Below are 144179 nucleotides of genomic sequence, written 5' to 3' on the forward strand. Positions count from 1 at the left end.
CATCTAGCCGGAGGTCTTCCCTCCCCACGGGAATCCTCCCACATCTCGAACCACGAATACGCTGCTCACCTCAACCTGTATGAAGCCAAATCAACCCCTTTCGTCTTTGTATCCTTCATCACTCGAAGGGTCTTATACATTTCATCAAGGAAATCCTGCGGATCGGCCTCTGGGTCTGTGCCCGTGAACTCTAGAGGGGCCAACCGCAGAAACTGGTTGACTCTAGAGATGGCGGAATATCCCTGTCCACTGGGGGGCGCAGGGGCATCATGAGATCTCTGGGCCTGAGCGGCCACTAACTGGGTCAACATATGGATGGCTCCTCTAAGGTCCCCATCAGAAACCCCGGGACCGGAAGCTGGAATTGCATCAAGATCAGGAATATCAGCGGGAAGGATGGTAGCACCCTCTGCCGCAGCTGGAACAGGAATACTTGGATCTGGAATAGATGGGCCAGGCAGATTCAAGACCGGGGAGTCACTCTCACCCACGGCATTAGGTACATGATTCACAGCCACACTTGGGGTGGCATTGGCCTCGAGGCCGAGTCTAGCTCTCTTCTTAGGTGCCATTACTGAAAATTTGGAACAGAGCACGAGTTAGATGTAAATACTTCCACTTTTCACTTCACCGCATGATATAGAGTAACAAAGAAAAAGGAAATTTCCTAAATGCCCATGTAGCCTCCAACTTATAGATATGGTCGACAACACACCGATAAGAAGGACTCTACTAGAAACGGCTCCGAGACATCCTAGGACACTTTAAAACCTTAGGTTCTGATACCAAGTTTGTCATGCCCCGAAAACCGAGGGGCGCGGCCAGCGCTCGTTCGGGTAGCCCCCAGCCAAGCGGACCTAGGTGCCTTTCCGATTCCACGTGATACCCTGCGTTTCCATTACCCATTAACCAAGTGAAATAGCCATTTATAAATTTAAACACATTTTTACGAGATTTACGTAACATACATAGTTACTTAGCGTGGTTTACAAGTTATACTACCCAAAATACATAAGTACATAACCCACATTTCCTGTCTACGGAGCCTCTAGAGATACAAAAGAGTGTTACAATACTTGCCAGTAACAAGGCTCCGGCTATACCTTACGCAAATACCAAAATAAAATTTTTGGGAGGATAAGCGGCATGAGCCATGTAGGGCCCCGAGAGGAAAGGATCTCACCAATTCAGCTGATGGGAGGTGAAAGAGTGCTACTGTCGGTGGGCTGGAGTACCTTTTATGAAACCACCTACAATCATAACACGAATGTAGCGCCCCCGGCAAAAGGGACGTTAGTACATTTGAATTGTACTGGTATGTATGAACAAACTTTACCCCAAGTAAAATCAAGAAATACATAGATAACAAATAGTAATAGAATCAACAATCAAATGCACATGAAAGGAACAACCAAAGCCAAACAAACTCCACAATCTCTCCTTTTTCCCTTTCAACATTATTTCATCACATCAATGATTTCACAACTTTCACATATTTTTATTTCAATAGTGATTTCGATCACTTTTACACCTTTATTACCTCGGCCACCCTTATCACCACAACCCACACCTTATAACTTCGTGTTGCGGCGCGCAACCCGATCCCACCGAACAATCACATTTCACACGACAACAACAATAATTCACAAAGAATTTTCATAAACGTCAATATCATTTCCATCATATGCAATAGCCCGTATACAACTTAAGTCACAACGATAATTGCCCGCGACAAGTCACGTATGATATTACCATAGTTGTTTCAATTGCATCAATTACGATTTCTTTCCATCATTTGTTACACAGCTCTTACCACATAAACACATTATCACACACACTTGGTTTGTTGCCATTTACTTACACCATTATATCAGGAGACTTAACCAACAACATTCAAGGCATATTAATCACAAGAATTCGCAAATAGTTCACATAAGTAACACATACCAATTATTCGTACACCAAACAAGGTGATTTTACAAAGGTTAAAGTTAGCAGTACATAACTATGAAAGGACATGCATGTGTATCTCAACTTCCATTTTCAGGAATTAACGCATGAGAATCCCCCTTTTTGTTTAAATCTGAAAACAATGAAAAAGGGTTGGGGATTTTACCTGCAAGAACGGAGATGAAGGCAATTACTTGAAATTCCCCGGCCCGAGTGACTTTGAAGAATCAAATTGATGAAGGTAAGACTTTATCTCTCAAGAATTCTCTCTTCCCTCTCTCTAGTTTTGTTCATAAAATATGTTAAAATAAGGGGTTGGGGTGTTTTATTGAAGAAGGGGTCGGGTTTAAAATTTAGAAAAATAGGAGCCCGAGTTAGGTATACGATCGCACTTTGCAATCGCAGAGTGGAAATACGATCTGCAGAATGGACCACAAAAGTGCTCCCAAAATCTGAACACACCTCCTGGGTATGTGGCAGAAATGTGGTCCGCATACCCATTATGCGGTCGCATAGTGCACCGCAGAACTGCCCCTCACAAAATCCCAAGGGAAATATGCGACGACTATGCGGTCCGCATATCCATTATGCGATCGCATATTTGACCACATATTTAACCTCCAATTCGACCAACACACTGACTCACTTTGCGGCGATTATGCGGTCCGCATATCTGTTATGCTACCGCATTCTAGACCGCTGAATTGCATTTCCTGGAAAATAATATTTCTTGACTTTTTATAACATAGATCAGTACCAAAAGGGTCTGAACCGTGGCTCGCTTAATTTTACACATTCCTAACATATATTCGGGACTTGGCACCACAAGCTACCCGGTTTTGAGTACAAGTTTTCACGGGGCCTTACATCCTCCCCCACTTAAAATTATTCGTCCTCAAATGAGGATTTTGGAAATCGGTTGGTTTTGAAAACATGTGGCTTTTACAAGACTACTGCATTTTCTCTATTTGTTTCTTTGAAACTGGTATGTCCTAGTTTAAGCTTCAGCATCATCACAATGTGTTTATTTACAGTTTTTATATCCATGTCTACTTTACTGTTTCTGTAAAGTTCAATATTTAAGTTAGTATGCTCATATCTTTCTGCCTGTTTCTGCTATGAATCCTTGCTCCCTATCTCCATTACCCCTATGTGTTTGAGAGTTGTGACTTAAGGCATGACAATGTAAGTTGTTGCCCATGAATTAAGTTTGAACCAATGGGGTCTTAACCTCTAAGCAAATAGGCTGGAGGGTGTGCCAGCATCTCCAATTGTTAGGTGTGCCCACCAGCCTGCTTTTCTTTTGCTCTTGAAAATTCCCCCATTCCCCTACACCCTTATGTGTACTGATTTTAAGTTTTTCCCCTTTTCCCTTTCCCCTTTTAGAATTCTACTTTCGTACTTGCACTCCCTCTTAGTTCCTAAGTTCTGACCCCCTCTTGTGAGCCTTGCCTTGGGACCTTGAGTTCCCTATGAACTTGGACACCTGAGGGCCGGCCCTTCCACACTGCACTATGGCTTAATCTGGTGATACATTTGGGTGTAAGCACTACCCGGAGTTCTTATGAAACTCTTAGGGAACTTTGACACACCCCAAATGGGAGAAAGGCTTTGAAATATGATCTCTTGGAGTCGGTTTACTTCATACTTCAGACATGAAGTCTGAATTAGGCTCTCCTTGGTTGTATTTTTAATTTCTGATGTATTTTTCTTTACTTTATTTTTCTGGGCTGTAATAACTTTGTAATAAAACTCTCGAGGATGGCTAGTGAAAAGGGAGGGGTAACTATGTATGCAAAAAGGGGTAGATAACCTGCCTATAGGAGTTTCTGAATTTCAACACTTCCATATAGATACCATGTCTATAGGAATCTCTAATTTCTACACTTCCATATAGATACCATGTCTATAAGATTTCTGCATTCTCATATTAGATAACCTGCCTATAGGAATTTCTGCACTCTCATGTAGATACCATGTCTATAATTATTCGAAATCTGAATTCTGCATATGCATGTAGAAAATATGCCTGTAGGATTTTCTGAATCTTGCATATCCACTTCTCATTAGGCAAACATGTTTATAGGTCTTAATAACCAACTGCAATTAGATATCATGTTCATATAATACACAGTACCTAGACATCATGTTTATAGGATTTTTGCATTTCATTATGTCTATAAAGGTGTTCTAAAGTGGACAAACGCATAGAAAGCATGCCTATAGGAGCTTTAATATGAATCGCCTCACTCGTTTATAAGCCTAAAATCAGTAATAATAATGCATTACCAGTTGTAGAACTGGCAATCTTTTGCTAAAAACTCGCCTTTCTTTCTTCAGTATGTAATCAATTCACTTCATTGTTTCTGAAATCAGTAGACATCATGCCTATAGGTCTTCGTCCAACACTTAGGCAAGCTGTAGGATAACTTATAAACTGAATCAGATTTTATATGCTACAACCAGCAAGCAGGCCTGATTCGGGCTTCTTATCTGAACTATGTAATAAATCAGTCTGCCTCGACCCTTTAAGTTTTAATCAAACCTTAACAGTATGTGTAAGTCATGCTAACTACTTGCTTTCTCTGTTTAAAGGAGGTCTGTTTGAGCCTTTTCATTTGTTTATATGCTTCCCCATACTTGCCATATATGTTTTGTTTGTCGCCTTAGTATTTTTACCTTTTGAAACCACAAGTAAGCCCAATATGCATCTCCTTTAGGATTAGTAGTCCCAAATGCCTCCAGGACTGATAGGACTGGGGCGGGTTATAACATGCAATAAGTAAACGAGACCATTCCGTGATTTAATACCTCAACGGGGTGAGAAGGGTAGATATGGATATGATGACCACACGGTAACATCACATGTAGCCCCTCACTGAGGAGTGATTACCGGGTGTTGTATGGGGTGATCCATATTATTTACAAACCTAGGACCCTTTTTCCTTTATTTATTTGTTTCGTTGTTTATTCTCAAATTTCAAACTATTTTCTTAAAAAAAATCAGCTTTTCTTTTAGTGCTTTTAACTTCACCTATTTTGTAACCATTACGTCAAAAACCCCCTCTTGTTTGAAGTTCTTATTTGCCTACGTGTTATTTGTACCAAAAGTCACAACAATAGTCTGGCCGGGAACCACACTAGTGGATCCTGAGGGGTGCCTAATACCTTCCCCTTGGGATAATTGCAAGCCCTTACCCAATCTCTGGTTGCTCAAATCAAACCCTTCTTAGTGTCCTAATGCACTTAAATCATTAGGTGGCGACTCTTCAATTCAAACCCAATTCCCGAAAGGTAACGAGTTGTCCTCCCAAATGTCACAAACCCGATTTCGTGAGAAAAAGGGGGCGCGACAGCATGGCGACTCTGCTGGGGATATTGTGCTTTTACCATTTCAGACTATTATTGTGAATTTATGTTTCTTTATGTGCAATTATTTGTTTATTTCTTTTAAGCATTCAATTTCCTTTTCGATTGCAAAACCGACTTTGTCTTTTTATTTCTTTCCTTTATTACTTTCCTTTACTACCGCTTTAAGTTATGAAAAACTTTTGTATTTACTGCTTTCTAACGTGTAAATACGTGACAATCTTCTTTAATTATTGCATAATCATGCTCAACATCATATTCCACTCGTGCCAAACAAAATGCCATATCAACGCTTATAATGAGTGGTTGCGCTCTTCCGATATTATCACCCCTAAATCCGAAAAAGGCATATTTGCGGTAAAACCAGTCGATTAACGGTGTAGTCGACGGTTCCGTGCCTTTCCCCCTTGAGTTGTCCGCTCAAGGGTACTAGTCTAAAACCCCCATAGAAACCTTACTCTGTTTAATTGTGCATGCATCATGGCCAAACCTAGCCGAGTCAGTTGTATTGTCCGCATAATGACTCTTTAAGATAGCCTTGTCCAAAGTCCACTGGGTTTCCCTGAACCCAAATGGACATCACCACATTCTGTGCATTTATGTGGAGAATTAAATGCTTTATGCTAATTGTTGGTATTAAATAGTCGAGTCTGATGGGGGTAAGGGCCTAACCCTTTTTGTCTTGTAGAAACATAAGGCACGAGATCCCCAGTTTCGGTATGATTAGCACACACCCACCCTTGCTAGACTGGTGGAGGAGTCTTCCATCAAATGACCAAATCAACGAGTGGAAAGAGAGGGCCGCCAAAGCTAGCGAAAAATTGGAATATCTAGAGTACAATCTGCTGGAATTGGAAGGGAAAGTGAGGAAGAGAGTCACCGACTGCCAGAATGCTGAAGGAAACGAAGGAGAACACATGGCAAATGCATTTCTACTGGTGAACCTATGAGAGCTGGAGGATTTGATTAACGAGACCATTCAACCTGAGGAAGGTCCTTCTGGGACCAAATAGATAGGAATCTTTTCTTTTTGCTTTAAGAAATGTAATAAGGCCAAAGGCCACTAGTGACATTTTATTCCTTGTTATTTAGTGTCGTTTTGGGATTCGTTTACTTTTATCAATAAAATAAGGGATTTAGCGTTCTAAGTTCTCCAAATCAATTTATTGCTAGGCCTACCTCAGGCACAATGAGGCTCCCAAATTAGGACACGATTTACATTCTTGCACTATGTGTTTAAATATCGCAACATCTTTTCCTTATAATCCTCACTAACTTGTTACCATTTGTTTTATTTTTCATTTTTATTCCCCTCCCCAAAGGTTAGTTCGTGCACTCTGGCATCATCATCATATTCTACAAGATCAAAGGGCCCTCCACCCACTCCTCCTCCTAGTCCTATTAGAAGCAGGAACAAAGGAAAGATGGAAGATTTGAACAACACAAGAAAGGAAAACTCAACTGAACGGGTAGAGGTCACTCATGGTGCTCGAGTCTCCAAAGAAAGTGCGTCCCAACTCGAGCAGACACTGTTGAAATTTCAGGAGGAACTTGATCAAGTTCGGAATCTGGCAAACTTGTCATTTTCCCTAACCACTCCAGATATCAATTTTCCAAACGCTTAGAACCCCACGCCTCCACAAAACATCCCAAAACCACAAAACCACCCCGCTCCTCACTACCACTGCAATACTTGCCACACATCCAACAATACTCCACTGCTCATCTCTAAACCTTTGAATTCCACAAATGACCATTTCCACGCTCACCATAACACCCCCATCTATGTGGAGACCATGCCACACTCCACCCAACCCATCTCAAGCACACCCGAGTCTGATGATAAAGACTCACTCATCAGGAACCTGGATGTGGAACTCAAGAAATTAATTAGTCGAATTCAGGGTGTCGAAGGAAGTAAGGGGATTGAAGGGTTGAACTACGAAGATCTTTGCATACAACCAGATGTCGAACTGCCCGAGAGGTACAAACCTCCTAAGTTCGAGATGTTTGATGGTACAAGGGATCCAAGAGTCCACTTGAGAACATACTGTGACAAGCTGGTCGGAGTAGGGAAGGACAAAAGGATTCGCATAAAGCTTTTCATGAGGAGTCTGAAAGGAGATGCTCTGTCTTGGTAAATTAGCCAAGACCCGAAGAAATGATCGAACTGGATGAGTATGGAGTCTAACTTTATGGACAGGTTCAGGTTCAACACAGAAAATGCGCCAGATGTGTTCTACATCCAGAATTTAAAGAAGAAGCCCACGGAAACATTCTGTGAGTACGCTACTCGTTGGAGATTAGAAGCTGCTAAGGTCAGACCGGCTTTAGAAGAAGAATAAATGAATAAGTTTTTCGTCCGGGCTCAAGACCCGCAGTACTATAAAAGGATGATATTGATTGAGAGCCAAAAATTTTCCGACATTATCAAGCTAGGGGAAAGATCAAGTAAGGCATTAAAAGTGGTATGATTACAAACTTTGAAGCTTTGCAAGCTACCAATAAGGCTTTACAGTCTGTGGTACGTCCAAGAAAAGGGACGTAGGTGCCGTAATGGTTGCACAAAGAGCCAAATCCCCTATCAAATACCAAGCCTATCTGATACTTCCACTCACATATCAGCCTACACCGAATTACCAAGCACCCTCACCCTCTTACCAAACTCCACCACCTACTTACCAATCACCCCCACCTCCTACATATCAACCTACTTCACCCAGATATTCCCAACCCACACATGTCTACCAAGCCTGCAATGCTCAGCCATCCCACTATCAATCACCTCCCACACATCAGAACTTTCCTAGACCTCGACCAAATTTCGACCGTAGACCCCCAAACAGTATACCGCTATTGCTGAGCTAATTGAACAGCTGTACGAAAGGCTCAAAGCTGCTAGTTATGTCACCCATATCCCTGCTATAACCCCTAAAAACCCTTCTCAATAGGTCAATATAAGTCCTGTGCATACCATTCCGGCATGAAAGGGCATACCATTGATGAATGCCACTCTCTAAAAGACAAGATCCAGACTTTGATTGATAATAAGATCATTGTGGCAAAGGAGCCTACTCCGAACGTCCACAACAACCCTCTGCCGGACCATAAGGGTAGAGATGTTCACATGAATTGAAATAGAGGATGATTGTGATCCCAAATGATCAATCAATTTAATCACAGAAGGTGACGAACCAAAAAAGCCAATAGTCACCCTTAATCCGATTATAGTACCAACTCAGCCTTCTGGGGATGCCAAGGTAAACATGTTTGTACCACTTGGGTTTGAAGCACCACCCCTTACAAAGATGCCAACACCAATTGAGTTCGAGTTTGGGTCTCCAGCAAACGCACCCGCAACGTTTAAAGTTGCAGTTTTACCCTCCAAAATACATGATCTGTTCGGAGTAAAGGTGCCCATTCCAGTAGCAGTGTCGGCCTTAACCCCGTTCCATACAAATGCCATACCTTGGGATTACACAGTCGAGGCGAGAAAGAAGGGGAAAGCCAAGTTCGGGGAAACAGTTGCGGCACAGGGTATGACAAGAACCGGCAGGGTTTATACTCTGGAGCATTTAGCTGAGTCAAGTAAGCAGGCCTCTGGTTGGTCGACCATCACTGAAACCAGGCCCAATGATCTTTGGAGAAAGATACAAGCCAAGGAATACTCAGTCATTGATCAGCTGACCAAAACACCGGCACATATTTCTATCCTTGCCTTGCTGCAAAGTTCGGATGCACAAAAGAATGCCTTGTTGAAGGTGTTGAGTGAGGCATATGTACCAAGCAACATCACCGGAGGAGAAATGACAAACATGGTAGGACAGGTATTGGAAAGTCACAAGATCACTTTTCATGAAGATGAGCTGCCACCAGAAGGGTTAAGTCACAACAAAGTATTACACATCATCGTGCAATGCGAAGATTATTTTATCACTAGGATCCTGATTGATGGAGGGTCCAACCTCAATATTTGTCTGTTGGAAACACTCAGAACATTGGGAAAGGGGCTGCATGAGATCAAGGATGGGGCCATCAACGTCAAAGCTTTCGATGGTTCCCAAATGTCCACTATTGGGGAAATTAGTTTGTGCTTGCAAATGGGCCTACTTGGTTCGATGTTGATCTCTAAGTAATAGATGTGCCGACATCTTACAACTTGCTGTTGGGACAGCTGTGGATTCATGCCGCTGGGGCTGTAGCATCAACACTACATCAGGCAGTGAAGTTTGAGTGGAATCACCAAGAGGTGATCATTCACGGCGACGGTAGCAATCCCATATATAGTCGCCAAACCATCCTAGCGATCGGAGGAAAAAGAAAGATAGGCGGGGAAACCTATCACCACATCGAGTGAGTCAACGCCATTGACAAAGACAAATGGTGGGACAACAAAATTGAAAGCATATTGAACTGGAGCAGATATGAACCTGGCAAGGGACTTGGCAAGAACCTCCAAGGAATCGCCAAGCCTATCAACTTGAAGAAACATAGCACCACTTTCGGTCTGGGATACGAGTATACTTGGGAGGAATTCAACAACTGGTCGCCACCATGGCACGGTCCATACTACCCACTGGAGCAGCCAATACCATATTTGGAGCAGACTTTCCAGCCGGCCGATATTATCTATAGGTCGGAAGAAGAGGAAGCACTGGCAGCAGTGAGGAATTTGTTCCTAGAAGACAATGATATGGATTGTTGTGTTGTTTTCAAGGAGGAGGGGGAGGAAGGCCCTTCCATACGGGCGGTAAGCAGAGGAGCATGCCTCAATAACTGGACCATCAGAACCACCAGAGCCCGGAGAGACTCGGAGTAGCAAGGCTGAACAAGCATCATGCACTATCTTTTATTTTTACTAGTTGATTTTCCTTTCATATTTTAAAATTTCGCAATAAGATCTTCCAATGTTCAAAACAGTTATGAAATTTATCAAAGCATTTTAGTTTCCTTACAAATCTTACTCTTATTATTTTCTCTCATTACTTTATTTATATAGCATTACTATTACCTATCTTGATGAACCAATGGCTGTGACATACAACGAGACAATGCAACAAACGGACATAGATTCAGAGGAAGATGATATACCAGAAGAGATTGTTAAAGAAGTCGAGAACTTTAAGAACATGCCGAAGTCCAACCTGGACGAGACTGAGATTGTTAACCTAGGAGATGCAGAAAATGTCAAAGAAACATGAATCAACGTTCACTTATCACCGTTATAAAAGGAAGAGTACATAGAATTTATAAGAGAATACGAGGACATATTCGCCTGGTCATATGATGAATTGACTGGTCTAAGCATATCTATTGTGGCCCACAAACTGCCAAGTGATCCGACATGTCCACCGGTAAAGCAGAAGCTCAGAAAGTTCAAGCCTGATATGAGTCTGAAGATCAAAGAAGAAGTAACTAAGCAAGTCAAAGCTAAGGTTCTCAGGGTAGTAGAATATCCAACATGGTTAGCCAATATTGTGCCGGTGTCGAAGAAGGATGGGAAGGTCAGAGTCTGTGTCGACTACTGGGATCTCAATCGGGACACTCCAAAAGACGACTTCCCCTTGTCGAACATACACATCCTGATCGACAATTGCACCAAGCATGAGTTGCAATCATTTGTAGATTGTTTCGCTGGATATCATCAGATATGGATGGACGAAAACGATGCTGAGAAAATGGCTTTATTATGCCGTGGGGGATGTACTACTACAAGATGATGCCGTTTGGGTTAAAAAATGCAGGGGCCACCTACATGAGGGCCATGACCACCATTTTCCATGATATGATACATAAGGAGATCGAAGTATATGTAGACGATGTTATCATCAAGTCCAAGAAAGCCACCGATCACATGTAAGACTTGAGGAAGTTCTTCAACAGACTGAGAAGGTACAACCTGAAACTGAATCCCGCGAAATGTGCATTTGAGGTTCCTGCTGGAAAACTACTTGGGTTCATTGTGAGTCGCCGAGGAATAGAACTGGATCCATCAAAGGTCAAAGCTATTCAAGAGTTGCCACCGCCAAAGAATAATAAGGACGTAATGAGTTTCTTGGGGAGACTCAACTACATCAGCCAGTTCATAGCACAATCTACTGTCATCTGTGAGCTAATCTTTAAGATATTGAAAAAGGATGCCTCTACCAAATGGACTGATGACTGCCAAAAGGCCTTCGACAGAATCAAGGAGTACCTGTCAACACCACCGGTTTTGGTCCCGCCCAAACTAGGTAGACCTCTATTACTCTACCTCAGAGTTTTGGATGGAGCGTTCGATTATGTTCTGGGGCAACATGATGAAACAGGGAGGAAGGAGCAGGCCATCTATTACCTCAGTAAGAAGTTCACCCCGTATGAGGCCCGGTATTCTCTATTAGAGCGCACCTGTTGTGCTTTGACTTGGGTAGCTCAGAAGTTGAGGCACTACTTCTATGCCTATACTACATATCTCATATCAAGGATGGATCCCTTGAAGTACATGTTTTAGAAGCCCATGCCCACTGGCAAGCTGGCCAAGTGGCAAATCATATTGAGTGACTTTGACATTGTCTACGTGACTCCGAACAAGATTAAGAGACAGGCACTAGCAGATCACCTCGCTGAAAATCCCGTGGATGGAGAATACGAAACCCTGAAAACGTATTTTCCCGACGAAAAGGTATCATTAATAGGAGAAGACATTGCAGAATCCTATGACAGTTGGATAATATTTTTCGATGGAGCAGCAAATTTCAAAGGAGTTGGCATAGGAGCGGTCCTAGTATCAGAACTTGGTCAGCATTATCCAGTGTCTGCCAAACTCAAGTTCCCTTACACCAACAATATGGCGGAGTATGAAGCCTGCATCTTAGGGCTCAAGATGGCCATTGACATGAACATTCAAGAGTTGCTAGTAATTGGAGATTCAGACTTGCTTATACATCAGGTCCGAGAAGAATGGGCAACTAAGAATTCCAAAATATTCCCTTATCTGCATCACGTACAGGAGTTGAGAAAGAGGTTCACAAAGACAGAGTTCCAGCATATTCCTAGAGTCCAGAATGAGTTTGCCGATGTATTGGCTACCCTATCATCTATGATACAACATCCAGATAAGAACTTTATTGATCCCATTCCGGTAAAGATCCATGATCAGCCAGCTTATTGTGCTCATGTTGAGGAAGAAGCAGACGGAAAGCCTTGGTTTCATGATATCAAGGAATATTTGACGAAAGGAGAATACCCAGAACTTGCAAATACTACTTAGAAACGTATACTTCGGAGGTTGTACAACAATTTCTTTCACAGCGAGGAATCCTCTATAGGATGACTCCTGATTTGGGATTGCTAAGATATGTCGACGCAAAAGAAGCATCTAAACTGTTAGAAGAAATCCATGCTGGGACCTGCGGTCCACATATGAATGGCTTTGTTTTAGCGAAGAAGATACTCCGGACTGGTTACTTTTGGATGACTATGGAGACGGACTGCATCCAATATGTACGAAAGTGTCACCGCTGTCAGATACATGCAGACAAGATAAAAGTGCCACCAAATGAGCTTAATACGACAAGCTCGCCGTGGCCGTTTGCCGCATGGGGAATGGATGTTATTGGACCAATCGAACCCGCCGCATAAAACGGGCATAGGTTTATCCTAGTAGCAATTGATTATTTAACCAAATGGGTTGAAGCAGCATCTTACGGGGCTGTGACTAAGAAAGTCGTGGCTGATTTTGTCTGCGACCGTATCGTGTGTCGGTTCGGAATTCCAGAGTCAATCCTTACTGATAATGGCTCTAACCTCAATAGTGATCTGATGAAATCCATGTGTGAAACCTTCAAGATCAAACACAAGAATTCTACAGCCTACAGACCTCAGATGAATGGAGCCGTAGAGGCCACCAACAAGAATATCAAGAAGATACTAAGGAAAATGATAGAGAAGCATAAGCAGTGGAACGAGAAGGTATCATTTGATTTATTGGGGTACCTCACCACAGTCCGTACATCAACTGGGGCAACCCCCTACATGTTGGTTTATGGTACGAAAGCAGTCATTCCCGCCGAAGTAGAAATTCCCTCCCTAAGGATCATACAGGAAGCTGTGCTCGACGATGTAGAATGGGTGAAGAGTCGTTGTGAACAACTAGCTCTTATATACGAAAAGAGAATGAATGCAATTTTCCATGGTCAGCTTTATCAGAACAGAATGTCCAGAGCCTTCAACAAAAGAGTCAAGCCAAGACAATTCACACCAGGATAGCTGGTATTAAAGAAGATTTTCCCGCATCAAGATGAAGCCAAAGGGAAATCTCTCCCAACTGGCAGGGTCCGTACATGGTTCACCGGGTTCTAACAGGAGGAGCCCTCATACTTGCAGAAATGGACGGAAAAGTTTGGTCAAAGCCGATCAATTCAGACGCAGTCAAGCGATACTATGTGTAACCTTTATACTTTCTTTTATGATATAATTTGAACTATGCCTGACCTGATTCCCGTTTAAGAGGGGATACGTAGGCAGCCCTATGGGTTCGGTCACAATTCAATAAAATTTTCATTTCCCCCGCTATTAGAAATTGGGGCAGAATTTTGAGGAGGACCCTCAAAATTCCGAAGTCGATTCCAGCCATTTATCATTAACAACCGTCAGAAGCAGTAGCCCAATAAACTGGGGCAGAATTTTGAGGACGACCCTCAAAATTCTGGAGCAAGAAAAGTTGCAATGTCTTGAACCATGTCGTAGTCGTCGGTTTATCTAAAGAAAACTATTCTTAATTATGTATTTATGTTACATTTACTTTACTAAAATCATGCATGTTTGTTTCTGAAATCACTGTGTTTAGCAACGCTACCCCAATGATACGGGCAATATCACCAGATCAAAATCAAGCAGGTCAAGCAAAGCCAGCAGGGGACACGAGCTAACCTTTGCCCTTTACAAAACTCACGATTTTTCTTTGGATGCAGGCACTTAAGTCGCAAAATCATCAAATATACTATACACTCACGAGACTCGCAATGCTCAGAAATACTACTCTCAAGACTGTTGCACTTACTCACAGTTGCTATCCGCACAATAGTGTCCCCGGCAGGCACAATGCCCCCAACAGTCACGATATCGCAATCTGCTATCAGCTAAGAAAACTCTATTATCATTTGCCTTTTTACTTCCTGCATAAGGCTACCATTCTGCCTTCCGAGGTTAAGCTCTACCTCCATCTACATTTTTTGCATAAGGCTACCATTCTGCCTTCCGAGACTAAGCTCTGTCTCCATATGCATTCTTGCATTGAATAAGGCTATCATTCTGCCTTCTAAGGTTAAGCTCTACCTTCATCTGCATTTCCTGCATTGTATAAGGCTACCATTATGCCTTCCGAGACTAAGCTCTATCTCCAATTGCATTCTCTGCATTGCATAAGGCTACTATTCTGCCTTCCGAGACTAAGCTCTATCTCCATCTGCATTCTCTGCATTGCATAAGGCTAACATTCTGCCTTTCGAGACTAAGCACTGTCTCCATATACATTCTTGCATTGCATAAGGCTACCATTCTGCCTTCTAAGACTAAGCTCTGTCTTCATCTGCATTCTTGCATTGCATAAGGCTACCATTCTTCCTTCAAAGACTAAGCTCTATCTTCATCTGCATTCTTGCATTGCATAAGGCTACCATTCTGCCTTCCGAGACTAAACACTGTCTCTATCTGCATTGCATAAGGCTACCATTCTGCCTTCCGAGGTTAAGCTCTACCTCCATCTGCATTTCCTACATTGCATAAGGCTACCATTTTGCCTTCTGAGACTATGCTCTGTCTCCATCTATATTCTCTACATTTCATAAGGCTACCATTCTGCCTTCTGAGACTAAGCTCTGTCTCCATCTACATTCTCTGCATTGCATAAGGCTACCATTCTGCCTTTCGAGACTAAGCTTTGTCTCTATCTGCATTCCCTGCATTGCATAAGGCTACCATTATGCCTTTCGAGGTTAAGCTCTACCTCCATTTGCATAGCTGAAAGATCACCATTTTATTTATATTCTGCATGGCTAAAAGATCGCCACTTCATTTACATCTTGCATCGGCTGAAATATCGCCACTTCATCTACATCTTGCATGGCTGAAATATTGCCACTACATCTACATCTGCATGGGCTGAAAGATCGCCTCATACTGCATCTGCATGGGCTGAAAGATCGCCTCATACTGCATTCTCATGGGCTGAAAGATTGCCAAATTGTCCAAAGGCGTCATCGTTCGGAGGCACCATCTTCATAGCCCGAGAACACCATGTCATGGCCTGAGGAATCCTTTTAATCCTTTGCATATCATTATTCAAAGGCATCATGGTTTGGAGGCATCATTCTCATAGCCCGAGAGCATCATTTCATGGCATGTGAATCCTTTAGATACGCTTCATGGCCCAGGACGTCATGGTCTAAGGACATCATCCTCACCGTCCAAAGACAACATTCATGGTCCGACGAGAATTTGCATCATGTTTAAATTTTCGCACAATACATTGTTTATTTGCAGGAAAACAGCGAGCAACGACCGTCTCAACAGGAGCAGTCTCGCTCCAATTCCCACAAGCCCTATTAGACCTTAACCGCTCATCCCATTGCGTCCGTTCTTGAAAAACCTCCATCGGCATACCTCGCCGACGGATCCTGAACTACATATGGTCTGATTCCTATAAGACCAGGGATATGTAGGTAGCTCAGGAACCAGAGCACAATCAACCTCTTCAAACCATTTCGTTCGGTCAAACTTGGCTATCATATCTTTACCCGATAACTCTTTCATCTTTCCCGAGTAAAGAGGGGCAGCTGTTGATACCCAATTTTTCCCTATATATTTTCATATGTAAAATACCTTTTAAAACAACACATATATGCATATATAAGCATATCCCAAGGTCTTATTATTTTTCTCAATTTTTTTAAAAGATTTTTAAATCAATTTTACTGCCCTATTTTATCAAGAAAAACCAATAAGTGTTCCAAAATTGGCATTTTGGTAAATCATTTATTAGATTCTTTTGTTTATGCCAAAATCTAGCTAAGGTAATTTTCGCAAATTTTTTACAAATTTATTTAGTATTTTAAAGCTAATTGCGTTTATAATTACAAAATTGATTTCAGTATTTTTAATTTAATATTTACATATTATTAATTGATTTAGTACTTTTAATTTGTTTCCAGAAATTATTTTACTATTGTCACACCCCAACCTCGGGAGGCGCGACCGATGCTCAATCGAGTGAACCCAACTGAGCAAGCCTCATCAAACACTACCCATCCAACTCAATATGAATAGGGAAACCATTCTTTCATTTATTTAGACAAGGAAAGATAGTACATTCAACATTTTAGTTCATTTTATATCACAACATTAAATCGTAGTTAAGTGTCCAAGATTCCATACAGTTATAGTTTAAAAGAAAGCAAGAGTACAAGGTTACAACATGGTTCATTGACCTATCCAATACCCGTACATAACCCACACAAATGTCTACGGAGCCTCTAAGGATACAAAAGACCGTGATAACAATGCCGGCAACAAGGCCCCGGCTATACCTCAAAATGGATGTCTATAACAAAAGGTGTACCACATGACCCCTTGAAGGAGGAAGGGGCTCACCAAGATTTTGAGAAAAGGATGCTCTGCTACACACGATCGACACTATTCGCTATGGAGCCATCAACATTCATTTAAAAATGTAGCGCCCTCGGCAAAAGGGACATTAGTACCATGAAATAGTACTAGTATGTATAACTAAACACCATCAAATTAGAAAGAACTTTCATATACAAATAAGGAAATCACAGGTATCACCTCAAAGCTTTAAATGATCACAACATTATCAACATGAAATAATTACACAATCTTCACATCATGTTTCCATAGCCTTTAGTTGGGCATTTCATACTGTTCCACATCATTCACATTACCACCACTATCTTGAGCGGAGTCCGATCTCGACCCGATCGGCTAGGCCATCTCTCGGAGACTTTACCAATATTCTATTCACACTTTCCAATTTCAATCATCAATGCATAACCACCATGTGTATATGTCATGGCGTCCGATCACAGCCCGATCGGCTAGGCCGCCTTACCGAGGCGTTACTATTTTCCATTATTCATCTCACTCCAATCTTTGGTTACACATGTATTAGTTTACTGGCACTTGGGGCCACAATTTTCACATTCCACAATTCACGTTTCACATTGTTCCCATTTTCAACATTAGGTTTGTAATTCAAGAGAGTATGGCACACAAGAGCAAATAAGGTTGTAGGCGTAGATGAGACTTCAAGTAAATGGCACAACAATGCACTTCAATTTCAATCTAAGATCTAATCATTTCGATACATGATTCATAGTCCTTGCACCTTTTCGATTTATCATGAATAGCACGTCGATCAATTTGAGACACAGCTTCCACGCATATAAGGTTGCAACACCAAGTCAAGTGAAATAGCAATCAATACAACAATTCAAGTTAATCTTACCGTACTCACACAACCAACGATGAAGCTCAATTTCTAAAAGACGGGGTTTTAGCCATACATACCTTAATAAAACTTTCCTTATTCCTTACAAAATTCCGGAAATTTTAGCACTTCGATCTATTGTGTAAGAATTACAAATTAAACCGAGATTTAGAGACGTGATTGAGATTCTAGCTTGTTTTGAGCATACTATCAAACACTAAAGGTGCATTGTGATCTTAGGCCCTTTTGAGAGAAATTTCTATCATTTTATACCCCAATTGCTTTTTTTTAGTTCACTACCTCCCAATATTCTATGGTGTGGTATGCATGCAAGAAATTCATTCTTATACCCATGAATTACTTCACTAGTGATCCCTTATTGCTAAGCATATGAATAAGAGCTGAGGTAATGAAGTCTCACCTCTTGGGATGAAGATTTTGGTGCCCTCACTTGATTATCTTCAAAGATTTGGCAAGGTTTCATGGAGTAATTGGATGGGAAGCACTTCCCTCTCTAAGACCCTCTCTCTCTCTCTCTCTAAAAGCATCAGGAAACATGCTCAAAATGGGTTATAACACCGAATATATCGATAAGGGGTCGGGTTTAAAATTTAGAAAATTGGAGTCCCGAGTCAGGTCTGCGATCGCATTTGTGATCGCAAAATGGAAATGCAGCCGGCAGAATGGACCACAAAAGTGCTCCCAAAATGTGAACATTCTATCTGGGTATGCAGCAGAAATGCGGTTAGCATACCCGTTCTACGGTCGCATAATGCACCGTAGAACTGCTCCTTACAAAATCCCAAGGAAATGATGTGACGACTATGCGGTCCGCATATCGGTTATGCGATCGCATAATGGACCGCATATTGAACCTCAAATTTGACTAAAACACTGACTCACTTTGTGGTGACTACGCCCCCTATGCGGTCCGCATACCTAATATGCGACCGCATTCTTGACCGCAAAATCGCACTTTTCTGGAAAATATTATTTCATGACTTTTTAATGCCCTGTTCAATCCAAAGGGGTCCAAACCGCGACGAACAAGCTCGCCGCGGAGAATTTTTATGAATCCTACCACATGCTTCTAACTTGGAACCACGGGATTCGGGGTTCTGAGTAGGAAATTCACGGGGCCTTACAACTATTTTTAAAATAAATAAGGGAAAAGTGGCTATTTAAATATTAGCCCCAACTATTTCGATTATAGCCTTAAATTAGCCCCAATTGAACCCAATTCCCAATCTCAATTCCCCAACCCAATTTTAATTTAAACCCGGCCCTGACCCCAATTAAATCCTACCTGACCCAGACCCCTCTCATCCTGGCCGTTGATCTCTGAGATCAACGACACCTATTCACTCTTACCTTTTTTAACCCCAAACGACCACCCTAACCTTCTCATTTCTCACATACCAGCCGCCTCTGAACCCTCCACTCTCTCAAACACTCTCGAACCTTCTCAAACCCTAGCCGCCTCATACCATCTCTGCCCTGAAAGCCACCAGAATCTATGGCTTCCAAGGCTATGATAGTCCTACACCTACCTCCTATGACTCCCGTGTGCCTGATTTCTGAAGATTCAAGGCCTGGCCTTGAAGGATTGTACCCAGACCTCTGTTGATTCGAGGTTCCACGGTCACCTCCGGCCTTATTCCGATGTACCATGGTTGTTCGAGCCTGATTTTGACCTCTCTGACTTAGATCGGTGACTCTTCAAAGCCTTTCTCACTATTGGGGTTCCTCTGAAACCCTAACCCTTTGAGGTTTTCTCCGATTCTTTTAGATCTGTTGTGTATCTATGCTTTCCCTAAGTTTTCAAACGATTTCTCTGGCTTTTCTTTCAAATTTACTTGCAGAACCATTTCTTTTCCGATCTAGGGTTTTCTAGAAAAATGTTTAAGTGTTTCTATGACTTTCTTTCTTTTTTCTTTTGTGTGCATCTGCCTCTACTATGATCCTATATTTTTTCTTCTACCACATTCTTGTATGCTTCTTCTACTGTGTTTTTTGTTCTTGTACGCTTCTTCTACTATGTTTTCTGTTCTTGTATGCTTCTTCTACTGTGTTTTTTGTTCTTGTATGCTTCTTCTACTATGTTTTCTATATCCTGTTCTTGTATCATCTCCCACTGTGTTTTCCTATACTATGTTCTCGTATGCTTTTCTGCTGTGTTCTGGTACTTTCTTCTACCATGTTCTGATATGTTTCTCCTACTATATTTTTCTACTATGTTCTTAAGTGTTTTACTATTTTCCTTCTACTAAGTTTTGTTTAAGTTTCTTCTAAAAACTTCTCAGCATGCTTCTGCTACTGAACTTATCAGTCTTTGTCATTATGTTTCGTGTTAGCTTCTTCTACTCTATTTTCTTTGAATTCTTCCGCTATGCTCTACATGTTACTTTTCTATCATGTTTCTCATGAGTTTCAGTTGCTGAGAGGAACATGGTAGAGGTTTCAGTTCTTTATAAGACCTCTGAACCTATTTTGAATCTCTGAAATGAGTTTCAAAACATTTGTTCTTCATATGATTCCAGCTCATGCTTAACTCTTCTGCACTGGATCTTCTACTGATTTTACAATGACACCACAGTCTTTTTCATACTTAACATGTTCGTATGCTCCTTATATATGATGAATTTACTTCTAAAATGGTTTTCAAATTTGTAATTAGTTCAAACTTCCTTCTGAATAGGGCTTGATTGATTTCTTTCCATTGTTTGCTGATTTTCTTTGTGACTCGGCCTAAGTTAAAACCCTTCTTCATCTTTTCTAACTCAGTTCATTCATGCAAAATCTCAAACCCTTTTGATTTACTGCTTGTTGATTGATTTGCTTACCTTATTTTCACAAACCGTGTATTTCAAAACCTTGTCCTTAAATAACCTTAATGTACTTGCCCCTAATTGCATGCTTTGCACAAAGTGTTTATTCAATTTCTTTCCTTAAATAGGTTTTACCCATTTTGAATCTGAATCCCTTAATTAAAGGGAGTCTTGTGTAATTGATTGACAATCAGTTCCTCAACTATTTTCTTACCTTATTTCTGCTTGATTTTCCACTATAAAAGGCACGACCCTCTTCACAAACAACAACAATTTCACAATCCTCCTGAACTCTTACTTACACATAATAGTATTCTCTCTTCTTATCTGCACTATGGCTTTTACAAGACTACTGCATTTTCTTTATTTATTTCTTTGAAAGTGGTATGTCCTAATTTAAGCTTCAGCATCATCACAATGTGTTCATTTACAGCTTTTATATCCATGTCTACTTTACTGTTTCTGTAAAGTTCAATATTTAAGTTAGTATGCTCATATCTTTCTGCCTGTTTTTGCTGCGAATCCTTGCTCCCTATCCCTATTACCCCTATGTGTTTAAGAGTTGTGACTTAAGGCATGGCAATGTGAGTTGTTCCCCATGAATTAAGTTTGAACCAATAGGGTCTTAACCTCTAATAAAACAGGCTGGAGGGTGTGCCAACATCTCCCATTGCTGGGTGTGCCCACCAGCCTGTTTTTCTTTTGCTCTTGAAAATTCCCCCATTCCCCTACACCCTTATGTATAATGATTTTAAGTTATTCCCCTTCTCCCTTTCCCCTTTTAGAATTCTACTTTCGCACTTGCAGTCCCTCTTAGTTCCTAAGTTCTGCCCCTCTCTTGTGAGCCTCGCCTTGGGACCTTGAGTTGCCTCTGAACTTGGACACCTGAGGGCTGGCCCTTCCACACTGTACTATGGCTTAATCTGGTCATACATTTGGGTGTAAGCACTGCCCGGAGTTCTTATGAAACTCTTAGGGAACTTTGACACACCCCAAATGGGAGAAAGGCTTTGAAATATGATCTCTTGGAGTCGGTTTACTTCATACTTCAGACAAAAAGTCTGAATCAGGCTATTGTATTTTTAATTTCTGATGTATTTTTCTTTACTTTATTTTTCTGGGCTGTAATAACTTTGTAATAGAACTCTCGGGGATGGCTAGTGAAAAGGGAGGGGTAACTATGTATGCAAAAAGGGGTAGATAACATGCCTATAGGAGTTTCTGAATTTCTGCACTTCCATATAGATACCATGTCTATAGGAATCTCTGACTTCTAAACTTCTATATAGATACCATGTCTCTAGGATTTCTGCATTCTCATATTAGATAACTTGCCTATAGGAATTTCTGCACTCTCATGTAGATACCATCTCTATAATTATTCGAAATCTAAATTCTGCATATGCATGTAGAAAATATGCATATAGGATTTTCTGAATCTTGCATATCCACTTCTCATTAGGCAAACATGTTTATAGGTCTTAATAACCAACTACAATTAGATATCATGTTCATATAATACACAGTACCTAGTACTTGCCATATATGTTTTGTTTGTCGCCTGAGTATTTTTACCTTTTGAAACCACAAGTAAGCCCATTATCCCTCTTCTTTAGGATTAGTAGTCCCAAATGCCTCCGAAACTGGTAGGACTGGGGCGAGTACTAGCATGCAATAAGTAAACAAGACCATTCCGCGCTTTAATACCTCAATGGGGTGGGAAAAGTAGATATGGATATGATGATCACGCAGTAACATCATGTGTATCCCCTCACTGGGGAGTGATTACCGGGTGTTGTGTGGGGTGATCCATATTATTTACAAACCTAGGACCCTTTTTCCTTTATTTATTTGTTTTGTTGTTTATTCTCAAATTTCAAACTATTTTCTTAAAAAAAAAAAGCTTTTCTTTTAGTTCTTTTAACTTCACCTATTTTGTAACCATTACGTGAAAATACCCTCTTGTTTGAAGTTCTTATTTGCCTACGTGTTATTTGTACCTAAAGTCACAACAATAGTCTGGCCGGGAACCACACTAGTGGATCCCGATGGGTGCCTAATACCTTCCCCTTGGGATAATTTAAAGCTCTTACCCAATCTCTGGTTGCTCAAATCAAACCCTTCTTAGTGTCCTAATGCACTTAAATCATTAGGTGGTGACCCTTCAATTCAAACCCAATTCCCGAAAGGGAACGAGTTGTCCTCCCAAATGTCATAAACCCGATTTCGCTAGAAAAAGGGGGCGCCAAAAAATGACGTCAGTACGAAATAATATACCGAGTATGTAAGGCAATATACTGAAGCTGAAACTAAACTTATAATATAATAATTGAAAACAACTGGGAGTCAAGAAAATCTGAAGATATTCTCATCTGTTGATACTGACTCAAGTCTCTCAATATAGTGAGTAAAATAGCTGTCCGGCCCTATAAGGCTTGGTATGTATGTATATATATAACTGCTCTGCCGTAGTAGGCTCGCTCATAGGCGCTCAGCCATACTAGGCTCTGTATCTCGACCAACTGGGCTCGCTCATAGGCGCTCGGCCACAGTAGGCTCGGTATATATCTTACCATCTGATCAGAGGTTGCCCAATAGAGGCCTGCCCATTGATTATAGCTCGATGGTAATGAAAATACTTTAATACTGTATATATAAACTCTCTGCTCTTTTGACTAGAAGAAGAAAATACTCAATTTAATATGAAGTCCTGGTAAGGAGAATATAGTAACTTACAAAAATAAAAAAATATATGCAACTTGCGAGACTAGCAAAATATACGTAAATTCTAGGATATGAATTTTTCTTTATGCCTCGTTATCAAACTTGTGTAATGACGAGGTCATTCCAAATGAAAGAAGAGCTTAGCCTTAATATACATGTTTCTGTTAAATATGAACGAAATTACACTTGAATTCCTTAAAATCTTGGACAAATTTGTTCTGCTTTGAACGTTCTTGAACTGAAGAATGGATTTAAACATAAAAGTTGTTCCAACGTTTCTTGGTTTGAAATTTCAGGAAGAAAACATTTTTGATTCTTGAAGAATCATTTGAGTTTGAAAATGGAATTGTCTGCTTGAGCTACAATTTGGTTACTGTACGACAAAATTGAAAGCAACTAGATTTGGTAATTGAGAAATGAAGTTTTGTTTGAAATGATTTCTATCCTCTCACATTCTTGGCTTTAAGCCAAAACTATATTGATGTTTTGAGGCTTTTACAAGCCAAAGTAAGATTATGTTAAAGTGTAGTAGTCTTTTAGACTTTTGACTTAAGTTACAACATTGTTAATAGTTCAAATAAGTCTTTGATAGCCACATACTCATAAATCAAGATGAGTCATTTCTTAAGTAGTGGCCCTTCTACCATGTTTTCTTGTGGGGAGGGATTTAATCTTATCCACTTATTAGTTAACCGGGTAATGTCCTGTTACCCGATAATTAATCAATTACCCGCATAATTTAAAAATTACCACAAATTACTTAAAATTATATTTATTTTTAAAATTCTTCATATATACTTTATATATTATACTACCGTGGTCATATGGTACCTTGCACGGTACTAGTTCATAATTATCGAGTATTATCGCTTGACCCGTATTTTATTCCAAATTGGCCACTTTCAACGAAACTCATTTTCTCTAATTCGTGCATCATTTATCCTTCATGATATTTATTTATCGCTTGTTACAAATAGCATAAATATTCTAACCTCCAGATAATATCATCCCCGAGTTTACGTCAATTTACTAAAGACGAAACTTTAACGTACGAAAAACGTGAGATGTAACATCCTTCCCCCTTAGAAACATTCGTCCTCAAATGTCTATTCTTAGATACTTTGGGAACATTTTTGTTGGAGTCTCTTCCATACATCTGACTAAAACCAACCTGTACGCGGCCAGAAAACTTACTATACATGCCACACATGGCCACTGTTTATAAATAGCAACACTTGGATCCACACAACTGTCCGTTATAAATTTTGAGAGTTAAAAATGAGAGTTTACCAGATGACCTACTGGCTTGAGAGTTTATACCCCCAAGTCATATCTTAAGTTTGAAATAGGTAGGGGTATTTAGACTTCATTTCTTCCTCTGCTTCCCACGTCATCTCTTCCACCTTCTTACTTCTCCATAAAACCTTCACGGATGCTATCTCCTTTATTTCATAGCTTGCGGATTTGTCGGTCTAGGATGGAAACCGGAATTTCCTCGTATGACAAGTCCTCTATAATCTGTACATCATCTGTGGGCACCACTTGGGTAGGATCGCCAATGTACTTTCGTAACATAGATACGTGAAAAACTAGATGAACAAACTCCAATTCCGAGGGCGATTCTAACTCATAAGCTACTTGGCGCACTCTCCGAATGATCCTATAAGGCCCAATATACCATGGGCTAAGTTTGCCTTTCTTGCCAAACCTCATCACACCTTTCATAGGTGACACCTTTAAGAATACCCAGTCATTAACCCCGAACTCTAAATCTCATCGCCGTACGTCAGAGTATGACTTCTGATGACTCCGAGCTGTCAACAATCGCTCCCAGATAAGCTTTACTTTTTCTATGGCCTGCTGAACCAGGTCTGGCCCATGTAACCCAGATTCTCCAACATCAAACCACCCTATGGGAGATCTGCACCTGCGCCCATACAAAGCCTCGTACGGAGCCATCTAGATTCTAGAGTGGTAACTGTTATTATATGAAAACTCGATAAGAGGTAGATGTTCATCCCAAATTCTTTTAAAATCCAGCACACATGCTCGTAACATATCCTCAAGTGTCTGAATCGTGCGCTCGGCTTGTCCATCCATTTGTGGATGAAAAGCTGTGCTGAGATTCACCTGAGTCCCTAGACCTTTCTCAAAACACCTCCAAAAATGTGCTGTATACTGGGCTCCACAGCCATATATAATAGATACGGGTACTCCGTGATAAAGTCCATGTTTATCGCCTCCCATTTCCATGTCGGGACCTCTATAGTCTGCATTAGCCCTCCGGGCTTCTGGTGCTCTATTTTCACCTGCTGGCAACTAGGGCACTGATCGACATACTCAGCAATGTTCTTCTTCATATCGTTCCACCAATGCACCTCATTAATGTCATGATACATCTTCGTCGACCCAGGGTGAATGGATTACCATGAATAATGTGCCTCTGACATAATCCTGTCTCGTAGCCCTGCTACATCTGGAACACACAAACGACCCCTACATCTGAGAACTCCATCTCCTTTGAGTTCTAACAACAACTTCTGTTGGGGAACCCGCTCTCTCAATTTGACTAACTCTGGGTCCTTGTACTGCCGTTCCTTTACTTCAGCTATGAGAGATGATTTTGTAGTATTTTGGAGTACAACTCCTCTATTACCGGAGTCAACTAACCGAACCCCCAAACAAGCCAATTGATGAATCTCTCTAGTGAATTGTCTTTTTTTGGCCTCTACATCTGCTAAGCTACCCAAAGATCGGCAACTTAAGGCATCTGCTACAACATTTGCTTTCCCTGGATGGTAGAGAATGTTAACATCGTAATCTTTCGATAACTCAAGCCATCACCTCTATCGCAAATTCAACTCTTTTTGCTTGAAGATATATTGCAGGCTTTTATGATCTGTGAACACATCAACATGAACACCATATAAATAATGCCGCCATATCTTAAGTGCATGGACAACCGCAGCTAATTCGAGGTCGTGGGTCGGATAATTCTGCCCATGCTTCTTTAACTGCCGTGAAACATATGTAGTTACTTCCTATGTTGCATCAGGACACATCCTAACCCGACACCTGAGGCATCATAATACATGGCATAACCATCTGAACATTCTGGAAGTGCTAGAACTGGCGCTGAGGTCAACCTATTTTTAAGCTCTTGGAAACTCTGCTCATAGGCCTCTGTCCACTGAAACTTAGTCGCTTTCTGTGTCAACTTTGTTAATGGTGCTGAAAGAGAAGAAAAACCCTCCACAAACCTCCGGCAATATGCTAAGCCTAGAAAGCTACGAATCTCTATCGGAGTGGTAGGTCTAGGCCAGGATTTCATAGCCTCAATCTTCTGAGTGTCTACCTTTATACCTCCGTCGGATACAATATGCCCCAACAATGCTACGGATTTTAACCAGAATTCACACTTAGAAAACTTAGCATACAATTTATTATCATAGAGGGTTTTTTGGAGTACCGCTCGCAGGTGATCCACATGCTCATTCTCTAAACATGAATAAACCAGAATATCATCAATAAAGACTAACACGAATAGATCCAAATATGGTCGGAATAGGCTATTCATCAAGTCCATAAATATGGCAGGTGCATTCGTCAACCCGAAGGACATGACAAGGAACTCAAAGTGTCCATATCGGGTCCTAAAGGCTGTCTTGGGAATATCTTTCTCCCTAACTCTGACCTGGTGGTACCCCGACCTCAAATCTATCTTTGAAAAGCACCTAGCTCCCTGCAACTGATCAAACAAGTTGTCTATCATTGGAAGGGGATACTTATTCTTAATAGTTACCTTGTTCAATTGCCTATAATCGATACACATCCTTAGCGAGCCGTCTTTCTTCCATACAAACAGTACCAGTGCACCCAAAGGTGAAGTACTGGGCCTGGTGAAACCTTTCTCCAGCAAATCTTTTAACTGCTCCTTCAACTCCTTGAATTAGGCAGGTGCCATTCTATACAGAGGGATGGATTTTGGTTGCGTTCCTGGAAGCAAATCGATGCCAAAATCAATCTCTCGCTCTGGAGGAATACCTGGAAGTTCATCTGGAAATACATCCGCGTACTCCTTTACTACTGGAATAGATTGAAGTGTAGGTATCTCATCATCAACATCTTTAACTCGCACAATATGATAAATGCACCCTTTTGCGATCATTTTTCTCACCTTCAGATAGGAAATAATCTTGCCTCTGGGTGTTGCTATATTACCTACCCATTCAAGGACTGGCTCACCCGGAAAATGATATCTAGTTGTCTTTGCGCGACAATAAACTGTGGCATAACAAGCTGCCAACTAGTCCATGCCCATGATAGCATAAAAATCCAACATCTCTAGCTTAACTAGATCTGCTGAGGTCCGACAACCACAAACTAATATCGTACAACCTCGGTAAATACGTCTAGCAATAATCAATTCTCCGACTAGTGTAGATACCGCAAAAAAATCACTTAGTATTTTAGGAACTATACCAAATTTCCGCAAGACTAATGGGGTAATACTTGATAAAGTAGATCCTGGGTCTATCAAGGCATAAACATTGTGAGAACAAATGGTCAATGTACCTGTCACAACGTCTGGTGGGGACTCTTGGTCCTGTCGACTCGCTAGCGCATAGATACGATTCCGGTTACAACCTGAATTGGACCCTTTACCTCTGCCTCGACCTCTACCCGCCGAAGACTGAGACTCACGCCCTCAAGGATGCACGGACATAGCTGATTCTATTGCTGAATTCGATGGTTGCGCCATTTCCCCAAAATCTCTATTTGGGAAATCTTGCATCATATGCCTTGGACGTACACATGTATAGAAAGCATCAGAACTAGCTCGACATTGGCCCAAATGTCCTCTACCACAGATGGCACACCGTGGCGGAACTGGCCATGTCTGCCCTAAACCACATTGTCGCTGCAAACTTGACGCCTGAGAGTTTTCACTTGGTCCTGACTGAGTATAACGGTCATACTTGTAACCTTGTAGCTGAGGTGGTGGAGGTCTAGGTGGTCGTTCGAAGTACTGGGGCCTGTAACTACCTTGAGATTGCTCCTGAAATCTGGCAAATCTCATCCTCTTCCACTGCCCTGACTCAGTCCTTTCCGTATCCTGCTACCAACGCCTCCCCCTTTCAATATTCTGGGCAAATGCCTGAATCCGAAAGATATCCATACTATCCTACAATGCAGCGGTGGCACATGTCTCGGCCAACTCCGGGGCCAACTATGGATAGTGCATATCTGGCCAATGAGTCAAAACAGAGACTATATTTCGAACACTCATATTGCCCTGCTTGAGAGCTAGAAACTAAACGGGTCGAGCCTGTCGGATCTCTCGTGGTAAGTACTGGTCAAGGAAGGCATCTAAAAAATTCTCTCAAATAGAAGGTGGTGCATCACGTCCCTTGGATCTTTCCCATCCCTCATACCAAAGGATAGCTATATCTCGGAGTCGAAAAGCTGCTAACTCAACCACCTCTTTCTCTGTGGCATGCATAACTCGAAAGATCCTATGAAGCTGATCTATGAAATCCTGCGGGTGCTCCCGCTGATCTATCCCCGTGAACTTTGGGGATTCAAATCAATAAACTCTCGGACCCTTGAACTCCTAGATCCCTCAGAAGGTCCTGCACTAGCGGATGCCCTAGCCTGTTGCTAGGTAGCTACCAATTGTGTTTACAAATGTACCGTGCTCCTCAAGTCCTGATCTGATGGAAGTAGAGGGGGAACTGGATGTGCGGTCTCCCTAGGAATCTCCTCAGGTGGCGGAGGAGCCGGTAATTGCTGGGTAGGGGTCTCTCCCTGCGACTCCGATTGGGCCCGATTTGCTGGGGGTACCCTGCTAGTCCCCTCACCTAATGTTGTTTCTCTTCTCTAGCTAGTCTTAGTCTTCCTAGTTACCGTCATCTGTGCATGCAAACGTCAACATGTAAGTTTAACTCAAATTTCCTATAACTCAGTACTACTACAACACGATTTAGATTTGAAAGAAGGGTAACCACTTCCTAAATGCCCTGTAGTCCCCTACTTATATAATGTGGTGCATCACACATTTATAAACAAGACCCTACTAGACACGGCTTGTAGACTCCCTAGGACAGAACTGCTCTGATATCACTTTGTCACGCCCCGAGCCAGGGGGCCAGACCGGCACCTAGTGCTTCATCTATCCTTGCGTACCACTTGCGACTAAGAGACTCTAAACATGTAATGTCATACTTTGGCTATGGGCTACATTACAAGATAATGTGCGATGAAAAATATAAAACTAAATGGAGACTGACACTGACTAATGTGAACATAAAGTTGGGCCGGTAAGGCCGTCATAATTACTACAACTGACAGGCCAACAAAATATACGTACAGGGGCTTACAAGCCCAACATACTGCACTAACCGACAGGATATGTCTACAAGCCTCTACTGATAGATATACTGTTATCGGAACAGGGCCCCGACCTACCCATAACCTATCTACATATATACACAAGATATACGCTACACTTCTAGACTCGGCAACTCCGAAAGAAGGTGAGCTTACAGATAAAGCTAAACTCGGACAACACCTACTAAGGAGGTCTACCGTCTGTCTGTCTGAACTTGCACACATGAAATGCAGCGCCCCCAAAAAGGGACGTCAGTACGAAATAATATACTAAGTATGTAAGGCAATATACTAAAGCTGAAACTAAACTGATAATATAATAATTGAAAACAACTGGGAGTTAAGAAAATCTGAAGATATGCTCATCTGCTGATACTGACTCAACTCTCTCAATATAGTGAGTAAAATAGTTGTCTGGCCCTATAAGGCTCGCTATATATATATATATATATATAACTGCTCTACCGTAGTAGGCTCGCTCATAGGCGCTCGGCCATACTAGGCTCTGTATCTCGACCGACTGGGCTTGCTCAAAGGCGCTCGGCCACAGTAGGCTCGATATATAACTTACCATCTTATCAGAGGTTGCCCAATAGAGGCCTGCCCATTGATTATAGCTCAATGGTAATGAAAATAATTTAATACTGTATATATAAATTCTCTGCTCTCTTGACTGGAATAAGAAAATACTTAATTGAATATGAAGTACCGGTATAGAGAATATTGTAACTTACAAAATTAGGAAAATATACACAACTTGTGAGACTAGCAAAATATACGTAAATTCTAGGATATGAATTTTTCTTTATGCCTCATTATCAAACTTTTGTAATGACTAGATCATTCCAAATAAAAGAAGAGCTTAGCCTTAACATACCTGTTTCTGCGAAATATGAACGAAATTACACTTGCATTCTTTGAAATCTTGGACGAATATGTTCTGCTTTGAACGTTCTTGAACTGAAGAAAGGATTTAAACATAAAACTTGTTCCAATGTTTCTTGGTTTGAAATTTTAGGAAGAAAACATTTCTGATTCTTGAAGAATCATTTGGGTTTGAAAATGGAATTGTCTGCTTGAGCTACAATTTGGTTACTGTACTGACAAAATTGAAAGCAGCTAGATTTGGTAATTGAGAAATGAAGTTTTGTTTGAAATGATTTCTATCTTCTCACGTTCTTGGCTTTAAGCCAAAACTATATTGATGTTTTGAGGCTTTTATAAGCCAAAATCAGATTATGTTAAAGTGTAGTAGTCTTTTAGATTTTTGACTTAAGTTACAACATTGTTAATAGTTCAAATAAGTCTTTGATAGCCACCTCCTCATAAATCAAGATGAGTTATTTCTTAAGTAGTGGCCCTTCTACCACGTTTTCTTGGGGGAAGGATTTAATCTTATCCACTTATTAGTTAACTGGGTAATGTCATGTTATCCGATAATTAATCAATTATCCGCATAATTTAAGAATTACCAAAAATTACTTAAAATTCTATTTATTTTTAAAATACTTCATATATACTTTATATATTATACTATCGTGGTCTTATGGTACCTTGCATGGTAGTTCATAATTATCGGGTATTATCGCTTGACCCGTATTTTATTCCAAATTGGCCGGTTTCAACGAAACTCATTTTCTCTAATTCGTGCATCCTTTATCCTTCATAATATTTATTTATCGCTTGTTACAAATAGCATAAATATGATAACCTCCAGATAATATAATCCCCAAGTTTATGTCAATTTACTGAAGATGAAACTTTAACGTACGAAAAAGAATGTGAGATGTAACATCCTTCCCCCCTTAGAAACATTCATCCTCGAATGTCTATTCTTTGATACTTTGGGAACATTTTTTCCGGAGTCTCTTCCGTACATCTGACTGAAACCAACCTGTATGCAGCCAAAAAACTTACTATACATGCCACACATGGCCACTGTCTATAAATAGCAGCATTTGGCTCCACACAACTGTCCATTATAAATTCTGAGAGTTAAAAATGAGGGTTTACCTGATGACCTACTGGCCTGAGAGTTTATACCCCCGAGTCATATCTTCAGTTTGAAATAGGTGGGGGTTTTTAGACTTCATTTCTTCCTCTGCCCATGTCATCTCTTCCACCTTCTTACTTCTCCATAAAACCTTCACGGATGCTATCTCCTTATTTCGTAGCTTGCAGATTTGTCGGTCTAGGATGGCAATCAAAATTTCCTCATATGACAAGTCCTCTGTAATCTGTACATCATCTGTGGGCACCACTTGGGTAGGATCGCCAATTTACTTTCGTAAGATAGATACGTGAAAAATCAGATGAATAAACTCTAATTCCGAGGGTAATTCTAACTCATAAGCTACTTGGCCCACTCTTCGAATGATCCTATAAGGTCCAATATACTATGGGCTAAGCTTGCCTTTCTTGCCAAACCTCATCACACCTTTCATAGGTGACACCTTTAAGAATACCCAGTCATTAACCCCGAACTCTAAATCTCGTTGCCATACGTCAGAGTATGACTTCTGATAACTCTGAGCTGTCAATAGTCACTCCTGGATAAGCTTTACTTTTTATATGGCCTGCTGAACCAGGTCTGGCCCATGTAACCCAGATTCTCCAACATCAAACCACCCTATGGGAGATTTTCACCTGCTCCTATACAAAGCCTCGTATGGAGCCATCTAGATACTGGAGTGGTAACTGTTATTATATAAAAACTTGATAAGAGGTAGATGTTCATACTAACTTCTTTTAAAATCCAGCATATATTCTCGTAACATATCCTCGAGCATCTAAATCGTGTGCTCGGCTTGTCCATCCGTTTGTGGATGAAAAGCTGTGCTGAGATTTACCTGAGTCCCTAGACCTTTCTGAAAAGACCTCCAAAAATGTGTTGTAAACTAGGCTCCACGGCCATATAAAATAGATACGGGTACTCCGTGATAAAGTCCATATTTATCGCCTCCCATTTCCATGTCGGGATCTCTATAGTCTGCATTAAGCCTCTGGGCTTCTAGTGCTCTATTTTCACCTGCTGGGAACTATTTCATTAAGCGACATACTCAGCAATGTTCTTCTTCATATCGTTCCACCAATACACCTCCTTAATGTCATGATACATCTTCGTCGACCCAAGGTGAATGGAGTACCATGAATAATGTGACTCTAACATAATCTTGTCTCGTAGCCTTGCTATATCTGGAACACACAAACGACCCCTGCATCTGAGAACTCCATCTCCTTTGAGTTCTAACAACGACTTCTTCTGTTGGGGAACCTGCTCTCTCAATTCGAGTAACTCTGGGTCCTCGTACTTTCGCTCCTTTACTTCAGCTATGAGAGATGATTTTGCAGTATTTGGGAGTAAATTCCTCCATTACCAGAGTCAACTAACCGAACCCCCAAACAAGCCAATTGATGAATCTTTATAGTTAATTGTCTTTTTTTCAGCCTCTACATCTGCTAAGCTACCCATAGATCGGCGACTTATTGCATATGCTACAACATTAGCTTTCCCTGGATGGTAGAGAATGTTAAGATCGTAATATTTCAATAACTCAAGCCATCACCTCTATCGCAAATTCAACTCTTTTTGCTTGAAGATATATTGCAGGATTTTATGATTTGTGAACACATCAACATGAACACCATATAAATAATGCTGCCATATCTTAAGTGCATGGACAACCGCAGCTAATTCGAGGTCGTGGATCGGATAATTCTACTCATGCTTCTTTAACTTCCGTGAAGCATGCACAATTAATTTCCCATGTTGCATCAGAACACATCCTAACCCGACACCTGAGGCATCACAATACATGGCATAACCATCTGAACCTTCTGGAAGTGCTAGAACTGGCGCTGAGGTCAACCTATTCTTCAGCTCTTGGAAACTCTGCTCACAGGCTTCTGTCTACTAAAAATTAGTCGCTTTCTATGTCAGCTTTGTTAATGGTGCTGAAAGAGAATAAAAACCCTCTACAAACCTCCGGTAATATCCTGCTAAGCCTAGAAAGCTACGAATCTCTGTCGGAGTAGTAGGTCTAGGCAAGGATTTCACAGCCTCAATTTTTTGAGTGTCTACCTTTATACCTCTGTCGGATACAATATGCCCCAAGAATGCTACAGACTTTAGCCAAAACTCACACTTAGAAAACTTAGCACACAATTTATTATCACTGGGGGTTTGGAGTACCGCTCGTAGGTGATACACATGCTCATTTTCTGAACATGAATAATCCAGAATATCATCAATAAAGACTATCACGAATAGATCCAAATATGACAGGAATAGACTATTCATCAAGTCCATAAATATGGCAGGTGCATTCATCAACCCGAAGGACATGACAAGGAACTCAAAGTAGCCATATCGGGTCCTAAAGGCTGTCTTGGGAATATCTTTCTCCCGAACTCTGACCTGGTGGAACCCCGACCTCAAATCTATCTTTGAAAAGCACCTACCTCCCTGCAACTGATCAAACAAGTTGTCTATCCTTGGAAGGGGATACTTATTCTTAATAGTTACCTTGTTCAATTGCCTATAATCGATACACATCCTTAGCAAGCTGTCTTTCTTCCGTACAAACAGTACTGGTGCACTCGAAGGTGAAGTATTGGGCCTGATGAAACCTTTCTCCAGCAAATCTTTTAACTTCTCCTTCAACTCCTTGAATTCAGTAGGTGCCATTCTATACACAGGGATGGATATTGGTTGCGTTCCTAGAAGAAAATCGATGCCAAAATCAATCTATCGCTCTGGAGGAATACCTAGAAGTTCATCTGGAAATACATCTGTGTAATCCTTTACTACTGGAATAGACTGAAGTGTAGGTATCTCAGCATCTACAACTTTAACTCGCACAATATGATAAATGCACCCTTTTGCGATCATTTTTCTCGCCTTCAGATAGGAAATAAACCAGCCTCTAGGTATTGTTGTATTACCTACCCATTCAAGGACTAGCTCACCCAAAAAATGAAATCTGGTTGTCTTTTCTCAACAATCAACTATGGCATAATAAGTTGCCAACTAGTCCATGCCCATAATAGCATCAAAATCCAACATCTCTAGCTCAACTAGATCGGCTGAGGTCCGACGACCACAAACTAATATCGTACAACCTCGGTAAACGCATCTAGCGATAATCAATTCTCCAGCCGGTGCAGATACCGCAAAAAGATCACTTAGTATTTTAGGAGCTATACCAAATTTCCTCTCGACAAATGGGGTAATACATGATAAAGTAGATCCTGGGTCTATCAAGGCATAAACATCATGAGAACAAATGGTCAACGTACCTGTCACAACGTCTGGTGAGGACTTTTGGTCCTGTCGACCCGCTAGCGCATAGATACAATTCTGGTTACAACCTGAATTGGACCCTTTACCTCTGCCTCGACCTCTACCCACCGAAGACTGAGACTCACGCCCTGAAGGATGCACGGACATAGCTGATCCTGTTGCTGAATTTGCTGGTTGCGCCATTTCCCTAAAATCTCTATTAGGGAAATGTCGCATCATATGGCCTGGTTGTCCACATGTATAGCAAGCATCAGAATCGGCTCGACATTGGCCCAAATGTCCTCTACCGCAGATGGCACACCGTGGAGGAACTGGCCATGTCTGCCCTAAACCTCGTTGTCATTGTAAACTTGATGCCTGAGAGCTTTCACCTAGTCCTGACTGAGTATAAAGGTCATACTTGTAACCTTGTAGCTGAGGTGGCGGAGGTCTAGGTGGCCGTTAGAAGTACTAGGGCCTGTAACTACCCTGAGATTGCTCATAAGATCTAGCAAATCTTATCCTCTTCCGCTGCCCTAACTCAGTCCTCTCCGTATCTTGCTGCCGACGCCTCCCCCTTTCAAATTTTTGTTCAAAGGCCTGAATCCGGGAGATATCCATACTATCCTACAATGCAGCGGTGGCACATGCCTCAGCCAACTCCGGGGCCAACCCTGCTATAAACCTGTGGATTCTATCTCGCATAGTAGTAACTATGGATGGTGCATATCTGGCCAATGAGTTAACACGGAGACTATATTCTCGAACACTCATATTGCCCTGCTTGAGGGCTAGAAACTGATCGAGTCGGGCCTGTCGGATCTCTCGTGGTAAGTACTGGTCAAGGAAGGCATCTGAAAAATTCTCTCAAATAGCAGGAGGTGCATCACGTCCCCTGGACCTTTCCCATCCCTCATACCAAAGGATGGCTATATCTCGGAGTCGAAAAGTTGCTAACTCAACCGCCTCTTTTTCCGCGGCATGCATAACCCGAAAGATCCTATGAAACTGATATATGCAATCTTGCGGGTCCTCCCTCTGATCTATCCTCATGAACTCTCGGGGATTCAAATCAATAAACTCTCGGACCCTTGAACTCCCAGATCCCCCAGAAGGTCCTACACTAGCGGATGCCCTAGCCTGTTGCTAGGTAGCTACCAACTATGCTAACAAATGCACCGTACTCCTCAAGTCCAGATCTGATGGAAGTGGAGGGGGAACTAGATGTGCGGTCTCCCTAGGAATATCCTTAGGTGGCGGAGGAGCAGGTAATCGCTGGGTAGGGGTCTCTGACTGCGACTCCGATTGGGCCCAATCTGCTGGGGGTACCCTGCTAGTCCCCTCACCTAATGATGTTTCTCTTCTTTGGCTAGCCGTAGTCTTCCTAGTTACCGTCATCTGTGCATGCACGTCAACACGTAAGTTTAACTCAAATTTCCTATAACTCAGTGCTACTACAACACGATTTAGATTTGAAAGAAGGGTAACCAATTCCTAAATGCCCTGTAGTCCCCTGCTTATATAATGTGGTGCACCACACATTTATAAACAAGACCCTACTAGACATGTCTTGTAAACTCCCTAGGACAGAACTACTCTGATACCACTTTGTCACGCCCCGAGCCAGGGGGCGAGACCGACACCTAGTGCCTCATCTATCCTTGCGTACCATTTGCGACTAAGAGACTCTGAACATATAATGTCATACTTTGGCTATGGGCCACATTACAAGATAATGTGCGATGCAAAATATAAAACTAAATGGAGACTGACACTAACTAATGTCAACGTAAAGATGGGCCGCCAAGGCCGTCATAATTACTAAAACTGATAGGCCAATAAAATATACGTACAGGGCATACAAGCCCAACATTCTGCACTAACCGACAGGATATGTATACAAGCCTCTATTAATAGATATACTGTGATCGGAACAGGGTCCCGACCTACCATAACCTATCTACATATATACACAAGAGATACACTACACTGCTAGACTCGGCAACTCCGAAAGAAGGGGAGCTTACCGATAAAGCTAAACTCGGACAACACCTACTGAGGAGGTCTACCCGTCTGTCTATCTAAACCTACACACATGAAATGTAGCGCCCTAGAAAGGGACGTTAGTACGAAATAATGTACCGAGTATGTAAACCAATATACTTAAGCTGAAACTGAACTAATAATATAATAACTGAAAACAACTAGGAGTCAAGAAAATCTGAAGATATGCTCATCTGCTGATACTGACTCAACTCTCTCAATATAGTGAGTAAAATAGCTGTCTGGCCCTATAAGGATCTCTCTATATATATAGCTGCTCTGTCGTAGTAGGCTCGCTCATAGGTGCTCGACCATACTATGCTCTATATCTCGACCAACTAGGCTCGCTCATAGGCGCTCGACCATAGTAGGCTCGGTATATATCTTACCATCTGATCAGAGGTTGCCCAATAGAGGCCTGCCCATCGACTATAGCTCAATGGTAATGAAAATAATTTAATACTGTATATATAAATTCTTTGCTCTCTTGACTGGAATAAGAAAATACTTAATTGAATATGAAGTCCTGGTAAGGAGAATATTGTAACTTACAAAATTAGGAAAATATACGCAACTTGCGAGACTAGCAAAATATACGTAAATTCTGGGATATGAATTTTTCTTTATGCCTCGTTATCAAACTTGTGTAATGACGAGATCATTCCAAATGGAAGAAGAGTTTAGCCTTAACATACCTGTTTCTGCGAAATATGAACAAAATTACACTTGAATTCCTTGAAATCTTGAACGAATTTGTTCTGCTTTGAACATTCTTGAACTGAAGAATGGATTTATGGTTAAAACTTGTTCCAACGTTTCTTGGTTTGAAATTTTAGGAAAAAAACATTTCTGAATCTTGAAGAATCATTTGGGTTTGAAAATGGAATTGTTTGCTTGAGCTACATTTTGATTACTGCACTAACAAAATTGAAAGCAGCTAGATTTGGTAATTGAGAAATAAAGTTTTGTTTGAAATGATTTCTATTTTCTCACGTTCTTGGCTTTAAGCCAAAACTATATTGATGTTTTGAGGCTTTTACAAGCCAAAGTCAGATTATGTTGAACTGTAGTAGTCTTTTAGACTTTTGACTTAAGTTACAACATTGTTAATAGTTCAGATAAGTCTTTTATAACCACCTCCTCATAAATCAAGACGAGTCATTTCTTAAGTAGTGGCCCTTCTACCACGTTTTCTTGGGGGGGAGGGATTTAATCTTATCCACTTATTAGTTAACCGGGTAATGTCCTATTACACGGTAATTAATTAATTACTCGCATAATTTAAAAATAACCACAAATTACTTAAAATTCTATTTATTTTTAAAATACTTCATATATACTTTATATATTATACTACCATGGTCATATGGTACCTTGCACGGTACTAATTCATAATTATCGGGTATTATCGCTCGACCCGTATTTTATTCCAAATTGGCCATTTTCAACGAAACTCATTTTCTCTAATTCGTGCATCCTTTATCCTTCATGATATTTATTTAACGCTTGTTACAAATAGCATAAATATGCTAACCTCCAGATAATATCATCCTCGAGTTTACGTCAATTTACTGAAGACAAAACTTTAACATACGAAAAAAAACGCGAGATGTAACAGTAAAGATAGAAATTATTTTCTCACATGAAAAGAAGGTTACCTTTTTACCATTTTAAGAATTAAGCGTACGAAAATTTATCCTCTTTATATGAGATTAGGAAAATCAGAAGTTGAGAAAATATATGTATTTTTACATGGATGTTTAATAAAATAATAGCGTATGTACTTATTTTATATAATACCACATGACCATGATAGTAAGACGTATAAGGCGTGTTAAAAATGAGTAGTCTTTTAAGTAATTTGAGACAATTATTAATTATGTGAATAACTTGGCTACTTAATGATTTTGGTGGTAAGATTAACTAGGAAATTAAAATCTTTAGGATAAAGATTTACGCGGCAAACATATAAGATTAATAGCCCGTTTAGCCAAGCTGCAAAAATCAGCTTATTTTGAGAAGTGCTTTTTTTCAAAAGTGCTTTTCACAAAAGTACTTTTGGTGAGAAGCAGTTTGTATTTGGCTAATTAGTTTGAAAAGTACTTCTGAGCAGCAATTAGTGTTTGGCCAAGCTTTAAAAACTGCTTCTAATTATATTTTTCTCAAAAGTGCTTCTCAAAAAAGTGCTTTTGGAGAGAAACTACTTTTTTCTACTTCTCCAAAACTGCTTCTACTTCTCCTCAAAAACACTTTTTTCCTTCCAGAAGCTTGGCCAAACACCTCAAATTGAGGCATGTAGACATGTGATTTTTGACCCTCCCCAAGATTTTTTATATTTTAGCATGTAAATATTTAATTTAGGCCTAATATAGCTATTTCAACTAATTTATACTCTTTTACTTTATTTTATTACAAGAAAAGTGAAAATTACAAAATTGTTCCATTAATGTTTTGTAGTCATTTTTAATCTTGAAAAAATACAAAAAAATAGTTTATTTTAACGGTCAGTCTTATTTTAACAATTATTTTACTTAAGTAGGACTAATTAATAAATGAGGTCGTATTTTAACCTCGTTCGCGGAAACAAATATAAACTTGGGCTCGATCAACTCATTTTGAGGCCTAATTTTGGACCTAGCCCATAATTCCCAAGTCCATAATTCCTAGGCCCATACCCCGAACCTAATTTCTACCCCTATATAATAGTACCTACACCTAAAACATAGAGGGACACCCCTAAACACTGATCCGCCGTTTTCATGAATAACAAACCTAAGGAAAAGACTCCCATCAGCCCCATTTTCTAACCAAAACGACGCTCCCTCTCGCTTCTTCTATTTTTGGCGAAATACCAAAGTTCTTTGCCACAAAGACAGAATGGTCTCAACATATTTGTGAAAATATGGAGTTTCTCCATATTGAATCACTTTTTCAAGGTCAAAAGCATGAAGCAACGGACCTTTTTTCAAAAATCAAATATCATTTGCAGAGATCCATTTTCATGAATAAGAAAAGAATACAAATTTCAGCTCCTTCCTCCTTGATTTTGGTTCTTAAAAATGGAGTTTGGTTGAAGTTTCTGTCGGATTTTCGAGATCATATTTGGGTCCGGTTCGTCGGTCTTGTCGTTTTGATCTGATTTTCCCACTCAGCAGTAAGGTTCGGTTTCTTCCATTATATTCTTAAATCAATTCTTAAGCATGTGAATAAATAACTTTGATTTGGGTGATATGTCGAAAGAGGATTGAATTTCTTTTATTATGTATTTAGTTCATTTAATGATTAACTTTTGGAAGTATTTTAAGTTTGTTGAAATTGAAATCATGGTATTCTTTTGCCGTAAGGAAATATGTACTGAATGTTTTAGCTTTTTTCTTTAGTTATTAATTTTACGTTTAGATTGATGAATAATCTTCGAGCTTAAAATTCCCCTTTCTTGTTTGAAAAAAAACGTGACTTTTTCTTAGTTCTGTTGGAACTAAGAATTGTTTTTTATTTATTTATTATTAAATGTTTAGTCTATAGTAGTCTTACTGCTTCTTATTTCACTCATTCAAAAAAAAAAATTTGAAAAGTATTAGTTGTATAACTTTGTAGGATAATTTAGTCTTGCCTTTATGAATGTGCTACCATTGTGAGTTATCATTTGTCTTTGGAATGTTGGCATTTTAACTTTGTTGGCTTATAATTTTAGCCGGTTCCATCCCTAGGAATCATTTTGATTTACTTAGATGAATTACAAATGTTATTAATAAACACTCGTAGCTTGCTTTAGGCGCGTGTTGTAATGAATTATCATGGCTATGGGTACAATTCTCGTGATATAGTCATGATACCTAATTCAAAAATTCGGGTGTGCATTTCTTGTAACCCGATTTTAACAACTTCGAATAATAAAATCTTTTGAAATAATTTGAGGTGTGCCATGCCAAATAAAATCTCAAAACTCATGGCACTCATTTAATTAATTTTAATCCTTAGAATCAAGGCGTGCCATTTAGTTGAATTTTCCATGGCCCTCGCAAACTTGAAAGTGCGTAGTTGCTTTAGGCGCGCTATTCTAAAAATTTACCTTCCTAAACTCGGGTGCTCATTTATGTGACCCACATCCAAATCTCAACAATGCTAGATAAAATGTGTTGCGGACTGCGGGTGTATTTATGTGACGTGGTTCGACACGTATTTTAAATGACGTTGCAATCTTCCTTAAAATGAATAAAAGCAGTTATAATGTTAAAATTGAACCATAGGCTAAAACATGTATTAAAATCAGATAATAGGCCAATTATAACAGTTGAGCGACCGTGCTAGAACCACGGAACTAGGGAATGCCTAACACCTTCTTCCGGGTTAACAAAATTCCTTACCCGGATTTCTGTGTTCGCGGACTGTAAAACAGAGTCAATCATTCCTCGATTCGGGATTTAAACTGGTGACTTGGGACACCATAAATTATCCCAAGTGGCGACTTTGATTCTTTAATAATTAATCCAGTTTCGATTGTCACTTTAAGTTGGAAAAAACTCCATTATATACCCCTTTATGGGGGTGTAGGAAAAAAGGATGTGTGACAGCTCGGGCGACTCCGCTGGGGAATGAACCCAGAATCTCTAGTTTAGGGTTCAAGAATTCGAGCTTAGAATAATTGTTATATTTGGCTTTATTTATTATCTGATTTTATTCACATGCTTGGGCCTAATGTGCTAAGTGCTGCTTTTTACCGCTTTGATATTATCTGAACTGTATATAAACTGTTACGAAATCCTTCTCTTCTCATCTTCGGGGATGTGCACGCTGGCGTGACTCCCTATTCTGTTAGTGTCATACCTTGAAATAAGAAAGAGGCTCGGACAAGTTACTAAGCCGGATGACCTGTTGGTTTCCGGTACGTAGCCCCATCCTCGGCTCGAGCTGTCCGCTCGAGTTCACAAGTATAGAACTGTATACCCAGGTTTTATACTTAGAATAACTCAGTCTCATGCCGAATCCCTAGTAGGAAAGTTTACTTGCATCACGTGTATTTGACTTTGGAGACTCAACACAGGGGTTGAATCTGTCTAGGACAGGTGTACCCAAAAATCAAAAGACCATCTTGATGCATCTTACGTGCTACTTGCGTATCTCTCTGTTTCGGCTTGCATGTTCATTGGCTTCTAGAATAGGGAAAGAAAATGAAAAAAAAGAAAAAAAAAATCAAAAAAGAGGAGAAAGAAGAAAAAAGAAACAAAAAGTGAGAGGTAGTTATTAGGAAATTCTGAAAATCTGCCAAAATTCTGGAAAACAAAAAGGTCATTTAAAAACGAGCCAAAATTTTCAAGTGTCATGTTTTCCTGTTCCGTCAAAACTGGGCGAACTACGCGGGTCTGATTCTCACCGGATGTGAGATACGTAGGCAAACCTCATCGGTTCCGGCCCATAATTTTCAAAAAATCCAAAAATATTTTCTATTACTTGCTTCTTTAGAAAGCCTTTCTTTTAGACCTTAATTGTTTTTTTTAAGAAAATATACAAAAATATTTTCTTTTAATTTCTTCCAAAAATCCAAATATATTTTCATTCTTCATTCAAAATTGAAAAGAAAATTCAAAATTCAAAAATATTTTCTTTTTCTTAGAAGTATTTATTTCATAAATTCAAAATAAAATTTCAAAAAATCCAAAAAAATATTTTCTTTCTTCTTTAGAAGTTTTTCTTCGAAATTCCAAAAAAAGGAAAAAAGATCAATATTCAAAAAAAAAAACTTTCTTCTTCAGAAGTCTTTCTTTGCAAAAATGTTGAAGAAAAATCAAAATCCAAAAATATTCCTTTTCTTCTTTATAAGTCTTTCTTTCGAAAAAATAAAATAACAAATTCAAAAAAAAAAGTTGGTTTATATACTTTATTCATGATCTTTCCGAACTACGCAAGATTTGATTCATGTTCCCAAATGATACGTAGGCAACCCACATCAAGTTCGATCGAATGGTTAAAAAACAGAGAAAAGAAAGAAAAAAAGAAAAAAAAGAAAAGGAAAAAAAGAGTGTTTATTCTAACATGCTTATTGTTTTGGAATAAAAGATAGTCAAGGGTGGTCGGTTTGTTGGTTTGCAATGACAAAAATAATCTAAGATCTCTCGGAAATAAATGCATCTTCTCAACCAATGGAACACACACCATTGTTGTTGATCCAAGGTCACAAAAAGGCAAGCAGGCAAGTTGGCGGTGAAAAATAAAAAATGGAGGCAAATGTGGGATTGAATTTACCAGTTTTGAACAATAGGACATGAGCTGCTCGGGATGATTGTCAAAATTTGAGTGTGGAATCCAAAGCAATTAAAATGGTCAAATGTTGTGGTAATATTGATGTGGGAATGTGTGGCTAAGATGTCGCTTAGTAACTCGAAAGTCACTCCTCTTTTAGCCATGGTAGCTTATTTTGTCATTTTTTCTTCTTCTTTTGTGTTATCGGACCCTGCTATCCTTTATTCAATAAAAAAAAAAGCATGTCAGTCATTTTGTGTCCATTTTGTGCATAGTTCTTTTCACGCTAGTTTTAATGACATGACATGCATGCGGATTTTTTGGCCAGATCTTAGAAAATTGACTTAGTCTTGAATTGGATAAGTGAGAAAGAGACACTTTTGGGAGATGAATAAAGACATGAAACATTTGGAAAATAAGCATGAAGCCAAGTTTACATGGAACCAAAACAGTCATGCTCATGGAAGTTAAAAATCTCTACCTTTTGAATCATTTGAGAAGATCGGGCTTAAGGATAATCGGATGGGCTGAAGTCTGTTTAGCACTAAGAGATAGAAAGAAAGGTGTATTCCAGACAACTTGAAATGGATCAGTTAGTGGCAAAATGCATCTTCTACATCAAAACAAAATCCAAGAAAAGTCACCCAAATTGACAAGGGTCATTCACAACGAGGAAAATATTGCTTATACAGCTTTACACTGAAAAAACCCAAGAAGTCAGGCATGTTCATCAATGATGTAATCGCGAAAGAATACTATAATTGACGTTCTTGAGGCTGGGAGACCCTTTTTCTACTATCCAAACACTTTATATCCTTCGCTACCCCTTTTGAGCATGTGTTATTTTCTTTGGCCACCCTCTTTTGGAATCAAGTTTAGGGTCAAGGGTAAAAAAAAATGAAAAAAATGAAAAGAGAAGAAAAAGAAAAAGAAAAAAAAAAGTCCATGTCCCAAGAGTACAAACTTGGACAATTCTTAGAAAGTTCAAGTGAAAAAAATGAAGAAGAAAAGAACCGTCAAAGGTCCATGCCCCCAGAAAACAGAAGCTAGGGCAAGTTGTTTTGAAAACTAAAAGAAAAAAAAAACAGAAAAAAAGAAAAGAAAAAAAAAGAAAAAGAGAAACAGAAAGAAAGATGAAAAATAGTTTAGGTCAGATGTTTGAACTACGTTAGACCTAATTCCTTTAAAAAAGGATACGCAGGCAGCCTCACGGTTCGGTCCAACCAAATAAGAATTCAAAGAAAAAAAAAAGAAAAAACAAAATTCGAAAAAATCCCCAATGGCTGAAACTAGGGCAGAGATTTTATTTCACTTTTGAAAGAGTCGATTCCAAAGGTTGTAAGTCTGCAACCCCTCATTTTGAGTCTACTTTAAGCCTTCATGCCGACCCTGCTATTCAACCCTATCCAAAAACCTTCCAAATAAAGACCTCCCGATATGCCTTCAAATATGCCAAGAAAAGCGCGCAATGAGAATCTGTTGTCACGCAACATAGAACACTGTCAAGTTGCTCACAAAAGAAGGGGAAAGAAAAAGAAAAAAGAAAAGAAAAAATGAGAGTCTTATTAGTGAAAACCCTCACGGGCACTGTAAGGCGACAATAAGTAGAGATGAATAAATGAGAGAGACTTGTTGGTGAAAATCCCTCGGGCACTACTTGTCGAAAGTGAGTCGTGAAGCTGATGCGAAGAATTGGCATAAACAAGCCCGACTTCAAAGGTCATAAGAATGGTAAAAGGAAAGAATGGATAAGTTTGGTAGATCGGCCGTTAAGTCCAAAATGCATGTCATGATCATTAAGGGTAGTTATCGGAAAAAAGAAAAGAAAAAAGAACTCTTCCTTTTGTCCTTCCGACAGGGGCATTTCTTGTTAATACTTGTTTCTTTGCATCATTGTGTCCTTCACTCCGAGGCGGTCCTTGTCAAAACAAGCAAGAAAATATTTCAAAATATGCTACGGCTTTTCAATTGCATAAAGCAAATTTGGCCAGCACTAAGTTGTTTATGTCAATATACCTTGAGGATTCATACAAAGGTTTCCCCAAAAAGACTCTTCTCTGCCTACTTGGTGCAAGAAAAATAACTTGTAATTCTCTTTGACAGACAAATTGCTCAAAAAGCAGAAAGTCATTCATGATATCGGAAAGGGTCACCTAGGCAAAGATCTCCAGTTGAGATAAGGCTGATTGAGCCGCAAGTACAAATGATACTAGGTGTGAAACAATTAGGGTTGATGTAGAGCAAAAGTTTCTTGAAGCCGACTCAAGCTGATTGAGCAGAAGCCAAGCTGCCCAAGACTCAAGGCCACAAACCGATCACTATTTTGAAAACTGACAAATTTTTCTTTGTATGAAACAGGAACAAAGCGGTGCAAGGAAAGTGATTCAAAAAGAGAAAAAAATGAAAAAGAAAAAAAACAACAAAAAAAGAGAAGAAAAAGAAAAGACGAGAAGAGCCGACAAAGGGAAGTTTCTCAAATCTTTGCCTTTATTTGTCTTGCTATTGTGCATAAAATCTTTCCATTGATCTTCACATTTTTCCTCCTAGGATAAAAAGTCCTAGTCTGATGGATTTTCCTCTCAATATAAATCTTAGTTTGATGAATCTTTCTCCTAAGATAGAAAACCTAGTTTGATGACTTTTCTCCTAGGATCGAAATCTTAGTCTGATGAATTTTTCTCCTAAGATGGAAAACCTAGTCTGATGAACCTTCTCCTAGGATCACAATCTTAGTCTGATGAATTTTTCTCCTATGATAAATGACTAGTCTGATGAATTTTCTCCTAGGATAAAACTCTTAGTCGGATGAATCTTTCTCCTAAGATAATAAATTAGAAGACATAGTCTGATGACTTTTCTCCTAGGATTGAAATCTTAGTCTGATAAATTTTTCTCCTAAGATGGAAAACCTAGTCTGATGAACTTCCTCCTAGGATCACAATCTTAGTCTGATGAATTTTTCTCCTAAAATAGAGGACCTATTCTGATGAATTTTCTCCTAGGATCAAAATCATAGTCGGATGAATCTTTCTCCTAAGATAATAAATTAGAAGACCTAGTCTGATGACCTTTCTCCTAGGATCGAAATCTTAGTCTGATGAATTTTTCTCCTAAGATGGAAAATTGAGTCTGATGAATTTTTCTCCTAAGATAGAGGGCCTAGTCTGATGAATTTTCTCCTAGGATCAAAATCTTAGTCGGATGAATCTTTCTCCTAAGATAATAAAATAAAGAGACCTAGTCTGATGAATTTTCTCCTAAGATACCAAAAAAGAAGTAGAAAAGAGACCTAGTCTGATGAACGTTTTCCTAGGATCAAAATCTTAGTCTGATGAATGTTTCTCCTAAGATAGAAAACCCAGTCCGATGAATTTTCTCCTAGGATAATAATTTTTTATATAAAAAAGGGGAAGTCTGAATTTGAAAAAAAAAAAGAAAAAAGAATGAAGTCTGGATTTGAAAAAAAAAGAGGATCAATTTTTAGTTTTCTTGAAATCAGGGGTCCCGCCTGGAGAATAGGTTCAGTTTTTACTTTAGTCAAGCTTAGTTTATAGTTTTCCGCAAGCTCAATCACGTTTAGGAGACGCACATCCTAGTCGAGTCATTAATTTTACTCTCATCATTGCATCCTTCATCAGCAGCGCAGATGATTTATAGTTTTGTTAACACTCACAGATATTCCCAATATCAAACTGGGGCAGGAAAATTTCTTTTGTTTTGTCTGTTTTGTTGTAACCAGGCGCCCACCTGGAGAACAAGGGAAGATAACTAAAGTTTCAAGGGAAAGCAGTTTCGAAGGAAGACAACTCAAGTTTCAAGGGAAAGCAGTTTTGAAGGAAGAAAGTTCAAGTTTCAAGGGAAAATGGTTCAAGGTGCAAGGGAAAACAGTGTCAAGTAACAAGAGAAGACGGTTCAAGTTCAGCAATCAGGCGACCACCTAGAAAAAAAGGGAATTCAATTCAGAATGCAATTCAGGTCAGCAACAGAAGAAGCTCGCGTCAAGAATGCAAGTCAGCAGTCCAAGATGATCAACAGAAGTTAGTCACAATCCAGAATAAAAAAAAAAGAAAAAACAATAAAGAAAGACAAGAAGTGAATCCAAATGCAGAAGTTAATGAAAGATGTGAGCTGCTCAAGACAGGGATGAGGTCACAAGCTCTTCATGTCCCGTTTTGGTCTGAAAAGCTGAAGAAGAACGAACTAGCACCTGCAACTAGCAAGCGTCAAGGTTCAAATCCAAAGTCTGTATGAAGAACCATTCAAGACTCAAGATCAAACTTCAGAGGACTTATAGATAGGAATCTTGTAACTCGTAGTTGGCAGGCTTAGCTAGTCTTTTCCATTTCTTGATTTTTTGATGTAATAACGGGACTGCGGACCGGAACCTCGGCGGAACGGCACCTCGACCGGCTCTTCACCTCGGCATACTCCATCATCTCACTCACCTCTGAACTACACGTGGCCTGATTCCTTTATAGCCAAGGATATGTAGGCAGCTCAAATACCAGAGCTCGGTCACATTCTCCTTCCTCTTAGTTTTTGGTCTCCTTAAATAAGGGTCGGGTCAAAAAACCTGTCTAGTCATTCTTTGTCTGAAAACTCTTTGCATTTCCAGTCAAAGAGGGGCAGCTGTAGACATGTGATTTTTGACCCTCCCCAAGATATTTTTTATTTTAGCATGTAAATATTTAATTTAGGCCTAATATAGCTATTTCAACTAATTTTTACTCTTTTATTTTATTTTATTACAAGAAAAATAAAAATTACAAAAATTGTTCCATTAATGTTTTGTAGTCATTTTTAATCTTGAAAAAAATACAAAAAATAGTTTATTTTAATGGACAGTCTTATTTTAACAATTACTTTACTTAAGTAGGACTAATTAATAAATTAAGTCGTATTTTAACCTCGTTCGCGGAAAAAAAATATAAAACTTGGGCTCGATCAACTTATTTTGAGGACTGATTTTGGACCTAGCCCGTAATTCCTAGGCTCATACCCCGAACCTAATCCCTACCCCTATATAATAGTACCTACACCTAAAACATAAAGGGACACCCCTAAACACTGATCCGCCATTTTCATGAATAACAAACCTAAGGAAAAGGCTCCCATCAGCCCCATTTTTTGACCAAAACGACGCTCCCTCTCGCTTCTTCTATTTTTGGCGAAATACCAAAGTTCTTTGCCACAAAGACAGAATGGTCTCGACATATTCGTGAAAATCTAGAGTTTCTCCATATTGAATCACTTTTTCAAGGTCAAAAGCATGAAGAAACGGACCTTTTTTCAAAAATCAAATATCATTTGCAGAGATCCATTTTCATGAATAAGAAAAGAATACAAATTTCAGCTCCTTCCTCCTTGATTTTGGTTCTTGAAAATGGAGTTTGGTTGAAGTTTCTGTCGGATTTTCGAGATCGTAATTGGGTCCGGTTCGTCGGTCTTGTTGTTTTGATCTGATTTTCTCTCTCAGCAGTAAGGTTTGGTTTCTTCCATTATATTCTTAAATCAATTCTTAAGCATGTGAATAAATAACTTTGATTTGGGTGATATGTCGAAAGAGGATTGAATTTCTTTTATTATGTATTTAGTTTTTTTAATGATTAACTTTTGGAAGTATTTTAAGTTTGTTGAAATTGAAATCATGGTATTCTTTTGCCCTAAGGAAATATGTACTGAATGTTTTAGCTTTTTTCTTTAGTTATTAATTTTACGTTTAGATTGACTAATAATCTTTGAGCTTAAAATTCCCCTTCCTTGTTTGAACAAAAAACGTGAATTGTTCTTAGTTCTGTTGGAACTAAGAATTGTTTTTTTTATTTGTTATTAAATGTTTAGTCAATAGTAGTCTTACTACTTCTTGTTTCATTCATTCAAAAAAAAAAAAATTTGAAAAGTATTAGTTGTGTTGTATAACTTTGTAGGATAATTTAGTCTTGCCTTTATGAATATGCTACAATTGTGAGTTATCATTTGTCCTTGGAATGTTGGCATTTTAACTTTGTTGGCTTATAATTTTAGCCAGTTCCATCCTTAGGAATCATTTTGATTTACTTAGATGAATTACAAATGTTATTAATAATCACTCGTAACTTGCTTTAGGCGCGTGTTGTAATGAATCATCATGGCTATGGGTACAATTCTCGTGATATAGTCATGATACCTAATTCCAAAATTCGGGTGTGCATTTTATGTAACCCGATTTTAACAACTTCGAATAATAAAACCTTTTGAAATAATTTGAGGTGTGCCATGCCAAATAAAATCCCAAAACTGATGGCCCTCATTTAATTAATTTTAATCCTTAGAGTCGAGGCGTGCCATTTAGTTGAATTTTCCATGGCCCTCGCAAACTTGAAAGTACGTAATTGCTTTAGGCGCGCTATTTTAAAAATTTACCTTCTTTAACTCGGGTGCGCATTTATGTGACCCAAATCCAAATCTCAACAACGCTAGATAAAATGTGTTGCGGACTGCGGGTGCATTTATGTGACGTGGTTCAAGACGTATTTTAAATGACGTTGCAATCTTCTTTAAAATGAATAAAAGCGGTTATAAAGTTAAAATTGAACCATAGGCTAAACATATATTAAAATCAGATAATAGGCCAATTATAACAGTTGAGCGACCGTGCTAGAACCACGGAACTCAGGAATGCCTAACACCTTCTCCCGGGTTAACAGAATTCCTTTCCCGGATTTCTGTGTTCGTGGACTGTAAAACAGAGTCAATCTTTCCTCGATTCGGGATTTAAGCCGGTGACTTGGGACACCATAAATTATCTCAAGTGGCGACTTTGATTCTTTAATAATTAATCCCGTTTCGATTGTCATTTTAAGTTGGAAAAAACTCCCTTATATACCCATTTACGGGGGTGTAGGAAAAAAGAAGGTGTGACAAGGCCAAAAGTACTTTTGACAAAAAAAAAGCAATTTTGGCCAAAAATAAACTTGGCCAAACATGCTATTAAGTAAGATGACTCTTAAAAGTCATATTGTTTTGTGGCAAAGCATGAAGTACGTGAGTCATTCCTTTTAAAAAGGGACGCTTTTGTAAATCAAAAAGTTAGCACATATTTTTATCCCATCGCCCACCCTCTACTGTTCCCATATTTTTATTATCATATCATAGTTTATATATCTATCACTCAAAGAACACGTTTTACTTTTTCTGTGAAAAATATTAGAGTCATGACAGGAGGAAAAGAAATCCTACACAAGATGAAAGGCATAAGTTTGATTGTCACAAAAGGACTTTAACTCAAGATGAAGATTCAGGGAATCTCGTCTGCAAATCATATGGAATATTGCAAGATTTCGATAATTACGACCCTCAAATTGGTGGAATAACTGGTTCAGTTGGAACTTACGTACGTCACGGATCTGCTGGTTCAGGTTCTGTTTATAATTACAAAGAATCTAAAATTTATCATGCCGAGAAATTTGCTCCAATTAGAATTGTCCGATAAATCCAGTGATGTTAAAAGAACGGTGTTTCAAATTAGTGAAGGTGAATGTGGTCAAGGTAGATGGTTTGAACTGTCCGCAAATGCAGAATTTCTGGGCAGAAGCTATAAAATCGAGGTTTTGGTTTTTGTTGGCCCAAGTAAAGATAAAGTTTTAAAGACTAACAAAGGAACTCAGATATGGACCAGGTCCATTTTGTGAAGCATAGTTATGATTAGCTCAAACATATGAGATGCACATGAAAAAGTGTTTACCGTGAAAATGGTAACAACAATTAGATTTGTAAATGAGATTCTAAAAATACGTGATCTATTCCCAAGCTAGTTGCTAGAACAGTTGATGCTAATAATATTAAGTTTAACGATAAAGTGCGAGCTAAAACAAGGCAGTAATCAAACCGAAGGGCCTGATCGGCCCCACGACCGGGCATCAGGCCCTTCGGTTTGATTACTGCCTTGTTTTAGCTCGCACTTTATCGTTAAACTTAATATTATTAGCATCAACTGTTCTAGCAACTAGCTCGGGAATAGATCACGTATTTTTAGAATCCCATTTACAAATCTAATTATTGTTACCATTTTCACGGTAAACAGTTTGGCGCCCACCGTGGGGCTAAAAATAATAGTGATTATTTTCTTTCTAGTTTCATTGCACAAATGCACATTATCTTTCGCATTTTTTCTTGTCCAAGATCCTTTGATTTCAGGTCAAAATGCCTGGCTCGGTAAACGAAGTTGAGAACGACAACCTCGAAAATCACGAGGAAAATGGCGTGGCTGCCCCGGCCACTGGAGCACCTCCGCCGAATCCTGATATTGCGCCCAGACCGATTCTAGCGGATGCAGATTAGCAAGACGCACATCAAGTCGACGAAGCCTCGTGCACCGATGGTAGCATAAAACATATCGGCCAACAAGAAGCTCAAAAAACCCCGGCCCGGGAAGAATAGGAAGTTAGTCTTCATGTTATTTCTAAAATGTTGTAGGCACAGCGGTTGGCTATCGCTCAGCTGCAAAGTCACCCGGAGACTCCAACGCAATAGCACCGGGAACATCTCCCTACGCCGAACGAGTACCCGAGAGATCAAGCAACAACAGATCGGTAACCGACCCTATCGCAGCGAGGATGCTTGGAGATCTCTTCGAAAGGATCGAGTCACGTTCGTGGCAGTTCATACAACAATTGTCTCCCGAGGAAGCGGTCCCAGAACTCGCTTCACAGAAACCCGGAACGCCGAAACCCCGCAGGTGCGACAGGACCTCGGGTCCCGATGAGCGCACCACCGCTTACGCATGCGCAGAGAAAGGCAGCGACATTCAAGACGATAAGTTTGAGCCTGTCTCGCTGGAGAAACTCGGAGAAACACTCTCGATAGAAACCATGATATGGCGCCGCAGCCTGTCGACCGACCTCACATACTCACTCACCGCACAACAGATTCCTCCGCAGAAGCATACGCCAATGCCATCGAAGCAGTAGCGGAAGAGCCCAATATATCGGAGGCCGAACAAAGAGAGAATGAAACACCTCAGGAGGTCACGCCTCGTTCCCCGACAGGACGAGTGAGATCTACCTCGTCTTCGGATAATTGGGCGACACAGGCTTTCACCCGAAGCTCAAACAAAGCATGCCCGACGACTCCAGGACATTTCAGATGAAGCCTGATCAGATACCCAACCGAGACTTAGCCGGATACACGCACCTGGCACCAGCCACGGAGTAGGGCCGTGGACAACCCCCCAGGAACTCCCTCGGGCTTGGTACATCCAAGCAGACTCCCGACAAAGAAACTAATGCCAGACAGGTGGAGGTACCATCCATGCGCCATGTATGGGAAGAACGGCACAAGATGCAACCTCCTTCGCAACAATAGGGAAATAGCCCGAGGACAACACCCTCGAGGAATCTCCAGTGGAACCAGATTTAATAAGGCACGACCGGCAAGGGAACCCCGCCCAACTGAGTACGATTTCTGCATTGCTATACAAACATCGTGATCACCATAAGTGAAACAAGGGATGCCAAACAACTCGGTCCTATTCGACCAAGACTTCTTCAAAAGAACCGCAACCCGGCGTGGGAAGTACAGAGCACGCGCGGCCGCAGGGTCGAAAACGGACACTAGCTCAGAAGGATGACATCCGTGCTACTCAATAAAAATCAACACCAAGTATCGTCGAGTGGTCAGACTCAAATCCAGCCCCAAGGGAGGAAAACAACCAGGAAGAATGAAGCAGACAAGCCATGACGTATTACCACGACAGTGAAGGAGCGGCGACACCCCCCGAGAACTCATGAAATGGAAAGCGAAAATCTTCGTCGCTAGGTAAAAACGAGTCCGGGGAAATATTCAAGAGGGCACCCTTACATCCAGAGAAAAGGACACAGAGAGCTCGCCTCGGTCTCACATTGACACATTGGTAACCCTCCTCATCGTTTAATCTATTTTCAATAAAATGTATGTTCATGAGTTTAGAAGATTCGATCAAGTACACCAACAATGTCGGACCAAAATCAATTGAACGGTCTGGACCGACGAACCAAGTCATTCCCACATCTTGAATCTTTGACGGATTCCGGACGCCGATCACCACAACAATCAAGAAGACCGCTCCCTCTATACAACCCGTCTAAGCTTGGACTGAAACACCAAGCTCGCAAGGCACGGGCGTCCTATTCAGACGGCCTCCGGTACACCGTCGGAGATGGCATCAACCCTGCTTTGCCGAAAAGATGAAATCCCATGCAAAAGGGCGGATTAAAATAAGGCGGAAAGGGGCAACACGCGACGAAAGAAAATTCCTCACCACATAACGCATCGCCGGCATCAATGCCTATGCCCTTAGAGGGATCAACGGGTAAGCAGAACCGCACCTACGGCCAAGCCTGGTTGAACACAGCAGAGGGCTGTATTAGGGCTCGCGCCTTGGAAAGGCAGAAACATTGAACCTCGAAATGTTACCTACACATCCCGCGTTGAGGAAGAACTACTTCACTCCTCCGTTATTTTTTCACTAACGTACATGTAGGCAGTCGGTCGGGGCATTTGGAAGTTTTAACTCCACCCGGAGATCCAAGGCCTTGGCAGGGCCCGCCGTGCTCTCTTCCATCGATCGGACTTCAGAACTGAAGAGGGTCCCGCCAACAAGATTATTAGCGGAGGAGCAGTGTACCCCCAAAGAGGGTCTCGCCAGCAGGATCCGACAAGATCACAGGCCTTCTTCTACAATCGGACGACGAACGATGATCTTCTCTTAAGGACACCATCCCCTCGGGAGGACCAAAAAAAGCATATTGAGTTTCAAATTAGATGGTCCGAAGAGCCATAGCCGATCTCACAACAATGAGACCACATATATTCACGCCAAGCAATAAATAATACGTTTTCAGCATTTCCTATTTCGAAAAAGGGGATTTCAACATACTGGCGGCAAGGGCCTCTCCACCGAATGCGTCCCGAGATACTTGGAGACTTAGCATCAACAATTCAACACCCGCACGACCCCAAGGTCGGAACTCCGGGCTCAAGAAGGCCCTACAAGGCAACTCCGAGCTCATGAGAAGCTGTCTTCAAGCTTAAACAAACTTGATGACTCGGAGACTGCCATTAATCGCCATACGCTGGAGAACCCGAACTGTAAGACCCCTAGCGGACAGCCTCGACGTAAGCAGATCTATTCTACATTATACAAACTGTAAGACCTCAACAGGCATGACAAACTGTAAGACCTCAACAAGAATGACAAACTGTAAGACCTCAATAGGTGTGAAAATCCCGCAGTTTAGGCTATACGTCGCATTTGTAAGAATTCCTAAAGGGTATACCCTCGGTGTAGACGCCTAAACTATCATTCAGGATCAAAAATGGCTACGGCCAAACACATATGACTATGGTCACAACGACTGATACAACCAAAAAAATACGACTCGGGGAGGCCCGACTGTCGCTAAAATCACAGGCCACTACTCCGAATATACTTTGGAAAGAACCGGTTAAAACAGGATTCCCTCAACAGGAAAAAAGAGCTCCGACCATGTCGGCTCCAAATCGCAAGAGTGTCGATCTACTCGACCTACGATCTATGAACCTTCCGAGGTGCTCGAACATCGCCGATAATGACTTGAAATCGAGGTTCCCCGGAACGGCGACGGGTCAGGCAAATATATTCCAAAAGACCTTAACGAGCGGAAAACAAAGCCTACAAAAAAGCCCACGGGCAAAAACAGCGTAAGAGCCATTGTCGCCAGCTAAGCAAGCCTATGGGCCACACATTAAAAGGTCTCTACGACCAAACAGCGTATGAGCCATTGTCGCCAGCCAAAAATTGACAACTTGAGGATTAAAGTGAGCTCAAATCGTAACCCGATTCGGAAACCGGATCCAAAATAGTTAACTAAGAAAGCCTACGGGCCACATATTAATAGGTCTCTGCGACCAAACAACACAAAAGGCCATCGTCGTCCGCCTATGCGGGCAAGAAAGAACTTAAGGGTCAATTACAGCTCGAATCGCAACGCGACTCAGAGATTGGACCCGAAACAGTTAAATTACAGCATGCCTAAGGGCACAACATAAATTCCACCATCAGCGATCCCCCGGGCCACGCACTTGTAAGGTCTGTACGACCAAACAACACAAAAGGTCATCGTTGTCCGCCTATGCGGGCAAGAAAGAACTTAAGGGTCAATTACAGCTCGAATCATAACGCGACTCGGAGACTGGACCCGAAACAGTTAAATTACAGCATGCCTAAGGGCATGGCATACATGCCACCATCAGTAAGCCCCCGGGCCACGAGCCTGTATGATCACTTCAGCCCGAAGCACAAAAGGCCATCATCATATGCCCATGTGGGCAGAAAAAATCTTGAGGGTCAATTGAAGCTCGAGTCACAATGTGACTCGGAGACCGGACCCGAAATAGTTGAAATAGCAAAAGCCTAAAGGCAAGAAATAAGAACAATTACTACCTGCCTGCACGTGCATAGAAGATTCAAGGGCAAGAAAGCTTGAGTCGAAGATTGACTCGGAGACTAAGCCTAAACAGCCGGGCCAAGCACGGAGGCCCCAGAACCTGCTCGCACCAAGGATCACATGTAAGAGCCCCCGGTCCTGTCTGATCAGTTCCGGACCTACGGGGATCCCGCCAAACACCAGCCTACCCGGTCGAAAGCAATAACAGAAAAAGGTACAAAAAAATAAAGTTTCAAGTTTCTTCCTATATATTATATACACGAAAAAGGCGCGTTCTCCATCTACAAGCGTGCTCTACATATATCAGAAACAAAGCAACAAAATGGCAAAATCTACGCTCCGCGCTAAAGGGCTACAACTTGTCAAGTTCTCCCTCCGCGACGTCAACGAGAAGTGACCGAGCGTCGCGCTCATCCGCCCTTGGTCGAGCCAATTCTTTCAAGAGAATGAAGCCCCGTGCACCGACCTCCTCAAGTACCTCTCTCTGGGATCTGCAACGAACGTACTCCTCGATCCTCTTCTCCTGGTCGAGGGCTCGCTTCAGCTCAGCTTGGGCATCAACAACATCCTTCATACGAATCGCCATCTCCTAATCAGCCTTGGTACGGCTTAGCGCTACTTCAGCTCGGGCATCAATTATCTCAGCTCTAACCTTTGAGAGATCAGATTCGAGTCTCCCAATCATGTCCGCTTGAACTTTGGCGTTATCATGAGTCAAGCGGAGTTGGGCCTCGAAGGCAGGAACCTTGGCCGAGGCGCTCACCTCCTCCAAAGCTCGAGCCTGCACTTGAGCCCTTAGCTCTCCACAAGCAACTCTGATACAGTTGACGTCGCCTTTGAGGTACTCCAAGGCCTTTACCCTTTTCTGCAACTGACATAACAAAAGGGGTTAGCCCTAAGGTTAGAAAGGAGCAAAGCGCGTACTACAGGAAGTTACATGCTCTATCAAATAGCTCTCATAATTTGAGCTCTGATACGCCTCATATCGCCAATGCACCAAATCAGTCTCCCTCTCCTCGCTAAGGAGCCTGAGGGACTCGCCCTCGTTCAGAATTTTCTGGAGACTGGCCCCTTGACGGAGCAACTCGAACATAAGCCCATCAGAAGCCTGCGCAAGGAAAACTCAGTAAAGGGAGGAGGGAGCGACATGCAGGAAAAACGCGCCTAAACTCACCTCGAAGAGAAGCCGACAGACTTCCTCTAAGTTAGAACACACTCCTGTCGATCTTGCCTCTCTGGCCCCAGGAGAACCAACCTCGGGAACCGCCGCCCAAGAATCTGATACTCCGGGAACATCGGGCTCGGATGATGCCCTCTCCTCAAATATCCAGGACCACCCAGCACCACTAAAAGCTCCATCACACCGCGGGTGCCGATCCCCCTTATTGCCATCGCCCCTTTGCTCGGAGGCCGACAACTCCTTCCCCTCTTCGGAAGAACACTGCCTCACCCCAAGGAACCGCCCGATGTCTGCAAACTGTGAATCCAGTACAAATGAAAGGGGAAAATGTTACCTCGAATATATGAAGGCCAAGGCAAAGGCAACACACACGTACCTTGGTATTTCACTCCCCATCTGGTGCGAAATACAGCTCGCCATCTGTTCTTGTCGTAGGTCAAATGGGTCACCAAGGGAGACAATATTATTACTCAACTGATTTTCGCTATAAGGAAAAATCTGAAAAAGCGCCAGACGCCCCACTCACATGCATGATTCCACCTTTCGGGAAATGGCAAAAGCCCAGTAGGGATAATGCCAGCCGTCCGACCCGGATAAACTAGCTGGCCCACTCTCGATCCCCATTTTCTTCGTCGTCAACAATAAAGGGTGTGGACGAACGACACCTCAGAGTTAGTAGGCCTCGATGATGAAAGGGCCAGTATAGCCTAACGAGGTGATTAAGCGTGAACTCGAGCTCAGCCTTCTCCGCAAAGAACCTCATCATCAACACCACTCGCCAAAATGACAGATGCATCTACGCCAGAGTAACCTGATACTTTAGGCAAAAATCAAGCACAACCCTATCAGAGGGGCCAAATGCGAAAGGGTATAGGTGTATGCTCAAGAATCCATCAATGGAGTCCGTAATACTCTCATCTGGGGAAAGCATCTACAGTGTTATCCCCTCACTCCACCCGCAATATCTCCTTACCATCTCCAGATGTTCCTCCTTTACCGAAGAAGCGGTCTTTGGAACGAACCCCAGCAGATCCTGGGCACCGGGAGAAACACTCCCTACTTCCTGATGGGCCGGCCCCGAAGTGCTCACTTATGACTGTTGTAAAACTAATAGATCAAAGCAGGAATGTGCGCCAATGTTTTTTGTGCTTGAAGAAATGGGGAGCCCTATGCCAAAGCGGAAGGGTAGCTATACAAAATAGTGAGGTTTTGCGAAGAAGCCGCAGCCGCCCCACATATATGCGAGGAGCATTGACGACTCACCTACCTGAGGCGAGCCCCGGGAAGCCGACAACCTCGATACGAATTGATGGGTTGGCACCCAATCCAGGAAGCATCCTTCAATGAGAAGTCAAGATTCGAGGGGCCATCCATACTATCTCCAAACCCGAGATAGCATTCTATCTCAGAGATCCCCGACCCAAAGAAGATGGACTTCGGGAAGCTTTCGACGCCATCGCTCAACGAGAGACGGGTATCTGGTCTCATAATTTCCCCCTTCTGAAAAAGAGGAATAAGCACGGGAAGCTCCGATCATGAAAAGCTCCACGAAGGTCCGAGGCAGTGCCTGAGTACAAGCAACTCCTCAGCAGAAGTCTATCCTATACATTTTAAAAGAGCTATCTACATCCGGATCAAAAGGAACCCCCGGGTACCCGAGGCTAACCTTCATTCAGGATAACGTTCCCAAAGGTTTCGGAATTCGGTGCATGATCTCCATGCAACTTGGAAGGCCTCAGTAGCTCGGGCCTATTCGATCAATCCAGGATTGGTCCGAAGTACGACGACGGGTTCAAAAGAGAGCCGCAAAAATTAGAAGAAGATCGGAAGGAATGCCTGTGCCCAAGTCAGATATTAGCAGTCAACAAATAAAAGAAGGCATTCAAAGGGCCTCGAAGGGTATGAAAGCATACAAAAGTGAGGAAAACAGAAGTTAGTAAAGTATATTCTTATTCATAAAAATTTGTGTACAAGCAGCCATCGAGGGGTCGTCACATACAATTACAAAAGCCTACAGAGGATCTCTATGCCTAAAGGAAGAGATGCACACGCAAAGTGAAAGCCCGAAGACTGGCCCACCTTTGAAGGTTTGCAACAGGTGCCTCCGGACGTGCATCCTCGGAAGTTTCATCCCAACCTTCCACACTGATATCCCCAAGGGGCAAGGTGGGTGGAAGGGAGGGATGAAAAAACATCATAGCTCTTCGAAGCTCGAGGACCCTCTTTGGCCAAGGGAACCTCAGAGAGACAGCGGACCGCACTTGCACGACTACTTAGAGTCCACTTCTTGGAACGTCTAGCCGTGCAAGCCCCCAACTCGGAATAGAGCACCACGTCGAGCCGGGGTATGAAGGCAAGCAGCGGTGTATAGTCTGAGCCCCTATTTGAGCAGCGGTGCATAATCCGGACAACTATCTACATGAGAGGGAAACCGACTCCTCATCCATCATCACCTCGGGCCAACAGCAGCAACCACAATGAACATATTAACGGCCACAGCAGTAGCGGGACAGAATGGTTATGCTCGAAAAAGGGAAGCCCTGGTAGAAGGCCACAACACAGTCTAAGGAAACTCCTCTAAACGGCCTTAAGGTCATGAGCCCCTGGCATGATGTTCAAGGGTCAAAGAAGATGATAAGAAGAAATAGGCAAGCAAACCAACAGAGGCACTGGGATAGGAAAAGCAAAACCAAGGCACCCCCATTTATAGGGGGTTACGACACGGTCATCTAGGCTTTGGAAGACTGACCGACGGGCACAGTGAATGCATCCATGGAAAACTGAACCGGCGACGATACCTTCACCTTGGGAAGCGAAAATTAGGAGTACAATGAATGAGGTAAAAAAACACGAGCTCGTGGATGTCCGGTTGCCACAAGGCTCATGCCAAGAGTCGCATCATCAATATGGCGTCATCGAGGAAGCTTGAGGAGTCGAGTGTCAGAATCATTTCTCATCACTTTATTATAGGAAACGCGGAGACTATCTGTACGCGGAAAAATCAGAAGACTTGATTTCTCGCTGTCGAGTCGTTCTGAAAGCATGACTCGGGACCCTGAGGACGGGAGGACATGACCGAGTTCCCGACCTCGGGGCTCGATGAGGCCCGACTAAGAGGAAACGAAGACCGAAGCCAAGACAGAGGGGGAAGCTCCCAAAGCACATGGCTAAGTCTGACAGGGTCGGCCTATCCAGAGCATTTGTTGAGGCATCACGTCAAGCCATCCCATCTCCATACTTTGCAATTTATCTCCGCATACTTGTAACAAAGTTCCCCCTCCTATATAAAGGGGACTCACCCTACCTTGTAAGGGACTGATGTTGCTCCATTTCTCCACAAGTGCAATTATATCTCTCTCTCTTTTCTTTCTAACTCGTTCGTTCTCCCTGGCCCGAGGCCACCTCGATATTCATCGCGTTCTTACTCGTTCTTCATCGAATGCCTTAGTATTGGCCACAAAGAGCCTTGTTTAATTATACCTTCAACTGTTATCCCATTCTCGGCTGCCGTAGATACCTCGAGCTCAACCCGAACCTGGACCCCGAGGTCCCTATCGATCGGCCCTGCGACCGGGCATCGGGCCCTTCGGTTTGATTACTGCCTTGTTTTAGCTCGCACTTTATCGTTAAAATTAATATTATTAGCATCAACTGTTCTAGAAACTAGCTCGGGAATAGATCACGTATTTTTAAAATCCCATTTACAAATCTAATTGTTGTTACCATTTTCTCGGTAAACAAGGAGATAAACCTAACTTACCAAAAATGATATCTCCTGATCGAAAATGTTGCATATTGGATAAGGAGAAAGACTCCTTACACAAAGAGAAACACGGCTTAAGAAATGGATAGAGCTAGAGGATGAGACCAACTAGAACTCTTCCTCCAAGGAAGAGTAGCATCTGTATTCTAGTCAATCTCTTTTTACTAACTCCATAAATATCAACGTTGTTCTCTTTTACAGGAAATGCACATAAGAAGAAGTTAAACGTGAATTGAACATAGAGACCAACTAGAACTCTTCCTCCGAGGAAGAGTAGCATCTGTATTCTAGTCAATCTCTTTTTACTAACTCCATAAATATCAGTGTTGTTCTCTTTTACAGGAAATGCACGTAAGAAGAAGTTAAATGTGAATTAAGAGCAAAATAGCAAGGCAATTTTGCAAGCAATTTATGTGTGATTCAAGCGTGCAATCTTGAAGATACTTGAACTAGATAGAAGGACCAGTGCCAAGCGTCTGTCTTTTTATTCTAGTTCAATTATCGTAGGTGTTTTAATATTGAACCTTTTAGCTTTATCTAAAAGAAATTGTATTAGGTACTTAGAGTTTTCAAGTTAGAGTTAACTTGAAGTTGTCACAATAGTTGAGGCTATGTGCTACAACAGGATTAGAGTTAATCCTAGGTTTACAAAAGAGTTTTTGTAAATGCAGTTTTTGGCTCAGTGATTTTAGTGGAGAGTTTGGGAAAATCCTACTGGAAGGAAGGTCGTGGGTTTTTCACCTTTTGAGCCAGGTGTTTTCAACATATAATCTCTGTGTTCTTTAATTTTTATATTTATTATTCCGCAACAGTAGTATTTGGAACACATAGAAGAACCAGGTCCTTCTATAATCAGGTTAAACGAAAAATTGGGCACCACACAAATCACCCTCCCTCTTGTGTGGTATTGAAGTATAGAATATCAATTGGTATTAGAGCAAGTTATCTTTGAAGAGGATAACACCTTAGGAATAGATCAAGATGAGTTCACCACCAAGAAACTAGGAAGGACAATCTACTGCTAGGCCTCCACTCTTTAATGGCCAGTACTATTCCTGGTGGAAGAACAAGATAAGAGACCACATCATAGGAGAAGACTATGAACTTTGGGACATTGTTACTGATGGTCCCCTGGCTACTACAAAGAAGAATGCTGAAGGAGTGGATGTGCCAAAGGCTAGAGCTGACTGTACTGCTGAAGATTTGAAGAAGTGGGAAAAGAATGCCAAGGCCAAGAAATGGCTTGTGTGTGGACTGGGTCTAGACGAGTACAACAGAATTCAAAGTTGTACTACTACTAAGGAGATCTGTGACACTCTACAAGTGGCCCATGAAGGAACTCCTCAAGTAACAAAATCAAGAGGAACACTGCTGTATTCTCAATATGAGAATTTCACCATAAAGGAAGGAGAAACCATCTAAGAGATGTACATAAGGTTCACAACACTAACAAATGAACTTAAGTCTCTTGGAAGAATTATCCTTGAGGAAGACAAGGTTGAGAAAATCTTGACAAGGGTCTTGCCAGTAACTTGGGAAAGCAAAATTACTGCTATTCAGGAATCAAAGAACATTGCTACTCTCAAGTTGGATGAGCTGATTGGAAATCCCACTGCCTATGAACTAAGAAGGCAAACCATGAAGAGGGATGCACCCAAGAAGGAAAGAAGCATGGCTCTCAAAATAGCTGAATGTGCAGACTTAGAGGATGATGAAATTGCTATGATCACAAGGGATTTAAAGAAGTACCTAATGAGAGGAAAGGGTTCCTCAAGAGGTGCAACCTTTAACAAACCAAGGGCTCCTGATAAATAGACCAACGAGGGCTGCTACAAATGTGGTAAGACTGACCATATGATCAAGAACTATCCTAAGTGGGAAATTGAATGGAAGAAAGAAAGGGCTGAACGAAGAAACAGGAAGAAGGAACATGTTCAACCCAAGAAGAACAAAGGATCAACAAAGGCTATGGTTGCTACTTGGGGAGAAAGCTCAGATGAGGATTCAGAAGATGAAGCTGGAGATGAACAATCACTTATGGCCATTGGAGAATCAGATGATGAACAAGAGGTAAGTGTGATTCATCTCAAAGACAAGATTAAATTTCGGTCTAAAGAAAAGCTCTCTAAATTACTGCTAGACTTCATTGATGAGTCTGAGGTCATAAACAATGAGAAGGAACAACTGTCTAGGGAATGTGTGATCCTAAAAGCTAAGTGAAAAAATCTAGAACTCAGGGCTAGTGAAAGTGATAGTAAAAATACTGAGTTGAAGAACCAGGTTCTTGAACTTGACACCACAGTCTTAGAACTTAGATCTGAAAATTTAAAACTGAAATTAGGAATAGGTAAAAAGAAAGCTGATCATACACACCTCACCTTAGAAGAAAATCTAGGAAACATGAAAGATGATTTGTACAAGAGAGATGAGCAGATAAGAGTCCTAAAAGAATATCTAGGCAAGGTGAATCATGAACTACATAAAACTTGCAAATGGAATAAGTCATCTGATGCACTATCCTGGCGACAAAAGCATCACAGTAACAATAAGAGAGGACTTGGCTATGGAACTCCAACACATAAGTGGGATCCCAAAAGCAATTACATCACACTTCCTGAGAACAAAATTTGCACACACTGTGGTAAGACTGGTCACTTTAAAAGTGAATATAATGCAAAAGAAAAGTTCAGTCAAAAGAATAAAACCTTTGTTCAAGGGAAAAATAGGCTACCAGGATGGGCTAAAAAGAATTTAATTCACCCTTTTGCCTATAGAAAGGGACCCAAACTAGTTTAGATTCCTAAGACTAACCCCTGATTTTCTCTTGCAGGTCAAAGTGAAGGGAAGCAGTCAAATATGGTACATGGATAGTGGTTGCCCAAAGCATATGACTGTAAGCAAGAACCAGTTCCTTTCACTTGAGGACCTCAAAGAAGGTAATGTCTCCTTTAGAAATGGTAAGAAAGGAGAGATCATTGGGGTTGGAAAGGTAGGTAAGACAAACTCATACTCTATTGAGAATGTCTACTTGATAGATGGCTTGAAATATAGCCTAATCAATGTGTCACAATTGTGTGACAGAGGTAACTTGGTAGCATTAACCTATACCAAATGTTTTGTGATAAATCTTACCACTAAGAAGATTGTTTTGCAGGGAAAAAGAGTAAACAATAAATACATTGTAGATCTGTCCACTCTTTTAGAAAATGAACTCACTTGCCAAAGTGTGTTGGATAATGATCCCCTCCTTTGGAACAAAAGACTTGGACATGCAAGTCTAAGTCAACTAAACAAATTATTCTCCAAGGACCTAGTGATATGGATTCCTAACATTAAGTTTAAGGATGACAAAGTTTGTGAGGCTTGTGAAAAGAGGAAGCAGGTAAAATCCTCTTTTAAAAGCAAAAAAGTGGTAAGCACGACCAGGTCGATGGAACTGGTTCATATGGATCTCTATGGTCCAATGAGAACATTAAGTAGAGGTGGTAAGAAATATGTGATGATGCTTGTTGATGATTACTCTAGGTTTACTTGGACATTTTTTTTAACATCCAAGGATGAAACATTTGATATGTTTACTGCCTTTGTTAGAAAAAACTCAGAAACAACTAGGTAATCAACTTGCATCAATTAGGTCTGATCATGGAACTGAATTTGAAAATGCTATGTTTGCTGAATTTTGTGATGAGCATGGTATAGATCATACTATGACTCCTAAACAAAATGGAGTAGTTGAAAGAAAGAATAGGACTCTTGAAGATATGGCTAAGACTATGCTTCTTTCTAGTAAACTGCCCCATAGATTTTGGGCAGAGGCTGTAAATACTGCATGTTACATCATTAATAGGTGCATGACTAGACCTCTTGTAGAGAAGACTCCCTATGAGTTACTTATTGAGATAAAACCAAATATATCCCATCTTAGGGCATTCCGATGCAAGTGCTTTGTGCACAATAATGGAAAGGATTCCCTAGGTAAGTTTGATTCCAGAAGTGATGAGGGAGTATTCTTGGGATATTATTCACATAGCAAAGCTTATAAAGACTAAAACAAAAGAACTTTGTGTGTAGAAGAAAGTGTACATGTAGTTTTTGATGAAACTAACATTCTTTTTGAGAGATACGAATATGAAGATGAAGCAATTGGGCTGGTAAAAGAATTGAGTGAAGTCACAGCTCAAGCTGAAGCTGCACCAAAAGAAGGAACATGTGATGGAACAGGTTCTTCCATCTAGGGCAACCTGACATGGGGAACTGACCAAAGAAGAAGTGAATCTAATTTCCAAATGGAACCTGTCCATGAGCTTGTTCCTCAACAATAGAACATGGGAGAAATTCCAAACAAAAATGAGTTGGTTGCGAAACCTTACAAGTATCAAAGTTCTCATCCCATTGAGAACATCCTTACTGACCCAACTTCTGGAGTTAAAACTAGATGTCAATTAAAGAATCTGTGTGCTTTTGATACATTTTTATCTCTTATTGAACCTAAAAATGTTGTTGAGGTTTTGCAGGATGCAGACTGGGTAAATGCAATGTAAGATGAACTCAATCAGTTTGAAAGAAGTCAAGTGTGGGATCTGGTCACAAGACCCAAGGACAGATTAGTAATTGGCACTAAATGGGTCTTCAGAAACAAACTTGATAAAAATGGAATAGTTACAAGGAATAAGGCAAGGTTGGTAGTTCAAGGTTATAGCCAAGAGGAGGGCATAAACTATGATGAGAACTTTGCTCCAGTTGCAAGACTGGAGGCAATAAGACTCCTCATAGCCTTTGCAGCACACATGGAATTTACCCTTCACCAAATGGATACAAAGAGTGCCTTCCTAAATGGCTACTTAAAGGAAGAAGTCTTTGTCAAACAACCTCCCAGGTTTGAATGTAAGGCGTGTCCAGATCATGTATACAAACTGGACAAGGCCCTATATGGACTCAAGCATGCTCCTAGAGCATGGTATGAACGCCTATCCAAATTCCTGCTTGAACATGGATACAAAAGAGGTAAGATTGACACCACTCTATTCTTGAGGGAAAAAAGTAAGGATCTACTAGTAGTACAAATATATGTTGATGACATAATTTTTGGGGCAACCACTGAAAAACTTAGTAAGGAATTTGCTGAATTAATGGAGAGTGAATTTGAAATGAGTATGATGGGTGAGCTTAACTTCTTCTTAGGCTTACAGATCAAACAAAACCCAAATAGAACCATGATCCATCAGCAGAAATATGCAAAAGAGTTGATTAAGAAGTTTAAAAGGGATGAATCAAAGGAAATAGACACACCCATTGCAACAACTACTAAATTAGACATAGATGGACCTGGTTCATCTATTGATCAGAAGTTGTATATGGGTATGATTGGTTCACTTCTGTATTTTACTGCTAGCAGACCTAACATTGTCTTCAGTGTAGGGCTTTGTGCTTGTTTTCAAGCAAATCCTAAGGAATCCCACTTGACTGCTGTCAAAAGGATACTGAGATATTTGAAGGGTAATACTGACCTTTGCCTTTGGTACCCTAAAGGTAGTAACTTTAATCTAGTAGGATATGCTGATGCTGACTATGCAGGTTTTCTTGTGGATAGTGATGGGTTTTCAATGTCTTTGCCTTATGTTTCTTATGTTTTGATGATCTAAAAAACTTATTGTGAAGATCCAGATAGAGAACCTGACCAACATGGTATACATTTCAAATGAATAATGTCCAGTCTGTTCTCTAGCAAATGAATGAACAACCGCAGGGAGGAACACAAAAGGGACCTGATGACCTGGTCCCTTAGGGTTTTCCAACAGAAGTACAAGTCAGTGACTATCTACAACTATTACAAAGAGGAACACAACAGGGACCTGGTCCCTTAGGGTTCTCCAACAGAAGTACAAGTCAACTATACAGCTGGAACGTAACAGCAGAAAGTGACTATCTCGCAACTGTTACAAAAGAGGAACATAAATGGGACCTGGTCCCTTAGTGTTCTCTGATAGAAGTACAAGTCAACTATACAGCTGGAACGCAACTGCACAAAAGTGACTATGCAGCAGACAGTGCAGCAGTAATTTCTCATTGGGAAGAAGCGTGTACCAAGAATTGACATCACCATCCATTGTGATGTCTTTTGCGGTATAACAACCTGGTGCAAGGCACATAAGATTCACTTGTGCTTTCAGTGATATTCTCTCAAGCATAACAGTGTTCACCCGGCATTGAAGTCACTGGTGTGTCAAGAACAAGAAGACAACTCCACTAAGGATCAGTTTCTTAATGAGTTTATGTATATTCGTAGTTGAGTTGTAATCTTGTTATTCGTTCTTTATTGTATCTCCTATCTTGCTTTCTTAGAAGCTTTGTCTTAGGCAAACTAAAAATCCGTGAACTTCCAAGTTTATGTTGTGACTAGGATTAGTCATAAGTTTAAAGTCGTTGTAACTAGGAGAGTTATAAAGTGGCTTGTGGTGAGAGCATCACAAGTTACTTGAAGTCTTTGTAATAGGATTATTACAAAGTGGCTTGTAATAGTAGGATTGCAAGTTAGTGAAGTTAAAGTCCTACAATTGTAGGTCGTGATTTTTTGATCCCCTTGTGTGGGATTTTTCCATGTAAAAATATCTTGTCTTCTTTACTTATAATTTTATTAGCATTCTCAGCTTAACCTCATAGAGGACCAGGTACTCTACTGTTTGGTGGACTCATACAAACAAACAATTGGTATCAGAGCAGTTTCTTTCTAAAAGGCTAACACCTAGAAAGGATCTCAATGGTTGCTCCACCCAACATTGAGGAAGGACAATCAACCTACAAACCTTCTAGATTCAATGGTCAATACTATGGCTGGTGGAAGACTCGCATGCATGACTTTATAATGGCTGAAGATTCAGAACTATGGGACATCATTTGTGATGGTCCACATGTTCCTATGAAGAAGGTTGAAGAAACTGGACCAATGGTGCCGAAAGACAGAAAATAGTACAACGACATTGACAGAAAAGCTATAGAAAAGAAATATCGTGCCAAGGAAATCTTAATATGTGGAATAGGACCTAATGAGTACAACAGAGTCTCAGCTATTGATAGTGCCAAAGAAATATAGGAGGCGTTGCAAGCCGCACACGAAGGAACTACTCAGGTTAAACAGTCCAAGATTGACATGCTCACCACAAAGTATGAGCTCTTTAGGTTGAAGGATGATGAGTCTTTATAGGATATGCACACCAGATTCACCTCCATCATAAATGAGCTTCATTCACTTGGAGATGTTATTCCCAGAAACAAGCTTGTAAGGAAAATCCTCAGTGTTCTACCTAGCTCTTGGGAAAGTAAGGTAAATGCCATCACTGAATCTAAAGATCTACAAACTCTATCCATGGATGAGTTGATTGGTAATCTGAAGACATACAAGATGAAGAGAAAGAAAGATAGTGAAAGGAGAGAGCCGAAGAAGGAAAAGAACCTGGTACTCAAGGCTAAAAGCAGTGACTCAAGTGATGGAGATAGTGATATGGCCTATCTTACTAAAAGATTTTAAAAGATTGTTCGAAGAAATGGTGGTATCCCAAAGAGGGGTAGTTCAAGTAAGGAAAGGAACAATGATCTATGTCACAGGTGTAGAAAGTCAAGGCATTTCATCAAAGACTATCCACTCACAAAACAGGAGCAATACAAACAAAATCCTGACAAAGCAGCAAAGAGGAACTTGGTTCCAGATAAACGATTCAATCGAAAAAGTGCGGCTGACAATATTGTAAAGCAGTCTCTTGCTACTTGGGGAGACTCCTCCAGTGAATCAAAAATGGAACCAGATGCAGAAAACAGTTCCATGATGGCAGTGAAAACTGAAGCAACGAAGTATGACTCACTGTTTGCGCTGATGGCTCAGTTTGATGAGGATGAATAAGATGAAGATGATGAGGTAAATTTTAGGGATGTTCAGAGAAATCTGAAATCCTACTCTTCTAAGAAGTTAAGGTCATTAGCAAATGTTTTAATTGATGCTTATTATAGCCTTGACAATGATAAGAAGATTCTAACCTTAGAACTAGGAGAAGCTGAACAATCTAGAGATAATCTGGTGGTTTGTGTAGTGGACCTAAATGAGACCATAACTAATCTTGAAAAAGAAAAGGAAGCTCTAAATGAAAGATAACTAGTGTAGAAAATGAGAGAGATGACCTGATGGTAGTGGTTGTTGACTTAAAGGAAACAATAGAAGGTCTTAGTAATGAGAAACACACTCTAGAAGAAAAAATTTCTGCTACTGAGCAAGAGGGATGATATTTTAGTGATAATCACAGACCTAGAGGAAACTATTAAGGGACTCAATAGAGAACATAGGATTGTGAGTCTTGGGAAAGGGAAGGAAGTAGCTAGTGAGACACATATCAAGCTTGAACATGAATTAAACGATGTGAAACTAGTCTATGTGGTGAACTCGAGAAAAATCGGCAACTTCAAGCTGAATTGGAGAAAGTTAAAATTGATCTTGAGAAATCTCTGAAGTGGACCTGGTCCTCAGATGCTGTGACTAGCATGTATTTGAATAACAGTGGAAACAGGTAGGGAATCAGGTTCCAAAGGGAGAAAACTCCTTACAACCCTCACAACAAGTACGTCACTGTTCCTGATAACTGGCTGTGTACCCACTGTGGGAACAATGGGCACTTCAAAGAAAATTTCCAGGCCATGGTTCAATCTGTTTAGAAAAACAAAGTGTTTACTGACAAAGTGACTACTAACAAGGGACAAGGTACCGGTCGCAAGAAACGAATGTTGCCTGCATGGACTAGAAAAGCCCTTATCCATCCCTTTTATCATAATAAGGGACCCAAACTAGTTTGGGTTCCTAAATCTAACCTATAATTTGCATGTGCATGGAACGGTGAGAGGAAGCGGACTGCAATGAACCAAGGACAGTGGATGCTCAAAGCACGTGACGGGAAACACCATAGATTTCTTCTCACTGAAAACCCTGCAGGAAAGGAATGTGTCCATTGAAAAAGGAAATGGTACATTCTCAGTGCTAGAAAAGTTGGAAAATCTCTCTGTCACTCAATTGAGAACGTATACTATGTGGATGACCTGAAGTACAGTCTCTTGAGTGTCTCTTAAATCTGCGTTAGAGGGAACAAAGTAGAGTTTCTTGTCAAAAGAGTGCATAACTACCAATCTGGTGACTGGCAAGGTGGTCTTAATGGCCAAAAGAAATAAGAACATCTACGTTGTTGAATTTGAATCTTTACAAGTTAGTGATATGAGAAGCTTGAGAAGGATCTAGTTCGTGGTCTATCAAATACAAGATTCACCTGGACACTGGTTCTTAGAACAAAGGATGACACTTTCGAACTGTTTAGGGCCTCTATCAAGAAGATCCAAGTGAAGATAAAATTGAAGGTAGTATGCATCAGATCTGACTACAGTACAGAATGTGACAATGCCAAAATTTGATGACCTTGTAACAAAAAATGGAGTCACACACAACTTCTCAGTACCAAGTACTCCACAAAAAATGATATTGTTGAAAGAAAGAACAGAACTGGAAGATATGGCATGGACAATGCTCATCGGCAAGGGAATCACCTAGAGTTTCTGGGCAAAAGCAGTAAATACTACTTTCTACTTGGTGAACTGGTGTATGATCAGGTCCCTCTTGAATCAAAACCCTCTATGAGCTGCTAAATGGAAGAAAAGTAAAGACAACTCATCTGAGAACCTTCTTGACTGAAAATGCCATGTTCTCAACAATGGGAAGGACCAGTTTGGGAAGTTTAATTCAAAGGCAATGAAGGAATCCTTCTGGGATACTCTCCACAAAGCAAAGGCCACAAAGTTTACAACAAAGGACACACTAAGTGGAAGAATGTGCACATGGGGTATTCAACAAGACACCTTCCTCTCACCAAGGGAGGAATAGTGATGATCAATATAATAAACCATCTCTGGTCCCTGGGAAATATCTAAGGTTTCAAATACAGAGGCTGATATGATGAGTAAGATGAAGGAGACATGTGAAAGACAATGCAACATCATCTTCCACTTCTCACAAAGAACCTGTACTTCACTTACTACTACTAAAGCTGAAGAAATAGTGGAGATGCAGTTCATGGCGCTCCACAAGTAACAGAACAAAGAGTGTAGGAAAATCAAATTAACCTCCCAAGTTCCCCTACTAATCAAGCCTCAGTCCCAAACTGGAAACACAAAAGCTCCCATCTATCTAATAACCTAATCACTCTTCTTTTTGAGTTAGACAAGTATTAAAAATTCAAAAAACAAAAAATTTGTCCCTTCTGTATCTCCACTCCAAAATAGAATCCAAAGTCAAGTCCTTAGGAATCCTACTTGAGGGCCGCCAAAAGAAGTTTGAGATATCTTAACAGAACTCAGGACCTTGTCCTGTATTACCCCTCAGGTGACAGTTTTAATCCTGTTGGGTATGATGATGTTAACTATGCAGGTTTTCTCGTGGACAGGAAAATCACTTCTGGAACAGTTCACTTGCCATGTTCATGCCTCATCCCTTGGTGGACAAGGAAGAAAAACTCAATGGCCTCGTCAACAACTGAAGACGAATGTGTAGCGGGAGCACCCTGCTGTGCTCAAACCCTATGAACTAAGCAGCAACTGGAAGATCTTAGGGTATCTTCTGATGGTATATCTTCTCTATGCCATTCAAAACAAGAGGACCAAGCACATTGAGGGGTGTCATTATCTTCTGAGGGTCAATATGGAGACAAGATTGATCTGTGGAACGTCTTGTAGAACAGAAGACCAAATTCCAAATATTTTCACCAAAGCCTTAAGTAGAGAATATTCTTGAAGAAACAAGGTGAAGATGGGGTCATGAGAGTTTAATGGAGAACCTGATTCTCCAGCAGTTGGCTATGCAAGACACCGTCAGGTAAAATTAGCTAAAGTATTTTCTGACCAAGCCTAACTCACATCGATACCATTGCAGGTAAACACGCATGACGATCATAGAAGCTAAAGGTACAGTTATGAACTGCAAAAGAAGAGCTGCTAAAACCTTTTTCAAAAAATGTTCGGGCATTAGGTTCCTGTACCACAGGTTAGTAGTAATGTGTTTTTCGCTACATGTCGTCTCAAAATGGTAACATAATTAACTCAACTGCCACATCATCCGACTTTTCAAAGTCTGCATGACATGTCTTGTCTTTCAAATCCCTTCATCCCCTCTGCACGATAACGTTTTCCCACAAACCTACCGCCATTTTCAAAACTATTCAGAACCCGTTTCTCTCTCCTCTCATCATTAGTCCTTTTTCTAATAAAACTTTCCTTCTCTCTCACAACAAGTCATGAACCTTCATCTCTTTTGTAGAGTTGTGATCTTCTCTTCATCTCTCTCTCACTCTACTTGTCTTCCAAATATTCCTATAATGGCTATCGAATGATCGCTTCCTTCTCCCACCGTTAACACCACTTTCACTTCTGTATCACCCTTAAAATCATCCCCAGAGATTTACCATTTCACTCATTCCAATACTACTGTATCCACACCTGGTTCCTCCTCTTTTCCTATAGTTTTTTTTCCTGATAAACCCTATTTTTCTCCTATGTGTTGAGAACTCTATGTCTCGTCACTCCTATGATCTATTCAAAGAACACTCAGGGGGTTTCACCTCTCAAGTGTTAGAGGTCTCTGAGGATGATCCTGATCAGTATCTGAACTCCTCCATTTTGGACTTAGTGACTCTCATAGAGTTACTAGAAAAGGAAGCAGCGCATAACATCATGGTTATCGCTGTTGAGAGTCTGATAAGTAAAGGAGTATATCTCTCGTCTGAGTATCAGGGAGAAGACACTCCATTCCTAAGTGATGTAAGAACCATAGTACTCCTCGAGTCTTTGGCTCATGAGATGTTGCCAGAAAAACCTACTGAAGAACCTGATTCGCTTCCAGGCAAACCCACTACTGCACCTCCTGATCATCCTAAGCTCTTAGAATCCTCCTCCAATTCATCCTCTATTAGGTGACAATAGAAAGAGGGTTTTGAGTCTACATTGCAGAAAAGTAAGAGGAGTGTCAAGACAAGGAAAAAGAGGTTGATGAATCAAGGGGAATTTGTTACTGACAAAAGTGTTCCAGTAAGTGGGATTGACAAAAATGCTCCAAAGGAGCCTGGTTCCTTAGTGCAACAATCTATTAAATCTCAAAAGTTTGTGGATAAAACTTCCGATGAAACTATTGAGAAATAAAATGGTGCATCTGTGAAGGGCAGCAACAAGTCTAAAAAGAGTCAAGTTGAGCAAGCCATGTCTGAAGATGATACTGCGAGGTGAGTAAGCTGGAAAGGGAAGTCTGTTGAAGGATCTAGCAAACGAAAACGGGAAACTGTTAGAGAACCTGGTGCTCCGAGGACCATGCCCAGTGATAGTGGTCTTTGGTAGCATAGATTAAGAACTCAGAAAGTCTTGTGGTGTCGTACATTTGACCCAACAATTTCAGAGATGGCCGGTATAAGAGATAGTGGAATTTCAACAATGGGAGCACTTGTTTGAAGGGAGCATGCCTCTAGTGTACGAAGATGCGGTACAAACCTTCTACGCATCTCTCCTCACTGTTGAGGGGGATCACATTTGTGCGCTAGAAAATAGAGTAGACGTTGTACTCAATGCTTCAGCATTGGGAAAGGTTCTCAGAATTCCATGTGAAGGGATGTCCTTAGTCAAGGGTGTCTGTGGTGTCAACTTTAGGAGAGCCATCATGAAAGAGCAAGCTATTCAACATGGGGAACATGTGCATAAGAAGGTATTACTTCCTGAATATCAACTTCTCTTTGAACTAGTCAATAAGGTGCTCTTACCTCGTTCTGAGAGGCGGTCTATTGCTACAAAATTGGATAAGGTCTTAATAGAGCAATTGATGAGTTTGTCCCAATCAATCTGCCAACAATCATGATAGATCATATGAAAAAGATGGCAAACATTAATGGTGGAAATCATGGGCTACCATATGGCTTTCTAATCACTCAGATGTTCAGATTTTACAAGTTCCCCTTGGGGAATCCCAGAGTGGGCACACGTAAACAAACCTTCTCTAAAACTACTTTAGAAGAATGTGCATGTGTAGAAAGAGTTGGTGGAAGCATCTCGACCATTTCTCAGCTGATCAACGCTCAAAATGTAGCTTCTGAAGAGATCAGAAGGTTGAGGGCTCAAAATGCCATACTGGAAACTCAGCTCAGTCAAGCAGTTAATGGGCCTGATTCTGTTAGTGAAGAAGTTGCCCGACTGACAAAGGAAAATGATAAACTTCGGGCACAATTGCTTGAAGAAGAGTTATCTGCAAATGCTCGACTGGACCTAGCTCTCAAAACCATTGTTGCCTCTTCTTCCAAGCCCCCTTTGTCTAGTGTCCCCTAGGATCCTCTCCGTGTCCAGCTATTTTTTCTCTAATATTTTGTGGCTGCTATTTTATTTTTGTTTGACTTATTTTGTGATGGCATGCTGGAATTCACCATTAATGCTCTTGTATTGCTCAGTCCATTGTTAATATTACTGAAACAACTACTCTTTTTGCTTGTACAATGTTGTGTTCCTCTGGCCTCTCTTTTCTGTCATGTTATGTGCACATATGTGGCATGAGTTAGCTGTGTTAGACTTCTTTATGCTAATTACCTGCTTATGTTCTTTTTAATGATGCCATAAGGGGGAATAGTAGGAGATATGAGATTAAGGGGGAATAGATTTAAGGGGAAATCGATTTAAGGGATTTTAGATTAAGGGGGAAATCAAAAGGAAAAAGAGAATAAAGGGAAATCAAAAGCAAACGGTCAGGGGGAACCTGTGCAGTTTCTGGTATCTTATCTGGTTATTTCTGCTCTAAATAAATACTATCAATGCATAAGTTTGTCATCATCAAAAAGGGGGAAATTGATGGGTTTTCAATGTCTTTTCCTTATGCTTCTTATGTTTTGATGATCTAACAAACTTATTGTGAAGATCCAGATAGAGAACCTGACACATATGGTATACATTTCAAATGAATAATGTCCAGTCTGATCTCCAGCAAATGAATGAACAACGACGGAGAGGAACACAACAGGGACCTGATGACCTGGTCCCTTAGGGTTCTCCAACAGAAGTACAAGTCAATGACTGTCCACAACTATTACAAAGAGGAACACAACAGGGACCTGGTCCCTTAAGGTTCTCCAACAAAAGTACAAGTCAACTATGCAGCTGGAACGTAACAGCAGAAAGTGACTATCTCGTAACTGTTACAAAAGAGGAACATAACTGGGACCTAGTCCCTTAGTGTTCCCTGACATAAGTACAAATCAACTATACAACTGGAACGCAAATGCACAAAAGTGACTATGCAGTAGACAGTGCAACAGTCACTTCTGATTGGGAAGAAACGTGTACCAAGAATTGATATTACCATCCATTATGATGTCTTTTGCGGTATAACAACCTGATGCAAGGCGCATAAAATTCACTTGTGCATTCAGTGATATTCTCTCAAGCATAACAGTGTTCATCCAACATTGAAGTCACTGGTGTGTCAAGAACAAGAAGACAACTCCACTAAGGATCAGTTTCTTAATGAGTTTATGTATATCCGTAATTGAGTTGTAATCTTGTTATTTGTTCTTCATTATATCTCCCATCTTGCTTTCTTAGAAGCTTTGTCTTAGGAAAACCAAAAATCCGTAAACTTCCGAGTTTATGTTGTGACTAGGATTAGTCATAAGTTTTAAGTCTTTGTAACTAGGAGAGTTATAAAATGGCTTGTGGTGATAGCATCATAAGTTAGTTGAAGTCTTTGTAATAGGGTTATTACAAAGTGGCTTGTAATAGTGAGATTGCAAGTTAGTGAAGTTAAAAGCCTATAAGTGTAGGTCGTTGTTTTTTGATCCCCTTGTGGAGGAATTTTCCACGTAAAAATTCCTTGTCTTCTTTACTTACAGTTTTATTAGCATTCTCAGCTTAACCTCATAGAGGACCAGGTACTCTACTGTTTGGTGGACTCATACAAACTGACAGATAGGAAAAACACCTCAGGTATGACTCATTTTCTTGGTTCATGTCTAGTATCATGGGCCACTAAAAAGCAGAATTCTGTGGCCTTATGGACTGCTGAGGCTGAGTATGTTGCTGTTGCTTCTTGTTGTGCTCAACTGTTGTGGGTCAAACAATAACTGATGGATTTTGGCATTAAAGTTGGTTGCATCCCTATTTTTTGTGATAACAATAGTGCTATTAGTATGACTAAGAACCGAGTTCATCATAAGAGGACTAAGCACATAGATGTTAGACATCACTTCTTAAGGGACAACTATGAGAAAAGATTGATTACTATAGAATTTTGTGCTACTAATAAGCAGATTGCTAACATCTTTACTAAAATACTGAGTAGAGAAAGCTTTGAAAGGAACAAGTTAGAATTAGGGATGATTAAGATTACCTAGTGGGACCAGCTCAGAATGCACAATGAAAATGAATGGAAAAAAAAATTTGGCTAGGAGATCTGAAACTTGTGTAAATATCTAGATTAATTTTTACTCAATTTCATACTGCAAATAGTATACTCATGTGGCATGTGTTGATATGACTCACTGATCTCTTACAAATTTCTCTACTTTGGAAAATAGAGGCATGATCAAGAGGATTCTAAATGAAGAACCGGGTTCATCAGTATTGGTTCATCTAAATAACGAGGTATGATTTCTATACTCTGCACAATTAGAAATATATATATTTAAATCATGAGCAGAGTCCTACCTATTTTCAAAAACATCAGAAAATCCTATCCGTTTATTTTTGAACCAGTTCTGTCTGTACTAGAATTCTCACCACATAAATTGCCTAAAATCTAGGGAAGTTTAACTGCTCATTCGACCTGCAATTTCAGGTTAATTGGACTTCTAATTGACTGCAAAAAGCTACCATTAGTCATTAATTAAGTTTCTCTCTTTAAAAACCCATCATCACTTTCTGCCACCCTCATTATTCAAAAGCCGTTAAAATTTCTTTCACTCTCAACTTTTCTCTCTTCCAAAAGCCAAACTCACAAATTCTCTCATGAAATCAGTCACAATGTCGAACCCTCAAGATAACCCAGGCACTCCTCCACAACCTACCTCTTCTGATTCCTCCACACCTCCTCAACCTAGTACAACCCCCCAGCCTATGAGGAGACGTGTTATGATGCTCGCTCGTAAAACTGTGGCTACAAGTGCTCTGTTAAAAAGATTGAACGCACAATTGAAGGCTAGCCAAGCCCAAGAATCTGAACACTCTGACAATTCCTTCAAGTCTGCAAGTGAGGGGAAAGGAACTAGGTCTTCAGATTCTGAGAAGATTCAGAGTTCCCCTTCTGAGGTACGTTATGTTTTGGTTGAAAGCGTAGAAAATAGGTTTGTTCTTGTTGGGTCTGTTAGAAATGTGGAAATGCCTGAGTTGAGAAGGAGAGGAGGTAAAAATAAAAATGAAAAAGGAAAAGAGAGTGAGGGTGCAAGCTGTGATATGAGGGGAACAGGGATAGAAGTGGTTGATTCGTCACCCACCTCTAAGATGGTTAGACCACCAATTTGTGGGACTGGGAATGAAATTGTAGGAGAAAGTGACAAGAAAATAGGGGGAAGTGCATCAAGGGAGGCTGCTGAGGGTTTGGTAAATTTAAGTTCTCATGTGGATGAACCCGATTCATTTATTGAAGAAACCCTAGCAGAACTTCTGAAGAAAGTAAGTGCTAGTTATAATCCCAAGAAAAGGAGAACACCAACACCTAAGGTTCCCAGCACTACAAAGAATACCAAGAAAAGAAAGGCTAATTCCCCAACAACTGCTGAAATTCCCTTGCTAAAGGGGAGATCCACAAAAAGTATGGTGAAACAGAGTGAGAGTGAATTACAAAAGGCTTTGGATGAAAGCAAGACGAAGAGGATGGATAAAGGAAAAGCTAAGGTTGCAGAGCCCTATAAGGCTGTTGATGTTGAGGAGGTGGAATAGGTCCATCAGGAGGAACACACAACTATGGAGGTTTAGACCCTCAAGCCCAAAAGGACCAAGACTTCCTCCAAGATGTCTTCATCTGTGTCTGAGACTGCTGAACCTTTATTGGCCAAGAGGACAAGGTCTGCTGTGAAGAACAAACAAGTTAAAATTACTGAGGAGGAGGAATGGAGTGGTGAAGAAGAGAGTGAATTTGATGATGAACCAGATAGGCTAGCCAAGTTTGGCAAGAGAAAAATCTTGAAGGGTAGACTTCTGAAGGATTTGGTGGAACCAGGAATGGTTCGATTGGTTGATGCTTTAGCTGCTCAGGGCTGGAAGGACACAGTCCTTCAGTTGAATGGTAGGCTGGCTAGGAATGAGATCATTAAATTCATGGTCAATGCAAAGGTCAAGGATGGCAAAGTCACCAGTCAAGTGAAAGGGGTCTAAGTGCACTCAATGCAGATAAGCTGAGTGAGATTCATGACATCCCTACTGAGGGATATGATGACTACACAAGGTAAAGATGGCCAAGTTTGGACTCCCTTCCTACTGCCCTTGCAATCACCAGGAGATTATGCGATATCTCAGAAGTGAATGAGGCCAAAGTTGTTCATAAGAGTGAAATGAAGCCATAACACAAAGTCCTGTTTGAATTTGTCAACAAGTGCTTGCTGCCTAGGCAGGAAAGAAGGCACATTGCTAACTATATGGACTTGGTGTTGATAAAGTGTCTTGAAAGAGGCAATCAATTGGCCTGCATTTATTATCAAGCTACTAGATAGGGTTATCAATGGATACAAAGCCCATGCTACTCCTTATGGGTTTATTCTGACTACTGTGCTTGATCATTGTAAGGTGCCTCTGAAGAAGTGGGAAATGGCTACAAGCAAGGATCACTTTGGAATCAACACTTTGATTACTTGTGACTATGAGGTCACTGCCATTCCCAATGAACCTGGTTCATCAGAGAGACACCTATAAATACCAAAGTCAGAGCTCTAGTGCAGGAGAGTGGGGCAAAGGATGCTGAGATAGCTAGGTTGAAGGCTCGTTTAGAAGAGGTTGAATCTGAGAGAGATGCTCTCAGAACTGAGCTCACAAATGAAAAGGAGAAGAATGAGGGCATTCTTCAAAATATGCTGAACCTTCTCTAAGACCAAAACCAACCCTCTAGCTCTCCTAAGCCTTAGGACTTCTAGCCTTCATCTCCTGAACCTGTCTAGTACCACCAGTGACCCAGATTAGGGATTTCTCTTTCTTTTGCTCATGCTTTGAATATTTTTGCTTTCTTTTTGTGAATCGTGTTAGCAACATATCTCCTTTCAATGAAATCTATTGTTTTTGCTCTTGATCAATTGTTAATATTTCCTTGATAGTTTGAATGTGTTTGCTTGGTTACTAATGATTGATCCATGATTGCACTTGCAATTGCCACAGTAGCCATGAGTAATTGTTAAAATTCTGGGAATCACACTTTATTTATGCAACTTTTCGATGATGCCAAAAGGGGAAAGACATATTGTGCTTCATATATTCTGAATAAGTGATGTTTATAACCTAATGAACCTGGTCATTGATGATAAGTAAATTTTTCTAAGTTTGTATTGATGAATAAGCTGAGTTCTGACAGGGCCTAAGTGAGTGAAAAGAACAGAGTTTGTCATCATCAAAAAGGGGGAATTTGTTGGCCCAAGTAAAGGTGAAGTTTTGAAGACCGACAAAGGAACTCAGACATGGACCAGGTCTATCTTGTGAAACACAGTTATGATCAACTCAAACATGTGAGATGCACGTGAAGGAGATAAACCTAACTTACCAAAAATGATATCTCCTAATCCTGATCGAAAAAGGTTGCATATTAGATAAGGAGAAAGACTCCTTACACAAAGATAAACACGACTTAAGAAATGGATAGAGTTAGAGGATGGGACCAACTAGAACTCTTCCACCAAGGAAGAGTAGCATCTGTATTCTAGTCAATCTCTTTTTACTAACTCCATAAATATCAGTGTTGTTATTTTTCACAGGAAATGCACATAAGCAGAAGTTAAACATGAATTGAGAGCAAAATAGCAAGGCAATTTTGCAAGCAATTTATGTGTGATTCAAGCGTGCAATCCTGAAGCTACTTGAACCAGATAGAAGGACCAGTTTAAAGCGTCTGACTTTTTATTCTAGTTCAATTATAGTAGGTGTTTTAATATTGTACCTTTTAACTTTATCTAGAAGCAATTGTATTAGGTACTTAAAGTTTTCAATTTAGAGTTAACTTGAAGTTGTCGCAACAGTTGAGGCTGTGTGCTACAACGGGATTAGAGTTAATCCTAGGTTTACAAAAGAGTTTTTGTAAATGCAGTTTTTGGCTCAGTGATTTTAGTGGAGAGTTTGAGAAAATCCTACTGGAAGGTAGGTCGTAATTTTTTCACCTTTTGAGCCAGGTGTTTTCCACCTAAAATCTTTGTGTTCTTTAATTTCTATATTTATTATTATTCCATAACAGTAGTAGTTGGAACACATAGAAGAACCAGGTCCTTCTATAATCAGGTTAAACGAAAAATTGGGCACCACACAAATCAACCCTCCTCTTGTGTGGTATTGAAGTATAGAACATTAGTTATTTTATCATATTTTGAGCTATGGACTTCAGAATGTAGCGGTTTTTGGAGCAAATTTCATCACAAGGATTAGGGTAAGTGTTATCTACACAATTTTTGATTACATTTCATGAATCCATCTTCATTTTTAGCAATTGGTTGATGAATGTAAAGAGAAAAATTGGGGGTTTTGGCCTAAAGTTCTATAATATGAATTTTTGAGTTTTGAACACTGATTTGGAGTCAAATTTGAGTGAAACTAGTATGGTTGGACTCGTAATTGAATGGGTTGTCAGATTTTGTGAGTTTTTTCGAGTTTCGAGGCATGGGCCCGGGTGTGATTTTTGGCCGGATGTGGGATTTGATGTAGGATTCGATCTTTATCATTTTAATTGCTTCCTTCCACCTAGGGCAACATGATAGGGGGAACTAACTAGAGAGGAACTTATCCTCAAACCTCAGGTAAACCTATTCCTCAGTAACAAAACTAGGAAGGAACATCCAAAGAAATTGACACTCCTATTGCAACATCCACGAAATTGGATATAGATGAACCTGGTTCATCTGTTGATCAGATGTTGTATAGGAGAATGATTGGTTCTCTTTCTCACTAGTAGAAGACCTGGCATTGTGTGCAGTGTAGGTCTTTGTGCTCGATTTCAGTCAAATCCAAAGGAGTCCCACTTGACTAATGTAAAGAGAATATTGAGATACTTTAAAGGCACTACTGACCTTTGCCTTTGGTATCCAAAAGGTAGTAATTTTAACATAGTGGGATATGCTGACGCTAATTATGCAGGTTTCCTAGTGGATAGGAAGAGCACCTCAGGTACGACACACTTCCTTAGTTCATGTCTTGTGTCATGGGCTACTAAAAATCAAATTCAAAGGCTTTATCTACTACTGAAGTTGAGTATGTTGCTGCTGCTTCATGATTGTGCTCAATTGTTGTGGATCAAGAAACAGTTGATGGATTTTGGTATTGAAGTTGGTTGCATCCCTATTTTCTGTGATAACACTAGTGCTATTAGTATGACTAAGAATCCAATTCATCATAAGAGAACTAAGCACATAGATGTTAGACACCATTTTTGAGGGACAACTATGAGAAAGGCTTGATCACTGTGGAGTTTTGTGCTACTGACAAATAAATTGCTGATATCTTCACAAAAGCCTTAAGTAGAGATCACTTTGAGAGGAACAAGTTGGAATTAGGGATGATTAAGATCACCTAAAAGGAACAGTTCAAGGTTAACCCAAAAAACTAAAAAAAAAACTGAAAAATATATTTGGTTAGAAAGTCTATAAATTGTGTATAGTTAGATTAAATCTTGCTCAGTCTCATACTTTCCATAGTATACTCTTGTGCCATGTGTTAAAATGACTCATTAATCTCTAATGATATTCTCTATTATGGAAAATTTAGACTTACACAAGAGAATTATCAGTGAAGAACCTGGTTCATCAAGATAACACGGTGTTTTCTACACTCTGCATAATTTGAAATAACTATATTTGGATCATGAGCAGAGTCCTACCAAATACCAAGGTTCTTGTGAACTTATCCGTTACAAGTGAACCGGTTATGTTCAAGACTTCTGACCGTATTAAACTACCTAGATTCTTTTATGTCTGCTACTCAGGGGGAAGAAGTGGTTCTTCCGAAGTTGAACAGGTATCTTTTGATTCTAAAGTTTCTCCTGAGATAATTTCTAAAGTTGCTGCAAATTTGGAAACTAGATTTGTAGGATCTATAGCAGGTGTTGAGACTACAGAATCTGGAGAAGTTGGTGGTAAAAATGAAAAAAAAAAGAGTGCAAGGGTGCTAGGAGTACTGTGAGGGGAAAAGAGACAAGAGTGGCTGATTCTTCACCCACTCCTGTGAGTTTAACCAAAGACTCATGTGCAATGGTTGTTTGGGGAGATGAACTTGGTTCATCTATAGAGGAAACCCTCGCAAGACATGCAGAAGAAAGTGACTGAAAGCTATAATCCAGCTTCTTGATAGAGTTATTAATGGCACCAAAACTCATACCATTCCCTATGGCTTCATTCTCAAAATTGTGCTTACACATTTCAATGTACCTATGAAAAGGTGGGAGGTTAGTACAAGCATGGATCATTTTTGGGTTAATACTTTGCTTGCTTGCGATATGAAGTCAATGTCACCCAAAAGAACCTAGTTCATCAAAAAGGTACTAGTGAATAGCAAGGTCAGAGCCTTGGTGCAAGAAAGTGGGGCTAAGGATGCTGAGATTGAAAGGCTGAAGAAGAGGTTGGTTGAGATGGAGACTAAGAGAGATGCTCTCAGAATTGAGCTGGCAAGAGAAAAAGAGAAGAATGATGGCATTATTCAAGGTGTGCTGAAACTCCTCCAAGTTAAAAACCAAGCACCTAGTTCTTCCCAGCCTTAAACCTCCTAGCCTAGTGTAGATTAACCAGTGACCCAGTTCGGGATTTTTTGTTTCTTTTGATCATGTTTTCAGTATTTTTATTTCTTCTTATGCTTTGTGGTAGAATCTTATCAATCATCAATGAAATTCACTGTCTTTTGCTCTAACTGTTTGTTTATATTTCTTTGATGGTCAAAATTATTAGCTTGATCTATGATGATTAATCCATGATTGTATTTGAAGTAGCCTCAGTGGCTATGAGTAAGCTTTAAAATCTGGTTATCTCACATTTTTTATGCAACTTTTAGATGATGCCAAAAGGGAGAAAAAGGTTCTGCTTTAAACAAGTGATGTTTATAACCTAATGTACCTGCTCCTTAATGATAAGTGATAAAAAGGAAAAATGTTTCTAACATTGTGTTGATGTTGAGTTGAGTTGAAACAGTGCCTAAGCTTATGAAAAGTACAGAGTTTATCATCATCAAAAAGGGGGAATTTGTTGGCCCAAGTAAAGGTTAGTTTTGATGACTGACAAAAGAACTCAGGATGAACCAAGTCCATCCCTCAGGTGTACAAAACGGGCAGATTCAAGCATGTGGGTTGCACGTGAAGGAGATAAGCTTAACTTGGTGTATTTAATATCTCCTAATAAAAAATGTTGCATAATTGACAAGGATAAGGACTCCTTAATCAAAGAGAACACTATCCAAGATAGGGAATGAGTTAGAAGTTGAAATCAACTAGAACTCTTCCACCAAGGAAGAGTTGCATCAGAACTCTAGTTATATCTTCATCTACTCACTCTATAAATTGCAGGATGTTCTCACATTACAAATGTTGCACAAAAACGTAGAAGTTAAATGTGAATTGGGAGCACAATAGCAAGGCTCTTTGCAAGCAGTTCGTTTGTGATTCAAGTGTGCAAACCTGAAGCTACATGAACCAGATTGAAGAACCAGCTCCATAAAAAGTTTTATGTGTCTTTCTTTATTTCTAGTTCAATTGTAGTAGGTGTTTTAAAGTTGTACCTTTCCAGCTTTCATAGAAGCAATTGTATTAGGTACTTTGAGTGTTCAAGTTATAAGTTAACTTGAAGTTGTCGTAACAGTTAGAGGCTGGTTGCTACAACAGGATTAGAGGTAATCCTTAGGTTTACAAAGAGTTTTGTAAATGTTATTTTGGCTCAGTGATTTAGTGAAATGTTGGGGAAAATCCTACTGAGTAGTAGGTCGTGGTTTTTTCACCTTTTGAGCCGGGTGTTTTTCACGTAAAAATACTTGTGTTCTTTATTTTTTGTATTTATTATTCTTCAAACAGTACTAGTTAGAACACCTAGAAGAACCAGGTTCTTCTATAGTTCGGTTAAGCGAAAATTGGGTACCACACAAATCACCCGCCCTCTTGTGTGGTACTGATGCTTAAAACATCAGATGTCTATGTTATTCATTCTCGTAAAGTTAGTATTCAAGCATGTCTAAGTATGTATCTAGTTCCCTATTGAGGTATTTGATAAAGATATTAATGTTTATAATATAGTAATACATGCATCTTCATGCATATTCATTTACCACCATGCTACGGACGGTCGGGCAGTCATGCATTTACCATCGGGCTAAGGATGGTCGGGCAGTTACCACCGGTTGGGCAGTTATGTATCATTATTTACCACCGGTTGGGAAGCCATGCATATTCATTTACCACCGAGCTATGGCCGGTTGGGCAGTTATACGTTTACCACCGAGCAAAGGCCGGTCGGGCAGTCATACATTTACCACCGTGCGACGACCGGTCGGGCAGTTAACACTGATCAGTTGGGCAGTCATGCATCATACGCTATGGATAATAGTCTCAAAAAGAAGCATTACATATATATATATATATGTAAGTATAATAAGCATGCACATACAGTGACACTTTAGAGATTTAGGTTGATTCTTATATCTCTTTAATAAAGGTTGAATTATGGTTATGTTTCAGTTCTGCCTTACATGCTCAGTACATTATTCGTACTAACGTCCTTTTGCTGGGGACACTGCATTCATGCCTACAGTTATAGATAATTAGTTTGACGAGCCCTCATAGTAGACGATATTGGCATTCAACGAAGTATCGGTAAGACTCCACCTCATTCGGAGTGCAGCCGAGTCTTTGAGTCTCCGTATTAGAATATATCTATAGACTTATGGGTAGGCCGGTACCCTATCCCATTTGATGTCAAATAATCTTAGAGGCTTTGTAGGCAGAGGTTCATTTTGTATAGTATGTCAGAGGCCTTGACGGCCCATACATATTCATGTCTTAAGAACGATAGTTTATTGATACAGTGTTGCCCACTTACAATTGTACATTGCGAGTTGTGGCCATGTTGGCCCATGATAGTTATGAAAGGAATAAATGAGTTACAGAGTGGTTCGCTTGGGCCACTACTGCACCAGGTGCCAGCCACGCCTCCCCATGTTTGGGGCGTGATAAAGTGGTATCAGAGCAGGTCGTGTCCTAGGAAGTCTACAAAGCCGTGCCTAGTAGAGTCTCACTTATGGGTGTGTTGCGCGCCACATTTATAATTGAGAGGCTATAGGGCATTTAGGAAATATTACCCTTCTTTTGTTTCTAGATCGTGCCATAGAACTAAGTCATAAAAAGTTAGTATAAAGATTCCACCAAATTTTGTTTACACCAGAGGTGCTATCGCAGTAGAGCTTTAATGCGTAATGTGGAAGGGAGGTTATGAAAGAAACATAAGATACGATTTGAGATTGAGAAGTAAGTAAGGTCAAGGTGAAGAAGATACGAGATACTCAAGTAAAAAAGGTTTTGAATAATCAAGACATCAGATATAGTTTTGATTTTAATTTAATTTACAGAGAAGACCCTAGTAAAATTTTTGCAAATCTTTTATAGTTAACGTTCGAGGACGAATGTTCTAAAGGGGGGAAGTATGTTACACCCCGTAAGTTTAATAACCTTGATATATATATATATATTTGATATGGTATTTATATAGTTATTAATATTACTACTCTCGAATATGTTTTAAATTATAACACAGAATATGAGAAAGTTTACGAGATTTTCTTTATTGTAAAGATAGAAATTATTTTCTCACAAGAAAAGAAGGTTATCTTTTTACCATTTTAAGAATTAAGCGTACGAGAATTTGTACTCTTTATATGAACTTAGGAAAATTAAAAGTTGAGAAAATATATGTATTTTTACATGAACATTTTAATGAAATAACAGTGTATGTATTTATTTTACATGGTACCACATGACCGTAATTGTACGGTGTATAAAATGTATTAAAAATAAATAGAATTTTAAGTAATTTGAGATAATTGTTTTAATTATACGGGTAATTAGTTAATTACCGGGTAACAGGACTGTCACGCCCCCAACCTCAGGAGGCGTGACCAGCGCTCAATCGACTGAACCCAACTGAGCAAGCCTTACCATACACTTCCTACCCACCTTGATATGAATAAAGAAACCATACTTTTGTTTATCTATTTAGACGGGGAAAGACAACACATTCTACATTGATAGTTCATTTTAAACACCACATTAAACCGTAGATGAGTTAAATTCCAAGATCCCCATAGAGTTATAATTTATAGGCAACATAAGTTTAGAATTACAATATGGTTCGTAGACCCATCCAACCCCCGTACATAACCCACACATATGTCAACGGAGCCTCTAGGATACAAGAGATGAGTTTGACAACGCCGGCAATAAGGCCCCGGCTATACCTCAAAATGGATGTCTATAACAAAAGGTGTACCACATGACCCCTTGAAGGAGGAAGGGGCTCACCAAGATTTTGAGAAAAGGATGCTCTGCTACACACGATCGGCACTATCCACTATGGAGTCACCTACATTCATTTAAAAATGTAGCGCCCCCAGCAAAAGGGACGTTAGTACCATGGAATAGTACTAGTATGTATAACTAAACATCATCAAATTAGAAAGAACTTTCATACACAAATAAGGAAATCACAGGTATCACCCTAAAGCTTTAAACGATCACAACGTTATCAACATGAAAGAATTACACAACCTTCACATCCTGTTTCCATAGCCTTTAGTTGGGAATTTCATACTGTTCCACATCGTTCACATTACCACTGCTATCTTGAGAGGAGTCCGATCTCGACCCGATCGACTAGGCCGTCTCCCGGAGATGTTACCAATATTATATTCACACTTTCCAGTTTCAATCACCAATGCATAACCGCCATGTGTATATGTCATGGCGTCTGATCACGGCCCGATCGGCTAGGCCGCCTTACCGAGGCGTTACCATTTTCCATTATTCATCTCATTCCAATCATTGGTTACACATGGATTAGTTTACTGGCACTTGGGGCCACCATTTTCACATTCCACAAATCACGTTTCACATTGTTCCCATTTTCAACATTAGGTTTGTAATTCAAGAGAGTATGGCACACAAGAGCAAATAAGGTTGTAGGCGTAGATGAGACTTCATGTAAATGGCCCAACAACGCACTTCAATTTCAATCTAAAGTCTAAGAATTTTGATACATGATTCATAGTCCTTGCACCTTTTCAAATAATCAAGAATAGCACGTTGATCAATTTGAGACACAATTTCCACGCATATAAGGTTGCAACACCAAGTAAGGCGAAATAGCAATCAATACAACAATTCAATTTAATCTTACCGTACTCACACAACCAACGATGAAGCTCAATTTCTAAAAGACGGGGTTTTAGCCATACATACCTCAATAAAGCTTTCCTTATTCCTTACAAAATTCCGGAACTATTAGCACTTTGATCTATTGTGTAAGAATTACAAATTAAACCGAGAATTAGAGACGAGATTGAGATTCTGGCTTGTTTTGAGCATACTATCAAACACTAAAGGTGCATTGTGATCTAAGGCCCTTTTGAGAGAAATTTCTATCATTTTATACCCCTCTTGCTTTCTTTTTAGTTCACTACCTCCCAATATTTCATGGTGTGATATGCATGCAAGAAATTCATTCTTATACCCATGAATTACTGCACTAGTGATCCCTTATTGCTAAACATAGGAATAAGAACTGAGGTAATGAAGTCTTACCTCTTGGGATGAAGATTTAGGTGCCCTCACTTGATTATCTTCAAAGATTTGGCAAGGTTTCATGGAGTAATTTGATGGGAAGCACTTCCCTCTCTAAGACCCTTTCTGCATCAGGAAATATGCTCAAAATGAGCTATAACACCGTATATATCGATAAGGGGTCGGGTTTAAACTTTTGAAAATTGGAGCCCCGAGTCAGGTTTGCGATCGCAAAGTGGAAATGCGGCCTGCATAATTGACCGCAAAAGTGCTCCCAAAATCTGAACATTCTATCTGGGTATGCGGCAGAAATGCAGTCCGCATACCCATTCTGTGGTCGCATAATGCACTGCAGAACTGCTCCTTACAAAATCCCAAGGAAATTATGCAACGACTATGCGGTCCGCATATCGGTTATGCGATCGCATAATGGACCGCATATTTAACCTCAAATTTGACCAACACACTGACTCACTTTGTAGTGATTATGCGGTCCACATACCTGATATGCGACCGCATTCTCGACCGCATAATCGCATTTTCTGGAAAATATTATTTCTTGACTTTTTATAGCATAGATTAGTACAAAAAGGTCCGAACCGCGCACGCATCTCTAACACATGATCCTAATTTCCACCACGAGCTTTTGGGTTTAGGGTGGAAATTTTTCACGAGGCCTCACATCCTCCCCCACTTAAGATCATTCATCCTCGAATGAGGATCAAGGTTCGCTTATTCGCGATCTCTATGCAACCTACTGCTTACATACTATTAGTCTCCAAATTTGGTCAACTCCTTGAATTTCCAAAAATTTCGCCAGAGTTTCCTTTGTATCTAGGCCTTATCCACCTGTCAGAGAGCCCCAGAACATATCCTAACAGCATAACCATATTTCATAAACGTAACATAACTTGTACAATCATCAACCATGGCCATATAGGCAACACTTTACCAAAAAGGGGATAGTTTTACATAGATCAAGTCTAAAGATAAGAGTTCATAGGAGCTAACCGCATAAAAGATATTACATGACTATTCAAACAACTGTGGATACTTCCTTTTCATTTCATCCTCGGCTTCCCAAGTGGATTCCTCAACTTGCTAGTTCCGCCATAATACTTTCACGGATGCAATTTCCTTATTTCTCAATTTTCGAACCTGCCTATCAAGAATGGCAACTGGAACTTCTTCATATGACAGTTCTTCATTTACCTCCATAGTTTCAACTGACACAATAGTGGACGGATCTCCCACTACCTTCCTAAACATGGACACATGAAAGACCGGGTATACTAATGACATTTCGGGTGGCAGCTCGAGCTTGTCTGCCACCTGACCAATCCTCTGAATGATTCTATATGGTCTGACATACCTCGGACTCAATTTTCCCTTCTTTCCAAATCGCATGATTCCCTTCATAGGGGAAACTTCATAAATACCCAATCATCTTCTTCGGACTCTAAATCTCTACGACGCACATTCGAATAGGATTTTTGGCGACTCTGAGTAGTTTTTAGTCTCTCCTTAATAATATTGACTTTCCCCATGGCCTGATGCATGAGTTCCGGCCCTATCAATTCCGCTTCTCCAACCTCGAACCACCGAATAGGATACCTACATCTCCTACCATACAGTGCTTCGAATGGTGCCATCTGGATACTAACGTGGAAGCTGTTGTTGTAAGCAAATTCTATGAGTGGCAAATGGTCATCCCAACTACCCTTAAAATCAAGAGTACAAGCACGCAACATGTCTTCAAGCATCTGAATAGTCCGCTCTGCTTGACCATCAGTTTGTGGATGAAAAGCTATGCTAAGATTTACCTGTGTACCCAAACCTTGCTGAAACTTCTTCCAAAAGTTGGCTGTGAATTGAGCCCCTCGATCTGAAATGATTGAGACTGGAGTGCCATGTAACCTGACTATTTATTTGATATACAGCTGAGCATTCCGTTCCGGTGTGTCGGTAGATTTGACTATCAGGAAATACACTGACTTTGTGAGTGGATCAACAATCACCCAAATTGAGTCGAACTTGCGCGGAGTGTGTGGTCACCCTACCACAAAATCCATGTTGATCATCTCCCATTTCCATATTGGAATTTCTATGCTTTGAGCTAATCCACCGGCCGTTGGTGCTCGGCCTTTACTTGCTGACAATTCGGACATTTTGCCACAAATTCCGCCACATCTTTCTTCATGTTATTCCACCAATAAATTTCCTTGAGATCATGATACATTTTCGTGGAACCTGGGTGCACGGAATACTTGGAAGTGAGGTTCTGCCATGATCCTTTCCCGAAGACCGTCGATATCGGGAACACATAGGCGATCTTGGTACCATAGGGTACCATCATTCATGCCAAAGGAAAAAGTTGTGGTTTTGTGTTTGAGAATCCCCTCTTTTAGTTGTGCTAACAACGGATCCACGAATTGCTTCTCTTTCACCTCTGCCACAAGCGATAATTAAGCCCTATTCTGCACAATTATCCCTCCTTCATTAGAGTCCGCAAGGCGAACTCCCAAACTAGCCAACTGGTGAACCTCCCTGGCCAACGGCCTCTGATGGGCCTCCAAATGAGCTAAACTTCCCATGGATTTTCGACTAAGTTCATCTGCCACAACATTAGCCTTTCCCGGGTGATAGAGAATGTCAATGTCATAGTCCTTGAGTAACTCTAGCCATCTTCTTTGCCTCAGATTCAACTCTTTCTGCTTGAAATATATTGAAGGCTCTTATGATCCGTAAATACATCCACATGGACCCCATACAAATAATGTCGCCAAATCTTTAGCGCAAACACCACTGCTGCCAGCTCTAAGTCATGGGTTGGATAGTTCTTCTCATGATTCTTGAGTTGCCTAGAAGCATATGCTATAACCTTGCCGTGTTGCATTAACACGCACCCAAGCCCGAGTCTCGAAGCATCGCAATACACTACAAACCCCTTTGTACCCTCTGGCAGGGCTAACACCGGTGCTGTTGTCAATCTTGACTTCAATTCCTGGAAACTCTTTTCACAAGCATCGGACCACTAGAATTTAACTGCTTTCTGCGTCAATTTAGTCAATGGAGACGCAAGAGTAGAAAACCCCTCCACAAACCTCCTATAGTACCCAGCCAAGCTTAAGAAACTACGAATCTCAATTGGAGTGGTAGGTCTAGGCCAATTCTTCACTGCTGCAATCTTTTGAGGATCAACCATAATTCCTTCCCTGGAAATGACATGGCCCAAGAATGCGACAGATTCAAGCCAGAATTCATATTTCGAAAATTTTGCATACAATTTGACACAAATTAAGAAAACCGATTAATATTGAAATTGACGATAAAAGAATAAATGTAAACCACGCGAATTGAATAGCTTTGTCTCTCGAGTTCAATCACCCTTGAACCAAAATATGTTTCAACTAACGTATGAACAGAGTAACAAGATGACGAAAGCTAGAAAATGGCAGTATATTGCTTTTTATTGTGTAAATATGACGTGTCTTACAAATGATTAGACCCCCTTTTATATAGCAAGGGTGTCCTATTCTTGGTACAATACTATACAGGGTAAAAAAAATCTTATGATTTGTTAATTACTCGGCCTCTCCTTGATATGTGCTGAGATTTTCGCCGTGATCCTCGACCAATCGCGGATATTTCGATTTTTTGTTATTTGGCTCGGTAAGCGATCTTGCTCGGTCTCAATCTTGCTCGATTTTGATCGGTTTTTGGGTCATAAGCTCAATGATCATGGTTCGATATTATACGAGGTCGAACCTTAACCTATCATATTCCAGTCTCAACTAATCACATAAGGGGCGAGCCCGATTTTGACTGTATACAGTGTGATATGGTTTCCTCCTAAGGCTAATCACAGCACCACCATCTAGAAGCTAGTAACTACAAAGCCAATCCTTGCAAGCACTTCATCTGTAGGCAGCTTATACTTCCACGTTCTCCAAAAAAGGAGACCCCTTTAATCCACATTTTTGAAGCATAGGTAGATAATGAACTCTATGTAGGAGTTCCCATGAACTGCTAACAGTAAATTTGACAGAGTTTGTAGGCATCCATCAAGCTTTATCACAATGATCAGTATTAACAATAGGAGTTAAATCTTGTGTAACATGATCCACAATGCCTTCAAGGAAGGTCAGTTACAGTTAAGGTAGATTCCACTATCCATCATTCATTAATTCTTTCATATCCTCAATGTCTTCATTGATGGGGAAATTTGCGGGTACTGTATGATATAAGACATCCAATTTTTCCAAGTTATCAAACTAAACATTCCGAATACCACCCTTGGGCTCCCACCAGATCGATTTCATGTTCAATTTCATCTTTAGTCTCAAGCATTTTCATCCATAATTGTGATCCTTGTCTTCATTGCACCAATGTAGGAATGTTCTTTTTATAGTATTTTTTTCCACGTGAATTTAGCCCCCAAAGATTTAGTAGTTCTAAACCTCTACCACAACTTAGCAAATAAAGCTTTTGAGACATCATACATTGATCTAAAACCTAATTCTCCCTCATCCTTAGGCAGGCAAAGGTTTAGCCATGATGACCAATGTTTTCTTCTACCATCCTCCTTGTTGCTCCAGAAAAATTTGGAAAATAATTTATGCAAGTCATCAAGTATACATTTTGGGGAAGCTACTGTTGATAATAAAGTGTATAGGCATACTTTGATGTAAATTTGTAATGAGTACTGCCTCACCTCCATATAATAACAATTTTTCCTTCCATGCTTGCAATTTCTCCTTCACTTTCTTAATCAGATCAGTGTAATATGTTTTACTTCTCCTGGTATGAAAAATAGGACAACCTAAATAGGTGAATGGAAACTCACATTGCACAAATCCAGTGCTTAGTCCCACCTATTGTCTCAGTGAATATGCCACCTTGTTGTACATATAGTAGGAGCTCTTTTCTCTAATAATTTTTTGACGAGACGCCTTTTCATATCCATTAAGCACCTCCATGAGCATCCCTATAATGAATATTTGCAGAGGCAAATATAATGGTAGCATCTGCATAAGCAAGATGCTTCAAATTAGAGCTCCATTTTTGCATACCAAAACTCTTAAATTTGCCACTGTCAAATAGTAAGTTTAGGGCCCTTGATAACACTTCTGCTGATAGAATAAACAAGGTAGAAGAAAGAGGATCCCCTTATTTCACCCCTCTAGTAGAGTGAAATAGCTTATGAGCTTATCCACTGATCAACGATGAATACTAGTTATTAGCCAACAATCTCCACACCATGTCAATAAATAGGTCTGCAAATTCCATCTTCTTAGCTACTTAGTATGATACATCTATGATACCCTATCATAAGCCTTTTCCATATCCAGTTTGATCACCACATTAGCTGGTTTACTCCTCTTTCCGGTATCTGTAATAATCTCTCGAGTGAGTAACATAGTTTCAATGATATTCTTTCCGTTTATAAATCCTGATTAATTATGTGATATAGGAGTCTGAAAGATTTTCTCCAACTTTTCATGAATCGCCCTAGAGACAACATTTACTGATGAAGTCACTCAGACTGATTGGTCTAATATCAGAATAAGTATGCATGACTGACTTCTTAGGTAATAACACTGAATTAGTATGAGTGATGAATTGGGAAGAGTATTCCCTCTATAGAAAGCTTTCACCGCACTATTGACATCCTCATTTACTGTATCCCAACAGACTTGATAAAATGTGCTAGAAAAACCATCACATCCACAAGCACTATCTCCACTAAGTTCATAAACAACAGCTTGAACTTCTTCCATTGAAGGCATTGCACATACTTCAGCATTATTATCATCAGTAACCAATTTTCGTACATGTTGCAATAAGATAAAATCAATAGGTTCCTCCTCCTAAGTGAACTATTTTTGAAAGAAAGAAACAACTTCATTTACCATAAGATACATAGAATCTATCCAATAGCCTTCAGAATTCTGAATCCTTTTAAGCTGTAGTGTTTTTGTTCTTCCATTTACTAATTAAATTGTGAAAGAACCTAGTATTTTAGTTACCCTCAATAAACCAAGTATAACTAGATTTTTGCTTCCAGTACTCCTCCTTATAAGGCAAATACTTTTTCAATTATGCATGTGCACAATGAAGAACCATCATACTCATGATAGATAGATCTTTCTCAAACAGTTCTTCCTTAATTTTCAAAATATCCCCCCTGATTGCCAATTGCTTGAAAATATCTCCAAATGTGTCCTTACTCCATTTAGATAATGCTATTTTCACTTTCTTTAGCTTCAGTTAAACGCCACAAAATGATCTCCCTCATAATCTGCTTTCCAATGATCTTGAACTACATCTATAAATGTATCATTAAAAATCTAAAGGGCTTGATATACTGTTGAGCTTGCTCACCACATGTGAATAGTAATGGAGCATAGTCTAAACCATTCCAAGATAAATATTCAATCTCTAGCTGACCAAACCAGTTCTGAAACTCCTAATTGACTACAATTCTATCCAGCCTTTAAAATATGAATCTTCAGTAGTTCTCCCATTCCACCAAGTGAAGGAATCCCTTTGAAGCTAACTTGTAATAAGCCATTAGAGCTATTACATAAAGCAAGTCTTCATACTTTGGGGGTAAGCTGGCATTCCTCTAATTTTCTCCTCTTTATTCATGATTATATTGAAATCACCTCCGACCATCTAAGGTAACGTCATATCATTAGCTATGTAATACAAGCTATCCCATAATTCAATTCGTATAAATTGCATCAAATTTAGCATAAACTAATGTGACAATCACAGTTTTACTAATTTTATGTATGAACAGCTTTAGTTTAACCTGCAGGTCAGTGTCATTAAGAACCTCCACATCCACACCTTCATCTAAAAAATACCATATTTGTCCATTAACATCAAACCCTTCGGTGTTCATCCATAACTTTCTCCTGTATCTCTAAATATGCCTAACATTTTGAAATGGCTTCATCAATGCTATGAGACGGAAGTTGTGATGCCCGTTTAGCATTTGTATTCTTTGAAGAGACTTTTATATATTTATAGATCTGATATTCCAGAAAAGTGCTTTTATCACCATTTAAAAGTTGATCTAGAAGAGAGTCCCTTTGGCTGAACCCTAATGGGTTGTAGATTATCAATACCACCTATTTTTTGCCTTTCTTAGTACCTCTCCCAGCTGACCTAGGTGATCTCCCTTCGTAGCTACATTCATGAAATTCTGATATGTGATTCCCACATCTTCCTCCACTCTTTCTCCCTTGTGTCTTGTGTTATCTACTTATTTCCATGTTGAATCTCAATCATATTGTGAGACACTATATCATGCAATACCACATGGGGGGAGTTTTTCTTGGGAACCATTAGTGGCAAACTCTTACTAAGTTGCTCACATACTCCATTCATAAGAGGCAATTGCTTTGGCCAAATAGCTCCATGAGAACTTGCACCTAATTCATCATCAACAACATAACGAATAACAACCATATCTACTTATGCTGCTGTTTGTTTGACACAACATCAAGACTGCATTCCTAGTAGTATCATCCTCAATAACAGAATTAGGGTTTAGTGTTCCCTTTTCCTAATTAACATCGTCTTCTAGGTTATGCCCCCCTGAGTTGATTTCTCCTTCTTCAGTATCTTCCTCCACCTCGTCTCCCCAAGATTTATTCTCCATTAACGCCATCATTCCTTGTAGAATCATTTGTACTCATGACTTCTTGAACAGTGGTAGTCATTTGAGTATTGTGTTGGTCTACCCTTTATTCAACCTTGTATTATTTGGCTCTCCTCCTTAATCCTCTAGAATGCATTCTGGATGAAGATTCCTATACTCTGCCTCTATATGACCTTGTAGTTGACACTCTTTGAAATATTTAAGAAGATAGTCGCATTGGATCTTTACCAACTTAGTTCTCACTTCCTCTGTAATGTCATTAAGATAGTCGCATTGGATCTTTACCAACTTAGTTCTCACTTCCTCTGTAATGTCATTCTCCTTTCAATTGAGTCATGCATGTTGTATTGTCTTCGTACAAAATCATGTGTAGTTTGTCACACTTCAAATCATATTTGTCTCGAATAAGATATACTACAGACCTCGACCATACACATTCTCGACTTGCTTCATGAATAGCAATTTTCTCATCACGATTAGATGAAGTAGCCATGATTGATTTCTTAGTCGGTCGTCAAGATATGAAAGTGCCTCCACATGTAAACACATAGCCTATTTGAGATCAAGCCTTGTGTGGGTCAAATAAATACCCAGCATCGGCAAAACCAACAAGATCGGGACATCAATCATTGCCATAAAATAAGACCATATCGGTAGTCCCTTTTAGATACAACAATATGTGTTTGATTCCATTCTAATGTTTCCTTGTAGGAGCAGAGCTATATATTGCTAAGACATTAACTGAAAAAGTTATATCAGGCCTTGTAGTGTTAGCAAGATACAGTAGTACACCAATTGCACTAAAATATGGTACTTCAGAATCAAGAATTCTATATGCTTTAAGCGATTTAAATCCATCAGGGATTGTCATAAATGAAGTCATATAAATCATATAAATGGACTTTATATTTACATCAAGTTTTCATGTCATGCTAGACATATAAGATAGATAAAGGTGATTACACACACCATTTACTTTATACTTTCAAGTGTTTGAAGTGCAGGTCCAAAATTACATGTCTTTCATATGAAACTAATTCTACTTGAATTGTTTCTCCTGACTTAAGATCCTCATATATATATTTAGCGTTACCATAAATGTAATCAACAAACATTTTATATCGGTTCCAACCACCTTTAAGACGTGACATAGAGATCTCTTTATTCATATTTTTAGGTACCTGAACCCCTCCTGAGATTTTATGAAGTATTATGTCATGTGATCTTCTAGATCAATTGCCTCTTTATGATGATCATTTTGATCATTTGCTCATTTTTTCTATCAAGAATTTTATTTGAAATCGATTTTTCTATACATTTTAAACGTACCATAGACTTATTCTAATAGGAGCGTTTGTAGTGAGAATATAGTTACTTTATTTGAGTCAGCAAATGCGCCTGACATGCTTTGCAATATGTTGCAGATTAATTATCTTTTTATGAACTTCAAGTTCATATTATCTTATTCAAGTATGTAGATGTACAAATGATAATTCATTCCACGTAACTTTTTCTCAATTATTTATCATGTCTCCCCCTCATGTTAGAAACTAACCTGCTTCCTCAACTTTGAAAATTCACCTTTGTGCATTATGGTATTAATCAAAATATACCTGCACACCAATAATAATAAGATAAAATTATTTGATTTCTGACCCTGCACCTTATGAGGGGAGAATGTAATATACTTTTTCATATAACGTATATCAAACTGATATAGATAACTTTGTTCTCATAAGCAATTGTTTAGCTATTAAGTGGAAGCACTCAATAAAGCATTTTGCTAAACCCATTGTGATGTAAACCAACTTATCAAGATAAACTATCTTGAATAGAAAACCTGAAAATTATGCTCTAAATTAAATTATTGAGCAAGTTACCTCGCAAATACCAGATTGCGGGTTAATAATAATTGCACATGTAACTATCTCATAGATGCATCTTATGTGGTATACATGGCAGGTGAATGAGGCCCATATTCACCTTTGATATTTCCAACATTCATAGGATTCAATCCCAATTTTAGTTGTCCTATTAATTAACGAGAACAAGCAACATAAGAGAATTCGTAAAGAACTTTATAGTTCTTTAATATTTACTCATGTGAATTCTTTTTTATTTTTTGCACATCATATTTAAATTGATATGACTAAACTAGTTATGCCAACTGGATAAATTATCAATGTCACGACCCAAATTCCATATTAGACCGTGATGGCGCCCACCACCATTGTTAGGCAAGCCAACACTAATCAAATAGTAAATCCTCATTTATGTACTTAGTATGTGATAACTTCCATTGTAGATTTAAGAAATTTATAGTTTCAAAACGTAAGCGTATTTAAATGAAAGAAATAATGCAAATCTCAATCATGAAGACAAGCCAAAATATCATAATTCTACTAATGTGTGTGCCAAGACCTTGTGTCACAAGTGTGTGGTCAATCTATAAGAATATACATCACTATACTATCCTACTATCTGGAAAAAGAATAGACAGGAAACATAAATACAAAAGAAAGACTCCAGCTGCTGCAGAACGACTCAAAGGGCAGCTCACCGAAAAGTCTCAAACTGAGGATTCCACTCTACGTGCCAGACTGATGGCCAGATGCACCTGCCTCAAAGCCTGTACAGTCAAGTACAGAAGTGTAGCATGAGTACATAAAAATATGTAGCCAGTAAGTATCTCGCCTAGCCTCGCAGAAGTAGTGACGAGGGGTTGATTCTGACACTCACTAGGGCCAGCAAATATATTAATACGAAGTTTAATATATTTAATTCACAATGTACGCAGATGACAGTACGCTCAAATAAGAATAATTACAGAAAATCTTTTCATCCAATTAATAAAACTAGTCACTTTACTCATTTAAAATAAGTGACCCTTCAAGCAATAAATTATGCGAATTATAAGAGTTTCGGTTCCATTATCATACACAACTACCACCGAGGACGTTCGGCCCGATCCAGCATAAAAGTAAAATGTGCATTGTCGGGGTCGAACGGCACGAACCGTAGATGCATCTATTCGCCCCGCTCGCGAATCATACATGCGACGCGGTAAAACAGATAGCCCCACTCGCGAATCATCCGTGTGACTCGGTCAAACATTATTTTTATCATTTAAAACACAACACTTTTTTGATTCTTTCTCAAAAAATGAAGACAATTTTCTTGAGGCCTTTAAATCCTTAGATTTTCTTCAACTTAATTACTTTCTTACAATTTACACATATAATCAAATAGTAGCGTCCACAAAGCATGGTGTAGACCTAGAACTACCCGGACAAAAACAGAAATAGTAACTACGTATGGACTCTCGTCACTTTGTGCGTACGTAGCCTCCACAATTAATCACTTATTAATTAAGTCCACCTATGGGGAAATTTCCCCCTTACAAGGTTAGAAAAGAGACTTACCTCGTTTCGAGACTACTTCCAACTCAAAAACGCGTTCAAATTCTTAAACCGGAGCCGCACAATCTGAAACTATTCAAATAGTGTAAAAACCAATCATTATGGGCTTAAAAGTCCATATTCTAGCTATTAAAGTGATTATCCAACCACAAAGACAAGATTCCTAAATTTCACCCCGGGCCCACATGCCGAATTACGGTATTGTTTGAAGAAAGTTGTTACCCATAACCTTAGGATCAAGAATATATGAGTTTTACTTCATTCCATAACGAATTTCGTGGTTAAATCTTGTTTTTATCAAAATCCTAGGTTTTACTCTAATCCCATGATTTTCACTAATCTTGAGTGTTAATCTACACAAAAACCAAGATTAAATTCACATTAAATCGAAATAACTTACCTCAAAGTGCTAGGTGAAAGCTCCCTTCCAAAAGCTATGAAAATCGCCTAAGTGTAGAAGTGAAATGAAATAAATGGCCTAAGTACCGTTTTTAAAAGCTGTGCCCAGGCCTCAGATGTCGTATTTGCGGCCTCTAGTTTGTAAATGCAAAGGTCTCAATTGCGACAAAAGCATCGCAAATGCGATCCTGGGCTCCCTCTGCAAGGGTCACAAATACGACAGTTGGATTGCAAATGCGGTCCCTATTGTGTTCGCAAATGTGAACGAAATGTTGCAAATGCGACGACTGCCCAGCTCAGGCTTCTTCGCAATTGCGAAGCCTTCCTCGGAAATCTTCACCCGAGCCCTCAGGGCTCCACACAGAATACTCACACAAGTATAACAACATCATACGAACTTGCTCGCGCGATCGGAACACCAAAATAACACAAAAAAACTAAGAATCGCCACCCAAAACCAACGAATCAAACTTAAGAATGGCACGACCCAAAATCCACTAAGGGTCATGATGGCGCCGGACACCCTTGTCAGGCAAGCCAACTGTAACACTTAATTAAATTCTCGTTTAAATAATTGTGAAAACTATAATTTTCCTTCAATTTGGATAGTAAAAGATAGTCTTTACAAAATAAATAAAAAAAATTAGAAGTTAATATAGAATACCCCATAATCATCCCAGAATCCGGTGTCACAAGTGCATGAGCAGTTTCTAGGAAATAATATAATACAACAACTGTCCGAAATACAAATTAGATAGAAAACAAAATACAGTACAATACTCTGAAGGAGACTCTGCTGGCTGCGGGCCATCTCGAGAGGTGCAACTCACCTAAGTCTCTGTATCCACCATGTCGTTGCGCCCAACTAGGCCACTCGACATGCATGTGCTTGTACAACAAAAATGCACTGCAAGTGTAGTATGAGTACAAAAACAACGTGTACCCACTAAGTATTCCGTCTAACCTCGAAGAAGTATAGATGAGAGGTCGACTTCGACACTTACTAGTGGCCCAATAATAATATATTAGTAATGCAAATAATTATGGATTTATTAAAAACGGCAATAAACTCAAGTAAGTCAAGAAACAAGTAAACATTCCTTTTTACATTTAGAAGTCTCCAAATTCATAATCCATTATTTATCAATTTATCTCAGACCAGGGAGGCAATGTCAATTTGTAAATCTCAAGCAAGCATGCACAAATCATGTTGAGGTTGTACGGCCCGATCCAACAAATTTTTACAATGTGCACTGCTAGAGGGTCGAATAGTGCAAACCATAGATGCATCTATTACCCCGCTCGCGAATCATATGTGAGACACAGGTACTCATAGATACACACATTCAAACAATCAATTAAGAATTCATCAAGAAGCATTTATCCAAGGAAAAGTCAATTCTCTTTTAACGATTTAAGAAAATGAGGTTTAACCCTTTTTTAGAAATTCTTTTACTAATTCGATATGATTTAGGCAATTTCAATTATCAATAAGATTACAAATATTTTAGGCATAGCATGATTTTGGGTCCTAGACTACCCGGACTTAAACATAATAGTAGCTATGCACGGACTCTTGTCACCTCGTGCGTACATAGCCTCCATAAATAGGAGCACATAACCAATTATTTCACCTATGGGGACAATTCTCTCTTACAAGGTTAGAAAGGAGTCTTACCTCGCTCCGAAGTCCAATAACTAGCTTCCAAGCCCCTTCCGACGATTCAAACCGATGCCCCAACGCTCCAAAACTAGCCAAATAAGGGGCAACCCAATGAAAATACACCCTAATATTTATAACAATTCAATTTATATAAAATCCCAACTCTGCTCGAAAGTTGACAAAATCGCCCTCGGGCCCACGTGCCCAAATTCCAAAATTTTTTGAAGATTAAGTTTACCCACAACTAGACGAACTCAAATATATAATTGGCTCTCAATTTCATGTCCAAAATCGTGGTCAAAATCCAAGATCCCAAAATTTCTACTAATTTACATGATTTTCCATGTTAAAATCTAGATATAATCCAAGTAATTAACTTGCAATAGGTGGGAATCACTTATCTTGACATGGATGATAAAAACGGAGCTCTAAAATCGCTCCTAGGTCGGCTCCAATGGAGGAAATGAGATGAAATGAGACAAACCCATTTCTTTACACTTATATACTGCCCAGACGACTCTTTTGCGCGTTCGCGAGACCCCCATCGCTTTTGCGAAGAAGAAAATTCCAATAAACCATTTTTCAGACTCTTCTTAGACAACCTCTAGTATAATGTCCATAACCTTTGGTACAAAACTCCAAATTACAAATGGTTTAATGTTTTGATAACTAGACACCAAGATCAACAACTTTCATGTTTTGGTCATCTCCCAATTCCTTATAGATTTGAGATATAAGTTGTCAAAGTTAGCCTTGTGCAACACAAATTTCTTCTTTATCTTCCCGGATAGCATGTAGTGTACTAGCCATAACGTTTTGTAGACAAATCCAAATGATAAATGGTTTACTTTCTGGAAACTAGACACAGAGGGCTACAACTTTCAGTTTTGGATCATCTACAAATTCCTTATAGATTGCGATATATGAGCCTTCGAAGTCAGACCTGTGCAACAGAGATTTCCTTCTTCGCGAACGTGAAGAACAAAGTCCCTGAAGCCAAATCCTTCTTCGCGAACGCAAAGAACAACACCAGACACCAGTATCGTCTATTGCAAAACAACCTGAAATGATCCGAAACCACCCCAAAACACATCTGAGGCCCCCGGGGCCCCGTCCAATCACACAAACAAGTCCCATAACATAATACAGACCTGCTCGAGGCCTCGAATCACATCAACCAACATTGAAATCATGAATCGCACCTCAATTCAAGCTTAATGAACTTTAAAACTTCAATCTTCTACATTCGATGTCGAAACCTATCAAATCACGTCCCATTGATCTCAAATTTTGCACACAAGTCACATTCGACATTAGATAACTACTCCAACTTCTAGAATTGGATTCCGATCTCGATATTAAAAAGTTCACTTCCGGTCAAAAATCCTCAAAAACCTTCAAATTTCTATCTTTAGCCAAATGACTCCAAAATGATCCACGGACGTCCGAATTCACTTACGATCTCGCTCCCAACACCAAAATCGCCATACGGAGCTATTCCCATACTCGGAATCCCAAACAGACATTGATAACACTGAAATGCACTTCAACCCAAACTTATGAAATTCTTCCAAAAATGTTAACTTCCACAATAGGTGCCGAAACGTTTCTGGGTCTTCCAAAACCCGATCCGGATATACGCCCAAGTCCGAATTCATCATACAAACCTGTTGGAACCTTTGAATCTTGATTCTAAGGTCGTTTACTCAAAAATCCAATCTTAGTCAATTCTTTCAACTTAAAGCTTCTGAAATGAGAATTCTCTTTGCAAATCAACTCCGAACTTCCCGAAATTCAATTCCGACCATGCATACAAGTTATAATACCTTAAGTGAAACTGCTCATGGCCTCAAACTACTGAACGACGTGCTAGAGCTCAAAACGACCGGTCGGGTCGTTACATTTTCTCCCACTTAAATATGCGTTCGTCCTCGAACGTGCTAAGAATTGTGCTGAAGTTGTCCAAAATCACTGTTTAACACCTCGTGCACCTACCCGTGCTACTGCAACCCAGTTGAGCATATTAGATCGATCAATTCTGAAGATATTTCCTTTTATTCAAGTAAATAAGCTTAGATCCCAATTCCAACATCCGAAATTCTCTGCCAGGCCTGCTACCAATATATGAACACTGTATCAATCACTACACAAGGTACCAGAGTCGCATGCGCTTGCTGAATTCTCACCATGCACCACATCATTCACAGGACCATAATAACATTCTCTGATTATAATAATCGACATTCCCCAAATCCGATGCTCATAATGCACCTCGTGATATATATAAGTCTTGTTCAAACTCTTGCAATACTGTCACGATGGAAGAGATGTGTAGAAATTCATAACCAACTGCCGAGTCAACAAATCATTGAGTCTATACTTCTGACAAGAACAATTACCTCATTCTGAACCTAATAATGATCTTTGATCTTTAATATACTTCATATAATCCGACTGCACTGATCCTAGATCTAATAATCTCATCTCATCCAATACGAACTACTCAGGCAATAAGCCACCCCGGTCATGATCAAAAGTCCCATATGATGCCACAAAGTGCTAATAGGCCACAAGCTCGAACATGATACATAAGGAAAACGAACTTTGGAAGGGACTACTCAAATCGCGCAACGAATATGAACTTTCCTCAGAAAATGGGAAACAAAACACACAAAAATAGATATAGGGAACTGTACTCAACATCACATTGTCACGGCGTACAACCCTATCCAAACAACATACTCTTGGCAGTGTGCCACCCGATCCACACATAAAATTCACATAAGAAGATACACACCGAGCAAAATTTCTTATCACTACAAAATATCGAATATTGGCCACAAGCACACTAAGTGCATAATACTATCCCTGGGGAGACATATAGCGCCATAAGCCACAAAACTCAAGCACAACTGAAGTGTGATATATGATCTGAATCTCAAGAGCCATCCTGTTCACATAACACCATCGCTACACGGAACCTCAACACACATGAAATTTATCAAGCCATTTCACAACTCACGCGGCACAATATAGCATTACATAAAATAGCCGACGACGAAATAACATCCAACGTCCGAATACTCCTCCATAAGGAGCGTTATGCTGAAATGAACACATCCGGCTTGATATAGAGCTCGTATTCATATTTAAATCTATTCACAAACCTCAAGCCGATTCTGATCGTACCGAACTAGGCCAATAATCTTTCCTGGGTCCATAATAATCCCCCTTTTCCCATAACACACAAGAACAACCATCAAATCCGGAACAACCTTCCGCATTCCACAACCAAATGAACCGAGCGCCCTTCAAACATAAATTCTCAATTAGCAATAGTACCACAATCTCCATACTTTGTTTAAATCCTCAATCAATTAAGTGACTACATATCACACTTATACAATCTTTCAGTGGGATAGGCTCCCATGGCCTTCTGCACCAGGTAACAAGTCTGCACATCCATACCACTGGACATACAAATGCTACAAAGCAAATCAAGGATCCGCAAGTCAATACACAAAACCTCTTACTCATGACACTGATCTCAGGTGATGCTGAAGATAATACCAGCTTACTCTAAACATCTAAATTCTTTTCCTGCTCATCCGAGCCCGTGACCTCCTTGTCAACACTGAACCGCAACCTTGATTCTCAACTTCCAAATCCCACGCTACTCACGTCACTTAATCATGACAATGCGTGAGAGTACAAGAATTTCAGCATAACTTCCGAACCACTAATAGGGTAAACACTTCATCATCTAGAAGCCTTTTACTTAACTCATTTCAAGGGAACCATTACAACCCGTGACTAAATTCTCATAACCGCAAAAATATCAACCTTAAGTAGTGGTCTAAACCACCATAACTCTTCCGGGATCCATCTGCATATAATAGGACATAATACTCGAAAGCCTCCAAATAAAATCAATTACGGCGACTGTCAAACCTCGCACGCATTACTGTAACCATGTGTATAACTTAACACGTTGAAGGAACTAATCGTTTCTACCATTATACCAATTCAACCATTGCTGACTGATTTTACTTCTTCTAATTTACTCTGGGCTTATCTTAGGAATAATAGTAGCCCCATTCAAAACATCACGAACCCAAATCCGCACTCATCCTGAGTGACCTTATTTCACGAGACCACGTTGTCTCAATTCCCACGAACCATCTCATACCCTCCTTATGCGCATATTCACATCCTCAATTGGTACACTCATTCTGATAATTCCTCTATGAATCCGAAGTCATTTTCTCCCATTCCTCTCAATTTATACTGCAGACCGAATATAACACAGAACACTCCAAGCTCCTTATCAAAATCTGCTGCAAAAGCTCGATACTCAACCATACTATGTACTCGAAACCCTTAGGCACCACACCTTAACCTTTGAACCCACTAGGACCGTTATTGAGAATCACCCACTCAGACTTGGTCCCGAATATAATCAACTGCAAGGCTCCGCTAGCATATGACCACCCTCTTAAAGAATCACCCAACCGAATCACCTTCCTTGCAACTCACTTCTATGCGAAGCATAATTCCTGAGTCTTCCCAAAGCCTGAACATGAATCGATGATGGCAATTATAGAATGCATTCTTCAATTCCTTTGCTCAAATTACCACTAATGTTCTCTTTCCTTAGTCGCAGTAACCCATCAATATGCCGATAACTAGAAATCTCACAAATAGGCGACCATGCAATCCAATCGTAGGCAGTGGGACTCTCCCACTTAGATTGAAGTCACTATTACACAAATTTGGAACCCACTAAGATTCTTTATCTCTTATTGATATGACCTTGCGCAATTAAACCGCTAGATTCCTCGAAATCCTTCTGTTAGTATTTTATGAACACTCTGAATCTCTAGCAACATTCACATATTAGACCTCTTACCGGATAGCCAGTAAAATCCTTCACATGAGCTTCACCAACCATGCGACCGCTGACCTGCTCATAGGAGATAACCCACTTGGGCCCGTGCTCATTCACCAGCTTCACAAGTCCATTTATTCCTCATGTACATCAAATAAATGTGCTACAATATCTTCCAATTCAAAGTTATGTTGTATCCTTCTTCATATCAAGCAGCTCCTTTCCGTCATATCAAATCTCCCACCATTATGCTAGCCAATATTTCAAATTAAGCTCGTAGACCTAGTCACTGTCCACCATGAATCCCAAATCACTCTAAACTTTTCTCAAGGAGTGTAGTCATCCTACCACAGAACCCATATGCTACTCTGCCCCAAAGGCGAGTTGAAGAAAACCATAACACCGACGAACTTAACATATTCAACAAGGACAATGACACCACATCAAAGATGAAAGTTCTACCACGCTCGAAAATACCAAGTCTTGTTACTCCATCAAATCAAACTTGAACATTCATAACCTGATTGCCTCTCCTCCGCCGGAAATAAAATTTTGAATCTCTGAATCTTGCATTGAGTAAACATCCTTCCAAGTCATTCACTACTTCAAAGCATAGACAAGAATCCTACCATTACACCAATATTGTGTGATAGCAATGCACAAATAGTCATAACAATTAATGCCAAATCTCAAAACCTTAGGTAATACTGATACTGAGCAAAAACGACAGAACGGTCTTCCGCAAGGCGACAATCAAATATGCAGGGAGGAACATCTTGCACCATATTAATAGTACCATTACAATTTCTCAATTCTCGATCGATATAGCAAGCGCTTCACGTCGCATAAGATTGAGTAGGAAATAAATAAAGGCATAAACCCCAGAATCAAACTGCACGATGAGGAATCAGGAAGGGAAGTTCTCCTAACAGCCTTGTAGCCTCTCGAAGATAAGTACAGACGTCTCTGTACCGATCTGCAAGACTCTACTAGACTTGCTCATAACTCGTAATACCTAAGTGAACCTAGTGCTCTGATACCATGTTGTCAAGACCCAAATATACTAAGGGTCATGATGGCCCCACACCGCTGTCAGACAATCCAATCATAAATACTTAATTAAATTATCGTTTAAATAATTGTGAAAACTATGATTTTCCTTCAATCTGTCTAGTAAAAAATAATCTTTACAAAATAAATAAATAAATATTTAGAAGTTAATACAGAATACCCCATAATCATCCCAGAACCCGGTGGCACAAGTGCATGAGCAGTTTTTAGGAAATAATGTAATACAACAATTATCCGGAATACAAATTGGACAGAAAAGAAAATACAGTACAATACTCTAAAGGAGACTCTACTGGTTGCAGGTCGTCTCGAGAGGTGCAGCTCACCTAAGTCTCAATATCAACTATGTCGTTGTGCAAGTGTAGTATGAGTACAAAAATAACGTGTACCCAGTAAGTATCTCATCTAACCTCGAAGAAGCAGAGACGAGAGTTAGACTTCGACACTTACTAGTGGTCCAATAATAATATATTAATAATGTAAATAATTATGGATTTATTAAAAACGACAGTAAACTCAAGTAAGTCAAGAAACAAGTAAACATACCTTTTTATTTTTAGAACTCTCCAAATTTATAATCCATTATTTATCAATTTATCTCAGACCAGGGAGGCAATATCAATTTGTAAATCTCAAGCAAGCATTACAAGTATGCGCAAATCATGACGAGGTCGTACAGCCCCGCTCGTAAATCATATGTGCGACGCAGGTACTCATAGATACACAGATTCAAACAGTCAATTAAGAATTCATCAAGAAGCATTTATCCAAGGAAAAGTCAATTCTCTTTTAACGATTTACGAAAATGAGGTTTAACCCTTTTTAGAAATTCTTTTACTAATTCGATATGATTTAGGCAATTTCAGTTGTCAATAAGATAAAAAATATTTCAGGTATAGCATGTTTTTGGTTGCTAGACTAGCCGGACTTAAAAATAATAGTAGCTATGCACGGACTCTCGTCAACTCGTGCGTACATATGCCCCACAAATAGGAGCACATAACCAATTACTTCACCTATGGGGACAATTCCCTCTTACAAGATTAGAAAGGAGACTTACCTCGCTTCGAAGTCCAATAACCGGCTTCCAAGCCCCTTCCGACGACTCAAACCGATGCCCCAACGCTCCAAAACTAGCCAAATAATGGGCAACCCAATGAAAATACACCATAATATTCATAACAATTTAATTTATACAAAATCCCAACTCCGCTCAAAAAGTTGACAAAATCGCCCTCGAGCCCACGTGCCCGGATTCCGAAATTTTTTGAAGATAAAGTTTACCCACAACCACACGAACTCAAATATATAATTCTCTCAATTTCATGTCCAAAATCGTGGTCAAAATCCAATATCCCAAAATTTCTACTAATTTACATGATTTTCCATATTAAAATCTTGATATAATCCAAGTAATTAACTTGCAATAGGTGGGAATCACTTATCTTGACATGGATGATGAAAATGGAGCTCCAAAATCGCTCCTAGGTCGGCTCTCACGGAGGAAATAAGATGAAATGAGCCAAACCCATTTATTTACACTTATACACTGCCCAGATGACTCTTCTTCGCGTTTGCGAGACCCCCAGCGCGTTTGGGAAGAAGAAAATTCCCAAAATTATTTTCCAAACTCTTCACAGACAGTCTCTAGTATAATGGACATAACATTTTGTACAAAACTCCAAATGACAAATGAATTAATGTTTTGAAAACTAGACACCAGGATATATAACTTTCATGTTTTGGTCATCTCCCAATTCTTTATAGATTTTGAGATATAAACTGCCAAAGTCTGCCCTGTGCAACACAAATTTCTTCTTTATCTTCCTGGATAGCCTGTAGTATACCAGTCATAATTTTTTGTACACAAATTCAAATGCTATACGGTGTATTTTTCTGGAAACTAGACACAAAGGGCTACAACTTTTATTTTTAGATCATCTCCAAAGTTCTTATAGATTGCGAGATATAAGCCTCCAAAATCAGACATGTGCAACAGAGATTTCCTTCATCGCGAACGCGAGGATATCTTCGCGAATACGAAGAACAAAGTCCCTGAAACCAAATCCTTCGTTGCGAACACGAGAGGATCCTCGCGAACGCAAAAAACAACACCGGAAACCAGCATCAACTATTGCAAAACAACCTGAAATGATCGGAAACCACCCCGAAACACACCCGATGCCCCCGTGGCCCCGTCCAATCACACAAACCAGTCCCATAACATAACACAGACTTGCTCAAGGCCTCAAATCACATCAAACAACATCGAAATCATGAATCACACCCCAATTCAAGCTTAATGAACTTTAGAACTTCAAACTTCTACATTTGATGTCGAAACCTATCAAATCACGTCCGATTGATCTCAAATTTTGCACACAAGTCACATTCGACATTACAGACCTATTCTATCTTCCAGAATTGGATTCCGACCCAGATATTAAAAAGTCCACTTCTAGTCAAAAATCCTCAAAAACCTTCAAATTTCTATCTTTAGCCAAATGACTCCAAAATGATCTACGGACCTCCGAATTCACTTACGATTGCGCTCCCAACACAAGAATCTCCATACGGAGCTATTCCCAAACTCGAAATCCCAAATAGACATTGATAACACTGAAATGCACTTCAACCCAAACTTATGAAATTCTTCCAAAAATGTTAACTTCCACAATAGGTGCCGAAACGTTTCTGGGTCTTCCAAAACCCGATCCGGATATACGTCCAAGTCCGAATTCATCATACGAACCTGTTGGAACCTTTGAATCTTGATTCTAAGGTCGTTTACTAAAAAATCCAATCTTAGTCAATTCTTTCAACTTAAAGCTTCCGAAATGAGAATTCTCTTTCCAAATAAACTCCGAACTTCTTGAAATTCAATTCCGACCATGCGTACAAGTCATAATACCTGAAGTGAAGCTGCTCATAGCCTCAAACTGCTAGGCGATGCGCTAGAGCTCAAAACGACCGGTCGGATCATTACAAAGAACTTCAAGTTCTTCAATTTACTTCCAACGAGCCGAAACGTACTTATACTACTCGGATTGACACCAAATTTTGTGTGCAAGTCTTAAATGATATTGCGGAACTATTCCCGGTGTTGGAATTCTGTTTGGACCTCGATATTACCAAAATGCGTTCAAAACCAAATTTATAAAACTTCTAAAACCTTCAAGAACAAACTTTTACTATTATGCGCTAAAATACTCCCGGATTATCCAAAATTCGATCTGTACATATGCCCAAGTTCGAAATCATCATACGAACCTATTGGAACTGTCAAATCCCGATTTCAAGGCCGTTTACTCATATGTTGACTGAAGTCAAACTTGACCCTTTAAGCCAACCTTAAGGAAATAAGTGTTCCGATTTCAACCCAAACTCTTCCAAATCCCGAACCAACCATCCCCGCAAGTCATAAATCAGTTAAAGCAAGTATGACATATATTATTTAGGAGAACGTGGTTCTAGAAAGCAAAGTGACCAGTCGGGTCGTTACAATCAATATTGATAAACTTCAGGTTTACACCATGATGTGTGTAATTATCAATAAACTCCAAGTTTATTATGATATGAATTTTTCTATCAATAAACCTCTACTTTATTGTGATATTTTTTATTTGTGTAGTACAAACTGGGGAATAAAGCATATAGCTTTTTACATACATATTAGGCAGAATACATCGACAACCTTTTAAAGTTGTCCACACTTTTCACTTAGACACTTTATCTTAAATGTGTTTCATGTGACCACTCCAACCACATCCCAAATATGTCATTTAGACACAATGCGCTGACATGGAAAGGCAAGTGTTTTTCACAGTTCTCAAACGCGTGAACATCGTCCAAAAAGCAAACTCCACGTGCTTCTTACTAGAAAATGAATAACTTTTGCCGGAAAATTATCGATGAACTTTTCTTTTTATTTTTCAGATCAGTGACCCCCATATCTTCACCTTCTTGCTCAAACCTCTTCAATATTTTCACCATCCAAACACCGACCAACCCAACCAAATTATCAATTGAAATTGTGGCTAACAACACTACACAAAAACTAGAATTAGCTACGAACATCATCGCTAATCTATCACTAAATCACCCGTAGCTAGCAAGATTTCTTGATAATCCGTCGCTAAATGAGATTATCGACGGATTGTACTATTTAGCTACAGAATTTGTCTGTTGCTAAAATCATATTTTTTAGTAGTGCAGGTTATGCCAAAACGAATAAGCCAATCTAGATTGGAAATTAGCATCAAGATTTTGTTTGTAATTTGAAGGGAAAAAATTGACTTAGGATAAAGGGGTATATATTTTCATTCAACCTTTGCAAAATGTGATTTTGAGCAGTCGTTCGATAACTTTTTTGCCTATGAGGGCAAGAACATGGACTTAATTCTTAGAATCCATAGATGCGCACAAATTAAAATTCCTTCAATTTCTCTTCTCTTCCCTCAATCTAGAAATATGTTTTGGAAAAACAAGTGAAAAATAAAAGAAAAAAGTGTGCTAACTTATGTCCTAAAGTGATTCTCTGATTCTCTCCATGAATGACCATGACTAATTCTTTCAAGTTTTTTTTTGCAAAATAGGGTAACAGTCATAAAGATTTACTTGCTGCTTGCAGAATAATAGTGGTATCACGACAAGTTCTAAAGAAACTAATATAGCAAAAATGGTTGGGGGGGGGGGGGGCGAGGGGAAGAAGCAGCTGCGTGGGGAGGGGAGGGAAATGGTTTGTCGGAGAAGAAGGGATGGGAGAGTTTTCTGTTTTTTCTTTTCTTTTTTAATTACAATTGTCAATTTTTAAGAAAATTACACGTGTCAAATATTTATTTGTTCATTTGACACGTCACAAGTGTGTGAATTACACGCATCTTTGTATTTTGACTGCCTATTAATTTTGTGTCTAAATGACACATTTGATATGTGGTTGGAGTATTCAAATGGAACGGACTTAAAATAGAGTGCTTAAGTGAAAAGTGAGGACAAGTTTAATGGGTTGTCGATGTATTCTGCCTCCATATTATTCCCTGCAAGTTGTAGTAATAGAAGATATTAGATATGTCACTCCCCAAGCCTAGGGGTGAGACCGATACTCAGTGCCTCAAATATCCTTGCGTAACACTTGTGGCTAAGAGACTCTGAACATGTAATGTCATATTTTTGGCCATGGGCCACATTGCAAGATAATGTGCGATGCAAAATATAAAATTGAATAGAGACAAACGCTGACTAACCGCCAACATAAAGCTGGGTTGGCAAGGCCGTCATAATTACTACAACTTACAAGCCAACAAAATATACGTATAGGGCCTACAAGCCCAACATACTGTACTAACTGACAAGACATATCTACAAGCCTCTACTGATAGATGTACTATAGATGTACTATAGAGTCTCGAAACAGGGCCCCGACCTACCCATAACCTATTTACATATATACACAAGATACACACCACACTGCTAGACCCGAAAACTCCGAAAGAAGAGGAGCTTACCGATAAAGATGAACTCGGGCAATACCTACTGAGGAGGTCTACCTATCTGTCTGTCTGAACCTACATGCATGAAATGCAACACCCCCAAAAAGGGGCGTCAGTACGAAATAATGTACCGAGTATGTAAGGCAATATACTGAAGCTGAAACTGAACTGATAATATAATAACTGAGAACAACTGGGAGTCAAAGAAAATCTGAAGATATGCTCATCTGCTGATACTGACTCAATTCTCTCAATATAGTGAGTAAAATAGTTGCCTGGCCCATAAGGCTCGGCATACATATATATATCTGCTCTACATATATATCTGCTATGTCGTAGTAGGCTCGCTCATAAGCTCTCGGCCATACTAGGCTCTGTATCTCGACCAACTGAGCTCTCATATGCGCTCAGCCACAGTAGGATCGTCATATAACTTACCATCTGATCTGTGATTGCCCAATAGGGCCTTGCCCATCGATTATAGCTCGATGGTAATGAAAATACTTTTAATACTGTATATATAAACTTCTCTGCTCTCTTGACCGGAAGAAGGAAATACTCAACTGAATATGAAGTCCCGATAAGGAGAATATTATAACTTACAACACTAGGAAAATATACGCAATTTGCGAGACTAACAAAATATACGTAAATTCCGGGATATGAATTTTTCTTTATGCCTCGTTACCAAACTTGTGTAATGACGAGATCATTCCAAAATGAAGGAAAAGCTTAGCCTTAACATACCTTTTTCTTGAATTATATGAACGAATTTGCTTCTGCGAAATTTACACTTGGATTCCTTGACATTATAACGAAACCGTGTTCTGCCTGTAACGTTTTTTGTGATTTCAAAGTTCTTGCTTCTGAATGTTACTGTGTTGCTACTCTTTGGCTAAATAGAAGATTTGTTGCTTCAAGCTTATTAATTCTTATGAATGAAATGGCTTTCTTTAATGTTTGCTTGTCTGATCAAAATACAAGATAATATTTTGCATTTTTAAACAAGCCATTAAGATGAGACTTACAAACTATCCTAGTTTCATGTCTTACAACTAAGTCTTATTTGGATAAAGCTTTAGCCACATGACTTTAGCCACATGGCTTTAATGACCTATAAGTCATTGTTTAGCCATTGTGGCTTTATGCCACATGGCTTTGGGGTTATTTAATTAAATTTTGTCCGCTTATTAGTCAACTGGGTAATGTCCTGTTACCCGGTAATTAATCAATTACCCGCATAATTTAAAAATTATCACAAATTACTTAAAATTCTATTTATTTTTAAAATACTTTATATATACTATTTTACTACCGTGGCCATATGGTACCTCGCATGGTACTAGTTTATAATTATCGGGTAATATCGCTTGACATAAATAACGTAAGTACATTAACATCAAGATGATCTCATCCCTAAGTCTACGTCGGTTAACTGAAAACGAAATTTTAACGTACGAAAATGCGAGACGTAACAAGATATTTCCTTTATTTATGGTCTCAATAAAACCAATCTCTTTCGCGAATACTTTCGAAACCAAATAAACTTTTTTGAGACTTACTACGACACAATACCTTATAATCAATTTTAATTCTCCAAAATAGTAATAATTGGCTCTTCTGGAGCTCTCAATTAATTTTATACTACCACATATTCATCAACATCCATATGGTGCATATATTTTTCAAAGAGAAACTTATACCATTATGATCCCAGTCAAAATCATTATAGACAAGATATGTTGCTTCCATTTTTGCCATATAATAATCATATTGCCATAATATTTTGGCATAATCTCAATATGTACGTGATCAATTATAATTCATGCCTTAATGATAAAATTATTTTCTTATTTTATCTCAAACCTCCTTCTAGAACTAGTGTGGTATATTTACTACCACTAGCATATTCATATTCTTCCAAAAATGAATATGTATTCATAAATCACATGTTGTCACATGCACATCATGAATGGACCATAAGCATCTATATGTGCTTTACGAAATCTCATGTCAAATCGATGACAAACTTTAATTTCACTGAGTGAATGATTATTTTGAGAATCCTTATTAGTCTCATTATCACAATGATGATGATTATAATTTTGTCTATTGCCGCGTCCACATCCATTGATACCTTCACGGTAATAATCTTATCTTCTTTCAGACTTATTACATATTGCTACCACATTCTCTTAAGGGAACGATAATGAAGCAAATTCAATGGGACGGGTTTTTACTTTTTGTGCTTATAATCATACATGAATTTGATCATGGCAAGACATAAAAAATTACCACAACGGGTGGTTATAATTTGTCACAACTCTGTTATAGTTATAATCAAAATTTATTGTTTTTTTTGTATTTAAAATTAAATTATAAAATTTCAAGAATTTAAAAGAGAAAAATAAGGTAAAATACTTACTTTAAATTCAAAATTTATTCTTAAAAGAAGTTCATGGATGAATTGACAATCTTGAGCACCATGCACGTATCCCAAATCTTGGTTAGCAAAGCAGATGCCTAGTATCGGAATATCAATACATTCACGTAAGAGCCTCACACAAATTCTTATATCTTCTATGCACGGGTGGTTTAATTTCTCAAACATTAGACAACTAATTAACAGGATATCTACAAATTAAAATAACTGTCTCAACTCAATTCGTTAAAGTCTCGTGCTGATAACGTATTATAAAACAGTAAAAGAAGAAGAAGAGTATTAGAGAGAAAAGTAGAGAGAGAATTCTTATTGATTTGTGATGATTTACAATGGAATATGACATCTCTATTTAAAGGAAAAAAGTGACTTAGCCACCAAATAACAAACCCTAAAATCTTTATAAAAAATAGACATTTACCTTAAATATAATTTTATTTAGGAGAAATACATAAATTACCCCTTGAAATTTTCCTCAACGATCAAACAAATACCTCAACTGACCACTTTACCATTGAGACACTTCTAGTGGCTATTAAGTATATCTAGAAGACACCTCACATTGACATGGCAAGTTACGTGTAATTTAATTGTATTTGGGCGCGTGAGGTTTTATCAAACTTTATTTTTCTTATTTTAGAATTAAATTAAATTAAATTTTGGAAGTGGGTCCCATATTAAATTATTTTTCTCACTAAATAATCTCTCAGCAATAATATTATCCTTTTTCACCCAAAATTTCAGCAGCTCCACCTCTTTAAGCTACCACCGGAACAATGGCCGAAAGTTTGGCCAGAGCCTTCGTTGGTAAATTATTTTATTTTTGAAGCACAAAAACGAAAAATTCATTTCCAAATGGTTTAATTCTTTAGTCCCACAAGCCGATTCGCTCCTCCCCAGTCATCTTCACTAGTGACTTCGCCGACGACCCCTTCTTCATTTGCCTTTCTCAGATCCATCATCAAGTTCCTTCACCACTTTGTTTCCCGGAGCAAGCCTCTCATGAACCCAACCCCATATCAGAACACGCCCGCCTAGATCCTACGTTTGTTTGAGAATATTCGAAATCTTGAAATCGAGGTTCAGTCCGGTGATCTTCAGTTAGAGAAAGGTATGGCGATTAAGTTGGTGGGGGTGGGGTATAGCGCTGGTTTTATGACGATTAAGTTGAGGGTTCTGTTATTTAGGAAGATCAAAGGAAGAAGATGGATTAAGGGTTCTGGTTTTGGGAAGACATAAGTGAAAGGAAGAAAGAAGAGTAAGTTGGTGGGGGTGGGGATAGGGGCAGAACGTTGGTTTAATTGAAACTAAGGAAGAAGCCTTCCAATGTCTTTTTGTTGTTAATTACACGTGTAATATTTTTCTTTTGTAAATTATACATGTCATTTTTTGATTGATTCGTTCGACACCTCATTAGCAAGTGTAACTCACGCATATGGTCTGATGCACTCGGGTATTTAATTGATATACTTAATAGCCAAACAATGATTCAATATCATTTCCTATTACTTCGTTCTAGGAGACACGAAGACTATCTGTATGCGGTGAAATCAGGAGAATCTATTTCCCGCCATTGAGGTATATTCGGAATATCATGTCAGCACCTCGAGGCAATGGGATTGTGATCAAGCTCCATATCTCGAGGATTGTCCGCGAACCAGCAGAGATTCCAAGAATAAGGAACCCACCAACGGCCCGATAAAGGCTCCGAGGATGGGGGATTCCCGAGACAGGAAGCTGGACTCAGCAAACTCTAGTACCTCACCTAGTCGTTCCATCCCCGTATCTTTACATTTAATGCACTCTGTACCATATCGCGTTCCCTCGCCTATATAAGGGGAACCCATGCCACTTTGTAGAGGACTGATGTTGCTCCATTTCTCCATAAGTGCAATAATATATCTCTCTCTCTCTCTCTCTCTCTTTTCTTTCTAACTTGTTTGTTCTCACTGGCCCGAGGCCGCTTCAGTATTGATCGCCCTCTTTTTTGTTCTTCACTATATTGCTTAACACTGGCCATATAGAGCCTTGCTTAACCATATCCTTAATTGTTTTTCCATTCCCGGCTGCCCCAAATACCTCGAGCTCGACCCGAACCTGGACCCCGAGGTCCCCATCGATCGGCCCCACGACCGGGCATCAGGCCCTTCGGTTTGATTACTGCCTTGTTTTAGCTCGCACTTTATCGTTAAACTTAATATCATTAGCATCAATTGTTCTAACAACTAGCTCGGGAATAGATCACGTATTTTTAGAATTCCATTTACAAATCTAATTGTTGTTACCATTTTTACGGTAAACAGTTTGGCACCCACCGTGGGGCTAAAAATAATAGTGGTTATTTTCTTGCTAGTTTCGTCACACAAACACACATTATCTTTTACACTTTTCTTGTCCAAGATCCTTTGTTTCCAGGTTAAAATTTCTGGCTCGGTAAACGGAATCGAGAACGACAACCTCGAAAACCATGGGGAAAATGGCGTGGCTGCCCCGGTCGCTGGAGCACCTCCACAGAATCCTGATATCGCGCCCGAACTGATTCTAGTGGACGCAGATTCGCAGGACGCACAACAAGTCGACGAAGCCTCGCGCACCGATGGTAGCGTACAACATATTGACCAACAGGAAGCTCATAAAACCCCGGCCCAGGAAGAACAGGAAGTTAGTCTTCATGTTATTTTTGAAATGTTGTAGGCACAGCGGTTGGCTATCGATCAGCTGCAATGTCACCCGAAGACTCTCATCGCAGTAGTGCCGGAAACATCCCCTTACGCTGAACGAGTACCCGAGAGGTCAAGCAACAATGGATCGGTAACCGACACCACCACAACAAGGATGCTTGGAGATCCCTTCGAAAGGATCGAGTTAAGTTCGTGGAAGTTCATACAGCAATCGTCTCCCGAGGAAGCGGTCCTAGAACTCACTTCACGGAAACCTGGAACGCCGAAACTCCCCAGGTGCGACAGGACCTTGGATCCCTTCGGTTTGATTACTGCCTTGTTTTAGCTCGCACTTTATCGGAAAACTTAATATAATTAGCTTCAACTATTCTAACAACTAGCTCAGGAATAGATCACGTATTTTTAGAATCCCATTCACAAATCTAATTGTTGTTACCATTTTCACGGTAAACAGTTTGGCACCCACCGTGGGGCTAAAAATAATAGTGATTATTTTCTTGCTAGTTTCGTCACACAAACACACATTATCTTTTACACTTTTCTTGTCCAAGATCCTTTGTTTCCAGGTTAAAATGTCTGGCTCAGTAAACGAAATTGAGAACGACAACCTCGAAAACCATGGGGAAAATGGCATGGCTACCCCGGCCGCTGGAGCACCTCCACAGAATCCTGATATCGCACCCGGACCGATTCTAGCAGATGCAAATTCGCAGGACGTACAACAAGTCGACGAAGCCTCACGCACCGATGGTAGCGTACAACATATCGATCAACAGGAAGCTCATAAAATCCCGGCCCGGGAAGAACAGGAAGTTAGTCTTCATGTTATTTTTGAAATTTTGGAGGCACATCAGTTGGCTATCGATCAACTACAAAGTCACCCGGAGACTCCCAGCAAAGTAGTGCCGGAAACATCTCCCTACGCCGAACGAGTACCCGAAAGGTCAAGCAACAATGGATCGGTAACCAACCCCACCGCAACAAGGATGCTTAGAGATCCCTTCGAAAGGATTAAGTTAAGTTTGTGGAAGTTCATATAGCAATCGTCTCCCGAGGAAGCGGTCCTGGAACTAGCTTCACGAAAACCCGGAACACCAAAACTCCTCATGTGCGACAGGACCTTGGATCCCTTCGGTTTGATTACTGCCTTGTTTTAGCTCGCACTTTATCGTTAAACTTGATATCATTAGCATCAACTGTTCTAACAACTAGCTCGGGAATAGATCATGTATTTTTAGAATCCCATTTACAAATCTAACTGTTGTTACCATTTTCACGGTAAATAGTTTGGCGCCCACCGTGGGGCTAAAAATAATAGTGATTATTTTCTTGCTAGTTTCGTCACACAAACACATATTATCTTTTACACTTTTCTTGTTCAAGATCCTTTGTTTCCAGGTTAAAATGTCTGGCTCGGTAAACGGAATTGAGAATCACAACCTCGAAAACTATGGGGAAAATGGAATGGCTGCCCCGGCCGCTGGAGCACCTCCACAGAATCCTAATATCGCACCCGGACCAATTCTAGCGGACGCACATTAGGACGCACAATAAGACGACGAAGCCTCGTGCACCGATGGTAGCGTACAACATATAGACCAATAGGAAGCTCATAAAACCCCGGCCCGGGAAGAACAAGAAGTTAGTCTTCATTTTATTTTTGAAATGTTGCAGGCACAACGGTTGGCTATCGATCAGCTGCAAAGTCACCCGGAGACTCCCAGTGCAGTAGCGCCGGAAACATCTCCCTACGCCGAACGAGTACTCGAGAGGTCAAGCAACAACGGATCGGTAACCGACCCCACCGCATCAAGGATGCTTGGAGATCATTTTGAAAGGATCGAGGTAAGTTTGTGGAAGTTCATACAACAATCGTCTCCCGAGGAAGCGGTCCCGGAACTCGCTTCACGGAAACCCGGAACGCCGAAACTCCCCAGGTGCGATAGGACCTTGGATCCCTGCAGGTGCACCACCGCTTACACGTGCTCGTTCAAAGGCAGCAACCTTCAAGATGATGAGTACGAGTCCGTCTCATTGAGGAAGTTCGAGGAAGCACTCTAAAGAAACCATGACGCAGCGCCGTAGCCTGGCACCTGGCCTTGCAAACTCGCTTACCACATCGGCAGACCCCTCTGCAGGAGCACACACCAATATCATCGAAGCAGTGACGAAAGAGCTCAACACACCTGGGGCCAGACAAAGAGAGAGTGAAGCACTACAAGAAGCCGCACCTCATTCCCTGAGGGAACAAATGAGATCGCTCCCGGTTTCGGATAATTGTGTAACACAAGCTTTCGCCCGAAGCTTAAACGAAGCATGCCTGATGACCCTAGGTCTTTTCAAGAGACGCTTAGTCGGATATCCAGCCGAGACCTGGCCGTATGCCCGTACCTGGCACTGATCACGAGTCGGGGCCATGGACAATCGTTCGAGAACCTTTATAGGCCCGGTGTAACTAAGCAGGCCCCTAGTGAAGAAACTAATGCCGAACAAGTGGAGATACCGTCCATGCGCCGCGAATGGGATGAATGCCACAAGGTGCGACCTACCTCACAACGGTAGGGAAATTTTTTAGGGCAACATCCTCAAGGAACTTTCAGTGGAACCGGATCTGATGAAGCACAATCAGCAGAGTACGGTTTCAACATTGCCACACCAAATATTATGATCACCATAAGCAAAAACAGGGACGCTGAGCGACTCAGACCTATTCGACCAAGGCCCTCCCAAAAGAACCACAACCCGACGCAAGAACCGCGGGGCACGCGCAGCCACAGGGTCGGAAATGACCCCCATCTCGGAAAGACGACAACTGTGTTACTCAATGGAAATCACCATCGAGTACCATCAAGCGGTCCGATTCGGATCCAGCCCCAAGGAAGGAAGGCAACCAGAAAGAATGGTGTGAACGAGCCACGACGTGTTACCACGACAGTGAAGGAGTGGCTGCACCCTCCGTGGACTTATCAAATGGAAAGTGAAAGTGTTCGCCGCCAAGAAAAGATGGACCTAGGGAAGCATTCCGGAGGACACCTTTACATCCAGGGAAAAGGACGTCGAGACTCCGCCTCGGCATCACACTGACGCATTGGTAACCCTCTCCCTCATTTGATCTATTTCAAATAAAATATGTGTTCATGAATTCAGGTGGTCCAATCACATATAACAACGATATCAGACTAGAGTCTATAGGGCGGTCCGGGCTAACGGACCAAATCACTCCCACATCCCGAAACCCTGGCAAATTCCTAATGACGAATCGCCACAAAGATCATTCTCTTAATACGGCCTGCATGAGCTCGGGCCAGAACATCGAGCTTTGTACCATCTGAGAAGGCGCAGAACATGGATGTTTTGTTCAGACGACCACCGACATACCACCCAGAGGCAACACCAGATCCGTTTTGCCAAAATCATGGAACCCTTTGCAAAGGGTAGAGCTAAAATAAATCGGCAGAGAGCAACACGCGATGAGAGAAAATTCCTCACCACATAACGAATCGCCGACATCAATGCCTCCGCCCTCAAAGGGATAAAAGGGTAAGCAGACCACATCTTCGGCCAAGCTTGATAAGACACGGCGGAGGGCTGAACCAGGGCCCACGCCCCGAAAGAATAAGAACATACCAAATCTCAAAATGTCGTCTATACATCTCGCGCCCTCAGTCGGACTTCCACCCTAAAGAGGGCCTTATAAGCAGGATTATTAGCGGAGCGATGTACCCCTAGAGGGTGATCCGATAAGGGTGCAGGCCTTCTTCCACAGTCCAACAACGAAGCAATAATCAGCTTCTGAGGACACCACCTCCTCGGGAGGACCGGGAAACAACAGACCAAACCCCAATCGGGAATTGTGTACCGGATCAAATGGTCCGAAAAGCCGCGCCCGTGCGGGTCGAGCTCACAATGATGAATCAATGTATGTCTACACCAAGCAATAAAATGATATCTTTTCAATATCTTATTCTCCGAACGAGGGTATCTTAAGTATATCCCCGATAGGGGCCTCTCCACCAAACGCGTCCCGAGATACTCGGAGACCTAGCGTCAAATATTCAGCACCCGCACGACCTCAAGGTCGGAACTCCGGGCTCATAAAGCCCTACAAGGCAACTCCGAGCTCATGAAAAGCGGTCTTCACACTTAAAAAAATTCGATGACTCAGAGACTGTCATTCGTCACCAATCCCCATGCGCTGGGTAACCCGAAAATGTAAGACCCCTAGCGGGCAGCATCGGTGTAACCAGATCTATTCTATATTACACAAACTGTAAGACCTCAAAAGGCATGACAAACTGTAAGACCTCAACAGGCATGATAAACTGTAAGACCTCAACAGGCATGAAAATCCCGAAGTTCAGGCTATACGTCGCATTTGTAAGAATCCTGAAAGGGCATACCCTCGGTGTAGATGCTTGAACTGTCACTCGGGATAAAAAATGGCTACGGCCAAACGCACATGACTATGGTCAAAATGGCTGATACAGCCAAAATAACGCGACTCGGGGACGCCCGACGGTCGCTAAAATCGCAGGCCACTACTCCGAATATTCTTCAGAAAGAACCGGTTAAAACAGGCTTCCCTCAACAGGCAAAAATGAGCTCCAACCATGTCGGATCCAAATCGCAAGAGCGTCGATCTACTCGACCTACGAGCTATGAACCTTCCGAGGTGCTAGAAACATCGTCGATAACGACTTGAAACCGAGGTTCCCCAGAACCGACGATGGGTCAGGCAAAAATATTCCAAAAGACCTTAACGAACGTAAACAAAGCCTACAAAAAAGCCCACAGGCAAAAACAGCGTAAGAGCCATTGTCGCCAGCGGAAAATTGACAGCTTGAGGATTAAAGTGAGCTCGAATCGTAACCCGATTTGGAGACCAGATCCAAAATAGTTAACTAAGCAAGCCTACGGGCCACATATTAATAGGTCTCTACGACCAAATAGCGTAAAGGCTATCGCCATACGCCCATGTAGGTAGAAAAAATGCTTAAGGGTCAATTAAAGCTCGAATCGCAATGCGACTCGGAGACTGGACCCGAATAACTAAACTACAATATGCCTAAGGGAACGGCATAAATGCCACCATCAGCGAGCCCCCGGGCTACGCACCTATAAGGTCACTTCGACCCGAAATACAAAAGGTCATCGCCATCCGCCTATGCAGGCAGGAAAGAATTTTAGAGTTAGTTAAAGCTCGAATCGCAATGCGACTCGGAGATTGGGCCTAAATAAAGTTAAATCATGCAAGCCTAAGGGCAAATACGGGATCAAATTGACCCGATCGAAACTCTAACAAGCAGAAATACAGAAGATATAAGTTGCGGGGTTCCCCCTCTTATTGCTACATATTGACGACAAAGCACGACCTCAACCTGCGTCGTATAATGAAAGCTATATATACACAACAAAGAAGGCAGGGAATGATCATTCCGCTTCTTTCCGGCAGTTATGGCCCGGCGGTCTCCTCCCCATCATCCTCAGCATCAGACAGCAGGAACTTGGCATCGTACTCCTCTCCTTTGGCTTGCTTGATCTCTCCCGAGAGATCAAAGCCCTTGGTGTGAATCTCCTCAAGGGTTTCCCTCCAGGATCTGCACCTCACATACTCCTTGCTGTTGTTGGCACGATCGGGGTCTTCTGCAACTCAGCTTTAGCAGCGGCAGCGCTCCTCGAATAAGCTGCCATTTTCTGTCTCGCCCTGGTATTGTTCATTGCAACCTCGGCCCGGACATTCACTGCCTCGGTTTTTGCCCTTGAAAGCTCGGATGAGAGCCTCAAGATCATTTTTTCCCGAGCAGAATCATTCTCATGGGCAGCCTGAATTTGCGCCTCAAGAGTGGAGGGCCCGGTCTGAGCCCTCTCTCTGGCCTTAGAATGGGCCTTCACATGCGCCTGTAGCTTGATGAATTCACGTTTGGCCTTGCCAACCTTGCCCCAGAGTTGTTCCAGCTCATCCGTCTTACCTTCAACTAAAACAACAACATATCAAGGTGACGAGACAAAAAGGGAATACAGGCCAGTGCGAGATGCGGAATAACTATTTATCCAAGAGAGACTCCTAGGCCTGACTCTGACCTACCTCACACAGTAAGGAGACGAGCTCTCTTTCCTTTGCCGCACAAAGAAGCCTGAGGGATTTCTCCCTATCTCGAGCACCCGCAACGGGGCCTCATAATGAAGCAGTTTGGCTTTGAGCCTATCAAAAGCCTAAAAGACAAAGCCAGGTAAACAAAGAGAAAAGATAGCAGCGCAGGGCCAGAACATCCTTACAACGGCTGAAACTCACCATGTGGCCAAAGCGCTGAGCTTTGCCAAAGGCCGAAGCAACGTCCGATGATGCGCCAACTCCAGAAGATTGTCGATCGGCCGAATCGCTTCCCCTTAACCGCTGTGAAGAAGACACCTCATGACAGGCCTTCTCGCACCCCAAGGCATCTTTCCTTTTTCCGGTGTTCCTTGACCCCGGGGCCAGCAACCTTTCCTCCTCCTTCGGGGGACCCGACCTCGACCTCGCTTCGAAGAGACTCTCGGCACCTGCAACAGACAAATTGGATGAGCTATCAAGAAGGAAGTAGCCCCTTAGGGGAGCAAGTCGCCGGGCACCTACCGTGATGCTTCGCCTCCCATCTCCCTTTTGATAGATCTAGCCACCGGCGCCTATCATAGGATGAGCAAGCTGCTAGCTTACGAGATCATTCGGCTAAATCAGGGATCTTGCCAGGAAGCCAACGAGTCGCTGTAAAAGAAGAATAGAAAGATACCATTACGGGGCCAACCTCATGCCAAGTTAAAAGATAGCTCAAACGAAGCACTTACGAGTGAGGTTCCATCTCTTAGGGAATGGCGAAAATTCTTCGGGGATAACGTCGGTCGTCCGGATTCGAGCGAACCGATTCATCCAACCACAGTCCTCATCCTCCTCGCTGCCGATCGCGGGAGCTCGGGTGGATCTATGCTGAAGAGCAATCAGGCCCCGATAACGCAATGGCCGATACAACCTCACGAGGTGGCTAAGAGTGAATTCTATCCCGGCCTTGTCTGCAAAATACCTCATCGACTGCACTATTCTCCAAAGAAAGGGACGAACCTGCACCAACGTTACTTGATATTTCCTACAAAAATCAAGCCCGACCCGGTCTGGGGATCCCGACGCAAGAACGTGGATATACACACACAAGAACCCCTCAACATATGTCATGATACTCTCCTCGGGGGAAGGCGCTCGCAAAATCACGCCTTCCCCCATCCGCATTCTTTCCTAATCATCTCAATGTTTTCCTCCCTCACTAATGAAACAATCCTTGACACATGCTCTCGATGGCCTAGAACATTGGGAGGTCTCCCAGGTGTGACAACCTTCTTCGAGGCAGGGCAACCCGAGTCTCGCTCTCCCGACATCGGGGGCGAACCGCTAGTACCAACCAAGGGTGGAGCGCAGTACGGACTCCCCTCCATCCGAGGTTCAGCCGTCGAAGCGGTGGCTATGATTACAGCAGAACAAGGGGAAGAAGATGAGGATCTAAGCAAAAAAAATTTGAAGCAGGGGAGCGGAAGGACTCGCACAAAGCGCCAGGCTCAGCAGAGGAGATACGCTTATCAGAAACTGCAAAATCATCGCTTGAAGGGCGGACGAGAAAATATATAGAGGCTAAGCGACAACTGCTCGTTTGCCTAAGAGGGCCAATTAATTCTAGCAGTGTAAGCATCACCTTTTCTTGGGAAATGCGTTGGCAGAATCATTCCAGGCTCCCACATAACTCATAAGACCGAAGGACCTCGGGAGATCCCCGACATCACAAAAGATCCTGACGTCATAAATACTGATTCAAGAGGAACTATTGATCCCACCTCGGGACATGGCTAGTATCGAGGCCCCTAGTCTACCCCATAAAAAGGCCCCGAAGGGCCGGTGCTGGAACACAAAAACAAAGAAGCAAGGAGAAAAGCTGACAGGATAAAAGCTCCTTTTTTATATACATTGGCAAAGAGAGAAAACATCTTTACGCTATTTGTTTCTCGGGGGAGGGGGGGAACATATGAAGCAAAAAGAAAGGTATACAAAAAAGGCTCGGAGACTACTCCTCGCCACTATCATCTTCACCCCTATTAGGGGCAATCGGGAGCGCCAGTCTCCCTTCCACCGCATGAGCCTCCTCCAGATCGGTAGACAAATCAAAGCCTCTGGCCTCGAGTTCTTCCAGGGTCTCCCTCTTCACCTCCTCTTTGGCATTCTCGACAGCTCGAATTAGTCTCTTCTCAGCTGCTGTGGACATATCGCAAACCATTGTATGCGCCATGGTCGCATCCTCCCTATAAGAGGCAGCATCTCGTTTGGCCTCAGATTTAGCCGTGGCCAAAGTAACCATCTCCCTGCGAGTTCCCAAGAGAAGATCCCGGGATGTCGCCAATTCCCCGGTCACAATCTCGTTTTGCTCTTTCAGCCTGAAGATCTCCGCTTCCAACTGACTAATCCACGAGCTACTCTGCTCGACCTACAATAAAGGGCAAGTTGATTAATATATGAATCCAGAACATGTGTGAATACGGAGTAAAAGGGCGGGTATGAGCAAGGCAGAGTACCTGAACAACAAGAGCGGCCTTCTCCCGAAGCGCTGCCCCCAAGGCAGTCCGAAGTTCTCCCAACTCTTTGTCTCTCTGGGCATGACGAACCTCCGAGTCTTGCAGTTTCGAAGCAACATTATTATGCTCCTTCTTGTGGCAGAAATGTTCCCCTCGGAGCCGAAGAATGGCATGATCATACGTCTCCTTACACTGCGGCACAATGAGAAAGTTGAAGAAAGATGGCGAATAATGCCCGAGAATGAAAAGAAACGTGCAAGAAAAAAGCTATCACCTGCTGTATGGACTTCTCCGCCTCTTTAACGGCACCAAATATCAAGATCAGCCTTGTCGATTACACCATCAAAAATATTGGCAATGAAGTCTCCCCCTCTGAGAGGAGTCCTAACTGTGGCACCGATCATCCTTTCTGCGTCCCTTAGTTCTACTGATAAGACCAGAAAGTTCTGAATGAAATCGTTTGGGTCGCCGATTTCTCCAAACAGCGACCCATGCTCTTGGAAGGCCCCGGGCTCCAGACCCTCGGGATCAATGCCAACGGCCCTCCTAGCAGAAGCTGCATCAGCATCCTCTTCAAGGACCCTCTGCTCACCATCCCGGTCGGAGCCAGTCGTCCCAGATTCAGCAGCTTCTGGTCGGGGCGCCTGCAAATCTCTCGCACTAGACCTTGTTCTCCTCCTCAACGGACTTCCTTCGTCGTCCTCCCATTCGATGTCAGGATTCGATCCGGAGGTTATGGCAGCGGTCCTATCAAGTCAGGCAACGACTGCCCTGCTCTTCCTTTTCTTGTTCATGTCATGCCCCGAGGCCTCCGCTTCACCAACGGGGGGCGGCCTCATATGAATATTCTCACCAAGGGCTGCACCAGCACAACAACCACAATATGTTTTGCTAAGGGCTTGGAAGGAAACATAAAGTGCGAAGCACATGTGGTAAAGGAACCTTACCGTGATTCTTGGCCACCCAACGCTCCTTAGCCATGATGGTCCAAGACCGAATGCGGTATGAGAACTTTTCATACAAACGCCTGATCCATCCCGACAAATCTGGGAACACCTCTGGACACCAAGTAGCGGCTGTAGAGAACAAAAGTAGGTTACTATGACGAATGAAAGAGTAACTGAGAAGTGGTTAAAGGGAAGTTCGCTTACGTCGATCATTCCGCTGCTCGGGAAAGGGCATCCTCTGGGCCGGGATGATGTTCGAGGTCCTCACTCGAATAAACCTACTCATCCACCCTCGGTCCTTCCCCTCATCAACGCTCGTGGAGAAAGATTTTTGGACCGATGCCAAAGCTTGATTAAGCCTCGATACAGCCGAGGGCGGTACAGTCTAATCAAATGGCTAAGGGTGAAAACTTCACCTCTAACCCCTTCGGTGAAATGCCTAAGCATTAGCATTATCCTCCAAAATGACGGGTAGATCTGACTGAGGGTCACTTGATATCGTGCACAGAAGTCAAGAATAACCGGGTCGATCTCCAGGGGCGGGGATTCGACGTACTTATCAGGACCCAGGGTGAATGGGTAAGTGTATATGTAAAGAAAGCCAGCCTTGAAGTCAGTAATGTTATCATTAGGGCCGGGAATCTCTATCTCCACTGCCTCGCCCCATCGACAGTCTTTCCTCATTTTGCTATCGTCGGTCATGATACTAACATATCGGGACACGTACTCACATCGACCCGGCGTAGATAAGGGAGTCTCGATGTCAAAATATTGTGATGTGTCGAGATCAGGAGGAATCCATTGCTTTAAAGTGGTAATTGATTTGTTTTCCCCCTCAGGTAATCGGGACGACGACGCAGCATCGCTTCGTCAGGGGACCGTCCTGGAAGTCCTAGCTATGGAGAATGATAAAAACCCTACTGAGAAAAGAGGGAGGATACGAAGTAGTAAAATTATGGTTCGCGGGCTTACAAAAAAGGTAGAGATGGGAAGTATCTGGCAACCGGTGCATTTATAGGAAGCACTAGAGAAGCAGAAGAGACGAGCCTACGACAGTTCGTGGGTTTCTTGATTACCGCATCTGACAGCGGCCCTGCACGATTCTCTGGGGCATGACATTTAATGCTCTTAGATGGTTGACATCATGGCAATAATGACCTCGAGATGACGATTCAATATCACTTCCTATTACTTCGTTCTAGGAAATGCGGAGACTATCTGAATACGGTGAAATCAGGGGAATCGATTTTCCGCCATTGAGGTATATTCGGAATATCATGTCAGCACCTCGAGGCTATGGTATTGTGATCAAGCTCCCTATCTCGAGGATCGTCCGCGAACCAGCAGAGATTCCGAGAATAAGGAAACCGCCAGCGGCCCCGATAAAGGCAGTTGGACTTAGCAAACTCTAGTACCTCGCCTAGCCGTCCCATCCCCGTATCTTTACATTTAATGCACTTTATACCATATCGCGTTTCCTCGCCTAGCCGTCCCATCCCCGTATCTTTACATTTAATGCACTTTGTACCATATCGCGTTTCCTCGCCTATATAAGGGGAACCCATGCCGCTTTGTAGAGGACTAATGTTGCTCCATTTCTCCACAAGTGCAATAATATCTCTCTCTCTCTCTCTCTCTCTCTTTTCTTTCTAACTTGTTTGTTCTCACTGGCCCGATGCCGCTTCAATATTGATCGTCCCTTATTTGTTCTTCACTATATTGCTTAACATTGGCCGTATAGAGCCTTGCTTAACCATATCCTTTATTGTTATCCCATTCCCGGCTACCCCAGATACCTCGAGCTCGACCCGAACCTGGACCCCGAGGTCCCCATCGATCGGCCCCGCGACCGGGCATCAGGCCCTTCGGTTTGATTACTGCCTTGTTTTAGCTCGCACTTTATCGTTAAATTTAATATCATTAACATCAACTGTTCTAACAACTAACTCGGGAATAGATCACGTATTTTTAGAATCTCATTTACAAATCTAATTGTTGTTGCCATTTTTACGGTAAACATGACCGTTTATGTATTTCACCTTTTATTTATATCAGAAAGAAACTAGTATTCTTTTTTGTAAGTGCTAAAATGACCAAAGCAACCTAAGCATTTTGTATGGCCAAAATGATCCCCATATCCATCTTTTACTCTTTTTCAGAGTTCAGACGATACAATTAAGCTGCTGCTGCTACTTGCATGGCTTCACTGCCCATTAACTCCAATATAAACCCACACACCCTTACCCTTAAACCCAAAACATCTCTCAACTTCCCCCACACTCATTTCATAACTTACCAAGAAGATGGCAGAAACGATAAACTTCTCCATAAATCTTACTTCAAACGCATTGGGTCTCTATGCAAAGAAGGTCAACTTCAAGAAGCTGCGGACCTTCTCAACGAAATGGAGTACCGAAATCTGTACGTTGGACCTGAGTTCTATGGTGAACTCCTCCAAGGCTGTGTGTACGAGCGAGACCTTCAATTGGGCCAGCAAATTCATTCAAAGATTCTGAAGAGTGGTGATTTCTTTGCCAAGAATGAGTACATTGAGACAAAGCTTGTGATTTTCTACGCAAAGTGTGATGCTTTTGATGTTTCCAACCATCTGTTTTGCAGACTAAGAAAACAGAATGTGTTTTCTTGGGCTGCAATTATTGGACTAAGTTGCAGGATGAATTTGTCAGAAGAAGCTTTGTGGAGATTCGTTGAAATGCTAGAAAATGGCGTTTTAGGCGACAATTTTGTTCTCCCAAATGTTCTGAAAGCTTGTGGTGCCCTAAATTTTGTTGATTTTGGGAAATGTGTTCATGGGCATGTCTGTAAATTAGGTTTTGAAGGTTGTGTATTTGTAGCGAGTAGTCTCATTGATATGTATGGAAAATGTGGGGTTTTGACTGATGCAAGAAAGGTTTTTGATTGTATGGTTGAAAGAAATGTAGTGGCCTGGAACTCAATAATTGTGAGTTATATGCAAAATGGATACAATGAGGAAGCTATTGGAGTCTTCTATGATATGAGGACCGAAGGAATTGAACCAACTCGTGTAACTCTGTCAAGCCTTCTTTCAGCTTCAGCCAACTTATGTGCTTTGGAAGAAGGTAAGCAAGCGCATGCTATATCTATTCTTAGTGGATTAGATTTAGATAAGATTTTGGGGAGTTCTCTTATAAACTTTTATGCTAAAGTTGGTTTGGTTGATAATGCTGAGCTAATATTTGATAGGCTGATTGAGAGAGATGTGGTAACATGGAACTTGTTAATGTCTTGTTATTTTCATTCTGGTCGGATTGACAAGGCTCTCAGCTTGTCTTGTTTGATGAGATTGAAAGGCTTTAGCTTTGACTCTGTGACACTGTCATCAATATTATCCGCCTCAGCAGATTTAAGGAATTTAAATCTTGGCAAAGAGGGGCACTGTTTTTGTATCAGACACAATTTTGATAAGGATGTAGTTGTAGCTAGTGGTATTATAAATATGTATGCCAAATGTGAGAAAATCCTTGATGCAAGACGGGTTTTTGACTATACCAAAGAGAAAGATGTAATTTTGTGGAATACATTATTGGCTGCTTATGCAGAAGGGGGTTTGAGTGGTGAGTCGTTAAGATTGTTTTACCAGATGCAGCTCTATGGTCTACCGCAAAATACCATATCTTGGAATTCCGTAATTCTTGGTTTCTTAAGAAATGGACAGATAAATGAGGCCATAGACATGTTTTCACAAATGAAAGCTGTTGGTTTAGACCCTAATATAGTTACTTATACTACTCTTATCAGTGGTCTATCTCGAAATGGTTACAGTAGTGAGGCCCTTACATATTTTAAAAAACTGCTTCAAGCAGGGTATCGACCAAATAGTGCAAGTATCGTTGCTTCCCTCTCAGCTTCTATAAATATAGCATCACTGAACGATGGAAGAGCCATTCATGGATACATTTTAAGGCAAAAGATTCCATTATCTCTTCCAGTGGCAACTTCATTAGTTGATATGTATGCTAAATGCGGAAATCTAAAATGTGCAAAATGCATTTTTAATCTGATCCCAGAAAAGGAGTTACCCTTGTATAATGCTATGATATCTGGTTATGCTTTACATGGATGTGCTGTAGAAGCTCTTGCATTGTTCAAATGTCTATGCAAGGGAGGCGTGGAACCAGACAGCATAACCTTCACTAGTGTCCTATCCTCTTGTTGTCATGCTGGACTGGTAAAAGAAGGTTTAGCTGTTCTTTATGACATGGTCTCTTTGTATAATATGAAGCCAAGTTTGGAACATTATGGTTGTATGATCAGTCTTCTCTCTAGGTGCGGTGATCTCTATGAAGCTATGCAGCTCATTCAGAAGATGCCTTTCAAACCTGATGCAAATGTTTTCGAATCACTACTTGTGGCTTGTAGAGAACTCAGAGAGACACAACTCGAGGAACATATAGCTAATTTTTTGATTAAGATGGAACCAGATAATTCAGGGCACTATGTCTCACTTTCAAATGCATATGCAACAACTGGAAGATGGGATGAAGTCTCAAAACTAAGGGATTTGATGAAAAAAAAGGGTCTTAGGAAAAGACCTGGATGCAGTTGGATTCAAGTTGGAACAGAGTTTCATATGTTTGTTTCAGGAGACAGGTGGCATTCACACATACAGGAAATAAGTACAATATTGGCTTTGCTGGATTGGGAAATGCAGCTTACTAGACTCTCTTTCGACAGCTGAGGGTATCAATTTTTAGGTACATTGTTACCTTTGCAAACTAAGCTCATGTTAATCAGATACTTTCAAGGTTAAAGATGGCTTGAGGACGAGAAAAGCCCCAACATAAGAGAATGTCAAAGCATGTGTGAAATAAGATATATGTATTCGTCTTCAGGAAAAAACATTAAAGCTTTTATGCTGGACCAATTTTCCTGATGGATCAGAGAATTAGACGAGACAACATTATGCTTTGTGAGTGAAATGATTTCTTCAACGTGTTAACCGCAACTTGGATATGGTCAAGTGAAGTCTTATCCTCGTGGAACAAGCAGTGGGCATTTTCCTGCAAGCAACTGTACATCAATCATTTGATTCACAACAAGGATTGATTGATGGATTGGACAGCCTGCCTGTCCAAAGCAGTGGAAATCGATTGTGGACAGAGATGATCCAACATGAGTTTTCTAACGGAATTTCTTCCATTGTTCTAGGTTGTGGTACTACAGACCAAATGGAAATCTTTAAAACTATTGAGTCTACTGTATATGTATACAGTTTGGCATCTTTTTCGAGTAAATATCTGTTTCATCACCTCCTCTTGTGACAAGCATTTACCCTGAAAAATAAGTGAGTTCAATGTGTTGGACCACAAATGCTTTCTGTACAGATCATCCTCTTCATTTTTCATTCTTCTACTGATTCAGTCTTCCTTGAAAGTTGGGCACTGCCATCTATCTATTGTTTTGCAAGAAAATGGAGAAACAAATCTAGATTAACTTTTCTAGGATGACAGCACAAGTGAAACTCTAACATATATGGTTCAAGTTGATGAATGCTCTTTTATGCAATGATCCACAAGGTAATTGATACTACTATATGTTATGTTGCAAATAATTCGAGTTTTACCTGTAGAGGAGAACTAAATGCAACAATGGCATTTCAATCTTGACTATCGGTCTGGAATAAAGTTGTTTATCCATTTACGAAGTAAGAGGGTTTTTACAAACCTGGTCATGGATGTTGTAATGAATTGCGGAGATCAAGTTCTCTAAAATTGTCATCAAGAATTGATATCGCCAGAGTAAACTGTCATAACTAATAAAACATGTCTTAATACATACTTTTAAATAACAAAAAACGTTTTGTGAAAGTAGTACAGATTATATTTCCCATTTCAATGATTATTGGTCTCACTTGTTTTTCTATTTGATGCCTTTTTGCTTCGGAGCCATATGAAGTTGTTAAGCCAAACGATGAAGGTTTGGGAGAGGATGGTAGTGTATACGGGTAAAATCGGGGCTAATGAGCACCTCGATTTCCTGGTGGGGGAAACGAAGCAAGGGCGTAACTACAATGAATAAAATTGAAGTTGGGAGCCTCCTGTATCAAGGCTCGAACAAAACACCTGTCCTCGGAGCCATCGAGACCATGCTCTCCAAACCCAGTTCAAGCTCTGAGACCTCGGAAAGCATTGTCAAACATTCACACACAAACAACAAAGGGCCGTGATATCCGTGCCCGACCAGATTTCATGGCGTGAATCTCGGCCCGTATCGGCAATAGATCAATGATTAGCGAAAAGAATTTTTTTTACCTTTCTTATAATTGTACTTAGGGTAAAATTCCCCTACTATATAAAGGGGAAGTTTGTTATTCAATAGTCACTCTGTAATACGCATATCAAGGCAATATCCATCTGTTTCCTCTGCTTTTAAAGGTTATTCAAATTTCTTAATTTTGCCCATAGTTCTTCATAAGTGTTTTGTCCCGAACCGAAGGTAGGCTACTTGTTAAGCTTATAATCGAGCTCGGACTCAATATTACTACTTGTTTAGCTGTTTATTCTATCTTTAATTTACTTATCTAACGCCGTTAATTACTTGTATCGAATTAATCCACATATCCTTAAAACCGCATATAAATTCAATTGTTATCCATTGTAAGGGTAAAAAGTTTGGCGCCCACTGTGGGGCTAAGGATAATAGTGGTAGTTTGATACAAATTTTCATACCACACTATATTTTACGCTTGTTCTTTGAGATTCTTTCAGATCTACTTGAGAATATTTAACTCTCAATCTGATCACTTGAACGTTGATGTTGGGTCTGGCCATCATGGCGAAAACAACAATATAGTACCTAGCAACGAGGTGTCCTCCTGCTGATCCCAATGGAGTCCTAGTTACTGACCCAATTGATGCCAACTCGTATGTGGCCATCGATGTCGACCGACCCTAAGAACAATGTTCGTGGAGGAGCCTAACCAGCAACTCGGTGTACGCCCGAAGATGAAGGCGACGAGATCAATCTGCTAAGGGGACCACGAACCCAGATGAGCACGTAACCTCCTACATGTGTGCCATCAAGGGAAACAACTTAGAAGATAGCGAAATCGAGTCGGTTTTGTTGAAAAAGTTTGGAGAAACCCTGTCAAAAGGAGCAATGATATGGTATCATAATTTACCCCCTAATTCTATTGATTCATTTTCTATGCTTGCAGATGCCTTTGTGAAAGCGCACGCCAAAGCCATCAAGGTCGAGACCAGAAAATCAGATCTTTTCAAGGTAAAACAAAGAGACAACGGGATGGTTAGGGAGTTCGTACCGAGGTTTCAAATGGAACGAATGGACTTGCCTCCTGTTGCGGATGATTGGGCCGTTCAAACATTCACATAAGGACTTAACCCCCGAAGCTCCTTGGCATCGCAGCAGCTGAAACAAAATTTGATAGAGAACCCGGTGGTGACTTGGACTGAAGTCCATAACAGGTACTATTCGAAAATCAGAGTCGAGGAAAACCAGCTCGAGGCCCCCTTCGGGTCCATTTATCCCATCAGAACTAATGACTGGCCTAAAAGAATCATCGACCATGAACCGAGACCAAACAAAGACCGGTATCAACCATATAACGGAGATCGAAGGAGTAATGGATCTGGGCGTAACCCTACAAGAAATGAGAAAAGGAACGATCGAGGCTGCAGTATCCAGGGACTCATGAGCAAAAACGGTTCGATAGACCGCTCGGGGCCAGGGAGGCACCAAGGTTATCAGAATATAACTTCAATGGTAATGCTGTTGGCATCGTATCTGCATCGGGCGCATCAAGGATACCAAGTGGCCTCGGCGATTATATTCTGACCCTACCTATAGAGACCCTAACTTGATGTGTAAGTACCATGGCACTCATGGCCACAGGACCAAGGACTGCCGACAATTATGAGAAGAAGTGGCCCAGCTATTCAATAATGGGCATCTCCGGGAATTTCTAAGTGATCGAGCCAAAAATCACTTCAAGAGCAGGGAATCCAACAAACAGACCAAACAAGAAGAACCTTAGCACGTCAACAACGTGATCATTGGAGAAGTCGATGTCCCCCAAGGACCAATGCTAATGTGCACTAAGGTGTCCATCACAAGGAAAAAATGAACCCGAGATTATATCACATAGGGAACCATTTCGTTCAATGATAAGGACGCCGAAGGCATCGTACAACCGCATAATGATGCACTGGTAATATCTACACTTATAGATAAATCTCGAGTTAAGCGTGTGTTGATTGATCCAGGTAGCTCGGCCAACATCATCAGATCGATGGTCGTAGAGCAGCTGGGGTCTACAAGACCAAATAGTGCCAGTAGTCCGGGTTTTAAACGAATTCAACATGGCATGCGAAACTACCAAAGGAGAAATAACTTTTCTAGTAAATACCGTCGGGACAATTCATGATACCACATTCTACGTAATCGAGGGGGACATTATATATAATGCCTTATTCGGAAGGCCTTGGGTTCACAACATGACAAAAGTACCCTCGACATTGCACCAGGCACTAAAGTTCCCCACACTGGGAGGAATCAAGATGGTTTAAGTAAAGCAGTCGGCCGCAAAAGAAATGTTCTGAGTAGATAAAGTGATCCTAATGTCCGCGCTCTCAACATTAAAGAACAAGGAGCTGGTTAGGATGGAAGTAACTAAATAGCAATCACCGATACTGGCCTCGGCCGAACCGGAGAAGCAAGGAGCAGGCGAGGATGATGATTACAGAGTCCCCAGGTCGTTCATCGCCCCCGATGATTCCGATGCCACCAAGTCGATGGTCGAAGAGCTGGAACAAGTCATATTGATCGAACTCTTACCCGATCGAAAGGTATACCTGGGCACGGGGCTAACTCCCGGCTCAGGAAAAATATCATTGAATTCCTTATGACTAACATAGACTGTTTCGCTTGGTCCCTTCTTGATATGACATAGATCCCGCCGGAGATAACCACTCATAAGGCGAGCTTGGATCCGAAGTTCCACCAAGTTAAATAGAAGAGGAGACCTTAGTCCGAAGTCAAGCATGCATTCGTCAAAGACGTGGTATCTAAACTCCTTAAAAGAGGTTCAATTCGGGAAGTTAAGTACCCAGATTGGTTAACTAACATAGTAGTAGTCCCTAAAAGGAGAATAAACTAAGAATGTACGTAGATTACAAAGACTTAAACAAGGCGTGCCCTAAGGACTCTTTTCATTTGCCTAACATCAATCACACGATCGATGCGACGGTCGGGCATGAGATACTCAGCTTTCTCGACGCCTATTCTGGGTACAACTAGATCAGGATGGACCCGGGAGACCAAGAAAAAACTTCCTTTATCACTAAATTAGGCACCTATTATTATAATGTAATGTCGTTCGGACTAAAAACGCAGGTGCCACTTATCAATGCCCAGTAAACTGGATGTTCGAAGAATAGATAGAAAAATCAATGGAAGTTTATATTGACGACATGTTAGTTAAACTCCTCGGGTTCAACCCTTTAGTAAATGCCTCAGTAGCCCATTCATGTAGCATGGCCAGTAACAACATCCGTTCTTTTTGAAAGCTTATCACGAACTCATGCAGCAACTCGGACTCTCCTTGTGAAATTCTGAATATGTACGCCTTCCAGGCCTGAACCTTTCTGGCCCCCAGCATGGGCCTTGATGAAAGAATCTACGAGCACTTCGAAGGAATCTATTCAATGTTCGGGTAAAAGTGAGTACCATGTCAAGGTCCCCTATGCGAGGGTTTCTTTGAACTTCTTCAGCACGACCGACTCTATCTCATGTTGAGCCAAGTCGTTTCTTTTCACCACCACTATATAAGTGGTGATGTGCTCCTGAGGGTCCGAAGTCCCATCATATTTCGGCACATCTGCATTTTGAACCGCTTCGGATCAACTCTGGTGTTGTGCTTGATTTGAACGACAACTAGGTGTACTTCTTCGAGTCCGGGCCCTTCATGTGATAACCCAAAAGGTCATCTTTTTAGAACTCAAATTTGTGTCCCGAGGCCTTAAAAACATCATTTTATCTCTCCTTTATTTGCGTTCACAGTCCGAGTGTGTATCCGGAAAGCTTTTATGTGAAAAATTTATGAAATGATGATTTTGGCCTAAAAAGATAATTTTTGTTGACTTCGGTCAACGTTTTGGGTAAACGGCCCCGGAACCATGTTCTGATGGTCCCAGAGGGTCCGTAGTAAGTTATGGGACCTGGGCGTATGCCCGAAATCAAATTCCGAGGTCTCTAGCCCGAGAAATGAATTTTTGAACGAAATTGATAAGACTGAAAATGTAATAATTTAAAGGATTTGATCTTGTTGGTATCGTGCCTGTATTTTGGTTTCGGAGGCCGGTACAGGTCCATTATAATATTTAAACATTATATGTGAAATTTGGTGAAAAACGGAATTGCTTTGACGTGATTCGAACCTTGGGTTGAGAAGCTAGAAGTTTGAAACTATCTTGAAAATTTCATGCAATTTGGTGTTAAATTCGTAGTTCTAGGTGTTATTTTGGCATTTGATTGTGCGAGCAAGTTTGTATGATGTTTTAAGACCTGTGTGCATGTTTGGTTTGGAGCCCCGAGGGCTCGGGTGAGTTTCAGATAGACTACAAAGTGTTTTGGAAATTAAGGAATTTTTGCTGGTATGCTTCAGGTCTGTAGACTTTGCATTTGCGAAGTCTGGCTTGAAAATACGAGCATCGCATTTGCGAAGATGTTTCGCATTTGCGATCAAAAGGGTTGGGAGGGGACTTTCACAATTGCGAAGCTCAGGATCGCAATTGCGATATAAACATGCCGCATTTGCGAACACTTGTTCGCATTTGCGATGATGGCAAGCCAGGCCATGTTTCACATTTGCGAAGTAATGTCCGCATATACGAGTTAGCATTTGCGAACCCCTAATCGCAAATGTGATACCTGCAACTGTTCAAAAACAATTTTGGACGGGATTTTTCATTCATTCTCCCATTTTTCAAAATCTAAACTTCAAGAGGTGATTTTCCAAAAGCTAGTTCTTCCCCATATCATAGGTAAATGATTCTTAACTCATTTCTTTCAATCTTTTACTTCTTTTCACAAGATTTCATCCTAGAATCTAGGGTTTTTCATGGTGGAATTGGGGATTTTTGGGTAAAACTTAGGAATTTCGAAATTTGGGGATTTAGACCTCAAATTGAGCTCGGATTTCAAAACCAATTGTATATACGGGCTCGGGGGTGAATGCGTAATCGGGCTTTGGTCCGAATTTTGGATTTTGACCAAGCGGGCCCGGGGTCGGTTTTTGAATTTTTGGGGAAAATGTTGGAAAACCTATAATTATGCATTTAAATTGATTTCTTTAGCAATAATTGATGTTATTAAATTAATTATGACTAGATACGAGTGGATTGGAGGTGAAATCGAGAGGCAAAGCGGTAATTGAGCTTTGAATCACCTATTGGCTTGAGGTAAGTGTTTGGTCTAACTTTGACTCGAGGGATTAGGGATTCCCAACCTAGTTGCTATGTGAAATTACATGTGTGTGGTGTATAGGTGTGGTGACGAGTACCTATGCGCCGCCAAATTATTTGTTTAGCTTGTTCCCTTCCCCATTCCCAATATAATGTATTCCTATCTTAACTGCTACTTGCTTATTGATGCTTCCATGTCTAATTACTTTTTGTTAAATGTTGTTTTCTCTATTGAAGTTATTAATTGTTCCGTAGTTTCATTATATTATATTGTTGGTTTAAGTTGGTTTATTGGTGCTTCATGGTACACTTTGTTTGGTTTCACTGCATAGTATTATCTGATGAAGTTTCATATTTGTATAGATTTCCTGTTGTTTTGGTTTGAGGTATAAGTGGTGAATGGGTTTTGAAATAAATTGTGAAATACTTGTTCTTATTTTGTGATTGGTACTGATATGGTGGGATCGGGTTACATGCTGTAGCAGGAGGAATAATGGTGAAATGTGATTGTCTGGTGGGATCAGGTTGCACGCCGCAACAAGGAGTAATAAGGGTGGACAGGTGGGATCGGGTTGCATGCCACAATAGGAGGAATAAGGGTGATATAGTGAGGAGTAATAAGGGTGGACTGGTGGGATCGGTTGCACGCCACAACAAGGAGTAATAAGGGTGATGTTCATATTGTTACTGATTATATGGTGGGTTCGGGATACGCACCACATCATTTGTTGTTTATGTCTTCTTCTTCTGCTGTGATTTATTTTTGAAGTATTGTAACTCTCTTAAGGATTGGTAATAGCTGAGTATTAGCAAGATTTTTGGGTTCCATATTTACTTTGTTGCAAGATACTGTCCCAATTCATTCTATATTTCCTTTTTGCTTTATTATATACTGTTGCAGGTTATATTGTTTATGCCCCATCGTAGCCTTGTCACTACCTCGTCGAGGTTAGGCTCGACACTTCCCAGTACATGAGGTCGGTTGTACTGATACTGCACTCTGCACTTTCTGTGCAGATTTTGGAGCTGGTTGTAGCTGATCGAGAGGTCGGTTGCAAGCATTCGCTTAGGAGACACAAGGTAGTCCTGCAGGCGTCCGCAGGCTCTGGCGTCCCCTCCTATTTTTTCCTCATTTCTATTTTATTTTCTTCGAGACAGATGTATTTTCTTTCAAACCCATTGACTTGTAGTTATTCATAGAATGTTCATGGGTTGTGACACCAGTTTCTGGGTGGTAACTATTTTTTTCAAGTATTTGTTAATAGCATATGGATAACTAGTAAATTATGTGTTTCCGCATTCATTTTGATTTGATTTAGTTTTATTTATTGTAAACTGCAAAACGTAAAGAAAAAGGTAAATAGAACTCTAACGTTGACTTGCCTAGCGAGTGCGATGTTAGGCGCCATCACGGTCCCGTCGGTGGGAAAATTTGAGTCGTGACAAGTTGGTATCAGAGCACTAGGTTGCCTAGGTCTCACAATTCACAAACAAGCTTAGTAGAGTCCAAGGGATCGGTACAGAGATGTATGTGCTTATCCCCAGAGGCTACAGAGTTAGGAACAATTTCACTTCTATTCTTCTCTATCGTACGATTTGATCTTCCAATGCTAATCGAACTATCTACTCTTGTTCCTTCACAGATAGCGAGAACGTGTACCGCTTCATCAGCTGATCAGCGGCCCGAGCCTCTAGTGATAACTCCTATGAGGGGCAGAGGACGAGGCCGAGGCCATGCTAGAGGACGAGGCCGAGGCCATGCTAGAGGCCGAGGCAGGGGCAAAGCTCAGCCTAGAGCTCGAGCAGCAGCACCAACGGTAGAGCCTCAAGTAGAGTTTGATGATGAGGTTCCGGCCTAGACCGTTCCAGCGGGGCCAACTCAGTATCCAAATGGGTACATTGCTACCTCGGTACTTCAGGGTGCTTTGGTCCGTCTAGTGGGCCTTATGGAGAGTGTTACCCATGTAGATACCCAATTTTCCCCAAAATATTTTAAAATTGCATATATACCTTCAAAATCATGCATTAATAGCAATTGGTATTTTCCCACAATTGTCTTATATTTTTATTAATTTATCCAACATTTTATTTCCAATAAATAATTACAGAATTGCATCACAATTAATTTCAATTTCTTGATTTAATGTATTATTTATGGTCTTATTTGAATCAAATTATTTCATAATTTGCCAAATTGGAATCTTTTGGCTATAATTGCAATAACTTTGCAATTATAGCCCAATCATATCATTTTATACTATTTTGACCGGAAATTAATCATTTGTATTTTTAAATACTAAGTAATCATTTTAACTATTTTCTATGCATGAAATTTATTTTGTACAATTATCAACTATTTTTATAAATTGTTTTATTTAATTTAATTGGGTATTTAACAAATAGCCCCATTTTATTTCAATTTTAACCTAATTAAATCAACCCCAAAACCCCAATTAAATCAGCCCAATACCCCAGGCCGAAACCTAAATTCTACCTGACCCAAGTGCACCCAGATCCTGGCCATTGATCATTTTGATCAACGGTCCAGGTTAATTCCTTCCTAATTTAACCTAATAGACTACCCCCCAAACCCTTATTTTCTCTCTTCACTCCGCCGTTACACTCTCTCATTCTCTCTCAAGCTCTTTGCATAACCACGGCTCCTACTCGCCAGCCGTTGGCTCGCCGGCATCAATGGTGGTTCCACCACCACCCCTAGCCTCAATGGTTCCCCCACACGCCGGATTCTTGTCATATCGAAGGTCCTCAAGGGACCAGTGGCTGTTCACTCGCACCTATGGCCTGATTCTCGTCGTTCTCAGGCCACCTTGGCCCGTTCGAGTAAGATCATTCAATTTTCCCGCTAGATCTATGTCTTCTAAACTGGAATCTCTCCATCTCTGGGTTATCTCTCTCTGAAATCCTAACTCATCTCTTGACTCTTCCAATCTATCATAGATCTGAGTATATTTTGAGTTATTTTTGCTATTTTCTATGATAAACTTTCCGATTTTTCAAAACGCCTCTTCTTCTTCAAAACTAGGGTTTCTTAACCCCCTTTTCAAAATGACTTTTCTTCTAATTTCCAGTATTATTCTATTATTTTTACTATATTTAAACGGTTTATTTAAGTTTTTCTCTTATCTGATTCATCATGTTGAAAACCCCTAATCTTTTTTGGCTTTAGTCTTGGATTTTGAGTTCGTCTTTACTGTTTGTTCATTCGATTTGCCTGTATGTTTGATTCTCATGAATATGTTGTGATTAATAAGAGTATTTTTATGATTTTCATCGTAGTAATATCTTATTAAGGTTTCCGATTTGGTTATTCCTGTTTGTACTCCATTTATTGGTTTATTCATGGAAGTCTATACTACTTCCCTTAACATTAGTACTATTTTTCGATTCTAGAATCCTTGATTTACTGTGTTAATACTCTTATATAGATTTCCGGCTATTTTTCCTATTTTTTTATAACCCTTAAATTATTTTTTACCTTGTGACTGTATTATTAATTGATTTCTATTGTTATTTCCTTAATTAGACCCTTATGTATCTATCCCTAATTATATATTTTGTACCTATGTTGTTTGAATTCTTTCCTTATCTGTTACCTGCTTTCTACCGTTGGTAAATTACTCCTTTAACTAAGGGATACTTGGCTGATTTTCGTTCTTAATTGAATCTGTAGTTCTATAATTGCTGAACAATTGATTCTTGCCTTATTTTACCTAACTTTCAAACTATTATATATATACTCTCTTCTCTTTTCATTACACACACGAACACATTGGTAACTCTCTCTCACACACTCAAAGCTTTCTGCCCTCTTTTTGTGATTACTCACTACTGTTCTAAGTTAGCCGGCTGCAAGCCAAGGCTAACTATTGTGCTCTTCTATTCTTCACTTTGTGTTTATTATCTCTTACTGGTATGTTCTGATTTCAATTCAAGTCCTAAAACCAATATGTTTCTTTCACTGCTTCAGTTTATCATGTTTCTGATTTGTTGCTATCTATAGTTATGTTGTTCAATGTGTAATTGACATGTTTACATTATTGCTCCATCTAGCATGCTAGTCTAATCCTCTTAGGGTATCTCAAAACATGTTCTACTTCCCTGGTAGTCTGTTTCAATATGACTCTACCCTATTTTGAATACTTGTCTACTTATCTACTTTGCAAACTTATCTGTCACTTTAAATGTCTAATTCTATGATTGTTTCTGAAACCCATATTGTGTTGGTATCACTAGCTATTCCCTAATCCCATAAACCCCCACAAGGACTGCTATGCTCTTGTAACTATGTGTTTACCTATATGACCTATGTGTCCCCCAAATCCCTTTACCCCTGTTTGTGGTTGCTGAACCTGCCTTGGTTCTATGTTCTCTAGTTGTGTATGAACCTGTTTTGGGGTGATGTGTTTGGACTGTTGCTTATTACTCTACTCTCTTTTCAAAACTGTCTCTATTGTCTTTTATAAAACTATTTCAAACAAGTTCCTTTTCAAACTGTTTTCCTACTTAAATCTTTTCAAGCACTATCACATCTACTCTTAGGTTTTAAGTTTTGCCCCTCTAATGTGTGACTGCTTAGGGATCCCTATGAGATCCCTGTGAACTCTGATACATTAGAGTTGGCCCTTCCACACTGCACTTACTCAACTATGACTATGAAATATGGGTGTGAGCATTGCCCGGGATCCCTTGAGGTCCTTAGGGAACTCTGATACACCCGGATTATGTGAAAGGATATGAGGCAATCAGGCATTGGAAACTTTGGAAATCTGGGCCTATTTGAAAGCTTCCTATAGAGTAACTTCTTATTTTTCTTATCTACTTATGTAATTCATTCGATATGGGCCCGTAATAAATTTGTAAACGAACATTAGGGTTGGATAGTGAAAACGGGACGGTAGCTATGCATGTTATAGACATCAAAGGGGTAGAAACCATGCTTTAGGTATATATTTCCTATATGTGCAATAGAATCCATGTTCAAATAATATCATTCCTTAGAAACCATTCTCTTAGGTCTCATCTATACTGTTTTAGCATCTCATTTTTGACATTCTTATCACTTAGAAATCCTGTTCTAGTATAAAGGGCATTTAAACAAAGATTGCTACTCTTGCACACTTGACAACATGCTCTACAATGTTGTAACCTTTTTATGCATTTAGAAATTTTGCTTTAGGAAATTCCGCAATCATGTCATGCATATTAGAAATCATGCTTTAGGAATTCTGCGTATCCTGTAATCATTCTATATTTATACGAGCATACCATGCTTTAGGATCTCATTCGTACTTGCTCAGTCACACCTAGTGTAAATTACTGATTATGGAAGATGTAAAAGCAGCTTCACATTTGATTATCCTATTTAAAAAAAACTAGTAATAATCCCTGTATTTTATAACACTTAGAACAGTATGATTTTAGGTAAAATAACCCCTTCATTGTTCTAATGATTCTGGTAATAATTGTGCATTATCCTATGCCTAGGCAAGCCTTAGGTAATCCAATTTCTCATAAAGCTGGAAATTGCCTGTTTGTGTGTACTGCTTAATGATTAACAGGCTTAAATCAGTAGGCAAACTGATTAGGGCCCCTACTTTTGAGTTATAAAATAAATCTACATGCCTCTTGCATTCTGATACTCACCTAGACATCATGTCTTAGGGTCCTGTTTAGCAATACTTCCCCTATTTGTGTTTGAGTCGTGCTACTTACATGCCTTATCTGTAG

The 144179-nt window shown here is 40.4% G+C and overlaps 1 protein-coding gene across 1 annotated transcript; it reads left to right on the top strand.

The window, feature by feature from the left end:
• Window positions 1–129054: 129054 nt before the first annotated feature.
• On the top strand, window positions 129055–132384 carry LOC107785888 (pentatricopeptide repeat-containing protein At5g55740, chloroplastic-like). Its single transcript, XM_016607280.2, has one exon. The coding sequence runs from the start codon at window positions 129167–129169 to the stop codon at window positions 131687–131689; it is 2523 nt and encodes an 840-aa protein (XP_016462766.2). The 5' UTR covers window positions 129055–129166; the 3' UTR covers window positions 131690–132384.
• The last annotated feature ends 11795 nt before the right edge of the window (window positions 132385–144179 follow it).

The sequence above is a fragment of the Nicotiana tabacum genome, chromosome 1, assembly GCF_000715075.1.
Source record: "Nicotiana tabacum cultivar K326 chromosome 1, ASM71507v2, whole genome shotgun sequence".
Taxonomy (NCBI): Eukaryota; Viridiplantae; Streptophyta; class Magnoliopsida; order Solanales; family Solanaceae; genus Nicotiana; species Nicotiana tabacum.

Excerpts from the sequence above, each read along its gene's own strand:
- LOC107785888 (XM_016607280.2), top strand. The coding sequence starts at position 129,167 with ATGGCTTCACTGCCCATTAACTCCAATATAAACCCACACACCCTTACC.